General features: G+C 38.6%; 1 protein-coding gene across 2 annotated transcripts; it reads right to left on the bottom strand.

The window, feature by feature from the left end:
- Positions 1-48,039: 48,039 nt before the first annotated feature.
- On the bottom strand, positions 48,040-106,803 carry Tmem200a (transmembrane protein 200A). Of its 2 annotated transcripts, none has more exons than XM_070010395.1 (2): positions 106,030-106,803; positions 48,040-50,939 (listed from the first exon to the last, which is right to left on the bottom strand). In XM_070010395.1, exon 2 carries the CDS (start codon positions 50,921-50,923, stop codon positions 49,448-49,450), a length of 1,476 nt encoding a protein of 491 aa, XP_069866496.1. In that variant the 5' UTR covers positions 50,924-50,939; positions 106,030-106,803; the 3' UTR covers positions 48,040-49,447. The 2 variants fall into 2 exon arrangements, with proteins under 2 accessions (XP_069866496.1, XP_069866497.1); XM_070010396.1 differs by lacking the exon at positions 106,030-106,803 and adding an exon at positions 103,732-103,763.
- Positions 106,804-144,179: the final 37,376 nt, after the last annotated feature.

The raw sequence follows: 144,179 nt of genomic DNA on the forward strand, positions 1-144,179 counted from the left end.
AGGGTGAGAGGAACAGAACTGGGGGAGGGGGCTTTTAATTCTTTTCCCCCAATACTAATTATAACAAGTACTCACAGGAAAAAAATGCATGAGTAAAATCTGAAGTGGTTTACTCTATAGTAGGAACAGAACAGCGTCTTAGATGATGCATAATATTTGTGGGATGACTAAACCAAGTAAAGAAGGAAGGAAAATGTGATCAAAAGCTTCAAACTGGTATGAGAAGACATATTTTTGAATCAGTGAGGATCTTGGCCTGATTAATATGGAATCAGAATATCAAAGACTACCAGTAGGAGAGACTGGATTAGGAAGCATTTTATGAAGTACAGAGGGAGAAGCTATGATGGAGAACTTAAAGAAAGTAATTAATGGTTCTAAGTAGAGGAATGGTGTTATGTCTGTCATTTGTGCTGCTCTATAAGAGTAGCACAGATTAGGTCAATCATTAAGAACAGAAAGCCTTCAGTTCCAAGATGGTTCCTTGAGTGGTTACACCCTTGGAAGGAAAGGAACACTTTCACACAGAAGAGCAAAAGAGAAGACAAATGCACTCATGAAAACAATGAAGTTTAACAACACAAATTCATTCACAAGGTCAGAATCCTCAACCCTAAGCACCTTCTACAGGGCTCGATTACCTGATACTGTTGCCTTGGGGACTACATTTCAGCATGAATTTCAGAAGTAGAGAGAATAATTCAAACCATGACAGGCATAACACAAACATACACAGCACACACACACACACACACACACACACACACACACACACACACACACACACATACACAGAGTAGGAATGACACATAACACAGAGCAGTGTTCAAAGAAAATTAGTTTAAGAGAATGAAAATGCCATTTATGTTTTGGATATTTGCCAAGTACCAATACAATATTTTGTAGTGCAATTTGTTATCATGACTTTTTTGCTTAGATTTTCTTTTTTTCTTTTTTTTTATTGTAAAAATACAATACAGAGGGGTTACAATGACATGGGCAAGGTAATGAGTACATTTCTTATCAAGCATTGTTGTCTCCTCCTTTGTTTCCCCTTCCCACCCCTTCCCATCCTCCCCTCTCCCTCCATGCCAAAGTTGTAGAGTTCGTTTTCGTCATAACATCTTGTACATCTCATTGTTGCAGTGGTTCTACCTGTATCCCTATTTAAACAATTTCTTTTTTCCCTTTCCCTCCACAAATTATACCAGCATCAAATACAGTGATAACAGGGGTTATACCGTGGGGGAGGGACATACAAAACAACAAAGAAATATCTTATAAATATGTTGCTTAGATTTTCATGTGACTATTTTCAGATAAAAGAAACGAAGGCCTAGAAAGGTAAAGCAATATGTTCAAGGTTAGTTATAGGAGATGGAGACAGATTTCAGCACCAAGTAAACCTGTCTTTCCTTGTAACACACTGTGGTTCAAAGTAGTGTAAAAGGGTAAGGAGAAGTTAATGTGGTCCAGACAATCAGGAACACAAATCTAGATAAAAGATTTACCAGGAGTCAAACAACCTTCTCAATAAAAGGTAGCTTTCCTTCTTTTATTCTGCATAGCTTGTATCTTTCTTGCTGCTAGTTCTATTCCTCTTCTATTCTGGGTGTCCTTTGGTCTACTGAACCTTTACTATCCTACCTTTTGCTGTGCTTTTCACGTTTGCATTCTTGCTTTTCATTCCAGAAAGTACTTTAATACAAATCATCACATCACACTTCTTACATGGGCCTCAATGGAAAGCAAGCAGACAACCTGGTTCTTGGGTTTTTTTTTTTTTTTTTTTTTTTTGTCAGTCGTGGGGCTTGAACTCTGGGCCTGGGCGCTGTCCCTGCGCTCTTCAGCTCAAGGCCCACACTCTACCACTTGAGTCACAGCGCCACTTTCGGTTTTCTAGTGGTTTATTGGAGATAAGAATCTCACAGACTTTCCTGCCCAGGCTGGCTTGAACCGTGATCCTCAGATCTCAGCCTCCTGAGTAGCTAGGATTACAGGCAAGAGCCACTGGCACCCAGCTCAACCTGGTTTTGTATCACAGATTCATCATTTACCAATTCTGTAATTTTTATAAAGGCTTTGGTCAAAATTGTTTTACAATCTTGTTTTCATCAATAATCTAGAAAATGTATGAAGGAACCATATCATCTATACTATGAGAGGGAAAGAGCCTGGCTATTGTCCTGGAAATAAAAGTTTAGCTCCTCTTTTCCATTCCTTTGCAATATTCTGTTGAATTGAATTATTAAACATTCCAGAGAGTGTTCTTCTATTGGATTTATTATTTATCACCATCCTTTTACTTTTCACCCAACCTGATGGCCCACCAACATTTCTCCATTTATTTATTAATTTAATTTTGTTGTAAAGGTGATGTACAGAAGGATTACAGTTACCTAAGTAATGAGTACATTTCTTATCAAACATTGTTACCCCCTCCCTCACTTATTCCCAATTTCCTTCCCTCCCCACCCACTCAGGTTGTAGAGTTCATTTCCAACTTGCATTTTGTGAGTATCATTGTTTCATTAGTTCACCCTTTTGTCCTTTGTTTCACCCCAAATCAGATAAACGTATATGCAAGACACAGGGTACCAGAATCAAACACAGTGACTACAGGGGTAAACCAAAGGGAAAAAGAAAAAAAAAAAAAACTTCATACAGGACATTAAAAAACAACAACACCCTCTCTCTGTTCTTTTCTAGCTCTCTCTGCTCTCTCACTGCTCTATTCTAGCTCTCTCTGCTCTCTCTCTGCTCTTTTCTAGCTCTTTCCTCTCTCTTTCCTCTCTTTCCCAGCTCTCTCTCATTCCCAGGCCTTTCCCAGCCACTTGGAGTGCCAACCTTGCCTGGTCCCAGCAGGTCTACTGAATAAACCTACCCCTTACCTGAAAAAAAAAAAAAAAAAAACGCCAACAAAAACAACATAAAAAACCCTCTTCTTTCCATATCTTGGAGTTCATTTTGATATGAACATAGCTATTGGGCTATTGTGATCCTCTGCTAGGACTCTCCTACATATGTACTAATTGTTACAAATGAGGGAAATCACGGAGCCTATGTTTCTTTGGGTCTGGTTTACTTTACATAATATGAATGGGGCGATGTTATTCTTTTTGATGGAAGCATAAAATTTCATTATATACATATAGATAGATAGACATAGATACCACATTTTCTTGATCCATTTGTCAACTGGATTGGTTCCCTATCTTAGCTATGGTAAATAATGCTTCAGTGAACATAGTTGTGCTGGCAGATTTAGCATTGCTTTGTTTGTACAGTACATTAGATACACAGAATATATACATATGTCATTAAAGTTTACAGGCCAATAGATACATATATGTCAACATATATGTATAGATGTGTATCTACACATGTATGTATACATATATTGAAAATATTAACAATATACATACATATATCGACAATATATTGACAATGTATATATACATATATTGTATATTATATACACACAAATTATATATGACACATGTGACACATATAAAATATATAACATACATAGCATATATCATATGTCACACATCATATATGTCACACATGTCACATGCAATGTGTGTCACATATTGCACATACATTTCATGTGTGCCACATATATGGCACATGCCATACATGTCATATGTCATGTACACATTATATGTGTCAGCTGTGTCATGCACATCATATGTCACATGGGCCACACATGCATGTGATGTCATTTTGTCACACACATCAGTGTTCCACATGTCATATGTGTCACACATGTAACATGTGATATGTATCATGAGTGTCACATGTCACCCATCATATGTCACATGTATCATATCTGGTATCTATGTCATGTGTCACAATGCTACATATTATGCATGTTGCATTGTGGTACCTGTCACATACATTTACGCATGTCACATATATAGCACATGTGACATTTAAGACATGTATGGCAATATATGACATGTATATGAGATTGTGACACACATGACATCTGTGACATATATGATATATGGGATGTGTATGTCATGCATGACATTTTGTTAGCCTGCTTCTTTCTCCCTCACACTTCCAGATTAATGCATGTGGAGCAATAGCCTGTAGCCAAATGATTTGGGGACTTGGAAATGGCCCTAGGGTGGAGTTATCTTTGGCAAGTTTGGAATCCAGAAGTGGAGCACTCTGCCCAGCTGTAGGCCACAATGGCTTAAAGTAGAAAGATTCAGTGGCCTCACTAAGACCAATTTCTACTCTTCAGGGTAGTGGAGCTCTGTAGATGTAATGTGACTTTTAAAATAAAAACATGTACATTTACGTTCACTTTAATGTCTATGAGAAAATTATTAACTATGGTTTATAATTGCTAAAATATAATGGGGCCTTGGAGAAACTATTGAACAGTGTCCTACCTGGTCTTAATTTTTAAATAGAGCTCTTTATATTGTTTTGTTTTAAATAGGTAAGGACATAGATAAAACACACCAAGATGGAAACTTCTCTAAAAATCAATTCAGGAGAAAAAAGAGAATGAAAACTTCCTCCTTCAAGAATGGAAATGTAGCTACTTGCCAAGTGTCTTGAAGATGTCTAAGTTTAAAACCAAAGTGATATCTGTGATGTTGAATTTAAAAAAATTCTCATATAAGAGCTATAGGGATAACTAGTATATGTCTAGGACAAGCAGAAAAGGTCAAAAGCTATGTATATATGACCATATAAGATGATGCTAAGTGAAATGAACCCCAAGATAGGGACACAACAGGTTTTCTTTCTTGCTGTTGTTTTTAATGTACTTACAATGTACTATGTGATTTTTTTTGTTTCTTTTGTATGGTCTTCCCCCATGGTATAACCCTGTTTTCACTGTATTTGATTCTGGTGCCCTGCATCTTGTAGATACACTTTTCTAATTTGGGGAGGGGAAGGGAAAAAACAAAATGATGAAATAAGGATACAGGTTGACCCATTGTAACAATGAGATGTACAAGACACTATATTTAAAATGAACTTTACAACTTCGGGGAGGAGGAGGGAGGAGTTGGGGAAGTGGAGAGGGAAGGGATAATAGGGGAAAAGCAAAGGAGGGGGTAACAATGCTCGATAGGAAGTGTACTCATTACCTTACTCATATAACTGTAACCCCTCTGCACAGTATCTTTACAATAAAAATATATATTTAATTTTAAAAAGAACAAAAAGAGCTATGGGGAAAATATGAACTTGGAAATTTTTCATGTACATTTGCAAATTGATTACTGTTGGAAAAGTTCAGTCACGCATACATTATCCTGCTGTGTGCTTTCATTTCTAAGTCATATAGGGAGCAAAGTCCCAGAGAATACAAATCCAGATTCTTACAGCATCCATTTCTTCCTAGTATAAAATAGTTTACTTCACTTAATATAATTTTTCCAAGTCTTTCCATTTCCTTACAAATGGTGTAATATCATTCCTTATTATGGAAGCATATACTTCCATTGTGAATATCTACCACATTTTCTTGATCTGTTTGTCCACTGAGGAGCATCTGGGTTGATTCCAGTATCTTGGCTATGGTAAATAATGCTGCAATGAACCTGGAAAAAATTATATTAAGCAGAGCAAGCCAGACCCAAAGAAACATAGGTAGCATGGTTTCTCTCATTTGTGGCAATTAGAATGTGTCTACAAATCTGCAAGTAAACACAATGGATGGTAAAAGACAAAAATGACACTTGGCCCTGATCAATTAAACAGGAGTCTAGCCATTCACACAGTGAGACCAAAGAAAGATAGTATTAGGAAATGATTAAAAAAAAAAAAAAAGCTCAGTAGCTATGTACATAGCGTCATATAGAGTGATGTTTATTGAAATGAATTAAAAGAAAGAAATGGAGATTTTTGTGTGTTATTTTGCTTTTGTGTATTATTTTCTCTTTTGTTGTTATTTTTTATTTCTGTACATTTTGTCTTGTAAGTTTATCTGTTTGGGGGAGGGTAAGAGGGATAAAGGATGAAAAATGCAGCAGTGATACTCATTGGAAACTATATTGAAAATTAACTATACAACTTGTGGGGGAGCGGCCAGAAGGGAAAAAACTGGGAGAAAATGAGGGAAGAAGTGACACTATTCAAAAAGAAATGTACTCAATACCTGACTTATGTAACCATAACCTCTCTGTAGATCATCTGTATATTAAAAATTAAAATTAAAAATTTTAGAAGAGAAGCCCATTTTTATGCCTAGTTTGGTGATCAATGAACATCATGTAGAAATGGAATTAGCTAGAATGATGTGGTGTTAATTTAGTAGAATGAGGGGATTACTAAACAAGGCCTGTGTGTTCAGATTTTCTAGGCTTCACTGTGTAGCATTTCTTCATTCTGGGTATAATCTAGCATTTTTTAGGAATGATGGCTTCAGGGGACAAGGGAAAAGGGATTAAGTGACCGTCTAGGATTCAGAACTTCTTTGAAGAAGAGAAGGTCTGATTTTTATGATTTGCCTTGGGGAAGAGGAATTCTGCTTCTTGTGACGTGCTTTGGGAGAGAAAAAAGGGGAGAAGACAGGAAGAAAGATGATTTGAGAGATCATGCCTCTGTGGGCTTCCAATGTCCTTAGTCCAAAGTACTTACCATTCCAAGGGGCCATAATTTGAGGATATTGTGTACTGAGCCCTAATATGTAGGATTATAAATGAAGCAGAGCAGAAACAAAATCGATGTGCAGACCACATTCTTCACAGCAGATAAGAAGCAAAGACCGCTTTTAAATTTCTCTCCACATAGTTCCAGACCTTGATGTTGCTGTTCTCCATACATCTAAAAGGCAGAATACGTTTTTCAAGGTCATAGAATTACTAAATCTGGATAATCTTTGACTTTTAGGAAGTGAAAGCACTTCCCACAGTTCTTGAACTGACGTAAGGTATCCAATCATATTTAATTGTTTTTTATTTGTTTGTTTTGTTGGTCATGGGGCTTGAACTCAGGGCTTGGGTACTTTTTGCTGAAGGCTAGTGCTCCATCATTTTGAGCCACACTACTCCTGCTGGTTAGAAGTGGTTAATTAGAGATAAAAATCTCACACTTTCCTGTCTGAGCCCCCTTTGAACTGTTATCCTCAGATCTTAGACCACTGAGTAGCTAGGATTACAGGTGTGAGCCACCAGAATCCAGCTCCAATATCATTTATTCACTTATCTTCAGGACAGCCAAGATATGCATTGTTGAAATTTTACTTCATCAAGAGGAAAATCTAGCCAAGTTTGAACCTTGCCCACCATAAACCTAATACTTGCACAAATTTAGACTTTATCTTCAAGGTCCAATTCCCTCTTCTCTTTTCTGGTAGGGTTCATAGTAACTTTGATTCAATTAGTTGGGAGATTTACTCTGATAGGTGTTAGTGAAGTGTGATGGCCAAAGCATGTACTTTTTTCCATGTCCTACTGGCTCTTCCTTTTTATCTTAGATAAGTAATATTTGTGCTCTGTGTTAAATGGATGACAAAAGCAACTCTGGATATAGAGTTAAAGCAAATGTGTTTTTTTTTTCCAAGCAAGAATATAATTTTCAGGTGGAAACAATGAGCAAAAGAATGCGATAAAATAAAAGAATTAAAGATGGTCATTTTTCTCAGGGAAATTTTAATTTTAAACAGTAAAGACGGTGGAGACAAACATGAAACATTCTTGGTATTGGAAGGCAAAGACAGAGCACATAAAGGAAGTCTATGGGATTTCTTGGAGACGATTTTGTGTTGGAATGAAATCTATATGCATGCATTTTCTTGTGTGCGCTGATCTTCCTTCCGGGAAGGAGCTGCGAAGTTGTTCTCATCTCAAAAGTGGCAAGAAGAGCCTGTGGAGCGGTTCACCCGCCGGCCCCCCCCCCCCCCCCCCCCCGTAACAGAGAATGGAATCCCCTGAGGGCAGACTGGGTTGGACTTGAGGACAAAAACAGAGCCAAATTCTTTTTCTGTGATTTTTGTCTCTGCACTTTTCCACTTGAAGAGTGACAATTTTATGTCTCCAGTTATTGAATCTCCATATTGGAGGGTTTCTACATACTCTTCAAAGGTTGTAGGACACTTTCTCACAGGAAAATGAACCTTATGCAGAAAAGAAAAATGGACCAAAATGGATCCACCCTGGGTGTGCAGGGCTGTAGCTCTTGGGCATGCTCACTCCAACTCACAACCACTTCCATATGGACCGCCTTGAAAAGCCCTTGACTGCAAGTATGAGCAGAATGCCCAGGATTGCACGGTTGATCTCCCATGCTCAAAGCCACTCACAAGTAACATAACATGGCAGGCCACTGGCTTCCAAACATCCCTGGGGGGGTTCAGACCTCCTCAAGAAGAAGTGAGGAGGGCTTAGGGTGGCCTTGTGAGGATTGTCTGATGGTTTTCACACTGGTTGCACTATGCGGGGCTTCCAAAAAACGCCTCCCAGGGCGTTTTACGGCAGTGAAAGACCTACAGAGTAACTTTCAATTTTTTTTTCCATTTTGAAATAGCCACCTATCTATAGTTCTTATGATATTGCTTTTGTATGGTGACATTTGTAATCATAAACCCATTACAGAGAAAGGGCAACATATAAAAGGGGAAAAATGGCCAACAGATAGGTGCTATGTTGTATCAAGAGCTCTTGAGTGACTTCGTAAAATCTTAATGTGTGGAAAATAATTAAGCTATCATTTTACTGCTAACATTGAAGATTACATTTTAATAAAATAAAGCTTCTACTAAATGAGAGAGAAATGTGTGGAAAACTAAAATAACTGTAGGAGGCTAGAAAGGTGCATACGATGCTGCCTCCAGATAAAATATGTTCCTGCTTTGCCAGATAAGAATTCCAATTTTTTAAACAAAATCACTTCTTAAATAAAAAAAATCACATTTTATATTTGTGTATGCTGTTTTTTTGTCATGTGAATATTTTCTGTCCATGTTTTAGCTATCATTAATTTATATTTGAATATAGTGATGAATAGTGATATTTCAAAAACACTGAAAGGATTTTCTTCATTTTAGGTCAAGTCAACTGGTATCAAAGGTAATTCTGGCAAGGTATAGGACACAGAGAGATAGTGGTTTGCTTTCTAATTAAAAGTATAATTTATCTGATTTGTTAGCAGGTGCTCAGGGACCAACCAGAAAGCCAGACAGTTTGCTGTTTACAGTATTCTTTCTTATTTCAAGTTTGTGAGTCTAAAACCTCTCCTGCTAACACATAAAACAAGAAAATACATTTCCAACCACAACAGCAGTCATACATGAATAAGAATATGACTGACATTCAGGTGTGATCTGTTTTAGTCCTAACTGTAACACAATCTCAGCGAATCAGAGAATTGGGAGAGGCCAGTAGGCCCACTTGGGGAATGCCCAGTGATGATGGTCAGCACACACTTGGAGACTGGTAAACAGCTGGCCTGGACAGCCATGGGCGCCCACAGTGAGTGGCCCCGGCTGCAGCACTCAGGCAGAAGTGGTTTCTTCCAAAAGCAAACAACCTTCGACCTATGGTCTTCATCTGGCCCATCAGGTCAACTGTTGTTTTACAGAACATCAACGATTGTCTTTCTCCTTGTGTCAGAAGCCTCTTGAAACATTATATGAGGATAATTAAGTGGCGATTAAAGGTCAATGTGGACAAAAAATCAAACTGATCGTTTGAACACAGACTGATTGAGCAAAACCAAGGAATTCAGCCATGTCTGTTACTGTGGAGCTGGATGAAAAACTAGAGCTACTTGGAAATAACAGATAAAAATATAACTCTTCCTAGAGTTAATTTAGATCAATCCATACAGATTTCTGGCTGGCCCTTAATGACAGAACATTTTTAATCATTTGGTATGTTTTAGAGATTTTTGGAGCCTATTTTCATCTAGTTACAATGTTAAACTCTGTTCAGATGTGCTTATAGCCTTCTCAGCTCATGAAGCATGATTTAATAACCTGGGTAATGGGGATTAAAGAGAAAGAGAAAGGAGAAGAAATGGAAATTTGTCAGTATATAGAAAAATGGGGCCATTCCTCCAATTCTCCTTCCCATACTTTACCTGCACCAGCTATAATACTCATATTCTTCTCTTGTGGAATCTAGGATAAAAACTTATACAGAGAAACAGAAACCAGACAGTAAGATTTACAAACAAGCTAAGATTGAGAAACACAGCATAAGCTACTCAAGAAAAGTTAGAAAACCAAAAAGCAATCAATAAATCTTGCTACCTTGACCCACTGTCCGTTTCTTCTGAGGTTAAGGAATTACTGGCTGTGGTCAAATCCAACCTTTCTCAAACCAGAAGGTTAATGCATTTTGAGGAATTAGACTAGAAAATGAGGGTATCTTAATTAAAAATACAATTTAAATATGAATTAATCCTGTCCTAGGTACCAGACGTTCCTGCTACTACAAGCCTGGTCAGAAACTTCAATTTCCTTCCATTGTGCATTTTGATAATTCAGAGTCAATTTTAATATTGCAACAAAGGGGCAATCTTATTAGAATTGTCTCCTCTTAAATATGTTTTTGCTCAGCAAGTTAAATATAGTACAATGCTTGGTTATATATGCCACACACAGTCACATGCATACACTGTACAAAAGGCTTTGTGTCCACAACAGCCATTGAAATTTGGACCTCACACACTTGATCCATTCTCTTAATCCTCAGCAAAATCAATTAGCAGTTTCTTTGTGTTCTTTCAAAGTTACATCCTTTTTTTTGTTGTTGTTAGCATTGCTCTTGGAAAATAAATTTTCCATTGCTTCCATTAAAACTAAGCAAGGGAAAGCTTTCCTCTGAACACGGCAAGGGATCTGTTGAATTAAACATAAAATCATGGGGTTTTTTCACAGCTTGTGAGAACATTCCATGTCGTTTACCCATTCATTGAAGGGCAGACGATGTGCTGCTGAGATCAAGGTGTTTACCATATGCAGTTTATTCTAAGCCAGCTTCCCATTATCACTATCCCCACTAGTCCTGGCCCTGTTATCTCTCCCTGGCCATCCTAATAGCCTTTTTAACCAGTTTCCTCCCAATCAGTCTGTTTCAGAACCTGTGTCTTCCAAACATCTCTCTACAGGATTGTTTTCCTTAAGGGCTATGGCGATCCTGCCACCTCTTTGCTCGGAAGATTTAACGCACCCACACTGCTTATCAAAGTAGGCCTATCCAGACATCACTGCTGTGGATTCCCTCTGGTGTCACCCTGCAGAGTTCTACTTCCCTACCATCACCAGACTCACTCTTTAGCTGCTCACTGAACACTCTCATTCCTTTCTTGCTTCTACAATGCCTCTCTATCCTTCATTGTCCTCATTGACTTGTGCTGATGTATTCTGTCAGAAAAATGCCAACAGCCATGCAAAGTTTCCACTAAGATTTTCTCATTTTATATGTGTGTGTGTATGTGTGTGTGTGTGTACATATATATAATCTTCCTGGTCACCACTCTCCCCTTCTTGAGTCAGCTGAGACTTGTCTTGGTGTCATTGTGGGTTAATCTTATTCTGCGGCATTATAGCTACTTCTATATTCACATTTTTCCTTTCAGAATAGTGTTTCTTATCTCAGTTTCTTTAATACATACTTATTTGAGGGGGGAATCTAACCTCGATTTTAAAAGAAATCAATTTTTAGAATGAATAAATGAAAATAATAGCAATATTTATGTGCCTGTAGTGGCCCTACTGAAAATGTTCCCATCCATTGATAATTATTTCCCTAGTTGATTACACTGAAAATAATATATAAAACACTTAGCACAGTAGCTAAGTTGTTCAGGAGATGCTTAAACAAATGTTACTATTTTTATGATTACTTTTATGATAATAGGCTCTTGAGAGCAGAACTGTCAATGGCTGGTGACTATAGTCACAATTGGTTGATATATTAAGTAACAATTTTTGCTTTGTGAAGTTTAAGCTCATGTCTCCCCAAAAAGGATAGTCAATAATAATAATAAGGTATTTCACCTTTTTATAATGACTTGGTTTATGGGCTTGCAGAGTAAATAGACCAGTGGCTGAGGGGGACCAATGTCAGCTATTTAGAGGATATTTTCCCCTCATCTTCTAAAGGTTCTGTCAAATGAACTGACAAGAGACAGAGGAACATGAGAAAAGCTAGACAAATTTATTTGTGTGCACTGGGGCATCCCAGAAAAGTGAGACCACAATAACCCTGTAAGATCCAGGATGCTTTGATAATCTTCATAGAGGAGAGGCAGAAAAATGGAAAGATAATAGGCAATCTTGAGGGGTAATAGTGATTTTTAGAGGCATTAGATAATTCCAATGGACAAACAATAGTTTCTGAGTAGTAACTAAATGGATAGAACAGACAAATAGGTTGTGAAGACATTGTGGGAAAGTAAGAGTCAGGGCTGCCCTGTATATAATAAATAATTTCTTGTGTGTTCAAGTGGAAGAAGGTAGTAACCTAGTTTCTTCTCCTGTCTGATGGTGAATCTTTCCTAGTAATTTACAGAAATTCTCAGGAGTATGATCAGGAGACTTGGGACAATTGCCTTCTGTTGCTTTGATGAATTGTGTCTGACCTCAGAGCCTAGCACATGCCAGGCAAATGCTGTACCACTGAGATATGTACTCCTACTCTATGTTGATTAGCTAAGTAAATTCCAGAGCGCTTACCCTGTACTAGGAAGCGAAGAGGAATAGGAAAAGGTCAGTAATGTCTTAGTTCTGAAGCAGTTTCTAAAACTCTCAATTACTTTTAATACAAAGATATTCAGTCACCCAACAATCAATTGCTTCCTGATCAGAACTGATCCTGGGCATTTCTAAGATGTATAGTGAGTGCCAAATTAGGTTGTTTTCTCATGAAAGAGAGATACAAGATTCTTTTAATTATTGTTCAACAAATCAGACAGTCATTTCAGAACTTTAAGTTGGTTAACTATAATCACCCATGTGTCACTAGGACTTACAAAAATAAAATGTCATACGATTCCAACAGCTTGTTAATTCATACAAGAAAGGATAATTTAGTGATTCTAAGGCAATGAGCTTAAGTAGGAGTTCTGTAACAACAAAAGGACAAATTAATGATGTCAAACACCCACTTTGACTTAGTGAAAATCATCTGTGGTAAATGTTTTATGATATTAAAATCAGCAAAAATAGGACTTCATAGTCATTGTTCATTAAGAAGGCTCAGAGATTGAGCCATTATTAGACAATAAAGTTGGAGAGCAAGCTGAATCATCTCACTTTTTTGAAAAAGCTGTGATTGTTGTCTTATCTGATGGCGTGGAAGGATACAGTCCAGAGAAGCATGGTCATATCAGACTGCATCAGGAAATACTGACCAAATACTACTATATATTCTAGAAAGTATTACAATGATCCTTAGCATTAATTTGATTATTGTTGTTAAAAAAGGTTCTCATGTTAAGCAAAATGAACCCCAAGATAAGGACAAGATAGTGATTTTTTCTTTCTTGCTAGTTTTTAATGTACTTATAATGCACTATGTGAGTCTTTTATTTCTTTTGTATGTTCTTCCCCATGGTATAACCCCTGTTTTCACTGTATCTGATTCTGGTGTCCTGCATCTTGTATATACATTTTTATAATTTGGGGAGAGGAAGGGCTATAACAAAATGCTTAAATAAGGATACAGGTTGACCCATTGTAACAGTGAGATGTACAAGACACTATGTTGAAAACGAACTTTACAATTTCAGGGCAGGGAGAAGGAGGAGTTGGGGAGGTGAGGAGAGAAGGGATGGTAGGGGAAAATCAAAGGAGGAAGTAACAATGCTCCATAGGAAATGTACTCATTACTCATGTAACTATAACCCCTCTGTACAGTATTTTTACAATAAAAAAATATATATGGAAAGGGAAAAAAGGCTCTCAAATTCTACTTTCTATATGAAATAAGGAAACTGTCCGTGAGTAAAATTTAAATTATGCTGACTTTGTATGTGTAGGAGCCAGGTAAAGAAATAGAAGCTTTATTATGTTATAAATTAATTTTGTGTTGAATGTTATAAAAGAAAGAAATTTGGTACTCTCTGTTGTTTTTCCTCTTTTATAACAATGTGAACAACACATACTTTTCATTAAGACAAATGCCCAAAGAGGCTTTGGGATATCTAACAATATGGGGTTTCTTTTATTTATTTGTTTTTTGCTGGCCTGGGTTTGAACTCTGACTCTGGGCCTGGGACTCTCCCTGAGCTACTTTTGCTTAAGGCTAGCACTCTACCACTTGAGCCACAGAACCACTTTTGGCTTTTTCTGTGATTAACTGGAGATCAGAGTCTCACAAACTTTCCTGGCCTGGCTGGCTTTGAACCACAGTCCTCAGATCTCAGTCTCCTGAGTAGTTAGGGTTACAAGTGTGAGCTACCAGCACTCAGCTGCAATATGGGTTTTATACATAGAATTGTCTCACATAGCCTCCAGGGGTGGATAGTGCCTTTGTGGTAACGGGCTAAGTGGGTAAGGAGCTTCTGTAGTGGATTTTGTTAGCAGAGGAGACACTTGGTGATCATAGCTAGGAAAACCTGGCCATGCAGTGGAGTCAAGGAAGGCTTTAGCAGGAAGGACTGTGTATAGGCTGAGAACTGTGGGAGGAGGAGGCAGGGAGGAAAGTTCCCAGGAAGGAGAGGGCAGAAAGAATGGACGGTGGAGACAAAACTAGGACAAAGCCAGGGTTTTTGACCACAGTTTAGTCAGACTGCTCTAAGCCCTCTTCCTGACTGGGCCCCCACATTGGCCCCATCTCTCCTGGGCTTGGCTAATCCAGTTTCAGGAAGAAATCAGCTATGTCTCTTTTGAAAGAATACTTCACACATGATAACTGATCACCTTGGTCAGACTAGAGCAAGAATCTCCCTGTCCTAGTGGTTTCTCACCCACTTGGTGAGAAACTTATTGACTCTGGATTTCCAATTTTTCCTTATAGTCAGGATTGGGTTCTAAGCCTCTTCCTTACTGTGCTAGTCTTGGCTCTAGTGAGAGAGTCCTGAAATCAGTCTTTACATTTTTAACAAGAGCAAAGAGTAGAGAGTAAGAGGACAGGGGAGAACCAGGGAGGAGGAAGCAAAAGGAAAAGGGGTGGAGGAAGCAGATGAGGCCCAGATCAGGCCGGGATTCCTAGGCCACATCAAAGATTTTGGCCTCTGTTGAAAGAGACTGAAAAAGCATTAAAGAGTTTTAAGCCACGCAGTGACACAATCAGATTTGCATTTTTGAAAGATCATCCTGGCTTTTTAACAAAGAGCAGAAATACCTCAAAAAATTCTTTACAATTTGTAAAGGGACATGAAAGAAAGTTGAGCTCACTTTCCACATGCAAATCTGCACTCCAAGAGACTGAGGATCTGAGCAGAGATTTCAAATCCTGGTCAGCCCACAGATTAGAGAGCTCCTCCCATCCACTTTCCCCAACCTCAGCCACCAGCAGCCATGGGACATTACCAGAGATTGGCTGTGACCATCTGAACTGCGGGATCTTCTTGCACATTGTGGTTCCTGGGCACTGTTGTGGTCATTCTGGCACCCTCACCTGTGACCAGGAGAGGCTCACGAGGGACAGTGCTTTCCCCCAGACTCTGTTCTAAGAGAGGATGATGTAAAGATAGTGTGAAAACTCCTTTTCAGCTTCATAACGGTGACCAAGAGGGGCTGGAGCTTGAGTGTTCCAACACAGTGAAGGCATTAGATACCATAAATGCTTTAGACAAAATGGATTATTGAGACTAGCAGTATAAGAACATTTGTTGAGAGAAATAAAACAGAATTTAGATCTTGGGTATAGAAAGGTCTAAGTGTTATATATTGTGAAGCCATGAGCAGTTCAGGGATGGGAAGAGAGGCAGGTCATGGAGGTGAAAGCTAGTTAGCCATGACAATAGGTTCCAGATGGGAAAGAGTCCCAAAAGATTTTGATGAGAAGGGCAGCTTTCAGCCTGTCCACTGGCTGTGAATTGCTGTGTTGGCACATAACCAATGTGACTGACCATAGCAGCGGCTGTAGTGACTAATGGTAGCCTCTAGAATACATTTTTCATGTCAGCATCCTGCTTCTTTGTGCTTGGCAAAGATATATATGTTTAACCTTCTCCGCTTTCCCTCTGTTTTTCAGAAGAGCACCTTCCAATCCTTTCTCTTCTAATATTTGGGACTTGCCTTAAACCACAATAGGTCTTCTCATTGCTAACGTTGTCACACTAATAATTTTATCTTCCTCTGATTAAAATAAAAAAACAGCTCTTTACGTTACGCTACGTAAGACTTTTTTATTGTCTCTTGGGTCAGGGGATGTTGCTTTTTCTGTTCAAGAGTAAATGAGTAATGAGTAAAGCGGCTAAAATATCTAACATAAAAATTAGATATGAAATAGGAGTCCTTATTTTGCCTCATGAATTGGCTGCTGGTTCCTTTCAGATCTTATATTTTTATTTCTCTGATTTAGTTTATGGTATACTATCTGGTTCCCTAAGTGTTTGAAAATGGGACTGGATCTCTAATGCATAGTAGCAACATGAATCGTGTTTGACAATGCTTTCCGAATGACTAGTAGGGGCATTTTAAGGAACTGAGCTGGATGCATTTCTACTTCCGTGTTCTTGTGACTAACCATGATGATGTCAACAAAAAAAGAGACTCGCTGTCCTGCAGGTACAAGCCAATATTGCATTATAACACTTAAAAAGCAACCTTTTTTTTTCTTTTTGTAATCCATTATATAAAAACAGGCTTCAATCAAGGCCTCCTGTGTAGTCATCACCAGATGCAGGCATTTAAAAAAGCTGCGCACCAGGCAAGAGTAACTAGCATCACAAGGATTTTTGTCCCTCCCACCACTTTTTCCGTGGGTGGCAATCAGCAGTGGATATGATGTGGCAATTGACCTTTATATAAATGAATGAACATTAAGAGTTGAGCACTGATTGGTAAGAATTTTGCTTTCATTAAGCAGTAGGAATTGTGGCTTGCTATTTGGGTCAGAAAAGCTTCATGCCATTAGAGTTTTAATTAGAAACATCCAATCCTTCATTACCTATTTGTCCCTCCTGTTTGATGTCAATGGAAGTGGTTCTACTTTGGCTTTTTAGTTCCTAGCTCCTGCTAACCCACTATGGTCAATTAAATTGGTTGGACTAAATCTGAATTTAATAAGAGACAAACACCTTGACAGGGGAAAGACTGTCATACACGTAAGAACAGAGTTAATTTTACCATGGACTATAGAAGTGTATTCCTTTCATGGGAGGTCGTTACTGAAGACCATCTGAGATGTGCTTTCATGGTCTCATGATAAGTGGACAATGAAGCTGACTTGCATAAAACAGCCAGGTTCCTTCCTACCATCCAGTCCCCAAAGGTCATGTCCTCCAACAGCCTCACAGAAGCCCAGAATCATTCCTCATATATTCCTGCAAATGTCCAGTCCTACCCAGGGCATATGATGGTCTGTCTGGGCAGATTGACCCTCTAGGAAGAAGCCCAGAGGGCCTTCGACATAATGAAATCCTAGAGGGAAGAAACCACTATATATTTACCATAGATGTATGTGTACTCTGCCTCAGAGCTTACTGAATCACTGAACATATGGAAGATGCCTAGTACATAGGTATAGATCAACTGACAAATATGATGGTACAAGGGAAGGCTTTGTGGACCCTGGGTCTCCTAAACGCACTTGAATGAAGTAACACCACATCATTATTAATATTTACTGAAAGTTACTGTATGTCTATGCTTAAAAGTTGCAAATATTCAAATCTCAGTCCCTTCTGTATAAAATGTTTGCTGTTGCATTGATTTCTCAAGGGAGAAAATGAATTACTTTGCCTGAGTTAATTTGCATAGGACCACAAGGATAGTAAGTAGCTGAATCCTAGCAGTTCAATTCCAAAGCTTAGTGTTTTTCCCTCCCTTCCCTTTTCTCCTTCCTTCTCTCTTTCCCTATCTTGTGGCCTTGACCTTATAGCAGGAGGACTTCTGGACCTGTCAACCTCAAGTTCATGTATAAAGTCGAACGAATGCAGGTGAGCCAGAAGGCAAAGGAGACAGCAGCTTGCCTGTATTTTCTATAACTCATTCCTAAAGTGCTTCTCAGTGACACTGCCTGGACTTCTTTGGCTAGGATGGAGCCTGTTGTTGCTCTGGGAACAAGAAAACCTGGGGAAGGAGGCTTTGCATTTTCATAGAGAAAGACGAGGGGCAAATAATTTGCAAAGGACTTGGTGTAGCCAAGCCACTGTGAGCTGACCTCTCAGTGTGAAATGCTGTGGAAGGTAAATCATGCTGGCAATGTAGGTGCCCCTCAAAGTTCATTCCTGATCCTATCACCTCAGATTTCTAAAAACTAGGATTGAAGACATTTTTATACCATGATGCTACAAATAAAGGGACTTTATAAATAACAAGGTTGCTGGGTACCTATGGCTCATGCTTATAATCCTAGCTACTCAGAAGACTGAGATCTAGAGGACTGAGGTTTAAAGACAGCTCTAGCAGAAAAATCTGTGAGGTACCATATCCAATATAGCTAGCAAAAAGCTGAGCTTAGAGATGTGGCTCAAGTGGTAGAGTACCAGTCTAGCAAGAAAACTGAAGAGAGAATAAGGCACTGAGTACAGTTTAAAAGAACAGAAAGCTATTTCAGAGACACCAAGACTGATGCTTTATTTTGCAGAAAAGGATCCAAAGAGAGCACTGGTGACATAATTTACTTAGGATCACAATAAGCGACACAGAGAATTTGATATTCATAACACTTTTCCCTATTCTGAGGCACCTGAGAGCCAGACCTCAGACTGCATCAGGCCTGCCAGGGTCTATATTTTACCATAGGGCCCTGCCCAGGAGCAATATAAACAGAATTCTGCACAATCTCCATCTTTCTTTTCTTTCATACTCAGAAAATAAGTTCATGCATTCACTGCTGTTTTGACCAACACATGTTCTATTTATAATTTTATAAATGCAAATTTTATTTTAAGGGGGAAGATTTCTAAGCTGAAAGTGAGGAAATTCCAGTGTTTGTGTGTCTGTCTTTATGACAGCTAAAATATACACCATAATCTACATAGTCACTTGGTTAAAATATAAATAGGAACATCTCAAGAATAATGTTTATTTTTAAACGCTGAGCATGTTAAAATCTTCAGTGAAACACAGTATAATAAAATTTTGGTAGTAATGTTGCCATAGTAACTTCAGATTCAACTTTAAGGTACTTTATTTTTTTCATTCTAATCACTTTTAATGATTGATTTTTTTTACAGGAAATCAAAACCTGTTTGATTACTTATCTCCCTTTCTGTCAGATAGTTAACAAAGCATTCACAACAGTTCTCTGTCTTCTAAAATAAGTTCCAAGCAGTGTCAAAGAACTAACTATTGCTTTGACATTTTTAATTAAGTAAGCCAATTTAAAATTTGGTAATAGCTGTAGTCATGGTTAAGTTTGTTTGTTTGTTTTATAAATAAAAGCATACATGTCAGTAAGCTTGCCATTGTAGCCGTGTGATCTTGGAGTGAACATTCACAGCTCTGACATTCACTTATCATCTCTAAAATGATGAGGCTAGAGCAGATTATCTCTGTGGTGTTCATAGTCCTTCAAAGAAAAGGTCTGATTTGCATTATTTTTGTTGATCCTGAACACTGTTATCAATTGTAGCATTCCAGAAATCTCCACCACCAGGAAATGGGATTCCACGGGTTCATTACAGGAATTTGACCTTTCGTCATCGTAAGGAGGAGGAGGGCCCTGATTGATGGGTAGTGCTGGAGGATGAAGGGAGAAGCTAAATGCATCTAGACAGAGTGGGCTGCAAAGCAGGAGTGATGGCGTCATCTTCAGAGAAGTCTGTGTCCCATGGCCAGGGGTCTGGAATGGAGCTTGGGGTGAGTGTTGATCAGCAGGCTTAGAAATCAGGTGGAGAAGCAAAGGAGAGAGAGTCAAAGCTGGACCTACTGGTACCTCTGGGTATGCAGCCTTCAGAGAAGGAGGCTGCTGCTTAATTCTGCCTCCCAACACTTGCACAAGGTTCTCTTTTGCCTACTTCTTCACTGAAAGTCCCTCAAAGCAAGGATTCTAGGAAGCAAAGTTCAGTTCAATTAAGTTGATTAATAGGACAATTTAATAAACCAGACCCAAGGGAGTGATAGTATCTTTGCTCTGATTCCTTTGCCGTTCTGTTCTTTGTAAATACCATGGAATCTGTGGTGTAGTCAGGTCATATGTGTGTTTGAAGCACTGTGATTATGAAAACATCTGAGGATTTAGGGACCATGTGGACAGTCTTGAAGTGATACTGTAGTCTAAATTAACCTGGTTGCCTGTTCACACCAGCCCCACCCTCCTCACAGATGCCCAGGCTGTAGGAGGGAACAGTAGGAGGTTTTGCAGAAATGGGACACTGAGCCAGAAGGGAAGGGGAGGCTGTGGGAGGAAGTGGCAGGTGGAGAGTTGAGAGAAAGAGAGCAAGAGAATGAGAGAGAGAGAGAGAGAGAGAGAGAGAGACAGAGACAGAGACAGAGACAGAGACAGAGACAGAGACAGAGAGACAGAGAGACAGAGAGACAGAAACAGAGAGACAGAAACAGAGAGACAGAAACAGAGAGACAGAGACACACAGAGAGACACACAGAGACTCTATGCATATAATCTGGCTGAGCATAAAAATTACCTGGGGAAATTTTTCCATTGAATTACAATTAAATATTTTCTATAAGCCAGGGAATATGTGGAATTTCACTGAGAAAAATTTCTTCCTCAATAAATCTTCACAGAGTTTCTGTATACTTTGCTGGTAGCCAGGTGTCTTCATGCTGCTCAGGCCATTTGAGTGGTCACTGATGTACTCAGGTGATCTGCAGGGCCGGCTGGCAGGAGTTTGCCATTCTTACTCTGATTCTACTATGGGCTACTTTGGTGTTGTTTTTGTCTATTTTTGTTGTTGTTGTTTGGTTGGGGCTTTTTGCATTTTCAGTAGCCAAGTCCTTTGGTTATTACAATTAAACAGAATGATCTCATCTGCCAATGAACACATGCTAGAAACTAGAGTCATTCATTGAGCCATTCTTATAGGTAGAATTTAAAAACCCCACAGCATATCATTTTGTACATGGTAAGATACCAGATCTTTCCTACAAAGAGATAGACTGTTCTTGCCATTTCTGGGGCTTCTAGTTTGGTCTCTTTGGGTTCTTTAGTCCTACAGGTCCTATGCAGCCAACAGAAGTAAGTTATAACAAAAGTCATATTATGACAGAGCATACACCGCACAGAGTAAAGACAGCTGTGACTCTTTGATGAAAAGCCTATCTTGTCCCACTTTGAATCCTCTACACCTCTCACTTTGCCTGGCACAGAACTCTTTGTTGAACTGCTAAGCTGAAATCAAAACAGACATCATTGGTCAGCAAAGCTCCACAGCTTTTTAGTTTTACAATGTGTTTCTATCATCGTTACCTCTAGGTCCTCTGCTTCAAGAGTGCAAGCAGAACGCAAACCCACAGACATAGCTGCCTAGCCTCAATATGTCTTCCAGACACAGTTACTCAGGCCTGGCCTCCTAGCAGCCTGGGCTCTGCCTTCATCCAAGGACTTATGGGGTAATGGGCATGTTTCAGCCTAAGTCTTTAAACCAAGGTTGTCAGGATAAACTGTGGTAAGTCCTGGGTCTAAGCCAATAAGAGTTAGGTAACTAGCTACAGGCTTAACTGGTAGAAAAATGACCAATCAACCAAGAAAACCAATCAGTATGATCTGACTAGGTCATTGTGGCCACAAAGCAAGTTTTCTCAACTTTGGATCAGATTTGCTGTGAAAGATTGTCTTGTGTATCGCAGTGTAGTTAGCAGGATTCTTAGCAACTCTACTAAATTCAAGTAACAATACCCTACCCAAACTTATGACAGCCAAAAGTATCTCTGGACCCTGCCAAATATTCTTTCATGGAAGAATTGCTCTTAATTCTGAATCACTTCTATAGAGACTTAGTCTCCAGTAGTTTTTCCTCAAAACATATTCTTAAACCTCCCGTGAAAAGCAGTAAATAGCTCATTAAATTTCAGAGTTATATGGCTATTCAAGAATCAGTGGGATTCTACCATTTGTATTTTAATGAGAATTTTTAGAAAGTTTCTGTGTGTGTTTGTTGCTTGGAATTGAATCCACGGCCTCACATACATCTGCCATTAGGCTAGACCCGTAGCTCCTAAGAAATGTTTATATGCATGAAGTTTGCAATGAATGGTCTTTCCTAGGATTTGGAATAAGAAATTTTGGTTTTGATAGTGCAGTGATATGTCATACCCTGTTTATAAGTATGAAACTCAAACTATTATTATTATTACTGTTATTATTATCATTATCATTGCTCATTATTATTATTATTAACTAGTCCTGAGGCTTGAACTCAGGGCCTTGGTGCTGTCCCTGAGCTTTTTTTGTTCATGCTTAGTGTTCTACCACTTGAGCCACAGCACCATTTCTGATGTTTTTATCAGCAGTTTACTGGAGATAAACTTCTCAGTAGTTTATTGGAATCTCATGGACTTCTCTGCCTGGGCTGGCTTTGAACTGCATCCTCAGATTTCAGCCTGCTGAGTAGTTAGGATTACAGGTATGAGTTAACAGTGCTCAAAAATAAATTTATTTTGAATGCAGATTTTGTTTAAGAAAACCATTTCCATCCCAAAGAATGGGCTTGCTAATATCATGATGAACTACTACACAAAGATTTAACGTGGCATTTTCCAATACTAAGTGTGGCATCTACCTAGTGCAGCTATTTCTTTCTGCACTGCTCAAGGTCTGTTCTCCCCCAGGTGTCTAGCATAGGTTGCCAGTCCTGCTACTGGTCATTCATTTAGGTTTGGTCAAATAAACCTATTATAATAAAAAATAATAATTCTCTTACTTTGGACAACCATTTACAATAACTTAGTACTTCTTAACTTTAAGGTTAGCCTAGTGCATGAAAGACATTTGAATTTAGATGAAGAATGAGATGTTTAAGACTGAAGTCTTAACTTTCTTGACTTACGGGTGCTATGTATTTGGAGAGTTTGGGGGAATGGATTTAGATGTTATCAGAGGGCCGGGGATGGGCATGGATGTGTAACAAGTACTTAAACTGCTTTTGCTGCCAGCAATTGAATGATCCCTTACTTGGGTTCAGGTTTTAAGTAAAGCAAAAGAAAAGCCATGCCTTCACCTTGTAGCCATCTAAGAAGGGATGGAGAAAGCTTCCTCCAAAGAAGGGAAGAAGAAAGCCACCCTAGGACAGGGTACTTGCCAGGCAACAATGACTTATCTGAGCAGACCGCTTCCTTCCAGTCAGAGTGACGCTAGCTTCTTGGGAACCCCTCCATAATGATCAGTCAGGCTGCACATTCACAAGAACTGTGGAATTATTATGAATACCTTTTGCTCCTGTCCCTAATCTTTTGCTATTTAAACCACAGGCTCCTGACTTTACTTTCAAAGTGGACTGAAGTTTTTTTTCTTCCTGTGGTGTACCTGTGCTGTATGAGAAATCTTTCACCATTACCTGTCTCTTTCTTCAGTACATTGGAGCAAGTGATCAGACCTACATAGAACCATAAGCATTTGGGCCTGGGGCCTAAATCTTTTGTTTTAGCCATGGTGAGCTGAGGTAGGAGAAAATACAACCTATGAGTTAGCCACTCACAGCTAGTTGACTTTGGTCAGAGAGGATGGAACTGGTTCCATGAAACTGCTAGAATTACTTTTATTCCAAGGACCTTTTGTTATTTTCCCAATTTGGCCAGCAACAACTGCGTTTCATTACCATTATTTGGTAAGACAAACATGCACATTTGGAGTCTAGAGGCCCTAGTATGACCCTCAGTAATTTCTCTCTAATCCATCTACCTCAGGCCTCCTCTTTTCTTTCCCTAGTTGAATGGAAGCTCTTTGAGGCCCTTTTGGGTTCCTTTGAACTGTGAGTGTTTTCCATTTACTGGATGAAAAAGTTTGGAGGCTCTTCCAAGCAGTTGGGTCCATCTGAACCAAGTAAGTCAGTCCTCTGCAGGGAAATTTGGGTTTTATGGTGGCAATTAGCAGGGGAGGGATGTACGATACCCAGAGAGGGTAGGGTGGTGATATGGGTGAGCTCTTTTGTGGTTTGCTTAAGAAGGAAAAGTGCTAAACCAATCTTTTCCCCTGGGGAAAATTCTGGCTAACTGTTCTAAGTTTTTTTTTAAAAGAATAAAAGCAATTGGAGAAAAAAGTTAAAGGAAAAAGAAAATGGTTTTGAATTAAGGCAGAATTATGTGAATTAAGGCAGAATTATGTAAATTAAATTTTGTCCTAAAAGATTGTTCCAAAATGGAAAATGAAGAATAGGACAAAAACCAGAAAGCTAAGAAAAAGTTGTAAAGTGTGTAGGGAGGTCTTAAATGTACACAAAAGAAATAGCATATGAAAAGCTGTGTGTGGTTAAGTGAGTTGTAATTTTAGAATTATCTAAAGAATACTAAAGGGTCAAGATTTAATGCATTCACATTTTGTTCTCTATAAATTAAGAATACTTGTCTAATAGTAGTGACGCTTGAAAAAAAGAATTGGCTTAAAGGAAAGATTTTGTGTTTTGTAAAGATAACTACTTGGGTTTTGGTTGGTTTTGATTACTTAGGAAGCTAAATCTTAACTGAATTAGAGTTCAATTAAAGATCTGTTTGTGCTTAAAATCTTCTAAATGACCATCTTATAGCTGTAGTGTAAGAATTATTATTTTAAGTAATTCTAATATGTCTGTAAATAAAAGAACACAGAGCTGTAGGCCTGAACTTTATCTCTATGTGGTGCAAACATTTACAGAGTTAAAAATGTGTAGTAAAAATGGCCAGCTAATGCTTTCTTTTCATCAGAATGCATTGTATCTAAAACTTCAATATACAGAAAATAGTGAAGAAAATGTGTGGCATTTCTATTGTGTGTAATTAGTACCATTCAAATGGACAAATTAACCTCTTTGGCAGTCTTATTACTTAAAATGTAGCCTACATCTATTTGTTTTAACTAAATAAACACAAGCACACATACATACATGCACACACACACACACACACACACACACACACACACACACACACACACATATACATGAGAACATGAGATGCAAAGATAAAAACTAAAGCTAAAGTCAAAGCCAGGTACCAGTAGCTCATCCTAGCTACTCAGGAGGCTAAGGTCTGAGGATTATGGCTTGAAGCCAACCCTGGCAGGAAAGTCTGTGAGACTCTTCTCTCCGATAATTTCTCAGCAAACGCCAGAAGTGTCTCTGTGGACTGGGTGGTGGAGAGCCAGCCTTGAGCAAAAGAAGCTCAGGGGCAACACCCAAGCCTTGAGTTCTGTAATCCATCTCTGCATCACCTTTATAATAACAATAAAAATCATGAAAAATATCATCAAAAGTATTTTGATAAGTTAAATTTATGGAGCTCTTTTAATATTCTAGTTATTAATTCTTTATCTGATTAGCAGCTAGACAATATTTTCTTCTTTTGATTCTGGAAATTGTTTCCTTTGCTCTGCAGAAAGTTTTTAATTGGATGTAATTCTTATTGCTCTTTCTTTCTTTCTTTCTTTCTTTCTTTCTTTCTTTCTTTCTTTCTTTCTTTCTTTCTTTCCTTGTCTCCTTCATTTCTTTTTTCTTTCTCTCTCTTTCTTTTTCCTTCCTTCCTTTCTCCCTCTCTCTTTCTTTCTTCCTTTCTTCTTTTTTTGACTTATTTTTCTCCATCTTTGTGTTTTTTAATTAATTAATTAATTAATCTATTTATTTATTTATTGTCAGTCGAGGGAGCTGAACTCTGGGTCTGGGTGCTGTCTCTCAGCTCTTCAGCTTAAGGCTAGTGGTCTACCACTTAAGCCACAACACCACTTCCGCCTTTTTTCTGTTTATGTGGTGCTAAGGAATCGAACCCAGAGCCTCATGCATGCGAGGCAAGCACTCTACCAGTGAGCCACCTTCCCAGCCCCTCCTTTCTTCCTTTCTTCCTTCCTTTCTTTCTTCCTTCCTTTCTTTTGTTTACCTGTATCAGGATTTGAACTCAGGACCTTGCCTGCTCAGGGTTTTTTTGCCTGGAGTGTCTTCGCCACTTGAGCCATGTCTCCAGCATGGTGGATTGCTGGTAATTTTGGCAATGGAGTCTCAGAGACTTTTCTACCTGATCTGTCTTCAAATCATAATCCACGGTCTCCCTCTAGAGTACCTAGGATTACAGACCTGAGCCGCTGGCACCTGGCCTATTCATCAATTCTTGTTCTGATTTTCTAAGCAATTTGGGTTCAATTCAGAAAAGTGTTACCTCTTCCTAGATCTTCAGAGGTTTTCCCTTTATTTTCCTCTAGCAGTTTCAAGATTGTTACAGGCTTCTTTAAATACCAAATGTGTTTGTTTCACAAATATATGGCATTCTAACAAGCAGAGCTTAGAGAAGTGTTTTAAAGAGTTAGTATCCTCTAAATTAAAATGGTTAGTGACGCTAGCTTTGTGCAGGCTTGTGTCCATGTGTGTCTAATTGCAACAAGGAAAACTTAATGATGTTGGTATAGTGTTGTCAGTCATGATTATTATCCTGGAATGCTGCATGCAATAAAAACTACTAAACTGTTCTGTCATTTGCTAAGCTGCTTTTCCAGATCTTAACCATGGCTATTTTACATGTTGCTGTTTATCATCTATAGTTTGGTCTTTTATCTGGAGCATTTGCAGTCAGACTAATAAGTACTTAGTTTTCAAACAAGTTTGCTTTTAAAATACTTGCTATTGTTGATTTTCTTTTTTTTCTTTGTCATGCTGATTTTATTTTAATAAGATTTTTATTGTGAAAATACTGTACTGAGGGGTTACAGTTACACGAGCAAGGTAATGAATACACTTCTTTTCAAGCATTGTTGTCTCCTCTTTTGTTTTTCCCCTACCATCCCTTCCCTCCCACCTCCTCAACTACACCCCCCCCACCTAAATTGTAAAGTTCGTTTTTCGACATAGTACATCTCATTGTTGTACATCTTGTACATCTCATTGTTGCAATGGGTCAACCTGTATCCCTATTTAAACCATTTGTTTTTTTCCCTTCCCCTCCCCAAATTATACCAACATCAAATACAATAAAAACAGGGGTTATACCATGGGAAAGGGATATACAAAGAAACAAAAAAATCACATGGTACCTTATAAATATGTTAGAAACAATATCAAGAAAGAAAAAAACACTTGTGTCCGTATCTTGGGGTTCATTTCGCTTAGTATCATCTTATCTGACCTTTTCTGCTTGTCCCAGACATATACTAATTATTACAAATAAGGGAAACCATGGGACCTATGTTTCTTTGGGCCTGGCTTACTTCACTTAAAATAATTTTTTCCAAGTCTTTCCATTTCCTAACAAATGGGGCAATGTCATTCTTTCTGATGGAGGCATAGAATTCCATTGTACATATATAGCACATTTTCTTGATCCATTCATCTACTGAGGGGCATCGGGGTTGGTTCCATATCTTAGCTATGGTTAATAATGCTGCGATAAACATAATTGTGCTGGTAGCTTTAGTATGGCCTTGTTTGTGAACATTTGGGTAAATGCCCAAAAGTGGGATTGCTGGGTTATAGGGGAGCTCAATATGGAGTCTTTTGAGGACCGTTGGAACTGTTGTGTCATTCTGCAGAAGTATGACTTGTAACAATTGCAACCTGAGCAGTATTTTTGAGATGCTAGGACATCACCTCTAAAACAGAGTTAAATTTACAAATTAATTCTAAATAAGCCTAGCTGAACATCTCCTAAAATCTGTTAATTACTCAAGTTTGGCTAAAAGGAACTTTTTGGCATAGACTTATCTGTTATTTCTTCTCTACCATAGCATTGGATCATACCGCCTGAGAAAAAGTTCATCCAAGCAATGGGGACCATTAAAGCCAAACCACAGAGTAACTAGTTGATGAATATTTTCAGAAAAAAACAGACCCGAGGGCAGGTCTGTGTTCTTACCCACAACATAATAAGATGCCTGGATTTTAGAAAATTCTAGGCTCAAAAGGCTTTTATAAATGTAGCGGTCACTGTGTTTAGTGAGAGTGGGTCTGGTTCCAAACTATAGGCATCTAATATATCATCAGCATCCTATCTTCCTGCTGTGGTCTTTGTGGGATAGACTATAGTATGAGGGAGCAGCATGGTTCCAAGTGAAATAAGGACTGGGGGCAGTGTGATGACTAGCTACCAGGAAGAGACCAGCAGAAAACCTGGCACCTAGGGTCCCGGGAGGAGGAACTGGTTCGCCTGGTATAGACATCTAGGTTCTAGAGTGTCTTTAAGTGATCCACAACCATGTTTATTTCTTTCTTGCACTGCCTTTGGCTACATTCACCTTTCTACCTCTTTTTATTTCCCTAGGACATGTAGGGAAATAAACCAGCTTTAATGTAATCAATCTGAGTTAATAAATTTTTAATATGAATTAATTTCACCCTTTAATCTGAATTAATTCAGTTAAAAATGAAAGGGAGAGCTAAGGTCATGTGGTAAGTGAATAGTAGCTGCCTAACAAGCCGGAGACCCCAAGTTCAAACCCCAGGACTGCCACCATAAATAGATGATTGGTAGGTAGGTAGGTAGAGATAGATAGTGAGGCAGACCATTCGAAGTGCTACTTTATAACCTCATGGAGATTGAAGAAATCCCAGGGAAACCTGCCAACCAGTATCAGAAGAGAATATCAGGAACCAGCAGAGCTGAAGGTCTGAGCAGGCTGCAGCAAGCCTGATTTACTTAAAGCTAATGAGGATGGAAAGGAAAAGGGAGGGAGGAAGTCAGAGAGACAGAGAGAAAGAACAAGTGGTATTCTGATTGAATCATGCAATTTCAATTTCTAATCAAGCATATTAAATTAGAATTTACTTGTGCTTCTAAGATCTTGTCCTCTTGGACATTTTTCCTTTCTTTGTTTTTACTTTCCCTTTTCACCTGGTCTTGGAAATATCTTGGCCCCCAGACATAGTACCTTATTCTATAACAAAGTGACTCTTAAGATTTCCAGCACGCTGGTATGAGATATCTTGCTTGTAAGTTCAAGATCTCCAAGTGACATTGAAAATGTCTATCAGATAGAAAATCAAATTATAGTTAAGTCTTTAAAAGATATCATGTCTCTTTAGCAGGACATTTTCCCCAAAAGTGCTATGCACAGGACTCTCAGAAGACAATTGTTGAGACTGCTGGCTCTTTTATTTTGTCTGTACATGGTCATCCTATAAAGTGCTGCAAACACAAATGCCATGGTCCAGAATTTTTCCCATGCTGAAGAATCTCCTGCTTTTTTTTACACAGAGAGGAAGGAAGGAAGGAAGGAAAGAAGGAAGGAAGGAAGGGAGGAAGGAAGGAAGGAAGGAAGGAAGGACCGAAAGGAAGAAAACCCAGATTTCCATTCACCCACAGAGTAACTACTGCTGGAAACCCAGACTCTTGTATCCAGCTGTCATGAAATAATCTGATCTTTAAGAATCCCATTAGTCTTGTCTATTTAAAGGGCTTTCCGAGAGGTGTTCTTTGGGAAAGGACTGCTTAGTCCACTTTCTGAACAGCCACCACTAAGATAAAGGGCCTGCTTTCAGAGAATGGAGCTAATTATATTCTACCTTTGTCAAATGATTCCTTTTTTCATGATAACAAACTTTGAACTCTTTCTGAGATCCTATGAGAGTTTTCACAGATAGAGGCATAAGAACATTGCAGTTCACTAATTTCCATGCCCACCACTTCCCTCCTTTTATAATAGAAGCATGAATACATAAATTAACAGAATTACTTTATTGTAGATGTTGGAAGTTTGTAGGAAGTATCAGGGACTTAGCCTGGAGATACCCACTGCCTCTAAAATGAATATAGTAGAAAAATTCCAAAGTGTGGATATTTGCAATCTAAGATATTTTTCTTTCAACTTGTGCCCCTGGGCTGGAAACAAGGTAACATCTTGCTTATTGTTTTCCTCCCATGGTCTTCCAGTGTATTCTCTGAGAACAGGTAGATAAAGACTCTTCTGTTTGCTCACATTCTCTAAACTTCTTATCCTTTGCAAGTACCTGGACACCAGATGTTACTACTTAAAAACTCAGCAGGACACAACTATCATCAAAATAATAGCAGAAGTCCTACAGCTGTGAGACCTTGTAAGGTGGCCAGTCTAGGGTTGGTATCTCCATCAAGCTGTTCTTAACTTTTCTCTCCCTCTTGTCCCTGCTTATACACTTCCCTGGCTCCTTCCCCAGAAATTCTAAGAGTGACACATACCATTCTGGGGTATATTCCAGTCCTTAGCAATAGAAAAGGCAGAGGGCAATTTGTGTGATAATAATGAAAGATGCTTACTCAACATGATTTTATTTTTTTCTGACTCTGTGACTTAATTCTGTATTTGGGGATTTACTCTGTTAAATAAACAATAGAGTTTGTATATTGATCTGAATAATAATGAAAATGATTATTAAAATGTCTGTGCTGTTTATTTTCATCTGCTTGAAGTGTGAAAATATGCAACAGACTGAGAATTATTATGCATAGTTATAGCATTCTGTCATTAAATAGGAGATAAATGCCTGGGATCCAGATAGTGCATTGCTATTTTCAACCTATAGAATTATACTAAAGTATCAAGGGAAGCATGCATTGGAATATGAAATCTAGGCTTGAACCAAGAATCTTTGGATTTGTAGTTCTTTGATCTTTATTTTATTGTAAAGGTGATGTACAGAGGAGTTACATAAGTCAGATAATGAATATATTTCTTTTTGAACAATGTCACCTCTTCCCTCATTTTCTCCTAGTTTTTCCTTTTTGACCCATCTCCCCCACAAGTTGTATAGTTCATTTTCAACATAAAGTCTAGTAGGTGTTACTGCTGCATTTGTTCACAGTAAAAAATTTTTAAAAGTCTAGTGCTGTTATTTAAAAGTTTGCCAGTCCAATCTGTTAATCAGGTATTTTAAAGTGCATGTAAGAGGCAAAGATCATGGAGAATCATGACCAGGATAGAAAGAGTGTTAACTCAAGGAAACAAACATTTAGAGATTTTCCCAGCCCAGTTTTTCAAAAATGAGTTACTCCCCATTTATGTCCACCTTCGAGTAAGACAGCCTGCTCTCTTCCATTGTTCTGAAGACTTTCTAGGAATGTCTTGATATCTGCTATAATATTTATTACTTCTGATGAAGACAGGAAAGAGCAGAGACTTTTCCCTATTTGCAATTTAGACTTGGGTTTATTAATTTTAATAAGATTCAAAAATTTAACAATATCATTTGAGCTTGATTGATATATTTGATTTGAAGAATGTAAAGTTGTATTTAATGTTTCCTTTTTCTCCTGGAAGAGTTATACCTAGACATCCTTGGTTTATTTCCATAAAACTTTGATAGGGATGCATTATGTATGTTCCAAGTAATTATGAACATTTGTGTGCAAACACCAAGAGTTTCTTCTGTCAAATAAAGTCTTTCAGAACTTAAAATCCAGTAACCTGGAATCAGAGGCCAGGACTGGTTGAGTACAAATTTGTACATAATCTAATTGTCTGAACAAAATTTAGTAATAGGGCTTTCAACTATTTGAAATAGGATTATAAGCTCTATGATACAAGAAATGTATGGATTCAACTAAATATTTCAGAATTACTCTGCTATCTCTACCATTAGAGACCAGCCAGGGCTGTAGTACAAAAATAAATATTACAGTTGCCATGGAAACTGAAATCACCTTGGAGATGATTAATACTGGTAGTGCTAACAGTGGAAGTTCCAATCAGATAGTTTCTGGCCAAATCAATCATGACCAAACAAAGAGCAGCAAATATTTTTTATAAAGGTATGAGAACCAAAGTATTCTTTTCTAGACTATTTAGAATAATTATTAAGGTCTCCCTCTGTGAGTATGGAATTCTCCTAGTAAATAATTCCATTCTTAATTATTGCACATTAGAGGTCCTGAATATCTCTTCTTGAGTGTGATAGGAAAGCTTGGAAATGAAAGTCCACTTTACAAATTTACATCTGCTTTTTCTCTTATTTTTTATTATGTCTTCATCCTTTGAGGATATTGTGACTGCAAATTATCATAATCTTTCACATTTTAAATAATTGTGGCTTTTGCAGAATTTGTCATACTTGACAGAGCTTTGCCAAACCATCAAATACATGATATTGTTATCAAAAAAGTCTATTATTGGATAAGAAGAAATTGTTAGTGCTCCAACAAAAGAGTTCTTAGTGGAATGTAGATACAATAAAATAATCTTGTTACATGGTATGGCTGGGAAAAGATTAAGCTGTCCTGGTTTTAAAAGACAATAAAACCATTATCAACAAAGATAATGTTCCAATCATAGACTTCCCTAAAAAATCAGAGGGAGAAATAATAGTAGAAATAGTTATGCCTTTCAGGTAAAAAGGATTAGGTTATAAAAATGCTATTAAAAATTGCATAATTTCAGGCTAGGGGCATAGTTCAATTAGGAGAACACTGGCCTACCATGATGTGAGGCCCTGGGTTCCAGTACTGGAAAAGAATGAGGATGAATAATGTCAGAGTATTCTGATGCCTATAATTCACTCTGCAATACTTCCTCCTGGCCAAAGTGACGTTCGTATAGGTGGACTGATAATGAGTAATTTTACTGCTGTCACAGAAAGTCCTAGAAATCTTTAACATTTAATTAAATAAAGTGTCCTTTTCAATTGCAACACAATCTATTTTGACATTCCACTCATCAGTCTTAACATCTCAGCAAGAGACTATGGTTACCATGTACCCCTTAAGGAGATCCAGTGTGGAGAATGTAATACCATCTATAAAATACTCTTGGCAAACAATCTAACTGATCAGATAATCCACATGCCCAATACAGGTAGCAGAGAAATTTGTCAATAAATAAATAAACAGCAGAGAATTGCAATCATAAACCTAGAATGTAGAAATAATACAGAACCAGTTCTTCAACAAAGAAATGTGAAGGCAAAAAAACAAACAAACAAAAGAACAACAACAACAAAAATGCCAAAGGAGGAATTTCTAAGCAATTTAGAAGACATGTTAACCTCCTGTCAACTTTAACATGTGGATCTTATCTGGACTCTGATATGGAGAAACCAACAGAAAACAGTCAAGAGTTGTGAAAGAACTGGGGAACTGATAACAATAAGAAATTAATGTCAAATCTTTTGTTAGACTAATGGTATTATGATTAAATTTAAATGCAAGGGGATTTCTTTGTGGACAACATGTTTAAATAAGTACATGTACTGTTGTTATATTTTGGATTAGCTTCAAAATAATTCAATGTTCATTAGTTGTAGAGGTGAGGACCTATACTTTTTATAAACACCGCTTATCAACAATGGAGACATTACTAATTAGTAGTACTGTTAGAAATGGATTCTCCATTGTTAAAATTAACACATAGAGCTCCCCTACAACCCAGCAATCCCAATTTTGGACATTTACCCAAACAATCACAAACAAGGCTATACTAAAGCTACCAGCAAGACTATGCTTATTACAGCATTATTTACAATAGCTAAGATACGGAACCAACCCAGATGCCCCTCAGTAGATGAATGGATCCAGAAAATGTGGCATATATATATATATATATATATGTGTGTGTGTGTGTGTGTGTATATATATATATACACACACATATATATATATATATATATATATATATATATATATACATATATTAGAATTCTATGCCTCCATCAGAACGAATGACATTTCCCCATTTGTTAAGAAATAAAAAGACTTGGAAATAAATACATTAAGTAAAGAAAGCCAGGCTCAAAGAAACATAGGTCCCATGGTTTCCCTTATTTGCAATAACTAGTATAAGTCTAGGACAAGCATAAAAGGTCAAAAGCGATGTACATATGACCATATAAGATGATAAGTGAAATGAACCCCAAGATAGGGACACAACTTTTTTTTCTTTCTTGCTATTGTTTTTAATGTATTTAAAATGCACTATGTGATATTTTTTTGTTTCTCTTGTATGTTCTTCCCCCACGGTATAAACCCTGTTTTCACTGTACTTGACAACAGTGCCCTGCATTTTGTATATACATTTTTCTAATTTGGGGTAGGGAAGGGAAATAACAAAATGGTTAAATAGGAATACAGGTTGACCCATTGTAACAATGTGATGTACAAGACAGTATGTAGAAAATGTACTTTATAACTTGGGGGGAGGGGGAATTGGGGAGTAGGAAGGGAAGCGATTGTAGGGGAAAAACAAAGGAGGAGGTAACCATGCTCAATAGGGAATGTACTCATTATCTTTCTCATGTAACTGTAACCTCTCTGTACACAATTTTTACAATAAAAAAAACATAAAAAATTTAAAGACTCAATACTAGCACACACACACAAAATTAACACTTTCTAAACACAAACCAGACCTAAGCGACAGCTTTCCACTGCTTAAAAGATACAGCATTTAAGACCAACAGCGTGACAAAAATCTTTTCTCATTTTCCTTTCACTTGCGTGGACAGGCTTAAAGTCCTAGTATCCTTTTATCCTCTTGATTTTTATTCTTCATCTATTACTCTGGGGGAAGATGCTTAATCTATCTTCCTTTTCTTTTTTCTCTTCTTTTTCTTTCCTGTCTCTTTCCCTTCCTTCCTTCCTTCCTTCCTTCCTTCCTTCCTTCCTTCCTTCCTTCCTTCCTTCCTTCCTTCCTTCCTTCCTTCCTTCTTTCCTTCCTTCCTTCCTTCTTTCTTTCTTTTCTTCTTCTTTTCTTTTTGTTCAGTAGGTTTGCTTATTTAGCTGGCATTCTATCACTTGAACCATGATTCCAGTCCTATATTTGCTGATTTTCTTGCAGATATAGTCTCAGATTCTTCTGTCCAGGCTGGCTTCCAACAGAGAATCGTTGGATCTCACCTTCTCCTGAGTAGCTAGGATTTCATGTGTGAACTACCAGCACTCAGCTCATTCTTAAATTGTTTTATATCTAGATATTGGTCCAGAGGATTCTGGTTGCCCCTGCTCATTTTTGAATAACTGAAATCTGACTACACTGATTCTCTAAATATAGTTTAGAGGCTTCCAGGAGTGGGGGTGGGGGGCTTCAAGACATGACAGGATTCACTGAGGTCAAGTTTATTTTCCTAGTAATTTTCAGATTGTGTTTGCTTTCCCCCTTCATTCTCTCATAATGCACTGGGAAGTTTTGTAGAGATGTGTGACATGGGACAATGTCACTCTTCTGGCAGCCAGTGGAATGAATGTTTATGTTCTTAAAAGTTCTCAGGTCAATTTCCAAATTGGAGAAATATCCACAGATATAAAACACATAATTACAATCTCCTTTTAGAGTCTCCAATAAAATTCAAGAGTGTAAGGACTTCCTGAGGCCAAAAGTTTGTCAATTACAAGCCTGCCTGACACTGTTGAGAAAGATTTATTAAGACCATATAAACTTTAGATGATATTTTACCAAGCATTCAGAATATACTTTTTCTCCTACTTCTTAATAGATTTTCTATATTGCAAATAAAATATCTACATTCTCACAAACCTGATAATATCTTTGTCCTCATTATACATAACAAAAAATAAAATATAACAAATTCAGTTAAATGATCTAATTGGCTTTTGATCCATGAATCAGAGAAGCATCAGAACTGCTTCTTTTTTTTTTTCTTTTTCTTTTTGTAGGTCATGGGACTTGAACTCTGGGCGCTGTCCAGCTCAAGGCTAGTGCTCTACCACTAGAGCCACAGTGCCACTTCTGGTTTTCTGGTGTTTTTTATTAGAGATGTGAATCTCATGGACTTTCCTGTCTGAGCTGACTTTGAACAGCAATCCTCAGATCTCAGCCTCCTGATTAGGTAGGATTGCTGGCATGAGCCACCAGCACCAGGTTTGCTTCTTTTTATAAACTGAGCAAGGTTGGTTTCATAGGTAGAAAGAAGCTGACAGTACTTTCTTTACATAGTTAAATCAGAGGAGACCTCTTTATAAACTTATATTGTGTGGGTTAAAACTGTCCTGCTTGGGGACTTGATTCTGTCTCTTGACTTCTCAGAAGAGCAGATAATGTAGTTTCAGGGTTATGGAAAGTCAGCATGAGTAATTGCATTCTGGTTTAGTTTATTGGGACCCAGTGCATGAGCTCAGTCAACTGAATGGCCTTCTATACGATAAGTAAAACATAGAACATAACAGAGAGGCCAGGTAAGAAACTAATGGTACCCATCTTGTAATTATTAGTGAGTTTTATAATTAGCCAAAAATAACTTAATGGCTGAGATGAAATTGGCTTAGGTCAGTTTCTGCCACTAATGAAAACCATAAAGCATATGCTTAGGTGATTTGGAACAGAGGGTTAGAAAGCTGGAGGATCAAGGCTAAGGGAACAGAAAAAAAGAATACAATCCTAGTTCAGGCACAGAAGGGAGGGGGAGGGGTTGGGCGATGGCCTAGAACATAGAGAATGGACAGAATCTGGAGATGTGGGACTCCTCCATTTCCAGCAGTTCCTGAAAATAGTTCTCTGGCTGCGGTCCAGGCTAGTGCTGACTCTCCTTTCTGGATAAAGTAGTATAATGATGTGGAGTAGAGTCTGTGGAGTAGAGTATAATTCCCCTATCACTGCTTGCAAAGCCTGTGATGATTTATTGGGGAACAAAGACATTCATTTTTCAGTGGTAAAAAACCTAAAACTAAAATATAATCCATTAACATGCATGAATGGTCATCTTAGATCATTTTACTCTTTGAGTCTGAGAGGATAGAGGATGTTGCTTAAAGATCTAGTACAGAGATGTCAAGAAGTAGAGAAAACAGACATCCATTTAAAATTTAAATTTCTTAGTGCCTCCCCTGAGCTAAGTCAAGTCCACCTCCTTGCCTGATTTCTTTTATGTAGCAGAGAATATATGCTACACTATTTAGGAATTCTCTCTCTCTCTCTCTCTCTCTCTCTCTCTCTCTCTCTCTCTCTCTCTCTCTCTCTCTCTCTCTCTCTCTCTCTCTGTCTCTCTCTGTCTCTCTGTGTCTCTGTCTCTGTCTCTGTCTCTGTGTGTGTGTGTGTGTGTGTGTGTGTGTGTGTGTGTGTGTGTGTGTGCGCGCGCGCTGGCCTGAGTGCTGGCCTTGTGCTTTTTTGTTCATGATGTACCACTTAAGCCACAGCTCCACTTATGGCTTTTTGGTGGTGGATTAGGAGATAAGAGTCTCACAAACTTTCCAGGTGGCTCTGAACTTGATCTTCATATCTCAGTCACCTGAGTAGCTAAGATTATAGACATAAGCCACTGATGTCTGATTTTTTTATTCTTTTAAAATTATTTTCCTTCTCATACTTTTCTCTGAAAAGGTAAAAAAAGAACACCTTAGAATACACTCAGATCCATTCATTTACAAGTGACATGATAATAAAATTTGAGTTTCTGGATCATCTCACAAAGAATCCTTTCATAACTATTTGCCTTTAGTCTTCCTGCGGTTAGCCTGATCTGATCTCTCCATATGGAACCCTATTTTCACCTTCACGTTCTTCGCAGTCAGAAGGGGTTTGCTGCTCCCAGGAGACTGGAACAGGCTATGCAAAGCCACACAAAGCCACAGTGGCCTTAGCGTGGAGTAGAGGAGGATTTGGTTAGGACCTTCCTAGAAGGATAGCACAAGCTCTTGTTTTGTTTTGTTTTGTTTTTGCAACACATTATACAATTCCTGGTACATAAAGAGATTGTATCACTGGTGATAGGAGGGAGGACTGCACTGAGCATTTTACTACCAAAGATATGGAATTGTGTTTCATTTTAATGGAATGTTAATGGAGCTTGAACTCAGGGCCTTGCACTTTGCCCTAGCTTTTTCACTCAACACTGGTGTTCTACCACTTGAGTTACACCTCCACTTTGGCTTTTTACTGGTTAACTGGAGATAATAGTCTCTTGGATTAGTCTGCCCAGATTAGTGTTTAGTGTATTTTTATACAGTGATCACATATACATATTACTATTTCCATAACCAATAAAATCATGCAAACGTATGTTGTTATGTTTGTGTGTTGAGAAAGTATCTTGCTATGGAGCCTAGGATGGCTGTGACTCGCCTTCTCACATGCTTCAGTCTCCTCAGTGCTGGGATCATGTGTATGCCACCATAACTGTCTATAATTTCAATGTATTTATTTTAATTAAAGAAAGCTTGAAAGCAGTGGTGAGATAAAAATCTTGGGGTGTCAAAAGGGAAAACCTAGATATGGATGAGTATGCTACTGGAAAGACTGAACGTGGGGTGAGAAATAGCATTTGAGTTAATTACAATGGAAAGGGATGGAGTGGTCATCATTGAGAAAAAAAGATGACTAAAAAGTGGACCAAGTATATATAGAGAGAACTGGATTTCAGTCCTCTTGGATGTAAAATTTTATTTGTCAGGCATCCAAGTGGAAAAGAGCAAGAGTCTTGAATAGAATTCTTGGAGTCTTGGGCAGGAGATAAAATGATTTAAAGTCAAGTAAGAACAAACTTAGAAGAGAAACAAGGATTATATTCTATACTATATAATATTCATTATATTCTAGCAAAGAAAGGGAAAAAACGGGCACACATTTAGGGAAGAAAAGACAGATGAAGTAGACAAAAACACTCAGGAAGGTGTGCCATCCTGAAAACCAAGAATGAAGGAAAGAAAGACAAAAATAGGGGGTAACGTAAAATGAAGACAGAATCTCAACACATTCCCATTTTCCTTGCTAGTATTTGATCTGACTCAACTACATTTCATTGTTCTTTCTCTCTCTTCTTTTCCTCCTCCTTTCCTCTCTCCCTCTCTCTCTCTTTCTTTCTTTCTTTCTTCCTTTTTTCCTTTTTTGCTCCCATTGGTGGTGTAGATCATTATCAATTTTAAATACCTAGTACTCCTCTCTTGTTATATTTTTCTTATGCTTAGTAAATCTTACCACTACCACAGCATTGAATTGTATTAGAACTGACCCTTACTGATTATTAATCTGTTCTAAGTACCTTTCCCATCACATGTTCTGTGCTTCTACAATTCAAAGTCAACACTGTCCAGAAAGGGCTTTATCCCTTCCCAACTGTGGGTTTTGATCTTTGCGGCTCTTTCCCTGTATAAGATTGTCTTTGAAATATTTTCTTGGTTCATATAAATCCTGCAATGTCTACTTCAAGTTCTCAAGTTGTTTTACCCAGAGAACATCACGTCTTTTTAATATTCCTTTCGGATGTCAAAGGTAAGGCAAGTCCCATGGTTGGTTTCCATTGTCATAAACAGAAGTTGTGTGAGCTTGCAGAAGTACCTGGAGTTTTTTTTAAAAATCAATTTCTTGCTTAACTAAAATTAATAATGCCAGGATTTTTTCTAGTGCATTAGTTTTGCATTTAAAAATGTCCATTTTTCCACTCTTTTGGAATCTACTATGGATTCAAATGTGTAATTTTTTTTGTCAGTTTTGGGGCCTGAACTCTGGGCCTGGGTGCTGTCCCTCAGCTCTTCAGCTAAAGGCTAGTGCTCTACCACTTGAGCCACAGCTCCACTACTGGCTTTTTCTGCTTATGTGGTGCGGAGGAATCAAACCCAGGGCCTCATGCATGCAAGGCAAGCACTCTCCCACCTTCCCAGCCCTCAAATGTGTAAATTTTCATTAAAATCAGGTTTCTATTTCAGGTTTACATCTAGGAAATGGAGGTAATTTGCATGTACAAGTAATATTGGAATTCCTGGGAGACTATAAAATCAGGAAAATATGTTGTACCAACCATAGGACCTTTGCAAATGACATGTGATTAGCAACTCTCAATTGAAGATAATTATTTTGACTTTTAAAGACAGGAAATGGATATATTATGTCCCCCAGGTAATTTTTCATTGCTGTCAAAGAGGGCTTGGAGACCCTAAGGTTCAAGTCAAATACATCGGACATAAAGGTAATACAAAGTTGATGTTTCAAAAGGCTCTTCGCATACTCTTCAAGTATTGAATTCCTTTTACATTTCAAAAATAGATTTTGTAGTTTTTTTTTCTTTTGAGAAGGTATGGACAACTTCTGAAACTACATTCTCATTCATTCTATGGTCAAATTAGCAGAACACTAATATATTAATTTCTCCTCTAACTCCCTGAAGTTGGTTTATAGCTCAACCATTGGCTTATACCTCCATAGAACTTAAAGCTTTAGGATTAGTACTATATGTCCTCTATTTTTTATATCAGAGATTCTTTGAAAATGGAACCATAAGTATTGATAATGAAATTTCACCTGTATCTTATACTAGGAACAAAAAAGCAAATTAATTCCCTCATCATTCTTAGAACCTTAGTAAGTACTAGTATAGTAGAAAACTCTGATAGGTTAAAAAAAGTCTCAGAACTTTCTGGATTTGCTAGTATATAGTAATTAAGACACTTATCTCTTATGATATCTTTAACACACACAGATGATAATCTTGAACACATTCCTCAGCTCATCTCTGCTTCTTAAACGCTCTCTGCTCTCCGTTTCTTTTCAGTGCCCTCAGTCCTCAGTTTCATCTCACCTTTAACTGATCATTCAGGGAAAACCATTCAATTGAGCTGACAAAAGTGACTAAGAAACTGAAAGAAAAAAAATCCAGAATGGCCTAGAGATTAAATACTGAGTATTTAAATGTTTGAGAGCGGGTTATACTTTTAGGACTAGGTCATTTGGGCAGAGCTTTGTCAACAACAATTTTTCATCCCAGCTCCTTAGTGTTTGATATTTGTAGAAATCTAGAGTAAGAAAGAATGGTCCATTTATTCATTGAATTTTTTTGAGGATGGGTAAGAATGTTGAAAGGGATGACATTGATGGAGACTATGTTCATGAACTGCTTTGTTAAATGGTGCTCCCTTTATAACTACTTCAAGATAATATCTACAACATTACTAACAAAAGAAGAAATCATGTATAAAAAAGAAAGAATGGCTAATAAGGTATTAAACATCTTGCTAATCAATATAAAACACAATGCTGTATTCATATATCAAAGAGAATATGTTTCATTTATATTACTTTATGAAAACTTTGTCATATTTTAAGTGGAAATGGGCATGCTTTTAAATAAGAGGAAATGGATTATATTGTGTATTAAATATAATCCTGTTTCTAAATGTCCTTTGTACTTTTTGCTCATGAATGTTTTATTTGGCCCTCCTAATATCCTCAAATAGCAATAGTCTATGATGGCAAACTCACAAAATGGAAGTCTTTGAAAGATTTTTCTTTAACTCTTCAACTAATTAACTGACACATTCTCAGGTTATTAGCATTATACATGACTTTAGCCTCCAATGATGTAAAGGTAACACATTAGGAATCTGGAAATACATTGGGAAAAACATACCTAATGAACATATGCACACACACTCATACACCTACACACACACACACACACACATATGCATACACACTCTGAGTACAGGAGTCCGTTTTTAAAGAAATAATTTTCCCTGACTAGTTTTTAGCTATTGATGACTCATTAGCTGACAACTTCACATTAATGATTAATTCAGCAGCCCTTAGGGTACTGTCTCAAATGAGCTGGATAATAAACATTGTCAATGCCTACTAAAATGAACTTTAAAATCAACTAAGAATATTTTCTCACACCTCAGCAATCAAAAATTATGAACTTGATTTTCTTCCAAAATAAAGCATAAATGGAATGCCTTTTGCTGTGCACAGGTTTTCAATAAGTAGAGAAAACATATGGCATTCTCTCCTCTTCTCTTATCTCCCAAATCCCACTCTCCTCTCTCGTCTCCGTGCCTTCCTCTTATACATGTGGTTTATTGAATATGGATGGAAATGTCTCATTTTAGCCTTCTATTCTTGTTGAAAATGTGGTGGTATGGGAGGGCTCAATGGCATAATTTCCATGGCAGTATAGCTATAGATTAAAACATAGGATACTGAAGTATAAAACTGTCTTTGCTAAGCTATGCACATTCTTTAGGATTTTAGCCCTACCATTCCATTTTAAGCCTTCAGTATATCTAAAATTCATTAGAAATATAAAAGTATCCTTTCTGTCCCTGTGATTGGTACTGTCTTTATTGCTCTTAAGAAACCCCAAACCAAATCACTACCATATATTGGGGGTACATTTTAAAATAGAGTGAATCTTAAGATCAAGGGCTGTGTGTAGAGATGTATGCTCCATTGATGATATGCTTGCTTAGTAGCAATGTGTGAGATCCTGGGTTCAGTCCCAGCTCTGTAACAAACAATTTTCAAGTATGAAGAATCAATAATCTTCACTGAATATATGTATAATGGCTATAGTGTATTATAATGCTGTAATCCCAGTATTCAAGAGGTAAAGGCCAGAGAACCTTTCATTTTAGGACAGCCTGGGCTACAAAGTAAGACTTTGTCTCAAAACAAAAACAAAAGTTAAAATAAAATCTGTCTGAATCGTTTAAATAGGGATAAAGGTGGACCCATTGCAACAATGAGATGTACAAGTCGTTATGTCAACAAACGAACTTTACAGCTTTGGCATGGGGGAGAGGTGTGGGGTGGGAGATGGGAAGGGATGGGAAGGCGAAACAAAGGAGGAAGCAACAATGCTTGATAAGAAATGTACTCATTACCTTGCTCATGTAATTGTAACCCCTCTGTGCGGTAGTTTCACAATTTTAAAAAAAGATTGTCAAAAAAATAAAAATAAAAAAATAAAATCTGTCTTGGATTCAGGTTCTGGTTCTTGCTAAGAACTTGTATGTTCCAGTTACTGTCAGCTCAGGCATCCGCTTGTTTCTGAATTCCAGATGCTTATATTTTCTATTAGTATATGATCTTATCTTTTATATGACAAATACTATGGCACTGTCTACAGCACTGCCAATAAAATTTTCATATTTAATTTGTGGAATACAGTTCAACCTAAGGATACTACATTTGGTGATTAGAAAGTAGAAGAAAATAATAAAAATTTTAAAAGCTTTAAATCATGAGTTCATGAAGGAGACAAGAAATGAGTAGATTTCTGTAATAATACAACTAATGAACTAGTCAGAAATAAAAGGGTAAAATAAGAAGAGAAAATCCACACTGAAGATTTCATATTCTGTCCAGTTGGCTAAAAACCACCTTTACGTTGGAAGAATGATAAGATGTACATATAGAGGTTTTATATATCCTTTTATTACTTATTTTATCTCCTTAGATACTGACAGTGTGTTTGTATATATTCAAATTAGCTTACCCAAAATTTATTTCAGAAAGAGGAATCAACCTGCCATTTAAAAGTTGATCAACCTCATTCTGTCACTTAATGAGTGCTGTTCTTTGGGAGACCTGCTTGTAGAGTGAATTGTATCTCCACCTCCAACCCAGATATTGAAACCCCAATTCCTACAAGGCCAGAATGTGTTTGAATTTAGAAATATGGACATTAACAAAGTGATTAATTTAAAATGAGTCTGTTAAAGTAGGCCTCACAGCAAACCCAACTGGTGACTTTAGCAGAAAAAAAAAATGTTTGACTATATACACATCAAGTGTGTGCAAGACCACGTTAGGACACAGTGAGAAAAAGGTCATTTGCCAATAAGACAAGTGTCAGGAGAAACCAGTGTGACCCACAGGATGATCTTGTACCTTCCTCCTATATAATTGTGAGAAATAATCCTGTTGAGCCACCCAGTTCTGGTCTTTTGCTACAAAATGCCTAGCAAACTTATACACTATCTTAAGACCACTTCAACTATTAAGTAAAAGCCTCTTCAATCAACCCAGATGCCCTTCAGTAGATGAATGGATCAAGAATATGTAATATATATATATGATATATATATGATATATATATATATATCATATATATATATATATATATATATATATATATATATATATATATATATATATATAATGGAATTGTTAGGAAGTGGAAAGACTTGGAAAAAAATCTTAAGTGAAGTAAGCCAGACCCAAAGAAATATAGGCCATGATTTCCCCTCATTTGCAACAATTAGTATACATCTAGGATAATCTTATCAGATGAGCAGAAAAAGTTCAAAAGCTATGTATATATGACCACATAAGATGATGATAAGTGAAATAAACCCCAAGATATGGACGCAAGAGGTCTTTCTTGGTTGCTGTTGTTTTTAGTGTACTATGTGATTTTTTTTGTTTCTTTTGTGTGTTCTTCCCCCTATGCTATATCCCCTGTTGTTACTGTACTTGATTTTGGTACCCTGCATCTTGTATATACATTTATCTGATTTGGGGAGAGGAAGGGGAATAACAAGATGCTGAAACAAGGACACAGGATAACCCATTGCAATGATGATACTCACAAGACACAATGTTGGGAATGAACTTTACAACTTCCACAAGGGATGGGAGGGGAGGGGGGAGGTGGGGGAGGGAAGGGGTAGTGGGGGATCAACAAAAGAGGTAACAATGTTTGACAATAAAGGTACTCATTACCTTACTCATGTAACTGTAACCCCTCTGTACAGCATTTTTACAATAAAAATTTTTTAAATAAATTTTTCATCTAGTGGCATGTTGGGCGACACAATATTATATAGACAGAAATTGATGAGTTACTTCACACTGAATCCAGATCGTAAAGAACTTCATCAAATGGGAGAATGAAGACAAATATTGAATATTGAACTTCTTGAGTAACCAATATCCAAGTGACATTATAACAATACCTGGATATAAAGTGTTAAACAGGATTCTATGTAGAGACAGGGAAGGATAGGATGGGGCAAGGGTAATTCACTGAAAACAAGAGGCTGATGGCTTGGATACTGCTCTAGAGAAGAAGTGGTTGAGATCTTGGAGCAACCTGAATATCACTGTGTGTAGATATATATCACTGGGCAGGCCAGGACTCTAATATTTTAAATGCTACTGCTAGATATATTATTTACCTTTTTTTTTAAAAACAAAAACATGCTTTCTTTCTCTTAATTATCTATGGTATATTTCTGTGGTGAATTTAAAAGGATTAAATTTGAGCTGGTAAAATGAGAAACTAAAGATTTATCTTTATTCAAATCTTAATGTTAGTTTTATATCCACTTTGCTAAAAACATGCGAAAGTGCATTTCTTTTTAGTTAAATTACCATTTCTCTCCTAAGATTGTAGACATGGAAATGTATACTTGAGCTTGTAAGCTTGTACGATTGTTGTTGTTTAATAGACAACAAGGCTTTATAGGTTTTATTTTCCCTCCAAATCATTTTCTGCTTTAAAGAAGTTGCAACTTAAAAAAATGATACCTGCATAAAGATTATCAATGGTGGAAAGTGAGAGACTGCCAGGAAAAAAGTAAATTTAAGGTTTATCTTGGAGCTATTTGTCCTGGCTGGTGGCATTATAGATGATGCCTTTGATCCATTCTAGGTTACTAACTATGGGTTCGATATTTTCAAGAAGCCATGTATTAGTTTCCAATCGCTGCCTTAACAATCACCCAACATTACTGGATTGTTTCTTCTCCTATTCGTGTAGAAGCTCAAAAGTCCAAGTTATTCAGGAAGCTGGATCTTCGGGAGCATGGGGGTGAGTGGGGAAGTGTATGTTCAGTTTGTTGATCTTACCTTTCTCTGTCCATCTTCAAAATCAGGGCTTTAGTAGCTCCATTTCTGCTTTGGTCCTACCACCACCTTTGTTGTCATTTCCCTTGGCTTCCCTCTTTTAAGGACCATTGTGATTGCACAAGCTCTTGTGATTAACATTGGACTCAACTGATTAACCCATGATAGTTTCATCTCAAAGCTCTTAATGTGACAGCTGCAAGTCTGTTTTGTCATAGAAAGTAATATTCACAGATCGTAGGGATCAGGACATAGACACATTTTAGCAGATCGTTATTAATTCTACTACAGGATGGATAAAATTCTAGGGGTGAGGTGAGGATGGTGTGAGGATAGAAAAGCTGTAGCTATCACTTGCATATTCATCTCATGATGTGCCTAACTGGCACCATCCTGACCCTCTATAACATCTATAGAATCTGGGAGTAGGGCTGTGTTGGTTGGCAGAGATTGATGTTTGCATGGAAGTTAAGAAATACACTGTCATTGAGAGAGTGAAGTCTTCCTCAAGGCCATCAGACTGGGGTGTCAGAGCCATGGAGGTCTGATTGTGATTTTTCTCACTCATCTTTAGCTAAGATTAGTCATGCAGTTCTCCACACTCATGTTATGAGCTGAACCATGTCTCCTAGAATTCATGTGTTAAAAGCCCCAACCCCTTGCACCTCAGAAGGTAGCCATACCTTTGGAGGTAATTAAGGTTAAATGAGGTCTAAAGAATGGGCTCTAATCCAGAATGTCTGGTGTCCTAGAAAAGGAGACAACAAGGATGTTCACACAGAGAAAAATAAAACATTAGTACACAGTGACAAGGCCAGCCATCTGCTGGCCAAGAAGAGAGTTCCCAAGGGAAACCAATCTCAGTGATACCCAGGTCTTGCACTCCTGCAAAAAAAATAATAATAATTTATATAGTTTAAGCCACCTAGTCTGTGGTATTTTATTACTGTAACCCTAAGAAATAAATAAATGGTAGGGTACAGGCTTTAGAAATGTTGGGCTAGAGGTCTCCAGCCTTAGGCTCTGAGTCCTGGAGTTCTTCCCATGGGAAGAAATTAAGTTTCTAAATTATTTTCAATATTCACAAAAGACTAAGGGAAGTATACAAAATATGATCCAATTCAAATGCCTGGTTTAGAGGCTTTACTGTAGAATTACACTGAAATTAGTATATTGCATATTCTACTTTACATTCCTCTGAAACTTTACATTCCTCTGAAACATTAAGCCACACAGGTTCGATTAATTAAAAATGAAAAAACTATTCATCAGTTTATAAAATCAATTTGGTAAATAAAATCTCAGTTTTTTGGATGAAGAAGAGGTTATGCAAGAACCACTGCTTTAACCTACCCTTCCCCAATCCCTTTATTTGGATCCTCAAAGATCCCTGCTGCTTAATCCTGTTCAAATTGCTAGAGCTCTTTCAGGAGGAGAGCTCAGCAAATTATAGAACCTTAGTCATCTGTCACATCAAGGTTGTCCAGAGCTATTGCTTTCAAATCCGACAGTGGTGCTGACATTCACTGAATGCTGTATTTGACTATTTTCCTGAAAGCCAATGAAGTTTTATGGAAAAATGTTCTCAAGATAACAAATGTGAGAAGAAAAGAAAAGAAACTAATAAAACATGTGGCTAGACCACACCGTTTAACCTAACAGAAGCAAAATGAAAAGGCCAAAGCAAGTGGGTAATTGTGGGACCACTGGAGAGGTTTGGCAGGGAGTTGGGGCATGTTACAAGGTGAGCAAGAATGAAGATAAGCAAACTGAAACACTGAAAGTTGAATAATAGGGATAGTGGGGATGGGGAAAGTGAGAGAGTATCAATCTGATGAAAATACTTCCTATGCATATATGAAATTCCACAGTGAAACTCTTTTGAACCCTTAAACATACAGTAAGAGTATCAAAGAAGCATAGGAATGTAAAACAGGTCCTAACTATGATAGGGGTCTTGGGGGTCGGGATAGGAAAATGGAGAGAATATAAAAAATACAATCAAAATACTTTATATACATGGGTGAAAATGGAACACTGGAGGTTGTTGGCATGGTTTTGTGAAAGGTTGGGAGGGATGAGAGGGGTGGTAGAAGGGCGACTGATCAAGGTACAGTGTATATATTTTGGGATACCTCAAAATGGAATCCCCTCACACAATTAATTGACACTAATAAAATGTAAAAAAACCTATTACACAATATAAATAAAAAATGAAAGGAGGGGCATTTTGTTGCTTTAGCAAAAAGGTATAAGTAACAATACAAAACCAAAGCCCTTAGGTGCCAAGGTATCCACACACACTCATTAGAATACATCTGAAAGCTTAAAAACCAAGCGTTTTAGGCAGGGATGTACATTTTGTCTAAAAAATAATAGAAGATATACGAAGACCACAAACTTCTATGAAGAACAGGTATTTATTAAGTGCTTTATAGTAAAATATTGAGGCTACTCTATGACAATACACAGGCTCCATGTTCTCCTAAGAAGTGCAGGGCCTTGACTGACGGAAGCTCGAGGTACAAACATAGATGGAGTTGTGGGTACTACACAAACAAATGGGTCTTCTTGCTGCTCTTTCCCCAAACTGCAATATTTATGTGCAGAAGTATTTAGACTTTGGGCAAAATCGGTACATTTCCTGAGTATTTCACCAAACAGTTAAGAATATTATATTTCCTTAATAGAAAACATGACAAATTTCTGATGGACACATACCTTTTAGTACTTAACACCTTCAACAATTGAGAAGAATAATCCTCCCAATTTGGTATACCACAAGAAAGTCTTTGGAGTTAGCATAAGGCTTTCCAGCACAAAGTAAATTTCAAGGCAATTTATCAGGGACTAAATATTCATGAACCACCACGCTGTTGGTATGGGAAGATGAATGTCAAGGTTAGCCATTTTTTTCCAAATTGCCAGGATCTAAACAATATCAGAGGAAAATAAAGGTATGGGAGTGAGTGGTTTTTGGCTGGTAACCAATAGCTAGAAAACAATACTAAGATTTGGTAGCATTAACTAGCAAATGATGTATCTTCATTCATCTGTCAATATTTTCTTCATGTGTACAATTATTTCAAGATAGCATTTCTACAAGTGACATAGGTTCATTTGTGCAAACAAATTTTGATTCTGAATAGTTAGCATTAGTTCTAATAGTTATTTGGGATTTGTCTCATGTATGCCTGGAATTTTTAGCCCTGGCTCTTGAATATATCATTTCTTGATATCATTACAACTGAAATTTTTTTTAAAAAAATGCTGCCTACCTTAAAAGCTTAGAGTAAGAATCACAACCAACTTAACTCATATTACACAGACCACATATAAACTAGATCCTTCTTCTTTTAAATAATTTCTCCAGTTCTTTATAAAAACCAGTCATTCAGAAAATCACAACCTGAGACCCTATTTACAAACTTAGATTGAGAGTTGGGCCTGACTGTTTGGTACCCTAAGTTTTCCTTCTAAATATTTCCTTCTATGAATATGACAATGAAAGAACTTAAAAGTAAAGAAAAACTTTTAATTGGGATGCAAGTGCTTTTGTATTCATATCAATAAAGGAGATCATGCTTTTTAAAGGAATGGGAAAAAAATCATGTGTGATCATCTAGAGTACTGCAGTCCTCACTGACTGGAACATACAACCATGTCCAGCACAGAATTAAGCCACCGGTTCTAATACATTACAAACCATTTGATTAAAAAAAACGCTCCCAGCCAGTCCTCTCAGAAGGAAGTCATGGTGAAAATACTTTTCAACCATATACCCTTAGAAAATGTTCTACTTGGCAACATTAAAACCTTGTTTCAGAAGTTCCTCGCTTTAGATTGTTACTTAAAAACTCATCGTGTTCAAAACTTAAGTTGTTATGAGATCTTGAAATCATAAGAAGCTTCTCCTTATTGGTGAAGTCTTTTTTGATGGCGGCTGGGGGCACCAGCAAGCTATCCATGGGGTCCTCTTTGTTCTCTAGTTTCATATATCCTTTGCTGTTGCTCCGATCCAGCCGTGGCCAACTTGGATGTTTCCTTTGCTCTGCCTGAACCGTGAGGGTGGATCGACCTCGGTCTAAGTCTAAAGATTTTGAATGAGAAGAAAGGAAATGCAAGGATGTGTTGGATCCAAACTGTCTTCTAGCAGCCCCGGGTGATAAGAGCTGCCCAGTCCCGGGACCAAGCGCCACAGATGACTTGTACTGAATGGATAACGCCTCCCCAATGGAATTATTCCTCGGGAGCATGGTACTGATGGGCTGGAAGGATTCACCAGCACTGGGCAGAGGGACCACAAGGGAATCCATTGACAAATTCTTGGATCTACTTTTGAGGTGGTCAGCATCCTCAGTGATGTTATCGATACTGGGTTCATCAATAACACAGTTATTAAGTTTGATCACAGGAAGTGTAAAAGCATTAATAGAAGACGACACAATTGACTTGGTTTCACATTTCTTAGAGCTGCTAGTCTTTTCCTCGGCTGCCTTGGAAGGAGGTGGGTAGAGGCCAAAGACAGACACAGAACTCTCAGAGAGCAAAGGGGGCATCAGTTGCCCCAAACTCTTACTTTCGTTGAGCATCAGTTCATCCTCCTCCACCGAGCTGTCCATTCGAAAACTGCTCCTCAACCCCGAGAAAGAGGAGACTGTATTTGCTGCCAATCGAGAGGCACAGGTTCGCCCATTCTGCTTCACTTCAGCCTCGCCCCCCACACCGGAGTAGGTGCCATTCATCTGCTTTTGCTCCTTGATTCTCAGGGTGTGGATGTCAATGACGGTGGAGTAGATGTCCCGCATGTGAATGATTTTCGTCTCTTTGTCCCGGTTTTCATGAAGAATGGCGTTCGCGCATATGAAAATGAAAATACCAATTCCCATGGTGAAGGGGCCAAGCATTTTCATTTTATCTGAGTGCAAATGCTGCTCAAAGAAGCGCACCACCACACCACCGTGGTTCCGAAGGACCTGAGTCTCATTCGTTGACAACGTTGTTCCCGCGTCGATGAAATGTTCTTTCTGAGGCCAGTATCCCAGGACAGCCATGACAATTCCGATGATGGAAATGAGCACTCCTAAAATGAGGAAGAAGCCAGATGGGGAATAAAGGCGGATTTTGCCCCGGACAACCACAACATCAGCCCGTGGCCTTCGCCTGACCGGTTTCTTTTCCTGGGTGGTGGGAGTCGGGCTGAGGTTGATGTGGTGCTGGGATCTGGCCGAGTCTTGTCTCTTGAGGGCGGCCAAGCCCGTGATCACACCTCCGGTGGCTATCATCGCTAGGCCTTTTGTTCTGCAAAGAAAGGAGAGAGACAATGATCTCAATAGGTTCCCGGGGTAGGCTCATCAATTCAGCTCCAACACTGCTTATGCAGTGCTTTGGTTGTATTATTGTCTCACAGGGCTAAATGAGGCAGAAGAATATCTTTTTAATTGTCACAGTTCAGGTTTTGTTGGCAGACTGATGTGAGATTTCTAGAGATTTTTCACTCTCTCTTTAATTGGATGAGTGTTTTCTAGTATTGATGAAATGTGAGTTCAAAGTAATTTTTAATTTAATTAAAATAATGTTATTGCTTATTGTATAATGCAGTTCCCTGGTCCCAAGACTGTCTCACACACTGCGTGTGGGTGCACACATAGACAAACACATACCTTATCATTGATTGTGGTATTTTTGCAATGGAAAAAGGAAAGATACTTAGTAAGCTAAATATAAATGCCAGACACAAAGACAATACATTCCAGAAATGGATGGTTTTAAGACCACTCTTATGAAAGTCATCAGTATATTCTTACTTGCCACATAATCCTCCTCCTTCTCTATTGGTATTCATCTTCCTTAACCTCTCCATTTCCATGGCTATTTGAATGTTCTGGTATGAGTGCTTGAACCCAGGGCCTTTGCCCTAAGCTCTGTTTTTTTCTACGCTAGGCCAGCACTGTACCTCTTGAGTCATGCCTCCAGTCTGGCATTTTTCTGGTTAACTAGAAATCAAGTCTTGAGGAGTTTTTTGTCCAGGTTGGCTTTGGACTGAGATCTTCAGATCTCAGCCTCCTGAGCAGTTAGGATTATAGACGTGAGATACTCTCTCCTGGTTTTCCATGGATATGAAACTTTTCTTGAAGCCTCTCTTCTCTGGTCTTTTATTGTACATCCTTGGTTCTACCCTGACCTTGCTAGCTATCTCAACTTTAGCTCTTCTTCTCTGACTAAAAAGTAGACCACTATGCCCCTAGAGGCCTGTTCTTGGCCATCTTCTTCCTTCTAATCTCCCTTGGCATTCATATCCACTCATACAACTTCCATTATTGCCTTTATGATGATGAGTCCCCAGTCTACATTCAGGTCATATCCTGTGTTTTAATTTCATATTTTCAATGGTCCCCTACAGAGCATATGTACATCTATGCAGCGCTAGCAAAGCTAACGCCACATTCCACCACACCAGAGCCATCCCACTGACTCCTCTGATTTTTTAATGTTGGTGGTGGGGTCACTTTGGTCTTTATAATTATGCTTTATTCCTCCCTTTCTTCTTCCTCTCCTCTATCACGTTCTAAATTCTAGACGTTTTCACTATATAGTTTCCTCAAAACCACTCCTCAGTTCCAATTCTCTTCTCGGTCCAGTTCTGCGCTTCTAACCCCTATGAGACCATTAGAATAACCTCCTGACTGTCTTGCCAAACTCATTAACTTCCTTGACAATCAATCAAGCTCACATGAAGATGGAAGATTATTTATCCTAAGACACACAGTTGATGTTTAAAGGGTAGGATAATGGAGAAAATTATTTCCTACCACCCACCAAAGTTTAATCTGAGATTTCAGAGTTTCATCTCTGTTCACTTTAATTTGCATGCAACTAAAGCTCATGAGTTTCTTGCTTCTCACTCATGTTCTATGCTGTACTGTTTCTGAGACTATGAGGAATGTCTCAGCTTCCTGTTTGAGCCTCTTCTCTGCCCCTCAGTTCCACTTTTCCCATATGGACATTGGCGAGTCATCGCAGCTCATACATCAAAGCTTTACAAAGCTTTTCCTGGCTGACTCATTTCCCAGACCCCATGCAAGATCTGATTGCTCAGAGCATTTTAGCAAGTTTTCTATGGCATTTGACATACATTATATGTCTTAATTCTTCTGGTACTTAAGGTTAACTGTCACATTTAATTAATATTTTTCTTATCTGAATCACTCACTATAGCTCCTTTCATACAGCTAAGTGTTCAAGAAATATTTACAAGGGCTGGGAAGGTGGCTCAGTGGTAGAGCACTTGCCTTGCATTCCTGAGGCCCTGGGTTTGATTCCTCAGCACCACATAAGCAAAAAGAAAAAAGCTGGAAGTGGTGCTGTGGCTCAAGTGGTAGAGTGCTAGCCTTGAGCTGAAGAGCTGAGGGACAGCACCCAGGCCCAGAGTTCAGGCCCCACAACCGGACCCCCCCCAAAAAGAAATATTTACAAAATTGCCAAATAAGAGAGTAATTCTTTTCCTAGGATTAGCTGGGATGACTATCGTATTTATTATACTCTCCTAGTTAAAATACGAACAAATAAGATTCATACCCAAACAAAAAGTAACATTATATGAGTTGGTAAAATCTCTGCCTCATATAATAAATAGTTCTCAAGCTTCCAAATTTGGTTGGTAGGGAAGCAAAGGATGTTTTAAGACTGACAGGGTCTTTGGCAAATTACTGCAAGGGCATGAATTTCATCTTACAGAATTGAGTTCTCTGAATTTCTATTTATGATTTTTGAACAGTGTTTAAATAACAGGGTTGTGGAGAGCATGTGCAATTTTAGCAAGCTAGTGAGTAAATCTAGCCCTCTGTGGAATTATAAGTAGGATTAAAATAGTTTCATGTTGGGAGAACACACTTAGCTTCTCTAGTCTATGAGATTTATCAAAATGTATATACCAAAGCTTAGAACCACTTCCAAATCTGGGCTACAATGAAGCTTAGTGCCAACCTATGTTTTCTGAAGCCCCAAACAGTTTTAAATGCTTAAGACTAGACAGCGGCCATCTAACCCAGTTATTTCCATATGGCAGGCTGAGGATTTGATTTGCACTCTTTTAAAATATAGATTTCTGAAAGAAATCAAAGTGAGGGTGAAAACCACAGTGAATTGCATTCCATACAGATTTCCAGGCTTCCAGCACTTGTGAAAATATTTCTTACTAGCATTGCCATTTTCCACTCCTGAGGCAGGTAGAGGAAAGGGGGGGTTGGAATGGAAGAAAATATTTTAAGAAGGAAAGATGAATATAGCAAGATCATAGTTTGAAGCCAGCCCAAACAGAAAAGTCCCCGTGAGACTCATATCTCCAATTAACCATTAAAAACTCTATGTGATGCTGTGTCTTGCATTACCCTTCAGCACGAAGAGGCTCAAGAACAGCACCCAGGCCCTGAGTTCAAGCCCCACAACTGATAAAAAAAAATAAAGAAAAATAGAGAAGGCAGAGAAAGGCTTTTGTAGGAACAAATAAAATGATCCGAGTGGTCCAGACAGGAAGCTGCAGCAGGGGTCAGTTGAGACTGAAAATTTACGGAAAACAAAAGAAAAAGACTGAGAGACAGGGGTTCACAATTCCTTCAGCCAGTCTACTCTGGTCAGCCTCTATAAATGAGCAGAAGGATGTCTGAGACCTATGTCCTTCTTTCACTTGGTTCAAGACAATTCAATACTGCAGGAGCCTCTGCTATGAGTGGTGGCTCCAAACTAGATGGTGATGCAAAAGCAAAGGTGAGCAAATGCAAAGCACTGCTTCCAGGACCTTGAGACAGAATGGAGGAACTTAATTTATCCACACAATCAGTACTGAGGGAGCTCCCAACATGAAGACTACATGTAGGAAACAGTGCCTTCATGCTAGCCGTGACGAGGCAATCAGGTGAGCATCATTTCTGAAGATGTTAAGGGAAAGAACGCAGGCTGGAGGAAAGGACTATGGCCTGCCTTTGGTTCATAGCTCAGTGCTACCTGAGGCAACTAGGCAAATCAGGCCAGGGAAACAGGGCCAGGGCCTTGGAAGATGCAAAATGACATTGCTAATTGCTTTGATTTCACATTGACCTGTAAAGAAGATCCAAGTAGTGTGGTCAGTCTTATTCCATAGATGAAAGCAATGCCGAGGGACCAATAGAGGAAAACCACATACAGATGTTAGAGACATACAGAACACATTCTTGCCTGGTCTTCTACCCCTCTCCTATTGACACTGTCCCTGCCTCTTGCAAAAAACCCATTTCCTTGTACTCATTTTGTTAGGTTTTGACTAATTTTTTCTAGTGAATTTATACTACTTGCATTCTCCATAGCTTCATTCATCTACCTCCGTTCATTCATTTATAACCACTTGGGTGCCACTAAGTGTGCTTACTTCTGGATTTAGAGGTACATTCTAGTTTCCACTAATGAGAGAAACTCTGCAACCTGTGTTTCTCTGGGTCTGGCTTACTTTACTTAGCATAATCCTCTCCACGTCTGTCCCTTTCCTTATGAATCATTCAATGTCATGCTTTCCGATAGGTGAGCAGAATTCCACTGAGAGAAATAAGGGAAGGGGGTGGGTAAAAGTGGGGTGAAGATGTTGAAGGGATGACACAGATCAAGATGCATTGTAGAGAGAAAATGCTTTGTTAAATGGCAAAAATGCCAATACATAACCTAAAAATTACAAAAAGTGAAGAAAGAGGTGGGCGTGGGAGGATTGGGTGAGATTAAGTGGTAACATTGATCAAGAGGCACTGTATTCATATACTGCTCTGTTGAATGGCAACTTCCTTTTACAACTATCTAAAGAAAATAAAAACACAATTTTTAAAATGTTAGGGATAGCTACACTGTTAATAAGAAGCCTAAAGCCACTGTAAAACCCAGATAAGGGAATCCATAGGCATTTGAACCTCTAAACTAATGCAATTGGTCCAAAGTGCTCAACATATGCAAAATTAGCCTAGATCTAAACTGCAAGGTCCTATTTGATTCACCCTACACTTTCACCCCTGTTATTTCTTTCTCTCTGGGGGGATGCTGTATTTTGTTTTGTTGTGAAGATGTTGGGGATGTAAAGATGCTGTTAACTAACTTCTTATTGGTATAAATCATAATATTATTCTATTCTATACTACTCTTGGTCAGGCATTGTTCTAAGTACTTCATGTAGAAACCATATATTCTCAAAATTCCCGAGGTGGATGTAATACTTATGGGGTCTATTTTGCAGAGAGTTTAGGTACCTTGCCTAGGGTCACACACTGTGGTGTTGGAGTGCTCCAGTCTGTGTTCTTACACAAGCTGAAATGGGGATAGATCTCCAAATTTCTTCCACCTGAGATTTTCTTTCTTCCCTTTCTTCTTGTTCTGATTCCTGTTTCTACACTAACACTAAGAAATGCTCTTAATACTACGATGACAGACTACATCTGTCTTCATTCCTCAAATTACAATGACCACTTGAGAAAAGTCATTGGGGATGCATAGGTTTATGATATAGCTTCGCAGGAACATCCAGCGTCTCCAGCTGTCTAGAGTACCTGCTAGCAGGATAGATGTTTAAATAGGATTGAAACATGAGAAATAGAAGGATGGAAAGGAGTTAGAAGAATGGTGTAAAAAGCTCTTCCATTCTATCAGCCATGGTTTCCAAGAAGTGGAGACTGCTCAGGAAGTTTGGCACATCAGCGTGAGTTTGCTATGCAAACAGATCCAATTCATCTCTCTTCCTGAGTGTCTCACAAGGCCCCTTATCAGAGGATATTTCATCAACATTTCTCTGGTGCCTGTTATTTTAAATGAAATTGGCATTGTTTCATTTATATCTTTTAGTTTTTTTAAATCTGGATGCAGATCCTTCAAAAAATCAGAATACAAGACTATCTGCCCAAAGGAAGTAAAAATTAATTATGCCTTTAAGACCAAACAAAAACATTACATAAAACTCCATGTGGTCCCCACATATGTGACAGACGGAAATATTTTCTGTTCAAGCTACAATAGTTTTAATATTTCCTTCCCAGTAGAGACATTTTAAGCTTTTAGAATGAGGTTTTTAATCTATATCTTTAGCTGAGTTGAAAGAGGAAATTCTTATAATAGCTCAATCATATAAATTCAGTTGAAGAAATAAGAATACATGGAAATCATCAGTTTTTTCCCCCCCTGTCGGTTATGGGGCTTGAACTCTGGGCCTAGGTGCTGTCCTTCAGCTTTTCAGATCAAGGCAAGCACTCTACTATTTGAGCCACAGTGCCACTTTCTGCTTTCTAGTGGTTAGGTGGAAATAAGAGTCTCACAGGCTTGAACCATGATCCTTGGACCTGAGCTCCAGAGTACCTAGGATTGCAGGTGTGAGCCACATGTGCCTGGCTGGAAATTATCTTTTAATATATGGGATAATGGTTTTGCATATGGACACAGAAACAGAAAAAGAGGTCTTCTTGGTTCATAACTAGACATAACTTGAGCAAGTTATTTTAAACTTATCTCAGTCTGTTCATCCATAAAATGACAAAAGACTTCTTTAATACCCTTTATCTAGACAAGCATTTACATAGTACATTCTATGTACCTATACACATGTATATAATATATATTAAAGTCTCATGTAAGATGTGGCCAACAAATAATACCTATTATTAATTAAACTATCTTCATTGCTGATATTATTAGTTCTTTTCATTGCTCAGCTAGACAAATTAAAAATATATTTAGCTGTGGGTATAGCTAAGTGTAAGAGGACTTGCCTAGCATCTTTGAGGCCATAGGATTTATCTCCAGCATTGAATTAAAAAATATGTGTATATATATTTATACATACATATGTAAATATAGACATGCTTATTAAGTTAAATAATTAATGGTGGCTCACAGACTTGGAGAAGTAGTTACCACTGCAAAATTGTATAGGAACTTGGAGTAAAAAAATTAATGGCAAATGTGCATTTTAGTGACAGAAGCATTAGTATTGGGTAGTTTCAAAAAAAAGAGTTGAGTTTATATTAGAGATGCTTGGAAGATATAAAAAAGGAATAGAGCTTGCCTTCCTTATTCATTCTGTTTCTTCAGATTTTGAGGATCATCCGAAAAACATTCAAGTCATAAAAACAAAGGAGGAAAATCCAAAGCTATTCATCTGATGCTTTTACTTATCTTAACACTACAGTTGGGTCAAATGCAGGAGTAATCTGTCCAATTCTGCAAGCATGTTCTGTTGCCACAGGGATACATGGGCATAAACAGACCACAAAGGAAGAAGAATAGGAGACCTGAGGTGTTGGGCCCTACGGTCAGTACCCTAAAGGTGGTACATTATGATAACTTGCAGAATATCAATTCTGTGGCAAGGAGCATAGCAAGATTACATTTTGAAGAACTTTGTTGGTCTTCCTTGAAGAATAGTATAGCTCTACCATGTTAGAAATGATGGAACTAAAAGCAAATAACAAAATTCTTAATTATCAGAATGACAGGACATTACAAATAAAATATGGCTTTTGGGTCAAACATATACTGAGCACTCAGACGAGGTGAGGAGGAATATGAAAAGCATTTGGAAATACATGTGTGTTCTTTGTTAGACATGCTTTCAAAACCTGCCAGTCTGACAAACTATAAAATATGGGCCCAAACCAATTATGAGTAGGGTAACAGTGACATGGAACAACTGCTCTCGAAGGACGAAAAGCCATGAAGCCCTGAACACAAAGCCTCTGGGAGACCGAGCAATAGTTCCATAATGAGCTTCAAAAAACACCCTGCTGGGTCTCGGTGGGAGACATGTTCTGCAGGAACAGAAGAAATTAGAAGCTTATTTTCCCCAAAGTAGAAATGTGCTTCCTGCCCCACATCCCATTTCCTCAAATCTGGACAGCATTTTAACAATATCTGTCACATCCTCTACTCAGCGCATCTCCTGATAGGAAGGTGACTTGAGACTTGTGTAAAGAAGGTACAGCTAAAAAAATCACCAATTTACTAACAAGCAGGAAATTGGCTGAGATGGGACTGGACACAGCGTTAAAAACATACATCTGACTTGTGCGGCAGTTTCTCTTTGGCTGGAGGACCTATCTAGTAACTTCACTTAGAGATATGGTCACCACTATGGTTTTGGATTGTAGTCATGGAAATTGAGATTCGAAATAAGTATTAAGATCGCTTGCAAAGATTAATTCCTGGAAAATCCAGAACACACTGTGGATATTCCCTTATGACCACAGAAAAGCTGGAGGGCATTAGTAATTTCAACTCTCATTTTTCCTCTCTTATCAAACATCCTGTCTAACTGCCAGATTTGCAAGTAACATAGTTGTGTCAGTACTGTGAGAGCAACAGAAGGGCTTATGTTGTTCTTATTTTAAATTTTATGTAGTTATGCAAAGGAGTTAATTCAACAGGTCTGATTGTGAGTACAGCACATCTTGATCAATGGAATTCATCTTTTATAAGAAGCATCTTTTGGGCTGGGAAGGTGGCTCAGTGGTAGAAGTGCTTGCCTTGCATGCCTGAGGCCCTGGGTTCGATTCCTCAGCACCACATAAGCAAAAGGAAAAAAGCCGGAAGTGGTGCTGTGGCTCAAGTGGTAGAGCGCTAGCCTTGAGCTGAAGAGCTGAGGGACAGCGTCCAGGCCCAGAGTTCAGGCCCCATGACCGGACCCAAAAAAAAAAAAAAAAAAAAGCATCTTTTGACAGAGCAAATCCACCATTTGAGTCAGCCTTGTATTTTGCTATCTTTTAACCTAGTAACATACTATATATTAAATTTCCATAATCATTTCCAGATTATGGTGGTTCATTTAAGTAGTAAAACATTTTTAAAAAGAACTATAAAAATTGTATGTACACATAATATATTCTTCTTAATTCAGTCATAATGAAGAATGAAATCTTATCATCTTCAGGAAAATGGATGGAAGTGGAGGTCATCATGTTAAGAAAAATTAGCCAGACACAAAAAATTCTTTCATGTTTTCTATGTGGAAGCAAAAACAAAAAAGAAGATTGGAAACTGGATGACAGACTATTAAGGGATGGGACAGAGATGGGGAGAAAGGAGAGAAAAGGGAGGACCACAGAGACTAGACGAGAAAGTGGATAAAATCAAAACACCATGTATATTTATATGGAAATGTTGCAGTATTAAAGTGTTACAGTTAACTTGTATAATTAATATGTGTTAATACTTATAATTTAACATGGACATTCACATGTGTACACAAAAGAATGTTTGAGGATATTAACTGAAGTGCTATAGAAAGGATAACAAATTAAGGCGAGGTAAAGGACCTTCAGCAAAAGTCTGGTTGAATCAATCATGCTATATTTGTATATGGAATATTAGACAAGTAAAGGGATTGATGAATGCTAATGAGGAAAAATGCCCTCATCATAATTGATATTTTAGGACAGACATGAAAAGTAAGACCAAATGATTATGAAATACATGGAGTTTCTTAAGATGCTCACTGGAATAATAGAAAAGATAGAATTAAGCTACTGACAAGGCTTACATTTAAGTAGCAAGATTGTTGGTGATTTGTTACAGAACATATACTTCAAAGTATGTATTTGTACTAATGAGCTATTTGCAAAGAATACACACAGATTTTATTTCATTTCCACTGGGAGCTCTAATTTAATAGAGGGCAAAAAGAGACATTGAAGTCTAGAAAATAAGAAAAGGCAGATCAATTTGGTGCATATTGGCAAATTAAGTGTGCTTACTAATTTAAGAACAGGTGTAATAAGGCCCTAGAAGCAAAAATTCAAGGCTAGAAAAAATAGAAAATGGAAGCACTGACCAGAAAATAAAGAGATATGAAATAACATAATACAAAAAGACAGAAAACAATGATGCCTACTTAGGTAACACTCACATTTAGTGGGTGAGGATGAATGAAGTACTAAGGCTAGCACTATGTAATGTAAAGCAATGAGAAATACTAAGCCTTTGGCAGGTTGACTGGCTTTCTGTGCACTGAGTCACCTTGACGTATGTCCCAGCTTTCCTCCAGTCAATTATTGTTAAATCTATCTTCATCCCAGCCCACCAAGATCTTCAGTTGCTCCACCCTTGCGATATGGGTTTATAGAGAGGAGCAGGCTTCTTTTTGAGAGCATCTTGCAGTATTAAACTAATCATTCTCATATGCATGCAGCCAGATTCGTCCTGAGAGGAATGTGAGCCGAGGCTCTGAACAGAGTTCTTCCACTTAATGTGATTTGTATTCATCGCCTCATGGAGATGATAGAGCAAGACTGAATTTCATTTAATTTTCACGCTTCAAAATGAAATTGGTTCCACCCCCTCCATTTGTCCTGTTTCCTCCTTGCATGCTGCGTGGCCTTGCTTCTGCAGAGACCCACAAGCCATCCAGGGGTGAGGGTCTAGGTAGCAGGGTCTGAAGGCCAAAGTGGGATGGAGTGCTGACACTCAATGGCTCCCTCACCTCAGGCTCCATCTCAACCGGAAGAGCGATTGGTTATGTCTGACCTTGTTTGAAGGCAAAAGCTGCATGGTATTTTTCAAAAAAAATGAGCTCATGTCAAGGGACCTGAAGTCTCTTATCTCATCAATTCAAATTCCCTTGACCTGAGGTGTTTTTTTTTATGTCTTCAATCTCAATTTGTTTTTTAATTAAAACCAAGTATTAATAGGCTGATAATGATGGGATTGTTTGATATGTGAATGGCACTGTTTACATTTTCCATCTTCCTTTGATATCAGTGGCTTCAAATAATGCTCTAAGTATTTTTTTTAGAGTTGTTGGAGTTACATGCTAAAGCCACAGACTTTATTTGTAGATATTTGGAGATCCATCAAACTTTTGTTGGCTTACTCGTATAATGGCTCATTAAACCCTTACAACCACCATGAAAAGGAATCATTAATACACTTTTATACAAATGGGATAAGGGGGAAGGGGAGTGAAATCTGTATGTGAGTAACTGCTCAATCAAGTCTTACAACTTCCAAAGCCACTATATTACTTCCTAACCAGCTGAGTCTTTAAGATGAAAATAAGATACAGAAGGAAGGTGATCAGCCTACTTTTATTTGCAATTAAACTACACACACACACACACACACACACACACACACACACACACACACACACACACACACACACAGGCTTCTTATTTTTTGAGTGGTGAAGATGAGTCTCTTCTTTCCCCTTCAATTTACATAAGGAAATGAAATCAGCTAATAAAGTAAATTAAATAACCATCCTCATTCTTTCAGAACAATGCTCATAATGGATCCAGATACTTTGATTAGAAAGCAGGGACTCCCACTCATCTACCTGTTGCTCTGCTTGGATTGCTTCTCATCTATATCAGCAATTAGAACAATTTTTACCTTCTTTACCTTGAACTGAGGAAGGCATGGGTTTTATCTTAAATTCCTGTAATGTTGTTCACACATTAACATCTAGATGCTTGCCAACCCCCAAGCCTTCGCCAGTGCTGTGTGACTGAACGCAACGGCCCCTGCTTCCATCTGGGATGGCACCCGAAAGTAGAGAGAAAACCAGAACCAAAAGGAGTTGTAGGTACAGTGCAGGCTAGAAGGCAGCAATAAGCTATGGGAGCATGAAAAGTCAGGAAATGAGCAAAAGAGGTTTCGTAAAGAAGGTGAGCCTTTGCTGGCTGCTGGTGGCTCACACCTATAATCCTAGCTACTTGAGCTCTGAGGATGACTGTTTTGAATCCAGCTATGACAGACATATGAGAGACTCTTATCTTTAATTAATCAGCAAAAAAATCAGAAGTGGAGATGTAATTCAAGGAGCAGAATGACCTCGTTGAGAAAAAAAAGCCAAGTGGAAGTGTGAGATTCTGAGTTCAAGATTCAGTTCAAATACACACAGAAAAGAAGGAAGGAAGGAAGGAGTGAAGGGAGGAAGGAAGAAAAGAGGGGGAAGGGAGGGAGGGAGGGAAAAAGGAAAAAGGTGTACTTCAGTTCATTTCAAAACAGAGAAGAAGAAAAGTACAGAGGAAGAGACAGTCCTTCCCCTAATGTGGAAAACAGAGAGGAGCTAGAGATGACCTCCCTGGATTCAGACTGGTTGCGGTTTAGACTTTAGAAGCACAGTGTTCTTCCAGCAATCCCCAAGCAGAAGATGGGAGTCCAGTGGTAAATGCTGTAGGTTTTGCTTGAAGGGCATGCCAGGCATCATTAGAGCCCCACAACCCACCCCTGCGTGCTTAGTCTATGATATCAAGACAGTCATTTCTTTCCATCAAATGAGTCTTCTTCAGAAAAGTGGGGGAGGAAAAAATACCTATCCCATTAAAGCTTAGAGACAGTAATTTCCTCAGTGTCACACACAAAGAATTGGAGCAGGGTTTCATAACACATCGTTTAGCCGAAAGAGCTCGTGATTTCTCCTCCACTGCATTGTACATTAATGGGAATAGAATTGGGAGAAGGAAGCATAGTTGAAAATGTTGAGAGAAAACAGAAAGGAGGAGAAGGAAGTTTATGATTGTGACTTTAGAACTCAGTGGGGGGAAATATGCTATTTAAAGAAAGAAATCCAAAGTGTTATTCAAAGAAAGACATCATAAGCATCTCTAACCTGCGTGGCTCTGTGCCAGACTCTCCATAACTTGCAACAGTTGTTGGGGACAAATGAGTTCACATTCTCACCTTTGCAAACACCCACTTATCTCAAAACTGTATGTAAGACTTTCTCCAAAGCCTTCAAACAAAATCAAACATACATACCACCCAATGTACAAAGGTCAGATACTGCAGAAAGCCAATAATAGAAGCAACACATAATCTATTTAATTTCTTGTGTATCTTTTCTTAATTGGAGGCATAATTTCTGCTGCTTTATCTCTCTTTTTTTGCAATAGATTAGAACATCTATTTCCAAAGCTAAGAGGATATTAAAAATAACCTTTGTCACCCAGAACTCATTAATAATATTTTCAAACCCATTCCATTTAAAAATTTCATGTTTCTCCTAGGTTCATATAAGTAGTATATCAAAAGGAAGTATAACTAACAAAAAGATTTTCACCTGTTAGTCATGCTTAAAAGATTTTTCTCTTTACGGTAATTTGGCAACACATTCTTATTTTTAACCCTTCAATTATTTTTGCACAATAATTTGCCAACTGAATTTGGGTATGCTCAAATAAAAGAGTATGATATAATCAATTTTTAAATGGAGAAACTCATTTGATGACAGGAAGAAATGTTCAGTAACTATTTCAGTTGCATAAGAAAACATGAAACAGTAAGCCATGTTATATATTTAAGGTTTACACATGCACACACAGGCATCAATGAAGAAGGCTGAAGAATAGATACCAAAATGTATGCATATATATGTACACACATACGCACATACAGTCATACATGGACACACATACACACACACACACACATACATGACTGGAGAGTAGACAGCACAAGGTTCACAGCTTTCTGTATACAACAACACAAATGCCCTTATTGTAACCACAGGTGTGCAGAGAAAAGATCTTAATCAAGAATGTGGGCAGTATGAGGATGTGAGCTTTTGGAAGATTTTAAAGTGATAAGGCCTCACCTAAATGAGTCGGATTTATGTCTCTGTGAAAGGTGTTTCATGTAGCATTTGTCCCTTCTACCTTCTGCCATGTGAGGATACAATGACATGACAGCAGCTTGAAAGCTGAGAGCAGTCCTTTCCAGACACCAAATCTGCCAGCATGTCTCATTCTTGGCTATCTCTACCTCCAGAGCTGTGAGAAATAAATTTCTGTTGGTTATAAATCACTCCAGCTGTAATATTTTGTTCTACCACTCGGTAAATGTCTTTTGGTTGAACGTTGAATCATCTGGCTAATGAAGCCAAAAGAAATTTAAATAGCTGACCCTACCAAAATCCCCTTTTGTGATAGTTCCTACTTATTACACTGATACACAATGATATCACATGACTTATAGGTGGATTGTTCTAACCTGAAGGGATTGTCCACTGTGACTCAGTATCTGTCCAGAAAAGGGGACAATCCCAAAGCTTTCTAGCGCTGTAAAGCCTGTCATTTTACTTCATATTTCATTTGTTCATGGCTAAATGCACCTTGAACTGACTAAAGTTTCGTGTTAACTCTATCCTTAATCTCTGTAACCTTCAGGTAATTAATTTATGACTTCAGGTTTTTATTTAGAAAGTAAGAGACATTTACCTTTCTTTCCTCATAGGTTGCTATGAGTTCGATTGAATTTAAAGATTTTACAAATGCCACATTAGTAGAATTAAAATTAGCAAATAGTAAAAACTTCAGCTTTGGGATACTTTCTGTTTTATGATGTCTCTAGAGAACAAAGGGTACAATAAAATTTATATTCACCTCTCAGAATAAGTCTTTTTGACTTTCCTTATTATAGATGGAAATATGTCTAAACTATAATACTTATAATGGAATAGTTCATTCCAGACTCCTCAAGCAGTATTAAATGTTAATCTAATTTTTCTCTTCATGACTCAGAGCTGTTTTGCTTTGCTCTGAAAATACATATCAACAATGACATGGTTTTGTGTAATACTCTGATGGCTGTATGCAAAGGAAAAATATTACTGAAGAAGCTTCTGATCAAGTACAGGAAATTGGGTGGAATTTAATGGTAGACCACATGATTAACATGGTGAAGCACTGAGTTTAATCTTTCTAGCACAGGCTCATGCACGTGTGTGTGCGCGCACATACACACACATGCACAAATACACACAGAGAGAAATATATGTATATACACACACGTGCACACAGAATAGGAAATAACTTTAAAAAGCATAATCATACCACCAAACCAATATGGTCAGAGTGTTTATATAAGCAAAGTTCTACAAAAGTCCAGAGAGTTCAATAGGCCAATACCACCATCAGAACTGCAACTGATATTCTCTGTCCAGCTCTTGTTTGAGGATTCTAATTTTCTGGGAGCCTAGAAATAATATAAAGAGTAGGTTTGTTGAAACCATGTGCAAATTAAGAGCAAACAAAACTGGACTGAAGACTGTGGGAATATACTTATCTAACCCTTGTTTTGTTTTTTTAGTGTAACTATTTCCTGTTAGTTGTCTGTCTGGGGTGAGAAAAAGTCTGCAAATTGCTGTTGAATATAGTTATGATGCTGGATTAGCCTCTAAGCAATGAAAGGGCTTAAATATATGTGGGTATATACATATGTTGTAGTAAGAGTATAATATAAAGATTCTAAATTTTACATTCCACATTTTGCCATAAAGAATCCTTTCCTTTCCTTCAGGGCTTACTGATATTTTTAATTTCTTCCCTTAAAAGATATTTTCACTGTACACTCTTTCATACAACCCCAACAAACCTTCTCCAAATGAGTATGCTAGGTCTCTGTCTTTCTGTCCTTTATAGTCCAAGGGGTGGGTTTAGAAATTTAGTATGTTAAAGGCCTCAGAAACAGTATGGGGCATGGAAATATTCCTCCAACCACATACATATATTTGTTGTGTATGTGTTTCTTCTGTGTCTCCTTGATTAGATTACAAAATCTATTGAAGTATTTCTGTTCATAAATCCCTAGCATAGTGTTTAAAACAGTATGCTGTCAGATAATATTTAGTGAAAGAAGTTAGAATCCCAAGAAATGACCTTGGCTAAATGATGTAGCAAAGATCATTGATTTCTCAGGAATTTGGGCTCTCGGGAAGTTAATGGTATGTACACACTATTGTACAGCATTATGTACCTTTGAGGGATTATTGTAGTGTTATTTGTAAGTATCAATAATGGAAATCTATCACCTTTACTACAATCAGTTGAAATTTAAAGTAATAATAATTGGTAATAATAACAATAATAACACTCTGAATTACTTTTTGTCCTGGGTTTTAAAATATTTCATATGACAAATATTTTCCAGATAATGTGATTGTTTTTCTTTTTATATTTCCATGTCATAATTATATTGATTCTACTGAAACTTTTATATAGCAAGTAGCATTTTACTTGTTTCTTAGTAGTAAATTAAGTCCAATACTTTTTTCTATACTTATTGTCACTGTGATCGCTCTGCAAATATAAAGTAAGTAATACTGTAGGAAAACAGCAAGCCATCTTCATCAGCTAGCTGAGTGGAAATGCAGTGTGATTTTCAGTTCCTACTTGGAAGAGGGAAGTTGACAGTCTACACAGAAGATGTTCAAAAGCTTAAAGGCAGCAAAAGAAAAGTCCCGTCTCTTCTAGAAATACAAAGAGTTCAGTGTTGCTGGATGAAACTGGAGAGGTGGGCAAGGGGCTGCTCAGGTAGTTCACATAAAAACTGTGTGATTTGTTAACCGTATTTGAGCAATGCTAACAACTGAACTGAAACTCAATGGCAGCATTGAGAAAAATGGAGCACAAAGTTGAAGAATGGAATGGAGATGAAGACTTAGTGGTGATGGGGGCTTGAACTAGGGTTTTGTCAGGAGGCAATAGAAGAAACAGGATGCAGTGAAATAATTCTATAGAAAGGATAAGGGAGGAGGAGGAGGCAGGATACTTCCAGATCTTTGGTAGAGGGATGGTCGTGACATTCACTGGGATAGGGAAGAGTGAAAGAAAGAAGATGTGCTGAGAAAGGCCACAAAACAATGGAGTGCAGCAGTAGAAAAGAGTTCAGGTGTGGGCTGGCCACATGTGAGATGCCTATCAATGGAGAAGTAATGAAGCCACTGGCTCTAGTGCATGAAGCAAGGGTTGCCTACTTGATGCCTTCACTTTGATATCTCATGAGCATCTCAACGGCAAATATTAGCAGACAAAAGAGAGCTATGAAATATACACAATTTTTTGAAGGCAGTTCCAGGGCCAAGATCTATACTGGAATACAAATTTCAGGGACATCAGTGGACATTCCATATATAAAATGGTAATTACCTAAACTCTTTGGTCTGACTCTAAGAAAAAAAAAATCACAGATGTGATGGAATGTAAATGAAGTACTGTTGGTATTTGATTTTGAAATTTCCTGCATGGATCATTCTGCAAACTAAATCCTCTGATGACAACCCCTCCCAAGTAATTTACATGCATGTATATTTTAGAGAGGAAAAGTTATAAATATGTGTTCATTTCTCACTTACTGCAGAATTAATCAAATATAAAAGTTTTACATTATTAAGATGTGTATCTTCCCATTAAAAATAGAGCACTTAAAATCATTTTTCCCTATATATTACAGAATCTTAATGGAAAAAAATATGCCTCCAGATCTTTTGAGAGTGGCAAATTATTAGGTAATTTCTAAACCAATATTCAGTAATGAAGCTTACTCTCTTACATGAACAATTCATTCCTAAAGGTATTTTGTGGGGGTGAGCGAGGTAGGAATCTGCTGTATAATAAGAGAGTCCTGGGGATGGAGAAATAGGGTTTCAGAGCCTGGCTGGCATGAGGAGAGGGTTAACAAATACATGGTGCCAACCACATTGTCAAAGTCTGAGCAGGTTAAAGAGGGAATTTGCATATGGAGGGAGTCAGGCATCTGTTTTCTGAGGACTGGCTGAACAAGGAACACTGTCACAAGGGGCTGTGGGCCAGTACAACATGTTAGAACCTGCAGTAAGGTGAGACTCCCTGAGGGGACAAGGTAATCTTAAGTGGATGTGAAGAAAGGTTGGCAGGCTGAGGAGAAGGGAGTGGTCCTGCACAGTGGCCCAGCAGGAGGACTGATAATGAGGACAGAGAGAAGAGGTGAGATGAGAACTGCAGAGAAGAAGCATGGTTCCCAGGTTAGGAATGCCTACGAGGAGTAACACCACCCAGATAGCAATGAGCACATCAGTCATTCAGATTTTGATTGTAAAAGACCATTCTTCACTAATAGGAGTCAGGCTTCTGGGAGAAACAGCTCTCGTCAGAGCTGGAATAGGGAAAGAACAGGAAAGAACAACTGTGTAAAAGAGGCTAGGAGATGCTTTGAGGGATGAGTTCCATCCAAAGGACACTGAATCCAGCATCTCATGTAGCCAGATGGTATAAATGAATATCAAATAAATACTGATGGTATAAAATTATTACCCATTAAACCATGAGAACATAATAATACAAAGTAACAAATATATAAATTAAAAGTTTAATAAGGAATGAGATATCTGGGTCAATTCAAAGTACTTCCTCTTGAAACAGTGATTTGTTAAAAGTGAGGAAAAATGTGAACCTTGTCAATAGCTGTCACTCTAAATCAAATGATCAAAGTGACCACTATTATTCTAAAATCATCCACTTGCCAACTGAAAGAAAACACAGAGCTACTTCTGTGAAAGTCCTGTCCATTGTACCCCCTCTGTACAGTATGTTCACAAAAATAAAATAAAATTAAATAAAAAAAAGTCCTGTCCAAACTGAATCTAACAAGGAAGCATCAGACAAACCCTCATGAAGAGACGTTCGAAATTTCAAATGACCTTTCAATGTCATGAAGTCAAGATACGACTGGGGAACTACTTTAGATTTAATGACTTAAGAAGAAATAATTATTAAATATGACTCTGGATCGCAATGTTTTTCTGCAAATATTATTGGGGACAATTAGCAAAACTTGAATAGAAGTCTTAAGGTTGAATAATAGTTAATATCCAATATCAGTATTTGGAATGTAAAGGATTTTTTTCTTTTTCTCTTTTTGGTCGGTTGTGGGGTTTGAACTCTGGGCTTGGGCACTGTCCCTGTGCTCTTCAGCTCAAGGCAAGCGCTCTACTGTTTGAACCACAGCGCCACTTCCAGTTTTCTAGTGGTTTTTATTGGAGATAAGAGTCTCATGGACTTCCCTGCCCAGGCTGGCTTTGAACCTCGATCCTCAGATCTCAGCCTCCTGAGTAGCTAGGATTACAGGCGTGAGCCACTGGCGCCTGGCTGAACGATTTCTTTATAAGAAATACATGTACACGAAAGTCTTTGGCAGTAAGGGCAAGTTTGAACTTCTTTGAAAATAGTTATTTGTATTACATGTGCAAAATTTCTGTAAGCATGACATTGAAATAAACCAAGAAACATTTTTTAAAGTGGCATTGAGCCAAGCACTGGTGTCTCATGCCTGTAATCCTAGCTATTCAGGCCGAGAGCTGTGAATCACAGTTTGAAGCCAGCTGGGCCAGGAAAACCCATGAGACTCTTATCTCCAGTTAACCACCAAAAAAGCCAGAAGTGGGGCTGTGGCTCAAATAGTAGAGTGCTAGCCCTGAACAAAATAGCTTAGGGACAGTGCTCAGGTCCTGAGTTCAAGCCCACAGCACACATGCACACACCATAATGGCACTGAGTTGTATGTCAGCACACATCCTACTCAAATGACTGTGATCACTTACTAGTTGAACCAACCTCAATGTCTGTGTGAGATGCTATTATTAGTTTTCTAAAACTTCCACTTAAGGCAGAGGAGCTTTGTATAATAGCTATATTTACAATTCTCTGTGGCTTCTCTGGAACAACAAGGTTGCTAATAACTTATTCCTAATTCAATAAGAAGGTCATGACCCCCAAATTCAATCTTACTGCAATTAAGACATAAGTTCATTAACATTTCACTAGAGCTTTGGAAGTAATCATTTTTGCCTGATTATCATGTAGCTTTGTTTAAACAAGAGACCTGACAAGTGCACAGAAGCAATGTTTCATTTGTGCATGGATTCTAAATACTGTAAGATGATGATACCATATGAAATCCTCCCACTAAGAGACTTACTAAGATGATTGTTAGACATTTTCCCCCAAACTTGAGGTTTCTCTTTGCATGGTTCTTTCTACATTTAAGCAATTGTTATGCATTTCCTTTAAATGAAAATGTTCTAGAAAATGCTCATGATTACCATGAGCTCATTTGGATCGAAATGGTATCTTCTTAAATGGAAAGTTAATGTCATATCGTGCTACAGATTTGCTAAAAATCCATTTGAATTTTTGTCAGCCTTTTAGTTGTCTCTTACTGGATAGTGAGATGAGAGTAAAGCCAAAACTATGAGGTTGGTCTTCAAACCCTCTCCGTACCATCTGGACCACACAGGGAATTTCTGCTCACAGAGAACTCATAAAGGGACTCTGATTACAGGAACACCCAAAAGTCTGTCCAGGAGATAAGATAAAGCTTGATTTCACAACTTCACTCAAGCACATTTATTTTAGTTTCAAAATAAATGGTATTCAACCCAACACGTTATTTTAAGTAACTGTAATATATAGTTTTTCTGTTACAGCCATATTATATAAACTGTAATAAATATGATAAAACTTCCAGAAACTAAAATTTAACTTTGCTACATCTTTGATATTTGAATATCACAATCTACTTCCAGAAGGGTATCTACTGTGTCTGCTTGCATAATGAATTAAAGTGGGAGAAAGAGAGAGAGAGGAAGGAGGAGGAAGAGGAGGAGGAGGAATGGGGACAGAGAGAACTTTTTACATATAAGGAATGATTCCATACAGAAAAGTTGCATCACTACATGGTAGTTTTCTATAATTAATGCTGGCCTCCCAAATGCTAGGTCACCAGCTTTAGGGATGAATTATTCCCCTTTAACCACTCATGAGATACTAAAATATTTTATATTATATGAGTAACAATCAAGGGCATAAAAACCCTGTCTGAAGCATTTGCTGTCCATCAATTCTTTGGCCTTGAGCCAATTCTGCCATGGATAGAATGTGGAGATACAAGACTAAGTAGAACTCAGCAAGGGCGGTGCCTTGGACTGTCCCCCCAAAAGCCTGGCAGATCCCAGTTAGCTGTCTAGTGTGATAAACTTGTATAAAGGCATTTGGAAGGCTCAGGAGTCCAATCTGTCTTGGGGTCATTTATTTAAACTATTTCTGACTTCCCAAAATTGTTTATTTCATGTGCAGGAAGGTATGCTAGTTTGGAGGGTGAAATATAAATAACCACTTAAATAGTAAAATTTAAAAATAGACTTTAAGGCATCATGTGTCAGTTCAGGCCTTATGGGAAGCAGATGTCAAGACAGAATTAGACATAGGGGATGTTTGGAGGAAATTCCAGGGATAGATGAAGATGAGCGGGTGGAAGGATAAGCAGAGGAAAGCCCTACTTTCAAGGCTTGATATCTATGCAACAGAGAATAAGAGGAGGAGGAGAAACATCCGATATACAGGGCTCTGAGAAAGTAGCAAACAAGAACCCTATTGCATTGTTGGTGGGAGTGTAAACTTGAACAACCATTCTTGAAAGCAGTATGGAGGTTCCTCAAAAGATTACACATAGAGCTCCCCTATGACCTAGCAATCCCTCTTCTGGGCATTTATCCATATGATCACAAACATGACCACACTAAAGCTACCAGCACCACTATGTTTATCGCAGCATTATTTACCATAGCTAAGAGATGGAACCAACCCAGATGCCCCTCAGTAGATGAATGGATCAAGAAAATGTGACACACACACGAGCATGTGCGTGTGTGCATGCACACACACGTGTGCGTGCGCGCACACACATACACACACACACAATGGGATTGTATGCTTCCATCAGGAAGAATGACACCGCCCCATTTGTTTGTTTGTTAGGAAATGGACAGACTTGGAAAAAATTATATTAAGTGAGCTAAGCCAGACCCAAAGACATATAGGTCACATGGTTTCCCTTATTTGCAATAATTAGTATATGTCTAGAATAATCTTATCAAATGAGCAGAAAAGCTCAAAAGCTATGTACATATGACCCTATAAGATGATGCTAAGCGAAATGAACCCCAAGATATGGGGACAAAAGGTTTCTCTTTGTTGTTGTTTTTAATGTACTATGTGGGGTTTTTTGTTTCTTTTGTTTGTTCTTCTCCCTATTGTCCTATATTTGATTTTGGTACCCTGCATCTTGTATGTACATTTATCTAATTTGGGGAGGGGAAGGAGTATAACAAAATGCTGAAACAAGAACACAGGATGACCCATTGCAACAATGATACCCACAAGACACTACATTGGAAATGAACTTTACAACTTCCAGGGGTGGGGAGGAATAAGGGAGATGGGGGAGGGAAGGGATAGTAGGAGAAAAACAAAAGAAGGGGTAACAATGATCAACAAGCAATGTACTCTTATGTTACTCATATAACTGTAACCCCTCTGTACAATAAAATAGAATTTAAAAACAAAAAATACCTAGGCCATTGGATTAGAAAGAATAATAATATGTCATCTACAGGAAATGGATGGACTTCGTGTTAAGTGAGGTAAGTCTAGCTCAGAGAGACAAATGGTGCATTTTTTCTCTCATATGCATAAGTTAGATGTAATATACACTGGAATATTATAAATTGTGCAGGATTATAGACACACACAGTGAGACCAAAGAGGCTACTCTTAAGGGAGAATCACAAAGGTGCATGCCTTATATAAATATATATATATATATATATGCATATATATCGAAATGAACTTGAAGATATGGAAGCAAGGGATCTTTGTTGTTTCTGTTTTCTTCTCTTTCTGTGTGGTTTGTGTGTCTATCTTTGGGAAGTGAGGGGACATAGAACTCAGGGGATAAAGTGTGAAAATGTGCAGCAGTGGAACTCACTGGACACCTATGAAAGTGAACTATACAACTCATGGGTAGAGATGAGAAGGAGGGACTGGGAAGGAATAAGAGAAAGGAAGATACTCATTACCTGACTTACATAACTGTAATCCCTCTGTACATCACCTTTACAGTAACAATGAAGCAAATTGGGAAAATGGGCTAATGGAGCAATCATGAGTTCCAATGGGCCTGGTCTTAGTACCTCAACATGCTCCGTCACTGGGCAGGAGCAGTCCAGGGATGGTGTAGCCTGTGGGAATGTGCGAGTGGATAGGATAACATGAGACAGGAAGAAAGTGAGAGCAAGGACCAGAGAGTGAGACAGTGATGGGAGAAAGATCTGGGAACAAGAACTCTTCAAAGACAAGCTCCAGGGATGTACTTCCTTCAACTGCCCCCCCCCATCTCCTTATAAGCTGTTCAGATGTCAGTTCAGCAGTCTTCTAATCCATGAACGTGAACCATGAAGGTCATGAACCCATTCTCTTTCCTAAATTTTGTAAATGCAATTTACAATTTAACAATTCTGCTATAGCAAGATCCTTCCCAAAATGCAAAGCAATTATTAATCCCACTGCTGAACATGTGTGATATTTCACAATCTTGTTCCTGCACCACATTCAAAAATGAACTGTATCTCTGGATGAAAGAAAATATTAGGTTAGATTTCTTCCAATTAATTTTGCTTCTATCACTGTATTTCAGAAGGTGCTTAGAATACATTTGAGCATTTTCAGCTGCCAGGTCAAGTTTCTCTGCTTTTCCCACCCCCTCATCCACACAGGCTTATTACAGCACCATGAGACTTTCAGAATACAATTATAATTTCAAGAGCCTTTATGTTATGTAATGGAGTCTTCGTTCTATATGAAAAGAAAAGGAATGTTACATTAAAATCAGATACAGTGTCCTCAAAACCAAAAATACTAGATTATAAATTCTTTCAGGCTTACATTTAACATTTAATAGAGGGGAAATAAAGAGCCTGTCATGAGGTTTTTAAAGGAAATTTTTGCTACAAAAGACAGTTTTAAAACACATAGATCAGCCATCAAGTTATCAAATGAGGCTTAAGGGGTACTAAGGTATCTTAAGTCAGTATGATCCATTCTATAAGCCTTAAAGGAAACAAGACCATTAATTGAGATGGACAATTAAGGATTGGTTATTTGTTGGAGACAAAAAAAAATTTTGACAATAAAGCCAACAAAGTAAAACTGAAAACTCAAAGACCTAAGAGATTTTCCCGTTGTTGTTTGGAATTTAATACATATATACAAAGTCTGTATCCATATGCCTAGAAAAAATAGAAAATAACCTGTGAGAAACAACCAAAGCACAAAACTACTACAGAAGTGTGATTTAAGTAATCATAATTCTAAATATTTCTAAAGTGAAACATAGAATGGTCCGTGCTTTTCTTCTGTAAAAATACATTATCAAAGATTCTTACCATTTTAATCCAAATTCTGTAATTTTAAGCATATAATTCTTTTTCTAATAATCAACTCTGTAAATGAAGAATTTAAGGTTAAAACAGACCTAACTTTGTGATCCTTCATATACTTTTTCTGTTTCTTAAATATTCTTTGACATCTGATTTGCAATATAAATGATCTACTTTTTCTCTATTGATCAGAATTAATAATGAAGAACCCATTAATTAATACACTATCTAGAATTTACTTGGAATGAATGTGTTATCTTCTCTGGTCATACATTCTTTTTTCTTCTTCTTCTTCTTCTTTTTGCCAGTCCTGGGGCTTGAATTCAGCACCTAAGCACTGTTCCCGAGCTTCTTTTTGCTCAAGGTTCACACTGCCACTTGAGCCACAGTGCCACTTCTGGCTTTTTCTATTATGTGATACTGAAGAATTGAACCCAGGGCTTCATGCATACTAGGCAAGCACTCTACCACTAGGCCACATTCCCAGCTTTGGTCACACATTCTTTTCTGAACATCTGATAAATAGATCTATAATCTACTGTCATTAAATGGCTTCTTCTGAATGCCTTGTTACATTTATCAGTAGAGCTTAATTTAGCAGCTTGTTGTCCTTAATGCAGTTGCATGTCAGAAGGGACTGTGATCATCGATCCATTTCCCAAGTGGTTATTACCTGGTATTGCTGCTCTTAGAAATACACAGAGATACAGGACTGTCAGTATGGAAATAACACTAGATTAAGCCACTACAGACTCAGAGACCAGAGTGAAGTAACTAGGAGAAACATATAAAATTTATGTGAAAAAGACCTTGGCAATAGGGGAAAAAGATGAAGACTCTTGTATGTGTGCGTATGCATGTATGTGTATGCATTTATAATAGCAAGATGTGTAAATAATATTTTACTTTATCAAATAGTATATACTTTATTGGGTTTTTCTTTGTGACAAAGGTTCACTAATATGAGGCCAAGTTAGCCTCATATTCATGGATCCTTATGCCTCAGCCTCCAGAGTGATAGGATTAAAAGCATGTACACTCAACCAGTTCTAACATAGTTACTTTTAATAAACTCTGTATAGCAACTTACAGTAAAGTTATCTGCTTAAGAATAAATCCCTATAAATATGTAAAGTGATAAATTAATTGTAGTTTTGTACTCTTTTCATTTACATCTACGGAATGTCTAGCTTTTTTTCACTTTCTACTTAACAGACTCCCATTTTCCATGCACAGTGTGAGTTTTTTATTAGATATAGAGTATTTCAATTTTTATTACTTGAAAATTGTGTTTATTTTAATGTTGTAATCATTTTAATTATTTTAAGCATTTAAGCTTTCCCTTATTTATCCTGGAAAATATTATTTTTGTCTAATGCCTTATTTGCTTATTATATGAATTCCTCTGATGGCAAATTAGAATTTTCCCATTAAAGCAGTTCAGAAATTATTACTTTTGAGGTTTTTATTCATAGTGATAAACCAAAAAATCATTCATTATCTTTGTAAAAACAAAATAGCTCTCAATATGCAAAGCTTAAAACTCCTATGAAGAAAAACTATTATAGTCAAATTTGAAACACAATGGCAGAGACAATAACAATTTATGTGACAGGCAATGCCATATTATTCAAAATGTTCTTTAACGTCAATGGTTGCTGGATGCTGGTGGCTAACTCCTGTTATGTTAGCTGCTCAAGAGGCTGATATCTGAGGACTGTTGCTCAAAGCCATCCCTGGAAGGAGTATTTGTGAGACTCTTATCTCCAATTAACCAGAAAAAAAAAAGCCAGAAATAGAGCTGTGGTTCAAATAGTAGAGGACTAGTCTTGAGCAAAAAAGTTCAGTGAAAGCACATCCCTAAGTTCAAGCCCTAGGACCAGCACAAAGAAGTAAATTAACAAATGAAGTGAAAGAAGTGAATTAACAAATGGTTAGGGAAAAAAAAGGAAAAATAAGCTAGGAACAGGTAATTTAGAATGAAGAAAAAACTGAGAAAGTTCATAACCACATATGTACAAAATATCATATTAATACAGAAATTCTAAGTCAAGCAGTGAGTTATCAATTTCTTGACTATCAAATTTACACACTTAAAAATTGTTAAGACTGGAATGGAAATGTATGGAATAAGTGTGAAGCTGGCAGGATGATGGGAGCAAACTCAGAAAAGCTTTGAGGTGCTTGAGCCTTGCAAATTCATGAACCCTCAGACCTCATGAGTGTTTCTAGGCATTTAGTATAAAAATGTATTTAGACAGGTGCATGAAAATATATGTGCCAGAATATCTGATTGGGAAACTAATTTAGTAAGAAAAATAGAAACAATGGAAACTATCCATAGTGGAAATCAATTAAATGACTTATGGATCAGCAGAACAATACAGTACTGTGAGGTTGATAAAAATAGTAATTTTGTTGACACAAAAAGATGCCAGATAAGTGGATGAAAAAGCAAGATTTTGAACACATGGCTATGGGAGGTGGCATTCTGATATCCTTGCTAGAAATATACAGAAATGCTGAATAATGTATAACAATAGTGACAGCAAAAAGGTTGAACTGCAACAAAAGAAGATGTCCCTATTCCTGCGTATTTACAGAAATGAATAAGAACTTAGAGGAAAAAAGAAAACTTTCAACTGGTGTTAAAGCTCAAGGAAATTTCAGACCTGGTACGGGTCCCATCCATTGATGACTAGTTTTGTTTATTCATTTATGTTGTCTGGGATTTGGGTTTTTGGTGGGGTTTTTTGTTTTGTTTTGTTTTTTGCTTCTATAACATCAGTATGGGTCAGGTGGTGAGAGGAAGACCACACAAGGTCAACTAATGGATTTGGTATCCTAGCATAAAATTTAGGAACTAAAAGAGCAGTCAGGCTGAGAGGTGTCAGAAAAATTTTAATCATTGGTTCAGCAAAGGGACAAGGAAGCCTACCTCTGCCTGGAGCTCCAACTCTATGACTAGACAGAGTCCAATTTTTTTCATGAGATATATAAATCTTAAGAAACTGTACTAGTAAAACTGATCTGGGATTAGTGAAATCCTTACAGAAGGAAAAATAAAATATGTTCTTGGAACAGCCATGACTCGGGCTCAAAGAAGGAACGAGTTCTAGTTAAAGATGAACTGATTAGAAAAAAACAAAACCAAAAATGAATTTAAAAAATGAAACAAGTATAGCTACTACATTCATCCTGAATTTAGTTAGTCTCTAAACAGTATGCTTAGTAACCCCAAGAACTAGAGATCAGCACAAATCTTTAATGAAAAAAGTACTTGATGCTATGCTTCAGTTATAGGAAACTAAACGATAAAAGAAAAAATGAGATAGGAAAAGCAGAAAGGACCTGAGAACATGCAAATGATTAAATAGCAAAACGAATTTTCTATACAATATAGTAATGCCATTAGATGATGAATTCAGGACAATAGAAGCAAGGAGACGGAAAATAGTAGGCAACAAAAATGAAAAGGCTGGGAAGAAATAATCAGAATTAAATTGCTGCAAAGTCTCTGTATTAGTTTGAAGGAAAGTGGTAACGTGGAATGACTTGAACTGTAGACTGCTCAGCCAAGGACACATATTTAGAGATATCCATGAAAGTAAAAATAGAACAGTATTTTTGCCTATATAGTTATAAAATACAAAACTTTTAAAAGTAGCAAAAGGAAAAACATTGAAAACATATGAATAGGCAACCAGTGCAATAAAGCAACATATAAATAACCCCTAAACCATGAAATCAGAAGACAGGGATGAAGCCAAATGTGTCAGTGATCATAATAAAGTCAAACAGATGCAGTAAAAACCAGTGATTTGAAGATTGAGTTTGAAAAGAAGCACATATTTTGGAACAGAAATGACACAGTATAAAAGAAAGCTAATATAGCAATATTAGCGTCCTACATTATAAAGGGTAACCAAGGGCTATTATCCAATGGCAAAAGTGACAATTCAATATAATACAATAATGTAATAATTATTAAACTGTATTCACCCAATAGCTTGAAAAAGAAAGTATATATTGCGCAAAATTGATTCCTGCAAAATGTAAATTCCACATTTGTAATTACTGGTCAATTTGAACTAACTCATTCTTTAGTTGTTACTAAGGCATTACACAGAAGGTTACAAGTCAGGTAATGAGTACAATTCTACTTCCAAGTATAAATCCCAGTGAAATATGGGTAAGCAACATCTCTGGAGCAAAAGATTGTTGCTGATTTTTATTTACCTATTTATCCTTTTCTAAATTCTCCAGTTTGGATTTATACAGGTATTATTCTCATAAACCATCTCCTTCCAAAAACAACAACAACAACAACAACAACATGGTAACAACAAACAAACTTGCTTTCTTGTCTCAGCAAGTTTTATTCTTTATAACCTTTCTCTCACCAATTTGGAAATAGAATTAGTCAAATCCAAAAGAAATCTGAAGAATTTCTCAAAGCTCCAATAAAAAAATATGAGTGAAAAAAGTACATAAACTGTTGCCAAAGATTTTCCTTACCAGGAACTCTTGTAAAATAGCTATTACAGACAAGAAATGGCTAACCTTGGGTCCCATAAAGGTAGAAAATATTAATAAAATAAATTAAAAAGACTGAAAAAAGTAGAAGGGAAATGTAAAGGTTTGCTATTTTAAAACAACAATAAAAAATCAAAGTGTTGATTCTGCGGACAGGTTCATAACTAAAGTATATCTGATGATGCTTTTGAAAATGATTTCAACATCAAATGTCCCTTTCCTCATTTTCATAGTTATTCCAGAAAGGAAACTGGAAATGCAGACAGTGGTGAGTCTTTAAAGTGACCAGGGCAAGCTGGATCTCTATGCCCTAGTTTGCACTGCCAGCACAAAGAGATTGTGTTTTAAACTGTAACTAATGGTTTAAGTATAGTGTCTGTCTTCAATTCACTCAGGCTTCCTTCCAGCTTGAATTACCTTCTTGTGCATAAAACAGTCTAGTCAGGGGAGTGTGAACTGAGCCTCTTCTATCAGCATGGGAAAACCTCCATCTGACCAGTGAATCAAAAAGCAATCGCTACCCATAGGAATTCTGTTCTCTCACATTTAATTTATTTTTTAAAAAACACTTCTTAGTACCAAGAGCTTTTTAAAAATTACTTGAGTACTTAAAGGTTTTCCATCAGGACTATAATTATTTTTCAGGCTACTTTTACAGAAATTAGTTGTTTACACATGCGTTCCCTTTGGAGACAGTTTGTGATGTCTGTTCTTCCTGAGTGTGCCTTTGCAAATCTGCTATTAAGGTTTCACATTGTATAAGAGAACAGACTGTCCGCACTGGTGATTAGAACTATTTTTCCACAGCCTCTGAAATTACACATTGATTTTGATATGTTTCAGCTGGCTGGTGTTTCAACCTGTACACTTGGGACAGACAAGGGAAAACTACTAAAGTGACCCCCTTTTCCAGGCAACTCAATCAAGAATTAAGACCAGTCCAACCAGCATGGCTATGTAGCTTGTCAGAAGTGTTTTGGAGATGAAAACGGAAAAGGTATATTTTTCTTCCTATTCTATATTCTTTTCAGAAAGGGAACACAAAAATAGATAAGACATAGAGAAAGCATGCTCATATCACCATAAGATACCAAGAAGGGATATGAATAAAGGATCATATATAAGTATTATAAGAACCTAGGGATCCTAAATGCAAACTACTTTCATGATGTTTCAAAGTTGGGAAAGTAATACAGCACAAGGCATGTGGACTTGGATCCTGGCTTTGCTGTAGCATTGTTCTGCTGTGTGGCATTAAAAAGTCATTTAGGTATCCCTGGACTCAGTTTCCTCAGCTGAGAAATAAAGGCAACAGATCACACCAACTTTTAAACCCTTACTTGTTTATGAGTTCAGGATTCTGTGATTCTCTTGGCCTTCAGACTTTGGAAAGAAGGCAAGTAATCCATGTCCACTCTCCTCTCTTTACCCCATGTTGTACTCGCTATTCAAAAAAAAAAAAAAAAAAGAGCTTCTAACATTTCCTGCCTTCTGGAAGCTCCAAAATGTAAATTTAATTTTCACTTTAATACTTTGCATATACCTTTTGACATCTTCACAGATGCATAAGGCATGCCAAGAAAAAATAAATAAATTAGCAAGTGTGCTCTCAGCCAGACATGGAGAGGAGAATCCCTGCCAAAAATTGTCCTCCCACATATAAAGAAACTGGTAATTGGAAGTAAGAGGAATCCCCCACCTCTCAGAGCAGACTGTGCAGAGGCGGGCACCCCTGCCAGAGCCCAGGCCCCTAGTAGAGCAGAAGCAGCGTGGGGAGAGAAGAAATCACTCCCATCCCTGCTACTGGGAGTATTTACAAGGATGCTTTCCAGTTCCCGGCAGGAACTCTCTAGTTGAAGTACACTTCCCTTCTGTGGGAGTGGAAGGGAACTGCAGTAAGACAGTTGTAAAACAACAACAACAACAAAAGCAGATCAATCCTTGATCAAGACTCATCTCTGCACATCAGCATTTCCCTTTAAGTAGTCTCTAGCTTACAGACTCTAGACCAAGTTCAGGGAGGAAGCTCTTTTGATACCAAAGATCTAAGATTTAAATCTTTAGGGAGTTGGTAAAAAAAAAAGTTTTGCAGAAATGGGCAAATATTAATTTCAAGCCCTAATGAAAGAATCACAAGTATACTTTATTGGATCACTAAACACACACAGCGTTGTGCTTCTTTGCTCTATTACTTCATTAGCAAGTACTGTACAAACAAATGGGAATGGAAACTCATTCATTCTTCTAATCTAACGCAGAGCCCTGGGTCATACTGAGTCATCCTTACTCCCAAGGTAGAATCAGGGTCCAACACATACATCATGGTTAGAGATGTTTTCGATGTAATTTTTGAAGCATAGTATTTCGACAGCGTAGACTATGTACTCTGAACCAAAGAGAACTGCATGGTTCCTTTCAAGAAATCTTGGCTTTTTAATGATTAGTAATGTTAGCAGATGATGCTTGGGACAACTTCTTTGAGCTGAGAAATCTGTATGCTCTTTCCCTACTCACCATCACAAGCCTAGGGAGAAAAAAAATCTTCCTGAATAAAGAACTCTTGACATAACTGCATTTAACAGCAGACTAGTCTAAACATTACACTTACATAGGAAGATGACAAAATACTGAATTCTTTTGTAGGAGAGGCAATGTGAGCTCAAAACAGTCTGGTCTGCTGCCTGGGTTCTTATTGAAGGTACATTGACACTGGAGGCCTCTAGATGCCCAGAGCACCTTCACCTCTGAATTCTGCTCTGGTCATTTCTAGCCCTGAAACAGTGGAATCATTCCATCTGTTGAGAAATTATTTGATCCCATTTACAATAACTCTAGACATATACTTAAAAATAACACTCTATTATTAGAATCATTTATTAGTGTTTCTCCCTCAAGAGATCATTTCTTACAGTCTGTGACAATAAAAGGAGACAGCATAACTTTAGTACCAGGCCCCGGTTCTGCTCTTTTTGTCTCTATTAGCTAGTGTAGACTATCTTACCAAGATGCCAGCCCTAGCTTCTGTTTGTGAATCTACTGAATTCTTGGTTCTGTCCAATATAGAGTTCACATGGTTTCTTCATTGGAAATGTTGTTGGTTATTTCTATTAACTTTCTCTGCTTCAGTTTTGTCCCTATAGTATTGTAGGTCTATATTGTCTGATTCCATTTTAACAGAATCTTTTATTTAGTCACCTGTGAATATGAACAGCAACTAGGTATCAAAACGTGCTATTCACTATAAAAATGAAACTTGAATGCGATGTTAAAAACCCAGTTTAGTGAGAAACCAAACTTGAATGAGAATTAAAACCTCAATTTAATGAGGGCCACAATCAAGAAACTTAACTTATACATGGTGTCAGAAAATATATATGCATGAAGCACGAGCATGTTGGTAGGGGACTGGTGATCTCAAGGGTGATCTAAGATGAAGAGACAATGGGGCTCTGTTAGAAATAATAAGTGTTAGCACAATAACGAACAGAGAGGAGAGAAGAAAGGTGAAAAGTTGCTGCAAAGGCATGGAAGGAAGCATGAGCCGGCCCAGAACGCTATGATTTGAGTTGCGCATGCGCACTGATCCTGGTGTTAAACTCAGGGCCTGGATACTGTCCCTGTGCTTTTATACTCAAGGCTAGCACTCTACCGTAGTTTCATTTCCTGTTACTGATTACTTTTTTCCCCTTTCTGTGTACGCCCTCCCCCCTCCCCCCCCTTTCTGTTTTGAAGCAGGGACCCATGTACAGATTGTCCGCAAACTTATGATCCTCCTGTTTCTACCTCCCAAATGTTAGGACTACAGTAGTGGATTCTCATACCTGGTTTCCTCTTTTCGTATTTATTGTCATGCCCCAGTCCTGGGTGCTATGGTTGCTGCCCTGTGGGCTGGCAGTGTGGTGGGAAGGGACTGAGGATTATATCACAAAGTAGCTTCTTTATAGATTGTTCCTGGAGAAGCTTGTCCCCAGAGGAAGCGAGGCAATGTCAGGAAACATTGTTTTTTCATCATTATGATTTTGCTGGCACAATACTGGAATCTAGAAGGTAGAGGTCATAAGCAGAGCTAAACTCTTTACAGTGTGTAGGACAGTCCCCTGTCAGAAGAATTATCCAGGCAGGACTACTAGTAGTATGGAGGTTGGGGAGCCCTTCCATAATGAAGATAATCTGACAAGGACCACAGCAGGGAACCAAACTCTCAAGGCTCCCTTGGAGGATCAGAACATCTCATAAATGAAGCTGATCCCAGAAAAAGCAAGTTGCTAGGCTAACAAGTCAATTTCTGATCTAGGTGGATATTTGCTTCTTCCTGGGTTGTACTGCTTTATAGTCTGGACGCATGATCAGTATTTATTGAGCAATAAATACTATTCTATGCAACACATTCCACTCTATGATATGGAAGAGAAATATTTGTGAAAAAGCAAGGTGTGCACCTTCAAGTATAGAAAGAATGCGAATGCTTGTCAAGCTTTCTCACCTATTTCATTATTTAAACCTCAGCAGTCCTGTGAAGAATGCAGTGCTGATCTTGCTTTGGAAATTCAAAGGCAGTTCAAGGAGATTAAATTATGTACTTCAGACCACACATTGCTGCACAGAGCCCAAGGCCTCTCACATTCCTGCTGTGCTCTGTGTGTCAGCATCATACATAATGCATGTCATAGTCCCACGATGAGAGTAAAAACCTAGGGTCATCTCCGCAAAATCACATGTTCAAATTTGCCATTGCTACAGTGGCAGGACTCCAGAATGGGCGGACCTAATGGCAGAGAGCCACCATGAGATGACTTTTCCCCAGGATGCAAACTTACAAGATTAAAAAAATATATATATATGTAGAGTCCTACCTATCAGACCCTGAGATTTGTAAATCAAGGTAAGGCTATGCTACTTTCAAAAACAGGAGCTATGAAACATTTCCTTTCTATATCTTCGTGAACACTGATAAAGAAGTGCAGCAATTCTAATTAACCAGAACATCGAAGGAAACAGAGACATTCATTTCTGGCCATTCTTGACCATATAAACATGTAAGAAAAATAACAATTAATAGTTTTAGATGTCAATATGAGCAATTTTTCACAAGACTAAACCTTCTTAAGTATATTAACGAAGAGTTGGAAGGGCATTCTACTACTCTTTTGTAATAACAGATAGCATGTAATGAAATGAGACCATGGAATATTTGAGTCTCTTACTTGAACAGATCTGACCTGGAAATTTTACTGAAATGTTTCATTTTTTTGTTTTTTTTTTTATTGTGAAAATACTGTACAGAGGGGTTACAATTACATGAGCAAGATAATGAGTACATTTCTTATCAAGCATTGTAGCCTCCTCTTTTGTTTCCCCTTCCCATCTTCCCTCCTTTCCTCCCACCCAATCCTCCTCCCTCCCTCCCCCCACCAAAGTTGTAAAGTTCGTTTTTGACATAATGACTTGTACATCTCATTGTTATTTTTTCCAAGAAAGTCCAAAATTCAGTAAATCATTGAACACTGAGACAGTCTGAAATTTGTCGAACCTTTTAGAATCAACAATGTTAAAATCTGGCCTACTATCTTCTGTCTCCAAAATTAACCATTTCTTAAAATTTTAAAGAGCTTCATCATTGCTTGTGTCTTTTCCAAAAAAAAATTAATAGAAGGCCTTGGTATCCTGCTTAACTTTATAAATCACTTCACCCTCTCTCTGTTTCTTATAGTATGATATAAGAAGTACAGGAAAAGAGCAAGAGCTCTAATGAAAGACACCTTACCTGGGAAGAATCCAAGACAAGTTCCTTCAGCATTCTAGAATATGCTGATATTCTAGAATATCCACATATTGTCACCTAACACATTGCAGTGATGATGGCATGAAAAGGCATGTACAAAAGCTTAGCAAGGTATGCAGACCACCAATAAGAAGTGTTGTTTTCCTTTACTGAAAGATGCAACTGAAGTTCTGAACTAATGGTGACCTGAGTCTATGCAGGTTGACTAGAGCACTTTTTACAGTGATCAACCATGTGCAGCAGAGTTGACCTGGTGAACAATAGCTCCTACCTTTGCTCTACACTCAGTATTAATCCCACCAAATGCTCTTACTGCCTTCTCAAGCCCCGTATTAGGGATTCTGGTCAGCATATTACAGTAGAACATGTCTTGAGCTGAAATTCAGGAGTTCCACCATCTGTTCTGCTTCTACTTACATTCTGCTCCGGCAGGACTGTTCCAAGAAAATATACCTAAAAGTATAGAAATGATGTCAAGACCAGTCTAGAACTTCTACCAGATTTGAAGCCTGTGGCTTCAACCAAAACATGCCAACACTTGGGAGGTCAGTTGGGTGACCATTAGTAAAATGACCAAAAAGCAACTGAAAAGGTTCTCTGTATGTTGAGGAACTCCATCCAAATACAAATATTAATTCTGCTACCAAGGAATTATGCCATTTTTTACAGAAGCCTTGACCATGATTTTTCCTATAATCAAAGGAGTGCTGGGAGATGGGTACAGGCAGAAAACCCTTCCATTTTTTTTCTCTTTAAGGATCTCAGTGTGTTGTGCTACCACTTTCCTGTAAAAAAGATTTATCATCACTAAATGATAAGATTTGGAAGGGATCCTAGAGTCAAGTCTTTCGTTTAACATTGATAATTACAGAAAAGGCCCTCTTCTACCTTCTCATTCTGATTATTTGTGACTGAGTTATGTGGCTGCCCCTACCAAACAAGGTTTTAAACTGTTCTTTCTAAAAAGGACTCTGCAATATTGTGGGAAGCCCAGAAATTAACCTGGCTTTAACACAGTACATTAAAAAAGAAAGGAACACTAATTTTGAGTCATTTAAAAATAATTCATTTTAGGCGGGTGCTGGTGGCTCACACCTGTAATCCTAGCTACTCGGGAGGCTGAGATCTAAGAATTGTGGTTCAAAGGCAGCCGAGGCAGGAAAGTCTGTGAGATTCTTATCTCCAATTAGTCACCAGAAACCCAGAAATGGCACTGTGGTTCCAAGTGGTAGAGTACTATCCTTGAGCAAAGAGCTCAGAGACAGCCCAGGCCCTGAGTTCAAGTCCCACAACTGACAGAAAGAAAAAAGAAAAAAAATTATAATGTTTTAATGAAAACTGGTTTTACTCAAAAAGTATTGATGTGACATTCAGCTTGCTTGTCAGGTTTGTGAGTATTTTGTTCTTCTTTTTCTATTAAAAAATAAAGTTCAGCATATTTTATTATATTTACATAGCACCATAACATAAAACAAATATATACATTATGCAAAATCACATATTTGGCCTAGATTTACTACAAATTCATTTGAATGGTGTAGACAAACTTTACAAAGACATTCTGATTTCTGTTCATACATGGGAAAAACATTCTAAAATCCAATATAATTTAAAAGGAATTAAACAAGTGTTAAATGAGAATGATTAAGCAAAAAACCAAAACAGAACAGTTATTGTAAGAGTATTTTGTTCTTGATGAGAAAAAGAAAAAACAAAAATTAATGCTAGTGACCTATAAGAATATTGAAAGACTGTAGTTTCCTTCCTGAAGTCTGGAAGGTGTTGGTGTCTGGAATGCGGAAGGACTAGGCCAATCTTTTACTCATAGGGGGGAAAAACAGTGTAAGAAGAAACAGTTAGAAGGCTTCCTGAACCACTTCCTGGATATTCACTTCCAGTCTAAAAAAGACCATACTTCCTGTGTGCCAGTCTTTATGGCTAGCAATAACATAATTACCTTTAGTGACTCTGGCACTAGCTGATAAAAGGTGCACCATTAGAGCCATCATCCCTTGCAATGACAAGCAGCAGCCTGGTCCACAGCAGTTTTCAGCCCTGCCCCAAGGAAACTCTGTAGCAATTCCTTTCATCACAGAGGACTTCAGAGTACCCAGGCACTGCTGCCGGAGAGCGGTGGCACTTTGTCCCCTTCCCCTTTCCCTGTAGTCAACAGACAGGGTTGGTTCCTGTCGAAGTAGCTGGTTTTACTCTATTAGAGTTTTGGCTCTCTTTTAGTTTGGGGGCTAGGGTTACTGCTCAGAATAAAACCCAAAAGACTCTTTCAATATTATGGACAATTTTTCTTCTCATTAAATGTTAATTGCTTTCTAACACCTAATGCATACCTAGTTCCATATACTCAAGTGAAATAAAGAAAAGAAAAAAAACAGGTCATTCAAATCTGAGTCTTCTTCTCAAATACAAAAAGAATTATTTTTAGAATATCAACATGATTTCAGAAAAAATGTAACGTTCTTCCCCAATGGAAGGGAAAATTTTTTCAATGATTTCACACTTCAAAGCATGGCCAAATGACCAAATGTAGCTCTTAAATTCTTCTGAAAATTTTTCCTGTAATTTGTTTATAATAATATGAGAGATAACATAACACTCAAGTTAGTTGATATTCAGACTTCAGAAATTTTCAAAGGAAAAAGAAGGGTGTGAAAGATCTCAATTTTTCATCCAAAAGAAAAAAATGAAATTTTAAAATTACAAAAGACCATAGAAAATTAATTTTATCTTTAAACAATGAGATTCTATTTGCCTTTCCTTTGGGGAAATCTATCTGCAGAAGAAAGAGCTGGTGGAATAGCGAAGAATCTTGCTAAGATGATGCTAAGCGAAATGAACCTCAAGATAGGGACACGAGTGATTTTTTTTTCTTTCTTGCTATTGTTTCTAACGTATTTATAATGTACCATGCAATTTTTTCACTGGATTTGATGTGGGTCTAATTTGGGGAGGGAAAGGGAAAAAGCAAAATGTTTAATAGGGATACAGGTTGACCCACTGTAACAATGAGACATACAAGAAGACACTATGTTGAAAAATGAACTTTACAATTTATGTGTGTGTGGGGGGAGTGTAGCTGTGGAGGTGGGAGGGAAGGGATGGGAGGGGAAAAACAAAGGAGGAGGCAACAAGGCTTGATAGGAAATGTACTCATTACCTTGCTCATGTAACTGTAACCCCTCTGTACGGTATTTTTACAATTTAAAAAAACACTAAAAAATAAAAAAAAAAATAAAATGGCTATTCTACAAAATAATCTATGGAGCTGTTTTTACCAGGAGGGATTTTTTTTCTTTCTTTCTTTTTTGTTGGTTGTGGGGCTTGAGCTCAGGACCAGATCACTGTCCTTGAGCCTCTTTGTGTTCAAGGCTAGCACTCTACCACTTGAGCCACAGTGCCTCTTCCCATTTTTGAGTAGATAATTGGAGATTAATTGGAGTCTCAAGGGGACTTTCTGTCTCAGCTGGCTTCAAATCATGATCCTCAGATTTCAGCATCCTGAGTAGCCAGGATTACAACCATGAGCCACTGGCACTGGTCTACAGGGATTTATTTTTTTAAGCCAGGGTAGGTGACTTATTGCTACTTCAAGTTAAAAATAAATATCACAAGGAATGACCTGAATTATCCCCAATAATTCTAATTAGAGTCTACATGAACTGTGATAGACTGCTGGATGAATAACAAAAATGGTCATCAACAGCCACCATTTGGGTGGCATTCGGTCTGGTAGGCCCTGGTGAGTGGCTGTCATTCACTCTCCTCAAGGGTGGGACATCCTAGTAGGAATGTTTACCACAGGATTTTCATAACTGATAATCCCTCAAATGCACATGCATGAAGCATAAAGTTAACATGGTGAATCCTCTTATTAGACAGAGATTGCTTTTCTTTACTACTTTCTTCCATATTTAGAACTAAAAGACTGGATTAAAAATGACTGGGTGATCATTACTTGTGTTTCTACAACTGGATGAGAGACAGTGACAACAGACAACTCCTTCCACAAAAAAGAGAATTAACAGCCAGGCACCAATGACTCAAGCCTGCAATCCTAGCTGCTCAGGAAGCTAAGATCTGAGGATTCTAGTTTGAAGCCAGTCCAAGCTGGAAAGTCTGTGATTATCTTATAATATTTTATCTCCAATTAAACACGAAAAAGTGGGCATTAGGACTATCACTCAAGTGGTAGGAACACTACTGCTAAGTGAAATAACTAATGAAATAACTGAATTCAAGCCCTAGGACCAGCATGCATGTACACACATGCACATATGTGTGTACGCACACACAGATAATCAACAGATGTGTTCTAAACAGATGTGTTCTAAACATAAAATTTTGAAATTGTGGAGGAAAATAAAAAACAATCTCAAATTAATACTGCAAAACTTTGAAAGAAAGGAAAAAACTTATCACCAAGTTTTACAGGACAGTCCACTGCCAACCTCATTGATTGTAATCATCAACGTTAAGTTTGATTAAAAAAACACCACCAAGTATCTAATGCTACATGTGAGAAACATAATTAAGGAAATTATAAAGAAGTTTATCATTATACTAAAATCAATATTTCTTTTTGATTAAACAAACTCATAGATAAAATAGAACAACATCTGCTTGAAAATTTTCCATACTATGACAAATGCTTGTAACTTATTAAAGTTATTTGTAAAGAATAAATTTTTTTCATTTTTGGCAATACTGGGGTTTGAACTCAGGTGCTTGATCTTGCTAGACAGGTGTTCTTATGGCTGAGACATACCTCCAGCCTTGATTTTTGCTCGTTATTTTGGAGCTACTGTCTAGCTTCCTGCCTGGCATGCACCTGGGCATGATCCACCTATCTTAGGCTTCCTAAGTGATTTGTGCATGGCATTCAGCTTTTTGTTGAGAAGGGGGTCTCATGAACTTTTCTGCCTTGCTGAGCTTGAATCTTGAGAGTCTCAGCCTCCCAAGTAGCTAGGATTATAGGTACAAGCCACTGTCATCCAGCTGTAAATTTATTTCTTATAAAATGCTGGGTAAAGCCAGTTTATAGTGTTGAGAAAGTTGTTACAAAGTGCCTTTTCCTTCTCTCAAATTATCTGAATGAATTATTCTTATGAGCTTTTTAAATAGTTGTTAGAATAATTTCAGGAAATTAAAAAGGGTTAAATACTCTTGTGTATTCATAATGAAGACAATATTTACCACTTCTTGATATTCATTCGTATCTCTATGCCAACCAAGTGTGATTTACTGAAATTCTAAAAATTAAAAGAAGACTGAAAATACTGGGTTAGATGCATGATGGCTCAGAATTTATTGACCGGTATTTTCAGAGACCTTGAAAGCAATATCTGGACACATGGATGAATTATAATGGCTGTGGTACTAGATTATTTGCTGCTCCCATACCTTCAAATACTCAATCTTCAATTTTATAAAGATAGATTCAATGTGGCTTCAAAACATCAAACCGAATAAGGTCAAGAAAAGGTCTGGTTTATCATTGAGTGTTTTAGTGCTCCCCGGCTGGCTGTGGTTCAAAATACCAGCATGCCCAGACTTGCCTCACCAGGCTTCATTTTCTTCAGGATGGCACTGCTCACTTCTGCTAAGAGGAGGCAATTCTTTTCCAGCCTTGAGTGGCTGTTCTTCTGAACTAGTTAATGTTTTGGTTGACATGATTTGCTGTTCCGTCGAGGTGACACTGTCTTATAGTATGTATGCTGCAGGCACCTAATGAATCTCTCAGAGATACCGTTCTAATTCAATTCAACCCAACAGATTCAATAACTACCGAGGAAGTGTATGAGGGCCATTCAGCTGGGTCAGAAAAACAACAATATCAGATCTGGCTATGAGGAGCTGGGCACCTCCTCCGGTGAGATGCCTGGCGCTTCCAGGAGGAGAACCACTTGGAGGCCAAGCGGAAGCTTGACCACAGCAGAATGACTGAACAATATGCCACTGCTCCTGCTTCCTGCAGCTACCTTGCCCCTTCACCAGGAAGATGGGGAGAAAGTTCCTGGAGGCAGAGGTGGGAGGTACTACCTGAGAGGCCACAATTCTTCTGGTCCCTACACCGGATCTGTATTAACAGACCTGATGTGGGATTTGCTAGTGTTATGCTAGTGGTAGCATCCCTGAACCAAAATCATTCATTTCCACTTTCCATTTCTTTCTGTTTGTTGTCCTGAGGGACATACTAAGTCCATTTTTTGTTCCTTATGCTCCAGGGTGGGGGGACAAGGACAAAAAGCAGACAAGACCTAGTCATTGTATACAGGCTTACATACTGATATAATCATGACTCCTAAAAAATTCAACCAAGTACCCCCACAACCCTCAAAGAGCTAAAAGACTCCATAGAAGAGAGGCTGGAACTCTCTTCACTTCCCCCAGCAAAGATTGCCCATCTAGGCACTGCTTACAGCTGCTATACATAGAACATGTGTGCAGAGCCAGTCACTCACATGGGGGTGAGTGGAGAAAAGCCAGGCAGCTGGAAGGAAAGGATGCTATACTGGCTACCGTCCACTTCGTGCCACACTCTGTGCCAGATGCTTTACTTACATGATCCCACCTCATCCACCAACACTGCTAAGCAGGTCATGTGGTTTCACTAAATTAGTACTCAGCCTGGTAAAGTTATGTGTCCATTCACTCATAACTCTTAGGTAGTAGGCCTCAAATTCTCTGCTGATTTCCACAGTGCCACTTCTGGCTTTTTTTTTCGTTTTGCTTATGTGGTGCTGAGGAATCGAACTCAGGGCCACAGGCATGCAAGGCAAACTCTCTACCACTGAGCCACCTTCCCAGCCCCTTCTCTGCTGATTTCCAAATTATCCCTGGCAATGAATTCTTTTCTCAAACAAAATTCTCACATATTTCTAAAGCCATCTCTGATGGATAGCCATTTCAACAAGGCAGACAGAGGTGGTAGACACTAGAAATGGAAGAAGCAAGTGAGAGAAGGTCCAGGCAGCTGAACAACCGACTTTTGAAGATTAACCTGCAGTTGGCAATTCCCCAGTTCTCACTAGACCAGATGTCAAATTCAAGGGTAAAAGCCAAAGTACCCTTTCAGGCCCCTGCACTTAAGATGTTAAATGACACACCAGTGGCCAATCTTATGTACACATCATCAGAAGAGGATTAAAGATTGTTCCCATTCCAGGTATGATATGGTGCTGTCACATGTGTGGTGAAGAACAAGACAGCTTTGAGACTGGCCCTCGACTTCCTGCAGTTGCTTCAGGAAGACAGCTGACATTCTCAAAGCTCTGTATTTGGAGGAAAGTTAGTGGATTCTCATAGTTGTTCTTTACCTAATTTCAATAAGAGACATATGTGTCCAAAGAGAAGTCAACTTCCACAAACACACAGTCCCTCTCTGATCAGGAAAACAGCTCTAACTCCCCTCCTCCCAGGTTGCCCAATGGTTCAGTCAAAGGCACAAGTTCTGCAGAAAAGAAGTCTGGGTGGTGGATGAAGCAGTCAAAAGAGCAAGTGGCATCTGGCAGGGCTTCTTACAACACATCTCTGGTGAGGGTCTTTCATAAATGGTTGATACTTTAGCCAGGATAGACAAGACCATTGGCCAATTTCCCTTCCATGTATTCACATAACAGAAAGAGGCCGAAGGATCCACTGAACAAGAGACTCCAAGCAGAACAGGAAGTACCAACTCTCACAGGCCTCAAAGTTCCAAAGAGTGCTTACTTACTTTATACTTTAAATCGTAACTTAAAAAAGATTTCCATGATCATAATGAGCCCTATGAAGTGCTTTGATAGTTTCATTTTATCAATGAAGCAATTTCTGAAACTCAATCCTTTAATATCATGAAAAATATTTTTAAAAATGAAAATATTCTCTTCGAAGATTAGAGTAAATGCAGTTAATCAACTCTAATTTGACAGTGCTCACACACAAGGTTGCTTTTCAATTCTTGCACATTAGGTTGCACATACTACCTGGGACATTCCACTGAGTCTTTTCCTGAAGGAAAAAAAGACAAGAATGTGATGAGCCCTCAGGGTCTGCTAGTACATGCAGAAGGGCCTAAGAGAGACTAATAAACCCCACCTCCAATAACAAACAGGTTGTTTTTCAATTTTAATGAGCTCAAATGCATTGGTAATAAAAGCCAGGGTAATCCTCAGAGTCTTCTCGCTGTTCAAACCCTTCTCTTTTAAATTATATACTTTCCTTACGGTGTCCCAGAAAATAAATTCTCTACTTAGGAAGGCTTACACTTCTATTTGTGGTTTTTAAAAACACCTATCACAAAAATAATATATGAGCCAGTAAATGTTTGGAAAGTACAAAGAGCTACTAAATTAGAAGGCAGCAGAGTTGATGAGATATACTAGATTAGCAATCAGCTTGACAGTGAAATGGGCCAAGTGTGCTATTCTATGATTATTTTATTGTGAAGATGTGGCTTGTGCACTGCTTTCAAAGACAGGAATGATGGCATGAACTGCCCCACATGATTTCTCTAGTCCCATCTTATCCAAAAGTTTAAAGGCTATGCTATATCTGGGTGGTACCAATAGGTTAAATGGGAGAAAGAAATTGAGCCCACTGTTTAGAAAGGACTCAGAAGGACCAAGTGGGCTCAAAGCTTGTCGGTTCATATAAATGAATCACTATCAATCCTGACAAAACTGGCTGTCTCCTACCTCAGCTTTTCATGTTTCCACAACCACCCTGAGCTGTGGAAACCCCCACAGCATATCCCAACAACATCTTCTTTGCTTAGTCTCTCTTCTCTCTGTGGCTTTATTGCCACCTACAAACTGAATCATATTTATGCCTCCATTCCAAATTTCTCATTTGATCTCTAGACCCATCTGTTCAAACTTCTACTTGCTCTTTCCTCAGAAATGTCTCACAGACATTTCAAATTGAGTGTGTCCCAAACTGAACCCATGAACTGAATTCAGGAAAAGGCTTCCTCATCAACGCAAATGGTGCTTCCACACATCTATTTTCTCCTATCAAAATCATTTAGTCCCTGTGATCCCAATGCCCTAGATGCTACCAGCTATCCATTCCTACTAACACTGCTCTCAAAGCTTACATTTATTCTGTCCACTTCTTTAGAACATTCCAGACCCTCCCCAGTCTAAGTTCATGCTATCTCTTCTTTCATGCATTCTTGCCTCCCACAATTCTGGTGCCACAAAACCTCTATCACTGTATGCCACTCTTCCTTTATACTTTGAATCATGAATCAAATCTTGCCACTGTCCTTGAGGTACTAGATGATGGATTCTTCCTCCTACACTGTTATTCTGTTCAGTAGAATCTAGAAACAGAGCTTTCTTCCCCATCCCTCAGAAATATTAAGCTCCTTCTTTGCTTACCCTTTAATGCATGGGTCCCCCCTGCCCCTGGTTCTTATCTCCTCCTAACACACTGCCCTGGTCTCTGGTTACATTTTAGGAGATATTTCTTAGGATGGCATCCCTAGCTATCTCTGTAGTTTAAATCATACTTAAAATCACAGCACTGCTTATAGTGTGTATTTTTTCTTCTACCCCATTACACTATTCACACTATTCACAGCTTTTTGCTAGCATCGCACACAACCAGTGCCTAAAAGACAGGGGGACACCATGGATATCTCCTGGCTAAATGTGACCTGAAAGATGTTTTCCGGGCATTCTCCAAGTCTTCCATCCTTCCTTTCTTTAATACATCCACATTATGCAAGGGCCATGATTTTGAGGAGAACGTCCTAGATTGCTGTTCTATTATCTGAATCTCATTTAGTAAACAGACTTTGGACAAGTGAAATCTGTCCTTAGACTTTGAGTTTTTTCACTGTTGAAGAATTCTCCTTTATGGCTCTCATACTCTGATTCTGAGAATGTGTACCATTTTCACCTACAACAAAATTATCACCACCAAATTAAAGCATCTCCCATTTGGCTTTGGAATTCTCTGGTCAATTTTTGCCTCAAGGTTTTTATCAACATCACTTTCATTTGACCGCATTTTTTTTTTAGACACCTTGAATTAGACTTCTAGTCCACCTGGAAGAGCCTCCAGAAGCTAACTGTGGACCTCTATCCACTCTAGATTTCTTTCTTTTTTTTCTTCTTTTTTTTCTTTGGAGGGTCGTGAATCTTGAACTCTGGGCCTGGGCACTGTGTCTCAGTTCTTCAGCTCAAGGCTAGTGTTCTACCACTTGAGCCACAGTGCCACTTTTGTTTTCGGTGGTTAATTGGAAGTAAGGGGCTTTCTTTCTTTCTTTCTTTCTTTTTCTTTCTTTCCTGTTCGGGCTGGCTTTGAACCACAATCCTCAGATCTCAGCCTCCTGAGTAGCTAGGATTACAGGCATGAGCCACCAGTGCCCGGCTCCTACTGTGGATTTCTTTCTCAGATTTGTCATGCTGTGAAGATTGGGCCCAGCAAAGCCCCCACTGTAGATTAGCATTCTGGCAGCGGCTTTCTGTGATCCTGAGTAGTGTCCTTAGTTCTGTCATGGGTCCATAGCTCACCGCCCAGTCCCCACAGTCTAATCACACTGGGATCCATCCACTCAAACATTCCAAGCCATCCTTCTCCTCACCCTTCCTTCCAGCCTTTACACTTTCTGCCCCCTTTGCCTGACTCATTCTTCTGCACAACATTCCAATGACCTCTCCCTCACTCAGATCTCCACTCCATGTCAGACATTTCCAGAGAGCTCCTTGGTGCCCGTGTTTATACTATCTTCCTCCCAATGGTCTTCTGTCCCTGGAGCCTGCTTTTTCTTCCTTTGTCACCAACAAAGTACATGTGCCTTACTTGCCTCCTCCAGAAAAATAAAACGGTCATAAAGAAAGGAACTTTATTTTGTTCCCAATTACATTTCCAGGGCCCAAAGTAGTCATCATAGGTGCTCAGGAAGTATTTACCCCATGAATAAATAAAAGAATAGATGAGTGACCATCTAGTTGAAACCAAGAAGCCACCTAGATGGGGACTTCCAACTCAAAACCGCAGAGGACCAGGAAAAGGGGAAGCTAATGAGGATGTGCAGGAGCAGCTGGGGTCACTAAAGCCCAGGGTGGGGGAGTAAAGCTGCAGCCCTGCATGCAGGAGTTGAAGAAGGGCGGGTGGGGTGAGGGGGGCAGTAGGTAGAGATGAGTCCCTGGGGCCCACCCAGGATCTCCTGCCAAATGAGCAGTGGCATCTCTGGCAGCTGGAGCAGAGCAGGGACTCCCAAGTGCAGAATCTGTGGAAATGAGAACCAGGACACAGGTGGCCTCATTACCTGGAGATGGATGGGATGTGCTGCCATTTTCATCTCTCTTCTTTTAGTATAAATGTGCCTTTTGCATTTGCTTAACCAAATTCAAAATTCTAAAGTCACTGTCTCCTACTCCTCTTGTCCAAACTCTGGGTGTCCCGTGCTGCATCTTATCTTAAAACTCTTCACTGTAAGTACTTAAGAGTCTTACTGAGTGGTTCTCTAGCCTTTGAGTTGCTTGAGCAATTCCTCTTATGCTCCTTGAACTGAACACATGGTAAACACTAAGTGTGCTCTCAATAAGTACCTGATGACTGAATAAGTATATTTTAAAAATAGATTCCTAAAAGACACTGAATTAACTGGGTACTCATTGTTCACAGCTATAATCTAGCTACTCCCAGGGGAGGTGGACGCAGAAATCAGAGGACTAAAAGCCAAAGCCAGACAGAGCAAAACAGTCCAAGAGTCTCATATCTCCAGTATAAAGTAAAAGCCAGTATAAAGTAAAGGAGAAGTCATAACATCAGATAGTTTGGCTTTCCCAATACAACTTTCTATTACCAGCAACTGCTTTGCCTATGTGTGTGCTTACTGTCTGTTTCCTCTACTGTGCAAGTATTACCTTTGCTTTTATCTCTAATTGACTCCCAATTACCAACATAAGTATTTATTGAATCACTTATTAATGATTAATAAATTTCCTTTCAACTCTTTTATGTGTGCCATCAAAACTTTACATATCTTTTCAATAAGTTAATAATAATTTCTATAAGACATGCCTTCCTGCACATTTTTCTACATTATTAGTGGATAATATGTAGCTCATCTTTAATGAACTTTAGTTGCTAAACAAATGAATATAAATAAATTGGTCCAAAATTATTGACTCAGATCTATATAAGAACATAGAGTTACAATATTTTCCTTCAAGTTAGAAAAGAAAGCCAAATAATGTTCTTATTTCAGTTTCAAATTCCTTTTGAAGAAACATAGTATTTGTAGAAAAGTTGAAATTGGCACACTCAAAAACTACCTAAGTGACTGCCACAGTGGGTTTCATCATTCCCTCTGGTCTCAAGCAGTGTTTGGAGATAACAGAAGTTTCTATGGAGATTTAAGTATGGCCAAATTCCTCCTCTGTATGGAGTAAATCAAAGTTCATCTCTATGAAAACTCAGTACTCTCTGTGGGTGGCTCCTCTTTGAAAAAAAGAAAAATAACCTCAGAAGGTTGGAAATTCTTTAGTTTGTTTTAGGGGAATCAGTCATTAAGAGCCAAGAGATTCTCTGGGTGGGAGAGGGAGGGTGAGTAAAGTATTTTTACATCCAGAGCCTTGCCTGGGTCACCTGCTAGAGATTCAGCTGGGAAGAAGACACTCAAAGACGGACCTGCCCACACTGGGGTAGAGCTCCATGGGACAGTGCAGGGAACACAGCACATGCTACAGTCAGAGCTTACCACCACCCCAGACTTGTCTACCACGTGGTTGTCAAAGAAGGAGTTCTGAAAAACAAGCCTTGTCCTCCACTCCCTCATTCAAAGATTGTTAAGGGAAGAATTCTTTCACAGCAGGTGATTATTACTGGCTTTCAAAGAAATCATTTATGGGCTGGAGGCATGGTTCAACAGTTTGAAACAAGATTACCAAAGCTCTCTGTCATATGGCCATTATCTGCATTTCAGAAATACTTCTAAATAATTTATTTAAGATGGAGCGAGTGCTTCATCAGGATATTTTATCAGCCTACATTCTGAAGGAGAGTTGTTGTTAGCATGCTCTCCAACTCAGATCTCCAGCTGCTTCCGCTTCAGTTCCTGGAGCACCTGAACTCTGCCCTGACTCTCCTGGGGCTCCTGCTAGTTTCTCCCAGATAGGTCAGCATTCCTACTCTCTGCCCAGACCTAGCTGCGCATGCAGAGTACCTCTTACCTCTAGCCCCAGATATTCCCTGAACAGGGACAGGCGCCATTTTGCTCCTCTCCCATAAGGCCTTGTCAGCCCCTCTGATAAACGTCCTTATAAACCTCCTTCTTCTGTACATGACTGTGTCTTCTGTGATGAGTGCATTCAGTTGCTGGTAACAGAAAAATTAAATTCTAACTCGGGAATTAGCACAAACTAGTCTTCATTTGGAAACGGTAGCTTTTCTTATTTCAAAACAACAAATAAAACCCAACCTGAGAGAATGGTAAGGGTTATTTCAATCACAACTTCACTTTTCCTAACCATCAGTTTGGCATTAAATATCAACAGTCTTAAACAGTTAGTTATATCCTTTGGCCAAAAAATATTTAGCCTTCCATTCACCTTAATAAACAAATGATTTATTAAAATGTGTAAAATAAATATACAAAAGTATACAAACAAAATGTACAAAAATGTACAAATAAATCTGGAATCTTTGTCTAGAAACAGAAGGTAACTAAAATTTCAACAATCATTTTATCAAATGCTTTTCGTAATGCCAATATTTGGAAATAGCTGAGAGGTTCAATTTTAAGGGAATAATAAATTACATATCCATTTAATTCAATATTATACAAACAATACAGTTGCCTAGAATTTGGAAAGTATTTAAAACATAAGGTTAAGCAAGATGAGAAGGTTGTAATATTAACTATGGCAAAATTTATTAAAAGTAGAAAAGACAAAAATGCCAAAATATAAAGGTGACTTTGGGTCGATTCTGGGCAATTGCTCTATGAGTTTTTAATAGGTTTCAAAGTTTTTATTGAGAGCATATACTGATTTTACAATTAGAAATAATAACACTTGCTCAGAAACACTAAGTATTATACTACAAACACTTGTATGTATGTATGTATGTATGTATGTATGTATATATGTACGTGTCTGTCTGTCTGTCTGTTTCTCTGTTGATCTTATTCATGTTCCCAAGGGAGCCAAAATGTGTCTCTCCTATGCCATTATCAGTTCAGGGAGAATGCTGAGTTTCTTTGCATTTGCTCCACATTTCAACTCAAAGATGCCGATTCTCAAAAAACAAAACAAACAAAAACTTGCTTTTCAGCACCTCTGTGATTAGCTTTCATTATTTGTAAAAGAGCTTGCATGGTTTTTGTTTCATAAGACTCCAATATTCTTGTATATTTCTATCAATGTTAGTCCTATGTTGCAATTATTCATTAATATCTGGCTCTCCTATTAGATTATGAGACTCAGTCCTTTCCCCAGGGCTCTTATAATCAATAGGAACAAAAACATGAGCATTGCCCCTGGAATGGTCAAACATCCCTTGAATCTGACTAATGTGAGTGATTATTGTTGCTTTCTTGATTATAGCATTAGCTTCTCTTCTCTTGCAGTCTTGTAGATAAGCTATATTAAGACTCAGAATGACAGGATTATCCCTCTTGCAATACAGAGCAAAGCAGTCCCAGGAATCACTACACTGAGACCTAAATCCTTTCAGGGATTTTCAACTGTCTTACTGAGACCCTCATCTTCCCCTATAGTGTACAATCTCTGCCACTGTAATGAGCAGCAAATATAACAGGTTTATTATGAGTTGCTCTCTGGCTGGAGGGCACTGAATATCTTCTTTTCTCAATTCTTATTCACCAAACTTAATAGCAGCAGCAGTTAAGCATAAACATTTCCGTGACTCAAAGGTGTAGAGCCATCTAAAATGTAAGACAATCACAAGAGCCTACCAGCAAAACATGAGCTATGATGACTACACAGGAACAGGGAGAATTGTTATGAACACACACATACACACTCACACATCTGAGGAGCTACAAACTTCCCTTTGCATTTGTTGCTGGATAAATATGTCATTCATTTTTCATTAACAAATCCTTTCACTTAAAGCATCTTCAAATGTAGACCTTTATGTTCAATGCACCTACCACATTTAGCATGTACTAGGTCACTCTCCCCCATACCTCTCTTTCCTTCTATGGATTTGTTTCTTATTTCTCATCTATCAAAGTATCTGTGTGTAAAGAGGTGACTTTAGGCTGTGAAAGTTGGCTGAGGTTGCTTTATATTCAACTGAAATCATTTGCAAAGTTTAGCTTTCCAAACATCTGACTTGCCGATGTATCTGTCCTATAAAATGATGAAGAGTGACACCAAGAGTGACAACCCCTACTAGATTATTAAATTTCCTACTGAAGTTCTATATAATCCTGGTGCACAGCTCTCTTCAGATGGTCTACTCTGACCTCACACTCAGAGGTCTTAAAAACCCTGTCAACCGTCTTCCTTCATAACCACACACTCCTACTGACTTCTCCATTTTTAGCTCTCAAGCTGGACATTGACCTTGCCCTGCTAGGATCAGGATAACTCCCCTGAAGATTTAGATTAATTCTGAATTCAGACAGATCTCAGATTTTGTGCCAGGTCTTTTATATTCCAGTCTGGCTCCAGGAGTTCAGGCAAGCAATTTACCCTCTGTGCCTTCATTTCCTGCCTCAAAAAAAAAAAAAGGTCTATTTTCCCTTAAGGGACTATAATGAAGATTTTGTGAGATTATATATGTTATGTACATGGCAGATGCTCTACAAAGTGAATCCTTCGCTCCCTCCCAGAGCCTAACAACTAATAGAATCCTGTCTTCCCCTGAGGACCTGCCCATTCCATATTCTTATTGACTTGCCCCAGGAAGGGCATTTAAAGCCAGGGCAGATGGCAGAATTACTAGCCCTCAGATCAACAATCAAATCTTATTGTTCTATCCATCTGCCCACCTGTTCTAGTCCCCTTTCCTTGTTTTATATTCTAAGCCCCAGGCCAAGAATCTATGAATGCAATATCTACTCCTAGTTTCACCTTGGTACTCTGTTCCCATATGTCTCTGAGAATAGACATTCTTCATCCTTACTTAATAGTTTGTATTTGATGCTCTCTGTCTTAGACTTCTGGCACTCTGGTTTCCTATTTAGAAGGCTATTGATCAGTTTAAGCTAATTCCTTAGATTCTGAACTTGAGTGTGTAAGATGGTATTACGTAGTGGCTAAAAGAACAAACTGTGGTGGTGATCTGTGGGTTTGACTCTAACTTTGCCACTTAATAATTGCACAACCGTAAGGAAGTCATTTACCTCCCCTAAATGTTCAGTTTTGGGGTACTCTCATGAGGTTTCAATAACATAATGAATTTAAAGCAAGTTACATGGGACCTCCCATACTAGACTGGTCCTCAAAGAAAGTCTTGTCCCTAGGATGGATATATGGTGACCACAGGCCTTCTTTATACACAATCCAGTTGTTCTCATGTTATCTGTTCCCACATGCAACTGTTTCACCTACTGGCTGAGGCAGTCTTCCTGGTGTAGTAGTTTCTTCCGGTCCTATTCATCCCACAAATTAACTTTAATGTTTTTGAATATCCTAAAATGTTAATTAAGGAACATCGAATCTCCTTCATCTTGACATACAACTTCCCCAGACTTTACCAGTGTCGCCCACACATTCCTTCTGCTAATACTCTAATTTGGCATATATCATTTTATGCCTCCTAGTGCCAGCTGCACCCCTTTGCTCATCTTTAACAAACCACATGATGTTGCAGACATAATAATCCTGTGCTCATCACGGTACTTCTTTGTTGAACCTCACCAGCTATACCATGACCAAAGTAAATGATTTTAATCTCATGACCAGCCTACTGGCAGGACTCAATGCAAATGAAATCCATGTCAGGAATTAAGGCATAAGGAGTAAGAGCACATGCCTATAAATGAATTTTGGGCTCCTCATTCAACAATATTCTAGAAATCATACTCCTTTTAGCAAAGTCTAGACAGGATGGTATCATTTCACCCCTGGGCTCAACCTTGGTTGGAGAAAGAAATCCTAGAAATCCTAGAAGTCCTAGTACATAGAGACAAATCTTTAAGTACACACATCTTATCATCTTATAGGAGAAAGCAATGGTACCCAGAAGCAGATGTATTTTTTAATTGGCAGCATCATTTGCTTGACGGATCCCTATCTCTATTTGATCTTGATAGACCTATTTACCTTGGCCAGTCTCCTCTTCCCCCTCTAGCCATAACCAAGATCACATATAACAATGCATTGGGCATATTATCACTGTGAGGCTCTAATAGTAGTGTTCTCTGTTGGATAGGGAGACTGAGTTAGTGACTAATAAACCAGGCCACTCAGAACATGTCCAAGAAATGTATATAGATGGAATTTGGAAGAGAGAGGACTGGGCTTTGTTATGGATTCCTACTCAAGACTGTAGGTTTAGAATTACCAATAGTGATCTTCCTCCGGACACAGAAAGAGGGCCTCAAATTAGAGTTAGCACAGAGAGAAATGGATCTGAGAAACAAGCTGAGGATAACAACCCTGATAAAGTCATGTGAGTCTCTAGTTCCAAATGCCACTGAGCCTTTAAACTTTCCACTCACATCAGCTCATAAAAGACCTAATGTGTCTTCTTTTTGCATAGACACAAATGAATCCTAAAACTCACCCTCTTCCACAAGAACACAGGTGGAGTAGTCCAAGGAGGTATTTGGTGTAATTAACATTCAGAGCAGACAGAGTAACAAGGATACTATACTATAGATGGAATGCACAGATCCACATTTTCACACCTATATTCTTTGTGTAAATTCACCTCTGGAAATTATCACCGTTTCCAAGGCACAGCTGCATCCACTTAATAGTAGAATGGCCTAAGAATCCTCACCTTTATGTAACTTGTTCATGTTTTCTTTCTTTTCATTAGCATTCAAACCAGTCTTATCAAGGATTTCAGAAATCCCTAGAATTCCAGCTGGGGAAAGGGAAGGATGTAAGTGGGAAGGAGGCACAATACAGGAGCAATCAGACTAAACATCAATAATCAGAATACAAAGCAACTCAGGATGTCTCAATTTCATAAACTGGAGACTTGTCCTCCAGAATGGAAACTAAATTGTCCTCAGAAATTCAACCTCCACTTAAATCTGATGTCAAGTCTATCTCTTTATTCAAGTTTCTCTCCTCTCTCTCTTTCCCTCCTTCCCTCCTTCTCCCCCCACCCCCTCAATTCTGCAGAAACCCAGGGGAGCTAATGTGCTTTGCAGTGCTTGTCTTGGTTTTACCACCTTTACGCTCTAATTACCTCTGAGAGTTGTTAGTAAAATCAATTGCTATTATTTGTGAAAACTCATTTGTAAAAAAACCATCATGTGCTAAGGGAAAAGTTGGCTTTTATTATTTTCTTTTGTAATGTCAACTTGGATAATCAATAAAGAGCCAGCTGCCCCAACCCAGCACTCTTTTATTTCCTAGCCATTCCTCTTTCCCTATGTTAACACATCTGACAAACCATACTCTCTTCTCCACTGATTTCATCCTCTCTTTAATTATGTTGGAACTTATTCTTATCATTGCATTTTAAGAGAAGGCTAAGCTAGCCAGTCCAGCATCCTTGTCCTGTAGATGAGCTCACCAAGGACCAGAAAAGTAAATGAACTTATCCATGGCAGTGTCCTCTGTGGCTCAGTGAAAATGGCAACTTCCTACCTTTTGCAATCCACCACACTGCTGGTTCCCGCCGCCTGTACCATTCCTCTGGTATTTGAGATTTTTTTTCCTTGGCACTGGATGATCTGTTTCCAGACCCTTCTCCACCAGCCTAGACTCTTCCTTAGGGGTGTCTCCTGGCATCTCAACAAGTGCTCATCCACATTCCCTCAGATATGGGCACATATCAGATTTCAGTGGACAAAGACTTTCGCAAGTCCAGAGCAAGCAGATACACTTGATAACACCGGAACTCACAAATGCCTCAAAAAACAAATGAAGTATCATTACAGATTTATTTTTCTGTCCCTACACAAGATCTTTCTCCAGGTATGTTTTGCTGGACAAAGATTCTCCATGCAGTCTCCTATTTAGGGAGAATAACACTATGTAAAATTGATTTTTAAACTGCCTCCTCTTTTAAATTGTACACTCTGTTCAATAAGTAATGTAAGCATGTAATACCTATTTTTTTCTCTTCTCATTTTGCTTGAGGAATGTAAAAAGTGACATTTCCTTCTGCCTTTATTATTTTTATTTATATAAGCTAAATATGAATTTCCTTCTCTTTATTGCCAAGTCCTCAGAGAAGGAGACTTTGACTACTTGGTTCAGATTTATTCTCTCTGTATGCTACTAATTATGTTTTTTGGTGTCCAATGAGTTATTGGTGTCCAATAACTCATTCTAAAACTGCACAAGTCTAAATACAGCAATCTAACCCTCTGCCCATCCAAAAGTGTCACTAGAAATTCTTCCATGTTAAAATGACAGGTGCAGCCATCCCTCTTTCTATTAGTGGTTGCCGATCCTTCTGATCTTTCTGCTTACGGATGCTTTTTGGACACTCCACATTTACCTAGACCTGCCTCAGAAGCAACAGGTGACATCTCTGTGCCAACTGCTTGGAAATTGCATAGACTTCCTACGCACAAGGAAAGCTTTCCCAGACTAGATACAAAGATAATTATAGCCAGGGTTACAAATTATAGCTAAATTACTCATAATTATGAGCTATCTATTAGAACTTTGTTAGGGGAAAAAAACATTTTAACACCTTCATACACCTTTTGAAGAGTAAAAATGAAAACTGATCACATTTAATTGTGGAGCATTCAACTATAGCTTCCACGTAATGGAAGTCGATTTTCTGTTCAGCAGAACTCCTCGCTCTCTCTAGAACTGTTTCAAAGGCAGCAAAGTACACCATTGTACAATCAGATGCTTCACAGGAGTGAAGAATCTTGGGAAAGTACGGTAGGGTTTAAAAGTTTCCAGATCAAGCCTACTTGCCACAAAATGTTCATATGATCTGGTACCAGTAGCCAAATAATACAACGAAGGTCACTTTTATGTTTGTCTATCATGCAAGAAATGACAAACCATTCAAAGAAGCAGCCTTTAACAGGCAGTGGGCATAACTGTGTAAGCACTTCCTCAAGTAAACCTTTGAACTTTGGTTTGGCTGCAAAGTAAGAAGAGTCCTAACACACCAACAAAAATGTTTATTGAAGCTTGAAACGCTTGTCCCCAACTTGTAAGTGTCTTCAGAAGAAAAGACAGGGAAAGCTCCGCGTGTGTACTCTTGAAATACACTCTACCGAGGTGTACAGGGACTGATTTCCAAGAATCAGTTTTATGTACATTGTGAAGCGCCTGCCTTTGTGTCCAACAATCCCAACGTCGAGCAGGGAACAATGAACTGTCTTTATTACACATATACACAGCACACTCCGCTCAGTCGGAGCGCGGTAGATACACCATGCCTACCTACGCAGGGAGAAGGTTGGCTTGCAGGATTCATGATCACCGAATGACTGATGAAGCAAACCTTACATGTCCTTTCTCCTCGGGACGGCTACCTCCCGGGGAGGAGAAGAATGGTGCTGAATGTGACAAATCATGACTCCGCCCATCCTGGCAGCCTTCGCGGGTACCACCGCACCCCATCACCGCTTCCCGCACCCTCATGCACCCCCCCCCCCAGTAAAGCTGGGGACCTCTCTGCAGACAAGGATGAGTTGGCACCGACACGAAGACAAAGGAGGGTGTAGCTCGGGAAACCTAGCCCGGTTTGGCGAAAACCCGGGGTTCTCAGCCACCCATGGCCCACAAGTCCCCAAGTCCAGGACTCAGGGAGGGCTCGCTTCAGTTTCCCAAACTTCGGGAGTCCCTGTTTACCCTGACTCTGGAGGCTGAAGCCGAAGGGAGGGGAAAGCGCCCCGTGACCGCCACAGGGCTGCGCCCCCCCCCGCACTCCCCCCCCCACGCCCCGCATCCCCCTTCCCTTCCCCTCACCTGCCCGGGAGCGCGGGGCCTCGGGAGTCGGGTGGGCGGCGTGGATCCTGGCTGCCGGGAGCGCCCGTGTGCGGTCGGTGCCTCCGGAGAGCGGCGGCGGAGGCGGCAGGGTCGCGGGCGTCAGCGGGAACCTGGGCATCCGCCGGCAGCTGCGGTCTCTCTCCCCATCCTGGCGGGGGCTCGGGCGGCGGACGCGGTGCGGTCACCGTGGGCGGATGAGTCAGGCGGGGGGCGGGGGGGGCGCCCCTCTACCCCAGTACCCGGGGATCGCGCCGCTGCTGGTGCCCGCCCGGGGCTGGGGGGCTGCGGGCCGCCTGCATAGGGCGCGTGGGGTCCGAGCGCGCGCGGGTCTCCACCGAGGGCTCGCGGCGCGGGGAGCGAGGCTGGGCCACGCGATCGCAGCTCGGGCGCCGCCGCAGCTTCCAAGAAAGACAAAAGGGGACCCGAAGGCTGACGGGGGAAAGTTTTCTGCTGGGCTCTAGACGGATCCCCGCCCCGAAAATCCTGCCTGACACCCCAAAAGAGGAGGCCGGGGAGGGCGAGGCGCGGGCTGCCGGGGAGCGTCAGCCGCGGCGCGCTCTGGACGCGGGATGGGGCTCACCCCGGCCCACCGTGCCACCGCCGCCCCACGCCCGGTGGCGGGACCTCCGCGGGCCCTGCCGGCCGCCCTGCTCCAGGAGCACGCGGGAGCGCTCCGCTCCTCCCCTTCCGGGACCCCCCTCAATCGTCGGGTGCACGCGCCCGGCCACAAAGTTGCACTCGGAGAGCGGGGATCACCCACGGGCAAAACCCACGGCTGGGAACAAAGTAAGCCGGGGTCGGGGCTGGGGGGTGGGGTGGGGCTCGGCTGCAGACGAGGCCGGCGTGGCGTGGAAGTGGACACACCCACTCGCGCCCCGCAGCCCGCGCGCGGCGCCGCGGCTGCTCCTGCGGGCGATGTCCGCCCCGCCGGCAGTGAGGGGCGCCCACCACCCCCCGACACACACACCACCCCCACCCCCACGGGCGATCGGGGTTTTCTCGGATCCTGGGCCCGCGGCTGCTTTCTTCTCTGCTGCCGCCGGCGAGGGTCGGGGTCCCCCTGGCGGCCGCGCGGGGGCTGCGCGGACAGAGCCAAGCCTGGCCCCGAGGGGAACCTTGCTGAAGCCCGGTCCCTCCCTTCGGATCTGCGGGGGGGGAGAGGGGGTAAGGGATTTCGCTGCTTCACCATCCTGGGAAGGGTCTAGCGGCCGCCTCCCCACCCCCAGGAGATGTCTGACAGGCCGGGGGTCCTGGGCGCCGAGGGTGGGGTAGGGGGCAAACTGTATGCTAAGAGCTCAAATGAGCAATGCTGGGGTTCAACGAGTCCTCCTTGCCACCCCACCCCGACCCCAATACCAGTGGATGGAGACTGTGCCCTATTCATAGAGTATAATAATTCTGGCCGTTAACCCAACCTGAAATTCCGTAGGCAGTGGTCAGGACAATATAGGAAGGTCAGCTCCCGGGGCCGAGTGGCGGGTGTAACTCTAGCTAGATCACTTCTTGACACGTGCAGCGCACCCAGAGACCGCTGCGGTGATTAACGTGATGGACAAGAAAGGCACACACAGAATTCTGGGGGCAGGGTACTTGTTTCAGTGTATGATCTGTTGACCTTGCTTCCAAGAAAAGTATGTTTCGGGGGAAGGGCAGGAAATGTATGGGGTGAGAGAAATTTCATGGGGAAAAAGAAATCTCCACATTAGAAGACAATGTTGGAAATCAGATAGAGCAGTGAGGAGAGGTTGTAAACTATGCTCACTGTGGTTGAATGCTGTTTTGCCTCGAGCAGTTTGGACGCTGAGTACTTTTATTACAGATTTCACAAGCCAAAAAGATAAATTAAGGAAGAGAACTAAAGTCTAAAGGAGGGAAAATGAGTCACCACTGCAAACCATCCGTAGTTTTATGTCTACCTCACCTGCATCTCAGTCTTTATCCCACAGCTACATGCTCAGTTTTCTTAGGTGTTCTTATGCATTTTGTCAAATAACCCAGTGAAAGTAGCATGAGTCCCCTGGACTTTCTTCCCAGTTGCTGCTTCTACATTTTATAAAGCAATATTCCCCCCAGCCCACCCCAGACACATTTATCTATAAAGCCCCTGAAAGTAGACACTGTTTGTAACCCTCACTAGCTTTTCAAGGAATGAATATTAGGTTTCTGGTGTCCAGAGAGATTTATTTAACATGACACTAAATCCTGCAGGGAAACGTATTAAAGGGTCTTCTAGTCATTTTACCATAGAGTAGCTTAACATCCCTCAGTAACAGACAGATGAAAACCATGAAAGAGATAAGCACATTCTTATTTCCCTACCTCTTGTACAAAGTAATGGGGTTTATTATATTTCACACATTTATTCTTATACTTTTATTCTTATTATTACAGAGGTGGTGTACCAAAAGGTTACAGTTACGTAAGTCATGAGTACATTTTTTTGGACAATATCACCCGTTATCTCACTCCCAGTTTTCTTTCATTTCTTTCAGCCTCTGAGGGCAAACAGACGATATTTCTCTTTCTGAGATTGGCTTTAAAATAAGCACATTCTTGTAATTGCAGATAATAATCACTCATTTCTGGACTTAGGTATCAGTAATTTGACAAAAAGAAAAGAAGATACATAGGCTAGGTGAGATTGCCAAGGTAAGATTATTTAAATTTCTTTTAAAAATAATTACTATTTGGTGGTGGCTCATGTTGTAATCATAGCTACTGAGGAGGCTGAGGTATGAGGATTGCGGTTCAAAAACAGCATGGGCAGAAAAGTCCATGAATCTCTGATCCCCAATTAACCAGCAGAAAGCTAGAAATACAAATCTGATTTGATTGGTAGAACACCACCCCTGAGTGAAAAACCTGAAGGACAGAACCCTGAATTCATGCTCAGTACACACAACAGAACCCTGAATTCATGCTCAGTACACACACACACACACACACACACACACACACACACACACACACACACACACACACACACAGACTAATTACTGTTGGTCTCGGGGAAGACTGTATCCATAAATAGAGGCGTATCTGCACTTCAGTAGTCCAAGCAACTCCCAAGATACCAGTTACAAAGCATTGAATGCTCAAGTTCAGGTAAATTATTTAATCTTTGCTAATGGCCAATATTTTCCATCTGAGAAGAGCCTAGTGAATACACCATGTCAGAAATGGATTTTGAATTTATCTTCATTTCCACTTTTAAAATGATGGATGAGAATCAATGATTTCCTTCTTTTCATCAAAAAAGCCACTGTGCAGTTCACTTCACACCTAATATTCTCTGATGTGTTTTTCTGAGGTATAAGTTTCCACTAAAACTTAAGCCTATCTAAACAGAGTATGCCACAGTGAGTAATCCTTCTGTAATCCAAGTTTAACCACATATATGAATAGAATGACTTTGAATTCTTTTATTTCCTTCATAGAAAGAATGTATCTAGTGGTTTTAAGAACTTGATTAAAAGTGTGTGTGTGTGTGTGTGTGTGTGTGTGTGTGTGTGTGTGTGTGTGTGTGTGTGGAGAGAGAGAGAGAGAGATTTATCTTACTTGCAATGCCTTTAGTTGAAAACACACATCAAACTTGTTTTAATGATATAATTTACTAAAAAGAAAAAGAAAGTTCTTCTTTTGGAATCATGAATTAACTTGATCAATTCTTGATTAATCAACAATAATTAATCTAAAAATGTCCAAACTAGGATGATCAACATCTTCCTTTTTTGTACCCTATAAATGTAAGCCTAATTCATGGCAACAAATCTTTAATGAATTATGGATGCATGCATTGGAATGAAAAATGGTAAATATTCTAAAGTAACAAAGCTAAGAGAAAGACTATTATAAAGTCCAAGTGTAGCCATCTTTTTGCTACACATATAAACTATAGTATCATCAGACCTGAGAAGGGATCTTCAACCAGAAAATAAAAATGCCATCAATAGAAAACAAATGAAAGTTTTTGCTAGACTCTTCTCTGAATCATTTCATTCCAGCTGTGAAACAGAATGATAGCCTGAAAGCCTTGGAACTACCTCTGCTGGCAGACACTGTTGCTGTCTCAGTGTTCAGGGAATGAAGAACACCGTCAAACGAGAAAAGCGAGCTTTCTGAATTTATCTTTAAAATAACAAGTAGAAGAAATACAGAAGGAAAAAGATGGTAGAAAAATATATGTTCATTATACATTATGGAAAGTTCAGTGCAGTTGTTAAATTTAAATATCAAGTATAAGTATGCAGCATTTATTTGAGAAGGACCAGTATTCTGGTATAATGTTGAGGCTGAACTGCTTTTTAAATATTTTATAAATTCCATATTAACTTCCTTATTAGATAATAAAGCTGATTAGCTTCCTTTGGACTGATGAGTATAGGCAGCATATCATTTTAAAATGCTAGAAGTGGCATGGCAGGCTCTCTTCTTTCTAAAGCCCCAATTCTCTCCCCAAACAGATTTGTGTAAATGAAAGGGTCCCAAGAAGTGCTTTCCTAAAACACTCTGACAATGTGTTTTGAAAGTCTACTCATAGAAAACAAGAGCCTGAAATGCCTGCTAAGATGGTCGCCCCACCTGTTCTACTGTCCATGGTACTGAACCAGGCTTGTCCATTCGTATTCCAATGTGAGCCAAGGATGGGCACCGTCAGCACCATGGGAGAGCTGTTAGGATAGCAAGATCTCAAGCACTGGCCCCCAACTCTCCTATTCTGCAATTCTACTTCTCGGGGAATGATTCATTTGTATATCAAAATTTGAGAAGCACTATACTAGGGCAGTTTATGTTGCACGGTCACATACTTCCTGTTTATATTACCTTTCACTTCAGTCCCCTCCAGAAGTGCAGCCAAATGGCAAATGGCAGCCAAATGCTGGCATTTCAGCTACTTCTACATTTCATTTGGCAATGGCAGTGAGCTGTTATATTGACAGCAGAACCTTCAAATCCAACAGCTAGGTAAAAATCCCAACTTGTATCAGCTGTTCTGAGCTGTATTGTGCTTATCCAAAAAGTGTCAGTAATTATCATATGTTTTTATAATGAGCTTTTACATATTTAGGCGTAGTTAAATACCCCTAGTCTTGCACATAATAGATGTTCAGGAAATCTTTCAACCTTTGTGTAAGTACAACGTTCTTAACCAAGGAGTGGTGTGCCCTCGGAATGGAACACTCTCAAGCAATGTGAAATTAATTGTATTGTTAAACAATCTAGTTCTCAATTTCTGCTCAAAACAGCAGTACAGTTTCAATTAGTAAAACATAAATAAAACCCACAATTTTCAGACCCATCAAATCTTTCTGTTGGGATTTTTTTCCTACCTATCATTATGAACCAGAGTAAAGAAATATAAGGTCTTTTAAAATCATTACACTAGATCGGTTTTTTTAAAATAACATCATAACAGAATGAGTTGGAAGTTTAAGCTCTACAATGTTTAAAAGTAACTGAATATCTTAATTCTGAAACCAACAGAGATCTTTAGACATACACTGCTGACTTTGTAAACAGTAATAATTTATACTTTTGTATAGACCCTAATTAAGCCATGATGTTGGTAAAGTAGAAAGCATTTGCAATTATGCTACTTAGGGGACCTAAGAATATCCTTTTACATGTTTATTTTGGAACACAAGGAACTGTTGACAAACAAACTTCCAAACAAACTTCAGAATTTAGAGTCTATTCAAATGTAAGCCATTCAATGACTTTTGACACTAGAGCTCAATGCTAATTACACAACCACTGATCTGGAAACATCTGTTCCTTTCAGAGAAAGAGCTACAGGTCTTCTTTTAGGCACTTAAAAATAAACTCAATATTACTGGAGTATACCTTACATAATTTTTTTTTCTGTGTCCTCATTATTTAAGAACACAAGTTATGTGCCTGGCTCAGGATACACACACGGAGAAGAGTAGAGCATAAGTAGAATCCAGTTCATCTGATCTGATATCCATCTATTTAACATTCTTAAAATATGAATCATTTAGGTGATTGTTTTAAAAACTCCAGATGATAGAAGATGTTAGCATAGCCCTGGAGGCAGGCACATTTCCCCACACCTCCATGAGAAAGGAGACAGCTTTGTGGTAAACTCTGTGCTGAGAGTTTTCAGTTGTTCATGTATTAATTCAGAGACCATCCACATGATATAGATGATATTGTATTCATTCATTTCATATAGAAGTGAACAAATCAGAACTTTTTCCCCTTATAAGTACTCTAACATACTGTGATGGAAACATCCATAAACACACAATTAAAATAGGAAGAGTAGTCTACCAATTGTACAAAATGGTGATACAGGGCATCAGAAAGTGTTTGGGAGACTATAGTTCAAAGATTTCATAGACTCAGGAGGATACAAGACACTGGTTTTGGAATAAGAGAAGGCTTCACAACATGGACAGAAAAGTAGCTGAACTTAAAGAGGAGAAATGTGTATGCATTGTCCTGAGGAGATAACAGTGAAGCACACTCCCAGAAGTGAAGATGAATACAGTATGGCTGGAGTGTGGGGGTTCAAGTAAGAACTATGAAAAGGAGCTGGGAGAGGAAGGCAGAGCTAGCTTCCAGAGGGCCTAGCATTCTAGTTAAGCCTAGGCATTTCTCTAGAGGAACTAGGGAATAATTGCTATATCCCTCTGGAAGCACTGCTAGGAAGAAGTGGGGGACACAGGAACAGACAGGCAAAAATGTTACAAGGGTTTTACCATAGCCCAAAGGAACAAACGTGAGGAAGTGACAAAGAACACTGGAAGTCGGGTGAGGAGGAGGAGAAGTTCATACAAGAAATCTTTTCGTATTTGGCAATTTTCAGGAGTGTTGACATCGGGAAGTATGAGGAAAAAGATTTTTTCTTCCTTATGTCAGCAAACTTCTACAAAGTAAGTGGAATCAAGTTATGCATTTCTTGCATAGTTCCATGGACAGTGTATTCTAATGATCATTTTTATGTTTATAGATATATATTATGTATAATTGGTGGTTTAAAACTTCTAGGTGAAAAGTCCTGGGTTGATTCCATTTTCCTCTGCTCATTACAACCTCCTCATTGACCCTTTTTCAAGACGTACCAGCCCTGACTCCAAAGAACTATTGTTGGTTCACAATGTGTCTAGGTCTCTGTCATACTCAGCTGTGATTTCTAGTTTTCCTCTGTTGGAGGCAATCCTGTGTCTTCCACTTCCTGCCTGGGGGTGGGTCCATTTATAGTCTTCACTCTGTGCATACACCTTATTGTATACCTGGGTTATCTGATGTACTAATTGCTCATAGGTGACAAATACCTGAAGCATGCTACTCTAATCAACTGTTAACACAGCAGTTTGTGCACATAAATCTAAATATAGAAAAGGAGAGTAAAATATAATACAAAACACAAAACTATAGCCTTTTGGAACCAACATTGTGTCTGGTATCTGTGGATGTGACACTTTACCGACACCACACCTGTGCTATGCTACATAATTTTAATAGATTATTCCTGTAAGAATAAATTAATATTAGGTTACTATTACTACCTTAAAATTGAGCCACACCCACTGCAATTTTTTGCCTTAGGTATTTTGTTTTTTCAGATTAGGTCTTCTGTTTTGGCGCAGTGTGTAGACTGCAGTTTTTTATTTATACCTCCCATGTAGCTGGAAATATAGTTGTACACCACCACACCCAAGTACATTTTCTTTCTTTATATCTTCATTGTATAAGTATCACTTTGGGTTTTTTTTTAAGTTTTACATCATTTTACTTTTAAACTTTCTGGTTACAATCAAGGACACAAACACTCATTAGCCTGGGACACACTGGGTTAAAATGAACCCATATCACAGTTTTCTACCCTCATTTCTCATCCCACTGAAGGATGTTCAAGGGCAGTAACTGCATGGAGCTGTCAAGTCCTATGATAGCAAGTTCTTCTCTGGGTCTCTGCTGAGGACCTGCCGCAGGGAACTGGCATTCCTTACAGAAATATGTCCATCACAGTTTGCTTGCTTTATTTCTTTTTTTATTATCATTGTAGATACTCTGGCAAGCAGAAACTGCAGTATGAATAGAAACCTTTCAGTGTTGGGAATCCGTCTGTGTTCACTTAAAGAGCTTCTTATTGGAGTCTGTTAAGTTTCTGCTAAACCTTTTGCTGGAAATTTTCTTGGGGCTCTCCTATTTCTTCTCCTGAACTTGCGTTGCCTCTTGCTATTTCTCAGTCATGCAGTCAATGGGCAAGGAGTTTTTTAGCTCCACTGTAGTCTTCCAGAACCTCCTTCACATCTGCTGTGTGTGGCTCACTGAAACATTGCTGCAATGTATGACCGCTGTATTTACATCTCTAGCACTGGTACTCAGTGGACAGAGGACTGTACTCCCTACCTAGGCATTCCACTTCTGCAAGAAAGACTGAGCTGGGATTGAGCTCAGTGATGGAGTACTTGTCTAATGTGATTGAAACCGTAGGGTTATCTTCCTCACTGAAAATAAAAAGAAAGAAGGAAAGGAAAAGATAGAAAAGATAAGGGAAGGGAAGAGAGAACAGAAGTAAAAAGAAGAGAATAAAAGTGCATTGGCCATTTTCACCTGGTAGTCTTATTCACAGTATTTTCAAAAATATCTGACCCATTCAAAAGTGAAAATTAAAATTATATAGATTGCCCTGTTGACTGTAGTAGCAAAATGTCAGGTGCAACCTTTATATAGTGTTTACTATGAAGTAAGAACTAGTCTAAGAAGTTCGTATATTTATTAAAATCTCCTTAACAGTCATCTATAATCAAGTATGATTTGTTTCTCATTTGGGAAATAAGGAAGATTAACTTACACAGCTGTACAAGTGGAGAAACTGGGCTGAGGAGCCAATGTGTTACTATAATATTGTGTCTGAAACTAAGGAATTTAGAATGAATTGAAATGTATTGGTTCATCATTTTGGAGCCTGGGAAATCCAAGATGAAGTCATTGGCATCTGTTTCTGGCCTTAATGCATCATCATATGGGGGAAGAAAAACAGAGCAGCCCTTTGTAATGGCTTTCCTCTATTCACAAAAACAGAAACCCTGTGACCCAAACACCTCCCTTTAAGCCCCACACCCCAGGCTGCTGCATCGGGGATTAAGTTTCAATATGAATTTTTGGAGGAGACAAAAACATTCAAAGAACAGTATAAATCATACCCAAGTTTTAAAAATATGTTATGGAAAATTGCTAAAATAATTTTAATGAGCCTTTACTCATAATGCCTTAATATCTGTATCCATTAATATTCATTAATATTATTAATCCATTAACATCTGTATCCATTAATATACCCCTTGACTCACAATGAGCCCCCTTTCTTACAGAAATTAGCTGTATTAAATTTTCTTTCCTAGAGAACAATTAACTTTATTTGAGAGTAGACAGGACCGAGGGGTGATTTGCTTCCTAGGCAGGCTGAAGAACAGTGCAAAGAACACCATATTAAATTTTAATTAAGTCATTTTCTGGCTTGAAAACTTGTGAGGCTTCATATTGCAATGAGATAAAATGCAAAATATTCAGCTTCTCATAACAACTTAGAACTTTTCTTTTACCTTTCTGGCTTAATCCACAATCCCTTTGATGACTCTGATAGAATGTCCTAATAGGTAATTTTAGGAACAAGGCACAACCAAAAATTTGGGACACAACCTGACAATTTCCTAGTCTTCATTCATGAGCGTCTGATTTCCTTTTCCTTTTCAGCTCCTTGTGTTCATATGTGAAATCCAGGAGCCAGATTTCTTTGGTACAACTTGGGAACAGCTGATAAATTTTCATCTCCCTGCTGTAAGAGGTGGTTTATAAACTCTGGGTTTTCCTATTCAGTAAATAAGTGCCACGGGCCTGTCAGGTGCCAGGTCCTGACTCAAAGGCGTTCCAAATCCTGCTCTCTCTCTGGGGGTGCTTCAAGAATCTTGGATGCTGTCACTATCCTACATTCCCCAAGCCAACCTTGTTGATAATTTTGTCTGGGGTTTGTCTTAATCTGGGGAATTCCTATTCCCCAACACAAATCCAGTTCTACCCAGATGAGCACAGCCCCTCCCACTGTACCCTCATCAAAATTCCTCTAGTCCGAGGAACACTCTCACAGGCAGAAGAGATGAAGAGGGGATGGCAGCTGTCTGACGGGAGGTAACTCAGTAGATGGCTTCTGCATGCTTTTGCTTGATTGAAGAAAAGGACAAGTGGGATTTTCACATTTTGCCTTTTTTTCATCCTTGAGTTCCTTTTTCTGACATTTCTTTCCCCTGAGAGAGATTACCTTAGCAGGTGCTAATGCCCTCTGGTTCCATAGGAAAGACACAGGCAGTGAAAAATAACATGTGCATGGTTTGGATGCACTATGGTTTGAAAGTCTGTGTCCTCGACAAGGTTCATGTTGACACTTATCCTTCAGTGGAACAAAGGGGAGGTAACTGGACCTTCATGGATAGAATTAACCCTTATAAAATGGCTAGAAGGATGAGCTTGCCCTTTTGCCCCCTAGACTGTTTCACCATGTGTTATCAGAGTTTTTCTTCTCTAGAGGAGATAACCAGAAGAAGGCATTTTGGAAGCAGAGGGAAGCCCTAACCAGCTACCCAACCTGCCAATAGCTTGAAACTAGGATTTCCAGTATCTAGGATTGTGAAAAAAAAAATGCAAACTAACTAGACAAAAATAGCATCAGGAATGTCCTAAGACAGGGGAGAATTAGGGGAGAATTGTTTATATGATGTAATTTTTTCCACAACTAGTAATCACTGTGTAAAAATCAAGAGTTAATAAGATAAAGAAAAAATAAATAGAAAAGCCTTCATCCTTGAGGGCTGCCTGCTGCCCCAAGGGGTCCAGTGATCCTACTTAGAGTAAAAGACATATTTGTGTCCCTCTGTCAGTGATTCCTTCTGGGGCTGGGATGTTTGCTTGCTGCTTCATGACACTTCTCAGAGTTCCCAGTCCTTCACATGACCTATCCAGATGTGGTTATTTGACCTTTACCCTTGGCAAGAGGTTCTTCTCCCAGTAAATCAGCACTGATCATACAGCTCCTAGGGGAGCAATATATAAACAATGGAGAATTTGGGCACAGGTATTTTTTGTAACAATGTAACACAAACATACCTCTTATTTAAATATTTCTATACCTATGCTTTTGTACTGCCCATGAAGTCTTGGTCACAGTCTTGTACACCTAGAAACTATCCTTTATATTGACTTGGTCATAATCTGTGACATCAGCAGCTCCTTTAAAATTCTGAGTCTGGAGTTTGGGATTGACGTATGAGACCACAAGAAGGAAATTTCAGTAAAACAAACTCTTTTTAAGTTAAAAAGTTTACATATCTGAAAAAGATTTAAAGTAACAATGCTTGATAGGAAGTGTACTCATTACCTTGCTCATGTAACTGTAACCCCTCTGTACAGTATTTTTTACAATAAAAATGTATAAAACAGTTAAATTGCAAAAAAAGATTTAAAATACTATTGATAATAAAAATTTAAAACTGGGAAGATGGGAAGGGATGGTAAGGGGAAACAAAGGAGGAGGCAACAATGCTTGCTAAGAAAATGTACTCATTACCTTGCCCATGTAATTGTAACCCCTCTGTATTTTCACAATAAAAAAAATTTAAAACTGCCTTCTATACCAGATTTAATATAAAAATTACCCAATAGTACACAAAATAGAAAATACACAATAGGGCACAAAAATCAATAGCAATATTTATTGGAGTGGTTGAATCCCCTTTTCATTTCCAAAATTCTTCTTTAGGAAGTTTTCTAAAATGATTGACCTCATTTTTTAAAAGTCAAGTTTTGTTCCTGATACCCCTGAATTAAGGCCCAACAGTATCAAGGTTCAATATCTTACATTGTTTACCAAATCATGACCAGTATTTTCTTTCACATTTTATAAATAATTTAACAATTCGATAACATTTGAATATTTTTTATTGTTACCAATGAAGAAAGCTATTTAGTATTATTAAAGATCAAGAAAACAAAATGAATAAGATGTTGGGTCACATGTGAAATTTCGTATGTAACTGATATTGAGCTAGAGAATTTCTTTTTTCTTTGAATAATAGACTCTTGCTTTTTTTTGGCAATCTTTAAGAAACAAAGGTGTTTATTTACAATATTACAGAAGCTTGTCTAGATGGTATCATATTTCTACAAGAAGAGAAACTCTAGAAGGAAACCTAAAAATATACTATATTTTATAGCACCACTAATGTAAGTTTCAGAGATTAGCTTTAGTTATAAATGTGATTTGCAATATTAAAATTGGTAGCTAAATTCTCAGTAAAAAGCTTAACTGAAACTAATGCTTACTGGACAGGTTGCTTAGCAATTATACTTCCTTGTTTTTATATTAATTTCCCAGAAAGCTGCTTCTCAGATTAATGCATGATGGATTAAAAAAAAGCTCATTATGGTTCCAAAACAGTTTTTATTTCTGAGGTTTGTAAGCATCATCTTATTATAAAAAAGGGGAGTCCTAAATCTCTCATCCTGATCTATTCTCTCCGCTCCTTATGTATTTATTAGGCACAATGTCCTTTTACTATTTGGTCAAAATTATGGAAACTCATCCCAAAAAAAGGCAGGTTCAAAAACATACAGTTTCTTCCTAGTCTTACAGAAGGCTCACTGATGGCCGTATATTCTTCCTTGGATCACTCGTTTATCTGTAAACTTGTGGCTTACAATGCCTGGTCCAAAATATGCATCAATAATGTAAATTAAGTTGGGCACTGGTAGCCTGTAATCTTCACTACTTAGGAGACAGATCTGAGGACTGTGTTTCAAAATCAGCCCAGGAAGAAAACTCCATGAGACTCTTATTTCCAACTAACCACCAGAAGACTGGAAGTGAAGCTGTGACTCAAAGTGGCAGAGCATTAGCCTTGAGAAAAAGTGCTTAGAGACAGCACACCCAGACCCGGAGTTTAAGCCCCATGACAGACAAAAAATTTAAAAAATAATAATGTAAGTTAAGATTTTTTAACTGTTTCCTTGCCAAGTTTAATACTTAGATGGGATAATAAGGATACTTTACAAATATTTGAAATTAATCGAGCTGAATGTATAAAGGTGCTTGGGTGTAAAAGCACACATTTCAATGTTTGCATATTTTTATCCAGTTAGCAGATGAGAGAAAGGAGAGAAGACATGGTATTGTGTCCATATATTAGCCATTTATTTTCTCAAAGACTCCCAAATAGTTACCTCATAATCTAATACTGTAGGGGAAAAAAGCTTCCCATTTACAAGTTCTACCATCAACACCACTTCCAAGATCTGCTGCAGGTCCTTGTACAGCAACAAACCGAAGCTGCTCCTCACTGATAATCGTCAGACCACAAATAAACCCCCACATCTGTGCCCTGGACTTCCCAAGACCACACTATGCTGGTTAACTTAGGTGTAATGAAAACATTGCTGACTGCAAGCAAAGCAGGCTTCAACCAACTAGAATAGATTTCATTTACTTTTGAGACAACTAAAGCCTTATTTTATTTCATTTCTTATTCAGTCTGCTCAGGAGGATCTTCAGTGAGAGAAATTAGAGAGCTCAACTAAAACTTGAATTAAAAATTTAAAAAAAAACAAGGACAAGACATTGCTATGCATCTTTATTCTAACTCATTGAGACTTTTAAAATCATGTTTTAAAATACTCATTTAATATAATAGAAAATACCTTGATGTGAGTTAATATAATTACAATTAGTCTGAAGGCTTTTCTCTAATGATCTGAAGCACTCATTAACATTTAATATGAATGCCAATTCTTTTTTTTTCAATTTCCATTCATTTCCCACACACAGTTTTCAAACGCTGTTTAGTTGGCTTATTTTTGCTATGTACTTTGATCCTCTCACACCACTGATTTCTTCTTTTTTCTCTGCCTCACTCTCACAAATACCCCATGCAGGTAGTCACATTTAATATTCACGCATCATTATTATTATCATCAGCCTCATCTTCATTTTAAGTCTTCATTTTGCTCACATATGAGCAAAAAATGTGATCTTTGGCTTTCTGAGCTTGGCCTAGCTTGCTCAACATGATGATCTGTTTTCCTGAAAAATTACATAATTTAATTTGCATGTGCCTATGTGTTTGTGCGTCCATGTGCCATTCTTATTTTATCCATGTATCTGTTGTTTGGCATGAATGCCAGAGTTAGATGCCCAGTGCAAGTACTAGTCAATGCTGTAGAGATTGGAAGTCCATATGCCCCCCACTAGTGATTTGCAACATGTTGGTATTATAGCATTGGCTGGTGGGGTTAGGCCTAGCGTGGTAGGGTTAGGTATTGAGGGTCTAGTTAAGGTTTGGTTGGCATTTACTTTATAGCTAAGTCATAAATGTTCATGTAACCTGATATAAGGCCTACTTCATGTGTAGGGATTATGTAAAATAAAACCAATCTAATGTAAGATCCTCACCTGATTGGCTCATTAATGACAAATTCTCCATCTCTTATAGAGGGGACAAAATTTGGAAAAAAAAAAAAAAGAGTGCTTTACATGTTTAAATCCTGACATGTATACAAAGAAGCCAGAAACTTGTCCCTTAATAGCTCACAACTGTGGCAACAAAACAATCTTACCCTCTGGTGTCAAGATGGAAACATGACCAAACAGCTTCGATGTGGCTTTGAGGCAGGGGGAGAGAAATGGCAGATGCTCCCCCACTTCTAATGGTATCCTCTGATTTTTGACAATTACCAGCATCTTGGATATAAAGAGGCTGTCTGCCTAAGGTCCAATTCATTTTCATTTCAGATCTTTGTTGGATCACCACCTCCTGAAGCAAGATTGATGACTACATTTTCAGAGGGCAAATGGTTATGCTGTAATAGTCTCTGTGGATTTGTAGTATCCAGAGAAGTTTTGAATAGGAATCACTATGAGGTGCTCATTTCACCATGGGAAATGCATAAATACCCAAACAGTTATCAAAGATGTTACTGCCCCTCAACCAGTAAATCCTTTACAGCTCCAATTAGATTCTTTTTATTTTGAAGGAAAATGTCCCAGAGAAATTGCCCCATGCACTGGATTGGAATCCTTAGAGGTAATATTGTGCTGGGAGCTAGTGGCTCACCCCTATAGTACTAGCTACTCTGGAGGCTGAGGATTTTGGATCAAAGCCAACCAAGAAAGTTCCTGAGACTCTTATCTCCAATTAAGCTCCAGAAAACCGGAAGTGGCACTGTGGCTCAAAGTGGAAGAGCACTAACCCAGAGGGGGAAAAAAAAATCTCAGGAACAGCATCCAGTCCCTGAGATCAAGCTGTGTGAGAGACCAAAAAATATGTGTGTGTGTGTGTGTGTGTGTGTGTGTGTGTGTGTGTGTGTGTGTGTGTGTGTGTGTGTGTGTGTGTGTGTGTGTGTGTGTGTATTGTAAATTTAGTCCTGGATTGTGCCTAAACACAGACAAAGCTAGATTCAAATGTTAACTTTGCCACTGTGTCACTCTATTAATCTGAGGCTCATTTGTTTTTTTTGTTTTGCTTTTTGGTCATCTGCAAAGCAGGGATACTAGACAATATCCCAAAAGTGTTTTTCATAATTAAAGAGATAATCCATATAAAGTGCTTAGTGCAAGGATTAATATATGTTAGCTCTCATTTAATAGCTGGAGCATAGTAATCTGCTGACATTGAGTATATTTTTTGATAATGTTTATTTACAATCTCTACATTTGATCATGGTGCCTGAGTGAATAACGGAACAAGTGTGCATCCGGTTTTTCTGACGTGTCATATATACACTATCTTTCACTCAGCAGGATCAGGTGGGCTTCCCTCAGGAAGGGTCTCACTGAAATTGTCTTTTTGGTGATAACAAGATTGGGTGCCTCCATCACATGTTTGTAGGTGACAGGTCATGTGCAGTGGATAGACAGCTGGCTGGTTAGCATCAGATCTGCCATTGGCCATCACTGTATATTATTTCCTGCTTTGGAAGTGAAGTTCCTCATAAGGGAAGAGAACCCATAACCTTGGCCTTGTTTCTATTCTCTCTGGCGCATGGAAAAGCTGCTAAATGACAGCCTGTCAACCAGTTGGCTCATCTTTGGCACTAGGAAAGACAACTTGAGAAAAAGAGCAGCTGGGAGCTGACCTTGTACTACTGCCAGGGCCTTAGCCCAACCCCTGCAGCTCAGACACAAAGACCAATGTTGTTGCCAAGTGGTTTTGCAAATGTTATAAATCTTTCCAATGAAAAGAATGATCAATACATGACACATTATCCCTTTCACCCTGAGCATACATGCTGCTTGTCTCCTGGTAACAGATTGGTCTACAGTAAATACAGCTTGTCTTCCATGTTTCATTGCCTTTCTCAGATGACCACACTGATGGTGCACACTGCCTTCCTCCGGAAGGAGGGAGCTGGGCTTTGGTTCTGGAGCAACTAGTCATCTCATACATAGTTTTGAGCTAGGAGGAAATAACTTGTGTTGTTAAATGTCTTCTCTGCACAAATATTTGTGTAGGACTCCATATTCATGTGACCCCTTGATATACCCCAAATGACCCTGAAGAGCAAGTATAATAAGCCCCATTTTACTGAAATGGGGTCTGACACTGAACTGTGTAATGTGCCCAAGATCACAGAACCAATAAGTCATCTAGTTGAGAAGCTAAGTTAGTTCTGCTAATTCCAGGGCCTTTGTTGTTTCTGTTGGACCATGATGGCCCTGAACATGTTGTCCTCATCTGCAAAATGAAAATGAAATAGATGAACAACATGCAGGAATCTGATCAGAGGTCTGATGCAAGATCCCAAGGAAGTAGCAGCATGCATGAGTCTACTTGTCTTCTAGATCCTGAACAGACACTGCAGCCTTATAAATGACTCGTTGGAGCCAGTTACTGGGCTCACACCTGGAATCCTAGCTACTCAGGGGGCTGAGACCTGAGGATCATGGTTCAAAGTCAGCCAGGGCAGAAAAGTCTCCAGGAGACTCTTATCCCCAATTAACCACCAGAAAACTAGAAGTGGCGCTGTGGCTCAAAGTGGTAGAGTGCTAGATGCAAGGCACTGGAATCAAATACAGTGAAAACAGGGGTTATACCATGAGGGAAGAACATACGAAGAAACAAAAAAATCACATGGTGCATTATAAATACATTAAAAACAACAACAAGAAAGATAAAACCACTTATGGTCCTATCTTGGGGTTCATCTTGCTTAGCATAATTTTATATGGTCACATGTACATAGCTTTTGATCTTTTCTGCTTGTTCTAGACATATACTAATTATTGCAAATAAGGGAAACCATGGGACCTGTGTTTCTTTGGGCCTGGCTTACTTCACTTAATATAATTTTTTTTCCAAGTCTTTCCATTTCCTAACAAATGGGGCAGTGTCATTCTTTCTCATTTGGAGAGGGGAAGGGAAATAAGCAAAAGCTGAAATAAGAATACAAGATGAGGGGCTGGGAAGGTGGCTCAGTGGTAGAGCTCTTGCCTTGCATGCACGAGGCTCTGGGTTCTATTCCTTAGCACCACATAAGCAAAAAGAAAAAAGCTGGAAGTGGTGCTGTGGCTCAAATGGTAGAGTGCTATCCTAGAGCTGAAGGACAGCTCCCAGGCCCAGAGTTCAAGCCCCACGACCAGACCCCCCCCCAAAAAAAAGAAATGTACTCATTACTTTACTAATGTACAGTATTTTACAATTTTATATATATATATATATATGTATATAATATGGTAGAGTGCTAACCTTGAGCAAAAGAGCTCAGAACAGCACCCAGGGTCTGAGTTCAAGCCCCATGACTGGTCAAAAAAAAAAAAAGACTCCTGGGCTTTGGTTTGGCAAGGGCATGTGTGAGGTAGATGAAGAAAAACCCTAGAAAAGCCGATGAACCACCAATGAAATGCTCTGCCTTGCATGTGTCAGTACTGCGAACACTTCCTTGATGTGTATGCCACCTTAATGACTAAGATTGAGTTTCTCACTTGTCTCCAGTGTAACAGCCTACAGCAGGTTTTATATTGATTTAAAATAATAAATAAAGGTGCTATTTCCTGCCAGCAGAGTTTGCAGACTGAATCACACCTGCTGTATAATACTGGATATGACTCATGCCGGTTCCTGCTACGTATGGAAGCTTTATTGTAAGCTAGCTTCCGTCTGTTTATAATCACTCATAGACTTCCTTTTCACAAGGTATAATTTTAAAGGAATTAAATATGAGTTATTCAAAACTTGATATTAAATTAGGCTCAGCTTCCTGTGGAACTGCTAATTGCTCCAAGTCTATTTAACAGTATGATTTCTAGTAGTCACTCATGAAAGCATCATGCAGAAAGGGTTAAGATATATACTAAAACATTACTTTGTACTTAGATTACCGTATAGTTAAGAGTCTTGCTTGACTCAGACAGATACTAGTTATTGCAAATAAGGGAAACCATGGGACCTATGTTTCTTTGGGCCTGGCTTACTTCACTTAATATAATTTTTTCCAAGTCTTTCTATTTCCTAACAAATGGGGCAATGTCATTCTTTCTGATGGAGGCATAGAATTCCATTGTGTATATATACCACATTTTCTTGATCCATTCATCTACTGAGGGGCATCTGGTTGGTTCCATATCTTAGCTATGGTAAATAAGGCTGCAATAAACATAGTTGTGCTGGTAGCTTTATGGTCTTGTTTGTGATCATTTGGGTAAATGCCCAAAAGTGGGATTGCTGGGTCATAGGGGAGCTCTATGTGGAGTATTTTGAGGAACCTCCATACTATTCACTGTAGGTATAATTTGTGGAGGGGACCGAAAAAACAAATTGTTTAAATAGGGATACAGGTGGACCCATGGACCCATTGCAACAATGAGATGTACAAGGCATTACTTTGGTGAGGGGGGAAGGAGGATTGGTTGGGGGGTGGGGGGTGGATAGGAAGGGATGGGAAGGGGAAACAAAGGAGGAGGCTACAATGCTTGATAAGAAATGTACTCATTATCTTGCCCATGTAATTGTAACCCCTATGTACAGTATTTTCACAATAAAAATAAAAATAAAGAGTCTTGCTAATTTGGAGGGGGGAATGGGACAGCAATGGCTCAGGCGAAGTTTTAAAGTCTAGATCTCAGGAGTGAGGAGGGCATCAGTCTTCCTTTGATTATATAAGACTCCATAGCAAGTACATAACAAGTACACTTTAGCATGTGTCAAATTTTATGTAAAATGTTTTTAAGTTGTCTTTAAGTAGTTGTGCAAAGGAGTTTCCATTTGACAAAGCAGTTTATGAAAAGAGTGGACCTTGACCAGTGTCACCCTTTTCAACTTCTTACCCTTTCCTCCCCTGCCTACCCCTTCCCTCTCTCTTCTTAATTTTGTCTGGTAAACACTGGATGCTTGTTTGCATGTTCCCCCTCTTCTTCATTCATTTACTCCTTTCCCCTTGACCCTACCCTACCCCTTTCAAATACTCGCTTCCTATTGTTTTATTTTGCTGAACTTTGATGTTGGCTTTCTAAAGAATTACAGTATTTGAGGTCTCTTTGAATCTATCGTATTTCAATTAATACAATTGTGTACACTTGCATACCACTTGGGAGTTTGTAAGCTAAATCTAGTTTCCATATATAGGAGAAAACATAGATCCTTTGTGTCTCAGGCCCAGAGAGATAAAACATGTAAACATGTTTTAATGCAAGAACATCTAGTAAGACTCAGGTTCCAATCCTACACCAATTTACACATACCTCCACACATTGGCTCTCCTGCTTTACCAAAAAGTTGGGTCACATCTTCTTAACACCTATTCTTCACATCTAACCCCACCTCTCTCTCTCTCTCTCTCTCTCTCTCTCTCTCTCTCTCTCTCTCTCTCTCTCTCTCTCTCTCTCTCTCTCTCTCTCTCTCTCTCTCACACACACACACACACACACACACACACACACACACGCCATGCCTTTAACTTTACTGAAGAAACAAGCAAAACCAACACCATGATTATGTTATAATTGCTAAGTCTACCAAAATGCTTTACCTACTTCCTTCTTTTGCAACAGTGGAGAAAATTGTAACATTTATTGCCTGGGTTTGTCACCCTCAGGCACATCAAGATGCTGTAGTATCCTTCTCCAACTTAAACAGCCACAAACTGACTCCTGGGACCTCAGGCTCCCTCCAGCTAAAATTTTCTTTCTGAGAACCGGTCTATCTTACATTGTCTCATCTCCCAGCTTCTCTTCAGCCCCGTTGACTGTTTTAACATAAGCCAGTGTCGTCACTAACAATGTCCTTGTGTTGTTACATCAAGTAGTCACTTCTTTGTGCTCTAGTTTCTCGATTCCTTGCCATTTACCCAATGGGCTTGAGTATCTATTGCAGCTCCCTCTTTCGTGGGTTTCCAGTCACCTCAACTGATGTCTGCATTAGCATCTTTCTCCAGCACCTTTATTGATTAGTGCTAAAGATTGTACAGCCTAGACTCTTCCTCCAATTCTACCTCTGACCTCTCCCTTTTGCTCCAGACTCAGACAGATGCCTTCTTGACATTCTCATTTGAATATATAGTAGTGCATTTACCTCAAATTTGACGTGTCTAAAACATTCCTGCTCTCTTCATTCTTACCCATCTTTCCTTCTCAGTGAGTGACCACCTTCTAAATAAACTTTGTCACTAAAACAAAGAAGAAAAACCTAGAAAGAATACTTAACTTCTCTCTTTCCATTTACGTCCAAATTCTGAAGCTAACACTCTAAAGCTACCAGTACAACTATGTTTATTGCAGCATTATTTACCATAGCTAAGATATGGAACCAACCTAGATGCCCCTCAGTAGATAACTGGATCAAGAAAATGTGGTATATATAAGCAATGGAATTCTATGCTTCCATCAGAAAGAATAACAACATTCCATTTGTAAGGAAATGGAAAGACTTGGAAAAAATCATATTAAGTGAAGTAAGCCAGACCCAAAGACACATAGGTCCCATGGTTTCCCTCATTTTTAATAATTAGTATATGTCTAGGATAATCCTACCAGATGAGCAGAATAGCTCAATAGCAATGTAATATGACTATATAAGGTGATGCTAAGCAAAATGAACTGCAAGACATGGACACAAAAAAGTTTTTCTTTGTTGTTGTTTTATGTACTATGTGATTTCTTTTTTCTTTTGTTTTTTTCCCTATGATTAACCCATGTTGTCACTATATTTGATTTTGGTATCCTGTGTCTTGCATGCAGATTTTTCTGAATTAGGGAAGGGACGGGGAAGAACAAAATGGTGAGACAAAGGACAAAGGGGGAACCAATGCAACAGTGATACTCACAAGACAATATGTTGGAAATGATCTGTGCAACTTGTGGAGGGAGGAAGTAGGAGAGAATGAGGGAGGGATAACAAGTTCAACAAGAAAGGTGCTCACTACTTTACTATAACCCCTCTGTACATCACCTTGACAATAAAATTGTGTGTGTGTGTGTGTGTGTGTGTGTGTGTGTGTGTGTGTGTGTGTGTGTGTGTGTGTGTGTGTGTGTAACATTACCACTGCCTTCCTAATTCAATAGTCACCATGTTTAGTTCTGGTTACTGCTGTGGCCTTCTAATTCATCCCTTGTTTCCACTTCTAATCCTCACAAATCAGCTTCCAAATAACAGCTGGACACTTTTAATTATAAATCAGCCCATATCACTCCCATTTACAGCAAGGCCCCCTGCCTCTGACCAGAAGAGAAACTTCATCAACTGAAGTTCAAATTCACAGCTTCAGAGAAGCATCTTATACTTAAGCCATGCCCTAACCCTTCACTTTAGTTTTCTTCTTTTAATAGTGTCTCCTGCTTTTCCCCAGGCTGTTCTTGGATTGTGATACTCTTAACTCCACCTCCCTCGTAGCTGGGATTACAGGTGCATGCTACCATACTCAGGCTGTTTTTCACATAGGTCCTGCTTATGTTAATGTTTTTGCAGAGGCTAGCCTTGAACTTTCATCCTTTTGTCTCCACTGGCCAACTTGGGATTCTAGATGTGCACAGCCTAGCCCAGGTTACTGAGCATGTCTTATCTATAGGTCTATACCCTTACTGTTTTCTCTGCTTGGCATGATGAGTTTCTAATTGTAGAACTTCCTTCACCTTGGTGTCTAAGTATTAAATGTCACCTAAGAGAGGACATAGCTCATACATACCTATACAAACAACTGTAATTTTTATTATTTTAAAAAACTCCTTAGTATACTGTTTGTATATCGAAAATTTGTTTACATTATTTAAGTTTATTTTGTATGAGATCACTGACATAAATTCTGTCATAAAGTCTAAGAGAAACACATTTATACTATCTCAGTGAAAGATTTTTAATCATTAAATACATCCACATTGACTTAGTCTCAGAACTCTTTCCAGTACTCCCAATGAGACTTTTGTCTTAATTTTGTGCTTTCCATATCCTACATGTCTTCTTGTATCTACCGCAAACCTAAATAGCATTTTTCTCCTATTTCCGGGAGTTTCTAACATATAGACAACTATTCCACTTCATCACACAACGAATTGTCTTGTAATCACTCATCTTACAAGTTATAATTGCACTACTCTTACAGTCACAGAACCATTTTTGTTTGTGTTTCATTCGACTGCTTTTCAAGACTTCATTTCCAGTGCCCTTTATCTGAAAGTGGATACTAAAGATGTCAGACAGATGACACTAGTCCCCAAAATGAAAGTAGTTTCAATAATAGAAGCATTCTAATCAGCAATGGCCAACTCTACCAGGCCATTTTCTTTTTCTTTTTGATGATATTCATCTCTATATTTATCTTCTGCAAACAAAGCACAGATAATGAAAGCAGCTATCATATCAAAGATAACTAGCAAAAATGCATTCTGAAAAATTTAAACAGAAAACACAAGAAGATTAATATATTATATAAAATATAGTATATATAATATAAAAGATAGTATGTATAATATAAAAATAGAATAAATAAGCATATAGATAGTGGAAAACCATCTAGATTCTCTTCCTCTCCTGCTTCTGCTCACCAGAAATACCTGGGCAATAAGTCTAACCCTGATATTTTATTTAATTTTCATCTTTATTATAAAGGTCATACACAGAGGGGTTACAGTTACACACGTCAGGTAGCGTATATTTCTTTTTGGACAATGTCACCCCTTTTCTTGCTCTCTTCCAGTTTTTGCCTCTGCCACCACTCACAAGCTGTGTATTTCATTTTCAACATTGTGTCTACTGAGTACCATGGCTGCATCTGTTCCTTCTTTGTCCCTCCATTCCAGTGCCTCCTCCCTTTCTCCTCCAAAGACAGATAAATGAGCAAACAAGATAAAAATAAAAGAAAACAAAACCATCAACAAAGAACAAAACCTCTTGTTTCTATTTCCTGGAGTTCATTTCAATAAATATTTTAGATGAGCAGAGACATGTAAGTATCAATCCTTTGTATTTCTCTCCTAAGAGTAGTCCTGATTTTCTTTTAGTACTTAAGGTGAACTATGATTTAAATGTAGTGTTCTTAACAGATGAAAACTTCTATCATTGTAATCTGTCTGGGTCTGGCTGGACCGCACCTGTAATCAGGTGACTTGGTAAGGGAGGGGGCATACATTCTTGTTACAATCTACTGACAAGGGATCTGTACCACTCCCTAAAATTGCAGGGCACCATGGACACAGACAGCACTCCTCTGTGGTCCTCCACATGGCAGGGGGCACATTAACTTATAATTGGTACTAATACTAAACTTCGATGCCATCCAAATATCTGTTCATCCCACAAAAGGGAAAAAGATTATACCCAGCCTTCTGTGTAGCTTCAGAATTACTACAGTGGCCAAAAAAAGAATCCCAACTCAAAAGAGCCTAGAGGAAACACAAGATAAGTAGCAAAAATAGAAGATGATCCTCACAAGTAAGTCAGGGAAATGCACAGGGTGTGATGGGAGATAAGAAATGGAACATTTAATCCAACTTGGGACTCCAGAAAATAATTACTGGAAAAATGTGGCACGTTGGCTAAGCCATAGGATGGGCAGGAATTTACAAATTAAGACAAATGAGTCAATATTTCTAGAGAAGGAAATACCATGGGTAAAGTCAGCATGGTAAGAAATATTAGGATGTTTGCCAAGAGATACAGTCAACTCAACATCATTTAAACAGGCAAAATTAGGGAGAGTATAAAGAAAAATCAGGCTAGATTTAAGACTGGTGGAGAAAATCCAAATGGCAAGCAATTGCAGTCCAGGTGAGAGGTATCAAATGGCTAAACTAGGGCTGGGCTGACAGGTGGAGAGGAGGGGATAGATGTAGGAAATATGCATCACTCCTTCTTTGCTCAGGTGTTTGCTGAACTTTGGGTAGTATGTTAGCCTGAGTTTATAAACGAAGTAGCTTCTCAATCTGGCAGATCACACACACACACAGCAGGCAGATCTGAGGACTAGCTCAGACTACATTGACAGATGTGGTAAGCAAGGAAGTGATAGTATGGGTCAGCTTCCACACTTCTGGATGCACTGCTGGATAGATAGGTCTCACTCCCTGAAATCAGCTTGACTGGAGCCGGACACCAGTGGCTCACATCTGTAATCCTAGCTACTCAGAAGCTGAGATCGGAGGATCATTGTTTGAAGCCAGCTCAGGCAGATAAATCTGAAAAAATCTCCAATTAACCATCAAAAACCTGGACGTGGAGGCATAGCTCAAGTGGTAGAGCATCATCTAGGAGTGAATACAGTGAGCAAGAGTATAAGATTCTGAATTCAAGCCCTAGTGCCCACCAATTAAAAAAAAATTCTAACTGGGGAAAGAAAATAAGGTAGTAGGATTATAAAATGATAGGATTATACACTTTAGACTTGAAAGACTTACATAACAAAGAATAATTTTTTTCAGCACTGAATTGTGCCAAAGCATGAAGAAATATGTAAATAGTGCATAATCTGATGTGCAATTTTAGATATCCACTTGACTGGATTAACGATGTTGCCAAAGTAGCTGGTAAAATACCATTTCTGAGTGTGTCTGTGTAGTTATTTCCAGAAGAGACCAACATTTGAATCAGTAGACTATACAGATTGTCTTCATCAACATCCACTCAGTTGAGGATGAACCAGACCAAGGCAGAAGGGCTCATCCTCTCCTTTTAGGGTTCCATGTTCTCCTGACTATGTAGGTTGGCTCAAACTGTGAGAAGACTAGGCAAAGTCTGTGAATGTAGTAACATTTTTTATCTACTGTGAATTTTTTTTCTCATGATTGATTTTCTTATTGTAGTCCCAGATCTTTTTGAAGATGGTATTGAGATCTTTTAAACCTGGGAATGTAATAGATTATTGACCTTCCTGAGTCTAATTTTCCGTTTTAACCAACTTCCTTCAAGAAAAGAGAAATAATTTCAAAGGGAAAGGAAACACACAATCAGTTGGTACAAACAGCCCAGAGAATGCTTTCTAATTTGTAAAAAGATCAAATAACATTTTATATTAGGATGATAAAGAGATTAATTTCATAAGTAGCTATGCTCTAATATTATATGAATTGATACAACCATACAAAAAATAGAAAATGCCAAAAGGTTTCCTAAAATCATTTTAAATTCAAGATTATTTTTAAACTATCCATATTTATAGGGTACAATGTGATCATTTGATACAAGTATATAATGTGTAATGATTAATTCAGGATAATTAACATTTTTGCTTCCTTACACATTTATGATGTCTTCATATTGAGAACCTTTTAACTACTCTTCTCTAATTATTTTGTTGTAAGGTAAATCAGATACAAATCCAGTCATGAGAAAACAGAGAAGCCACATTTTGAAAGATTGAATTAGGAGTCTTTATTAGGAAGCCAGTGAGTGAATGGTGGACTCCTATCTCAAAGACCAGTAGCCCAGAACAGAGCTTACACCAAGCTCTTAAAGATAAAAACCACATGTTGTGGTGGAGATGAAGCCCAAATATAAACAGAGGCACCCACCAGGAGCCGGATTTCTCTGGGGCTAAGCAACATGATACATTTACATATCCTCTGTGAATCTAAATAACATGGCATTCAAGGATGGCTTGTCTCACCTCTAGCCTTGGAAGCTGAGTGAACAGCCCCTATCACCAGGTTAGGCACCAGGATAGCTGTGAAAACAAAACTTACTTAGACCTAGTCTGTCTCTTACATCAATTTATAACAAATGTAATATGTTGCAAGCCATCGTAATCGTATAGTACTGCAGAATACCAGTCCTTACAGCTCCTGTTAAGAACCTTGCTCCGGACCTCCTCATCCTTCCCTGTTTTTCTGGCCCTAGTGACTACTAGTCCACACTTTATTCAAGTCAACTGTTTTAGATTCTCTTTATGACCTCATATGTAGGAATTAATACTACCACACACAAAAATTTAAAATACCATGAGCTTAGCATTTCAATCATCATTAACCACAATAACAAAACCAGCCTCCATAAACAAAATCATCAGCTCATGTCTTTTGCCAAATTAAGGCAAAAAGAAAAGCAAGGCTGGGTGCCAGTGGTTCACGCCTGTAATCCTAGCTACTCAGGAGACTGAGATCTGAAGATTGTGCTTCAAAGCCAGGCTGGGCAGGAAAGTCTGTGAGACTCTTATCTCCAATTAACCACTAGAAAACAGGAAGTGGTGCTGTGGCTCAAGTGGTAGAGCATTTGCCTTGAGCTGAAGAGCTGAGAAATAGTGCCCAGGCCCAGGGTTCCAGCCCCATGACAGAAAGCAAGCAAGCAAGCAAGCAAGAAAGAAAGGCAAGTACTGAGTTTAAAAGTTTGATTTTTTTCTAGCCAAAGATAAGATTATTAATCTAATTACCTCCAAGGTAAAAAACCTACTGTTCGAAATCAGCATTTTGAGATGCAACCAATCATTCTGAACTCTTATCCTAATAACATTTGCCATGTTTTAAATGTTGACAGATTTTTGAAGGTTTACTTATAACTTGTAATGATCTGCTTTTTTAATCAAGCAAAATTAATATGTTCATAATAACATTCCAAAATATTAAATGCCTGAAGGCATTTATTGATTCATCCCTTGTGTATCTAATGTGTGCCATCAGTTTTCAGCCATTCATTTATGCGTGCATTGATTTAACTTTATGGAGCAGAGGCTGCATCTCCAACATGTAAAGGTGCCAATGAAAGGAAACTAGAACATACATTTTCTTCCCTTCCCTCCTACAATCTGATTGGAAAGCTAACTCTTAACACAGTGATTGCCACATACAGCAACTGACTAAGAACTCTTCCTCCATTGACTCCTGAACTCCAGCAATAGACCAAGAGTTTAGATTGCTGCTATCTCATTGTACAGATAGAAGAAATAAAGGAATTATAAAGGGAATAAGAAATCTGTCTAAGGTTACACAGCTGTTAAGCATCACCCCAAAAACAAAGAAAGAGGGAATTTTTCAATGCAAAATATTAGGTGTATTTGTAAGGAAATTCTGGAAAATACAAATAGGAGAGGGAGATCATTGGCTGAGATGATTGTTAGGGGTCAGTTTTAAATAGCATCTAAAAATAACCAAATGAACCCCAGCATCTGTTAGCAGATGTTAGATTATTACTAAGCAAGGAGTGGGGATCTGGACTGGAAGAGGGTTCTCAGGGTGCCTGGCTTTTGTAAAATCTGGGAAAGAGATAACCAATGTCTTAATCTCTCCCCTGCTCATATTTTATGTTTATCGTGAACAGCAGACTTTATTTGATGTTTTATAAACGCTCCATTGTTGTGCTTGTAAAAACAGGTTTACTTATGTCAATACTTGTTCTCATGATTGTCATTGTTTGACTTCCCATCTATTGTTCCAGGAACATTTTCTATTGTAAACGTCTAAATGTCAGGGGGAGAAAAAAAACTCAGTAGTTTGAGATGGACTCATTTCACTTTCTGTTTACCAGCAAATCATTACCATATTGCCACCTAGTGGTCATTCACAGAAGTAGCCTCTACAGGGGACAGAACTTGGATCTCAAGGTTTAAGATTATTTAAAATATCTGGTTATGTCATAATTACTTAGAACACACAGCTCCTTTTGCCAAAGGAAAGACATTCTGAGTGATTGTAAGGTTTAAGCATGTTCACAAAATCATTTATTCATCCCACTTATTCATCCACACTTGCCATTTGTGTTAACCATTTTCAGTTAGTTTCACGGAGTCTCTCAAATCACCTCACTGTGTTCCTTCTATTCCTACCATTCCCACAGCCTAGAGAAAACACCTGACCCCAGCCTTCCTCTCCAGCTATGTTGTCTCAACCTGTATTCAGTTCCTGAAACGGGACTTCACTGGGGTCAGCCTCTTCCTTAGCCTGCTGCTGGTTTCCTGATGCTGGGACTCCACAAAGAAGCGATACCAGGCTCTGAGCCACCTCTGGGCTACATTTCCTGTGCGTCTCCCTGCACCTCTCTGAACTTGAGATCTTGAGCTGCAGTGAACTCTCTCTGAGGAGTTCTGTTAGTGACTCCTACCAGTGACTCGTCATGTCCTGGCTACCCAGGACCAGGGAGGTAATTTCTTTCCTGCTTATTGCCCTTCCGCAGATACTTTTATGAATGCATAAGGAACCAACACTGAAGCTACCTGTTCATAGTTGGAAAAAAAGAAGCTTACTAGTACCTCTCCTTCTGGCTCCTCTCTGCTTGACTGGGGATTTGTATCTAAAGGTCCTGGGTTTTGGCACCATATGTTGAGAAAATGGAGGCAAATGGAAAAGGAATAGTCTGGCTCCATCGTCACCAGGAAGGACTGTTTTTTGAGGAACAGCGAGGGACACAGACCTTTCCCCGGGTTTGGAGGTTGTGCAAGGGAGAGAATTTGGGATCAGGCTTGTATGAGCAAGGAGGCAGGCATTAATGAAGAAGCCATTAGGTCTAGGGCTTTGGGGCCTTTCAATTGGGCTCACAATAGAATGTTTACAGCTTGGCTTAGCGACTACCCTACTCATCAAGCAAGTTCCCACATACCTGAGATTTTGCCTGGAGTGGGCATGCACCTGGGACATAGGGCGGGGAGTCAACTACTGTAGTCAAGAAGGCCTCGCCGTATGACCTGAAGCTTTTTATGCCCCGGATATTATGTAAGGATTAGCCAGGTATTAAATTCCATTCTGGAAATAAAATCCTATTCCTATTAATTAATTTTTTTAACTGGGGAAGGGAGATGACAAGCAAATACTTTACTAATATAAAAACTTGGAAGTGAAAAGTATCATAAATAAAACAATATATACAATAGACACAAATATGTGCACACACGTGGCTAGGCACTTCTTCAGTGAGTTCAGAGAACATCAAAGAGGCCAGCTTATCTGCAGCCCAGGAAAGCCAGAGGGAGATGCACAAATCAAAGATACTTGGAGAATAGATGCTCAAGTGCCTCCTATCAAGTTAGAATTCTACCCTTAATATAGACGATAATCAGCATAGTTATTTCATGATTCCCCTATGCTATTGAGCATACCAAAAATTCACTCTTGTGCTGGGCACCAGTGGCTCACACCTGTAATCCTACTCAGGAGGCTGAGATCTGAGGATCTTGGATCAAAGCTAGTCCAAGCAGATAAGTCCCTGAGGTTCTTATCTCTGTCATTACCAAAAATAATGCCAGACGTAGAGCTGTGGCTCAAGTGGTAGAACAGTGCCTCGGCTCTGAATTCAAGTCCCTGGACCACACACACACACACACACACACACACACACACACACACACACACACACACACACACACACACACACACACACACACACACACACACACACACACACACACACACACACACACACACACACATCATTCCTCTTTATTTTTGTTGTACCACAGCCTGTTCAGCCGTTCAGGCTGATGGGCCTGTGGATAGTGTCTAGTTCTTGGCGATTGATTATAAGTAACAGCTTTTGGCTGTTACAAGCATTCGTGTACAAATATTTGTGTGGACACGCTCTCATTTACCTTGGATGGCTGCACAGGAATGAAATAGCGGGTATGTTGCTCTATTTAGAATCTGAAAAACTGGTTTACACAGTGACAGGACCACATTAAATTTTTACTGTTAACGTGTGGGAGTTTCCGTTGCTCCACATTCTCTCCTAACCTTTGGTATGCTCATTCTTTTTAATTTTAGCCAGTTTAATAGGGATATGGATGTGATTTTGTAGTTTTCCTTTGCATGTCCTTATTAACTGGTGCTGTTCAGTGTGTGGCATGTGTTTATTTCTCATCTATATATCTACTTTGGGATAATTTCCATTGAGGTTTTTCCTCATATCCCTTTGAAGAAAAGAAAGTTATTTCCCTCATTTACAGTAATTAGTATACTTCTAGGATAATTTTATCAGATGTGCAGAAAAGCTCAAAAGCTATGTGCATATGACCATATAAGATGACGCTAAATGAAAGGAATCCCAAGATATGAACACAAGAAGTCTTTCTTCGTTGTTGTTTTAAATGTACTATGTGATTTTTTTGTTTCCTTTGTATGTTCTTCCCCCTGTGGTTATATCTGCTGTTGTCACTGTACTTGATTTTGGTACCCTGCATCTTGTATATACGTTTGTCTAATTTGGGGAGGGGAAGGGGAATAACAAAATGCTGAAACAAGGACACAGGATGACCCATTGCAATAACTTGGGGGGAAGGGGGGAGTGAGGGAGGTGAGGAAGGAAGGGATAGTGGAAGAACAACAAGAAATGTACTCATTGTCTTACTCATGTAACTGTAACCCCTCTGTACAGCATCTTCACAATAAAATAAAATTTAAAAAAGAAAGTCGTTCTGTTTGAGAGAACTCTGTGCATTCTAGATGTAAGTTATCAGACTCATGTCCTGATACTTGTTTCCATATTTCCCATTTTTTCTTTATTACTTTTTCTCATTTACTTTCTTCTTTTGGATTGGTTTGTGACATTTTGGTACTGCACCTCAGTTTGTAAATACATGGTGTGTGTGTGTGTGTGTGTGTGTGTGTGTGTGTGTGTGTGTGTGTGTGTGTGTGTGTGTGTGTGTGTCTAATCACATGTTTGTGAATGCCTAGACTTAAATGCTGGTACATATGTGGTTTCTTTTTCTCTTTGCATTTCAGTTTGGGAGTTTCTTTAAATCTAAGTCAAGTTCACTGATTATTTCCTAGTCACTTAATGTGTACAAATGCTTCTGTCTTCCCTCCTGGAGCTTTGGTTTATTTACCTATTTTTTGTCATATGTTTTATTTCTCTATGTTATAATCCCACAATGTTTTGTTAATTTTGCTTTAAGCTGTTGATTGTAGTTTAAAGGAAAAAAATCTCCACACTTACCTCCAGAGTTCTTATTGATGTTCACATGTTATTGATGTTCACTTTGTGTAGAGGCATATTTCCCTTGGATATCACAGATCTTCTGCTTAACACACTTCCTTTAACATTTCTTATAGTGAAGGTGTTTAATGCTGATGTAGAACATATGTCTGTTTTACAAGATATCTTTTTCTGGGTAAAGAATTCAAGGTTGAAAGTTTTGGTTTTCGATTTTAGTACTTTCAAGAATTTGCTCCAGTTTCTTCTTGTTTGTATTGTTAACATCAAGAATGCTACGGTCATTCTTGTCTTTGTTTTGTATGTAATCATCTTTTACTCTGACTGTCTCTTAAATTTTCCCTTGTTCACTGATTCTAAGCAATTTAACTATGATGCATTAAGGCATATTTTATTTATCTTTCATGTATTTAGGGTCTTTTAAGATTCTCAGAGTTCATCAGATTCGGAAACGTTTCAGTGACATCCTTTAAATACCTTTTTGATCATTTTCCTCTACTTTGGGCACTCCAAATTCTCCTGTGTTAGGGTAGTTGAAGTTACCCACCACCCACTGATTTCAAGATTTTTATCTTTCGAACAGTTTCATTCTGGGTTGTGTGGATTACCATTTAATTGAGCTCATTCATTTATCTGTAATGTCTAAACTTCTATGACTCCTTTCTTGTCTTTTTATCCCATACATTCTAGTTCTCGCTTCCAAAAATTAGACTCAGGTATTTACAATTTGTTTATTTATTAATTTATCCAGTGCCTGTACTGGGGCTTGAACTCAGTACCTATGCACTATCTTTTTTGCTTTTTCTACTCAACGTTGGTGCTCTACCACTTGAGCCACGTCTCTACTTCCTAGATTTTTGCTGGCTAATTGGAGATAAAAGTCTCTCAAATTATGTCTGCTTGCATTGGCTTTGAATGATGATCCTCATATCTCACTCTCCTGAGAAGTTAGGATTATAAGTGTGAACCACCAGCACCCAACTCAGGTCTTTTATATATTCTACATCTGTAACCAACTTTTCAACTTTTCCTCTAATGCTTAGATATATGGATTGTACGTACTTTGTTCCGATGCCAGTATTGACAAACCATATTAATAATTTTCAATGTCCTTCATTACTAATATTTTTTATTTCTGGGCTAATTTCAAATGTTTGGGTTTTTACCTCTAATGGCTTATATTTCCTGTGCCTTTCCATGTGTTGCAATTTTGATTAGATGCCAAAAATTTTTAAATTTACCTTTGAGGGCAGTGCATATTTTTTTAGTTTCTATGAATTTTTTTATTTCTTAAACTCTGTTGTAGGAGATGGATAATGGAAACCATATGATCCTTTTGAGTCTCACTGTTATGCTTTGTTAGGTGGAACAAAACAATGATTAGGTCTAATTTTGGTCCTAATTTCAGTGAGGCAAAATTGAGTACTTTATAAAAGTGCCTCATGAATTATGCATCTGGTGGAAATACATTCAATTGTGGCTCTGTCTGAGCACTAAGGATTTTCCTCTAATCCTGTGAGAGTCTCCCCACCACCCCATCCTTGGGTAGTTGCCTGTGCTGTTCAAGTCTCAGCTGAATATTCAAACAATACTTTCATTATAGTATTTATTACATTATATTCCAATGTCTTTCATATTTCATCACATCACCAGTGCCTGGAAAAGCACCTAACATGTGATAGAAATTCAGGAAATGCTTCATGGAAGTTCAGTGAGCTTTTCCTGATTCGTTATAGGGAGATACTCATGGACTGACTCCCCTCTGATCCACCTAAGCCTCAAGTGCCATCCCCTCATTGGCATTTCAGGCTTCTATGAAAGTGTCAGATCCTGATGCGATTTACCCCTCCCACTTGTTTGCCACATGGTTGTTAGGGAAAGTGATAATACATAGCAACCATAAGGCAGATAGATAGCTGGTGGTATCCATGAAGTAGAACCATATGGTGTCTCGTAGGGTTTCACCTTAGTCTATCTATACTGAATTCTGAAAATATCACAGTCCAGGAGTCAGAAAACCCGGCTTACAGTCTGTTCTGCCACCTGCTGGCTGTGTAAGCTTTCTGTTAACTCACCTCCTGAAACTATTTTTTTCTCATTTATAAAATGGCAGTGTTAATACAGGCTTACAATTTCTTATCTGAAATTCCAATATTCTAAAAGGAAAACCAAATGCTCTTTCATAACCCGTTTGACATCAAATCTGACCTGTGTGGAATGAACTAACATGAAGTCTTTAAAAACTTTTATTGATCCCATTATGGTTGCTCAGACTCCTGAGTTTATCATATAAAAGATTAAGTAAACTCATAAAATAAACTTACCTTTGTAAAATCTGAGAGATTGTGAATTCCCAAAGTTGACCGCACAGCACACAACTTAATGTAGCATGCTCTTAGGTCAAGCATTTCCTATGGACCTTTTCCTGAACTCATGAGGTTGTAGTGTGAGGAATCACAAATGAAAGAAACTATTATGGTGCTTAGGCTCATTAAATCTGAAGGGAATATAAGTAATTCATGTTTTAATTATGGATCCTTTTATCCTGAAATAAGGACATTTCCTTAAGTCTTCTGGAAGAGCACAATCTGTAACCTACTTTTCACAGCAACATGCTTATGTGTTACCATTTCCTCTTGCACATTATCTTATCATTGCTGCTTCTTCTCCTGATAGCCCATTCTTTCAGTGCCTTTGAGAATGTGATGAGAACATTCGGATTTTCTCCCAAGAAAATCGCTTGTTGGCTCCTGTAGAAACACTGTTACATGCACTCTAGGGAAGTCACGTAGTCCCCAAGCCCCCCAGGGGATCCTTCTTTGGGAGCTCATCTTTATGGGATTAAACAATGTCATGTGTCTCAGAAAGTTATCATTTCATAAGGTATTACTGATGATTAATACATTAAAATTATTTTGTATTTTTAAAACGATGGCCAGGGGTCAGTGGCTCTCACCTGTAATCCCAGCTACTCAGGAGGCTGATAGCTGAGGATCACAGTTTGAAGACAGGCTGGACAAAAAAGTTCATGAGAGTTTTAGCTCCAATTAACCACCAAAAAAGCCTGAATTAGAGTTGTGGCTCAAGTGGTAGAGTGCCATCTTTGAACAAAAAGAGCTCAGGGACAGCACTAAGGCCCTGAAAAAAAATCACTATTTTTTTTTCTTTTAACATCCAGTGTGTTTACTTGCAGATTTATAGGCACATTCTAGTTGCACAAATGAGGGAAACCATGCAGTCTACATTTCTTTGGGTCTAGCTTACTTTTCTTAATATAATTTTTCTTTCAATTTCATTATGAATGGTACAAAATCATTCTTTCTGGTAGACGAGTCAAATTTCATTGGGTATATATACCATAGTTTCTTGATTTAGTCATCCACTCAGGGGTATCTGGGTTAATTCCATATCTTGACCATGGTAAACAATGCTGCACTGAGCATAGCCATAGTAGTAGACTTAGTGTGGCCAGTTTGTAGTATATTGGATAAATGCCCAGGAGTGGGATTGCTGGGTCATAGGGGAGCTCTATATGGAGTCTTTTGAGGAATCTCCATACTTCTTTCCAGAGTGGTTGAATAAATTTACATCCCACGAACAGCGTTATAGTGCAAAAATGTTAAATGTTTCTATAATATTGAAAGCTATCAAAATGAATAAAAATTGACATCAGTTACTCTCCTGAATGGCAAGTGAATGGATAAAAAAATATAGCCATTACCAGTTCTATTTATTTTTTCTGTCATAGGGTTTGAACTCTGGGCCTGGGTGCTGTCCCTCAGCTCTTCAGCTCCAGACAAGTGCTGTACCACTTGAACCACAGCACCACTTCCAGTTTTCTGGTGGTTAATTGGAAATAAGAGTCTCATGGACTTTTCTGTCCAGGCTGGCTTTGAACTGAGATCCTCAAATCTCAGTCTCCTGAGTAGCTAGGATTACAGGCCTGAGCCACCAGCGTCCAGCATCCAGTTCTATTTTATATCATTCTGTTCTTATAACTAACAAATCCATACTGCATATACAGCTTATGAAGTATTTACAAATATAAGTCCTCACAAGCCTCTTCTCAAGCTAGAAAAAACATATTATCTTTCCTGTACAGATTAAAAAATGCAGTTTTAGACAGGTCCAATGACTCTTATCTAAGGTCACCTAACTTGGTCTCCAAATGTCTAATTTAGTGACTTTGCCAACATATTTCACTGGTTCTGGAGAAAATTACTCTGCACATTCCTCCTACATTCCAAGTTTTTAGTCACTATGTTGACCTTGGGCTTTTTATATATGTATTTTATATATAAGCTCATTTTATATTGTTCTCACACTATAAGATGATAGCTGCAACTTCTACTTTCATCTTGCACATTTCCTATTGATTTTCTATCTTCATCATTTTGGGTGACATGACACATTTGCGTGATTCAATACTTATTACTGAGAAAGCCTCGAAGACTAAATGCAGTCTTTTTTTTTTTTTTTTTTTTTTTGCCAGTCCTGGGCTTGAACTCTATGTCTGGGCGCTGTCCCTCGGCTCTTCAGCACAAGGCAAGCACTCTACCACTTGAGCCACAGCACCACTTCTGGCTTTTTCTGCTTATGTGGTGCTGAGGAATTGAACCCAGGGCCTCATGCATGCAAGGAAAGCACTCTACCACTGAGCCACCTTCCCAGCCCCCTAAATGCAGTCTTATAAGTACAAGAATATCATATTATTCTCAAGGCTGAAAGCAGAATATACCAGAGACCCTGTGGTCACTCCATGTACTGGAATTCAAATAAGTCATACTATAATGGAAACATTAACTTAATAAAGAGATAATAACCAATGACGTTTAATGTGCTCATATTTTTTTAAAGCCCTGGTTATTATTAGAAGTAGCTGGAGGATGTTTTTAAAAAAATTACAAATAACTGTACTTGTAGAAAGTTCAAAAGAAGTCAAAGGCCCCTTCAAGGTTTCATTCATATAACACTTGGCTCATTTCAGCTGTGATATGTTTCTAAGTCCCCACGAACCCCATTGAGGGAGTTTTCCCCCTAGAGATGTGATGATTTTCCCCGAGCCAGGTATTTCTCTGAAAAGAACATTGACTTGTCATTTTGCTAATTATAGAATTCAAATTCATTATCCTTTCTGGTTCCTTGTTGTGGCTAAATCCCACCTGATCCCCTAAAGTCACGAGTTGGGACTCTCTTGGCAATAACAGAAGTTACATAAGCTCAAGTATGACTAATACCTAAACAACACTTTCAGATGGCATCTAAGGGAAAATTATCTATATTCAGGAAAAGCAGTCAAGTGATTCCACTGACTGGGAACTTATTAACAACAATAAAGAATACCTCCAAATTCCTCTAGGGGTCTTAGACTTACTTTTAAACTACTTGGGTTAATGCCAGTGTTGCTTTCCAAGTAGAGAAGAAATCCAACTGCAAGACTATCTGCCTTTGATTTTGTAGGTAATGTTAAAACCTATAATCTTTTTGCTTTTAAGTGAGGAATCATAACCCAACATAGGTATATATTTGAAAGGGTTTTAAGACTGCCTTGTTCAAGGACACCTGACGTAGAGACTCCTTTACTTCAGCAACTCTTATGGGCTTTATTTTCAGTTCCAAATGTTGCTTTTATTGAACAGTGGATAACTGTAGAACAATCAGGGCTTTCAGAAAAAAGAAACATAAAACGAATGTATGTTGTTCTTTTATTTGTTCGTTCATCATCGTAACCAAGACCATTACAAACTTTCCAGCTAATACTGTTTTATGCACTTTATGTCTTCCTACTTACCAAAGCCCAATGCCAAAGAAGAATGTGGGAATTCTGACTATTGACAGCACATTAAACATACATGTTTATTGTTTCTCATTTGTGATACTCCAAAATGAAAATAGATGCATGAAAAAGCACAAATCTATCAGAATATGACATCAGGTAACAGCAGATGAGAGATGCCAACAAGACTTTGGACTTAGGAAAGCAGATAGATGACTAATAATAGATTTAGCAAGTTAGGTAACACAGAACTGTAAGATGCTGGAGAGAAAACTGCTTAGCCCCGCTGAACCTCAGAAAGAGGCAAACCTTAGAGATCAGAGGTATAGCTAAAAGCAGGACTTACAAGCAGGGCTGCAAACTGGAGGATGGGTTGAAAGTGGACGAAATGGTCTCGTCTGTTAGACTCACAGATTTCCCCCAGGAACCTGGCCTTTCTGCCACCATGGGAGAGATTTACCAGTGAAAATGAGATGGTATTATTGGTGAAAGGCAGTATAAAAATAAAAGAAAGTGAAAGGTCAGGCCCTCATATCCCCTTCCCGCCCAGATTGCTTGCAGTGAGATATTTACTGTCAGTAGGAATCTGTTCAGTGCAGAGGTATTTGTCAGCTGTGACTTTTCTTCACCGCCTTACTCCATTCTCCTATTTTTGCTAACTGAGGTTTAGCTGTGAAAGTTTGGGAAGTGGAGAGGAGAGAGGAAGAAGGATGCGCTCTGGGTTTGATGCGCACTTCGAGCAAGCTCAGGGCAGCCCTGTGCTCATCACAGACCCCTCTCTGATGAGTTCAATCCATTCTTATCGTTGCCAATTTTCCAGGGCCTGCTAGTTCTCTGGCTGTCCAACCAAATAGAAACCTCAGGCTTTGGAAGTCCCTCTAGGATAGAACTTGAAACGCTCACTTTGACTCTTCCTCCTCTTCTAACATGGCTGTCATCTAGCCACAGAAACCTTTTTACAACCTTTTCTTCATAAACTTTGAGCCCATAGTATAGTCACATCTGTT

This window comes from Dipodomys merriami, unplaced genomic scaffold (assembly GCF_024711535.1).
Source record: "Dipodomys merriami isolate MVZ:Mamm:240054 unplaced genomic scaffold, mDipMer1.0.p SCAF_8, whole genome shotgun sequence".
NCBI classification, from domain to species: domain Eukaryota; kingdom Metazoa; phylum Chordata; class Mammalia; order Rodentia; family Heteromyidae; genus Dipodomys; species Dipodomys merriami.

Excerpts from the sequence above, each read along its gene's own strand:
- Tmem200a (XM_070010395.1), bottom strand. The coding sequence starts at position 50,923 with ATGATAGCCACCGGAGGTGTGATCACGGGCTTGGCCGCCCTCAAGAGA.